The sequence below is a fragment of the Furipterus horrens genome, unplaced genomic scaffold, assembly GCF_987537825.1.
Source record: "Furipterus horrens unplaced genomic scaffold, mFurHor1.1.pri manual_scaffold_6, whole genome shotgun sequence".
NCBI classification, from domain to species: domain Eukaryota; kingdom Metazoa; phylum Chordata; class Mammalia; order Chiroptera; family Furipteridae; genus Furipterus; species Furipterus horrens.
This window is the reverse complement of record NW_028327176.1, coordinates 77,411,943-77,556,121: the sequence shown is the minus strand read 5'-3', so window position 1 is coordinate 77,556,121 and position 144,179 is coordinate 77,411,943. Positions and strand designations below refer to the sequence as shown.

At 38.4% G+C, this 144,179-nt stretch overlaps 1 protein-coding gene and 2 pseudogenes across 2 annotated transcripts; 2 read left to right on the top strand and 1 right to left on the bottom strand.

Annotated features, from left to right (window-relative positions):
• Positions 1–9,064: 9,064 nt before the first annotated feature.
• LOC150006586 (ubiquitin-conjugating enzyme E2 L3 pseudogene) lies at positions 9,065–9,562 on the top strand (annotated as a pseudogene).
• Positions 9,563–45,781: 36,219 nt separating this feature from the next.
• Positions 45,782–106,979, top strand: MRPS9 (mitochondrial ribosomal protein S9). Of its 2 annotated transcripts, XM_090281873.1 has the most exons (13): positions 45,782–45,953; positions 52,659–52,838; positions 81,909–81,971; positions 82,059–82,089; positions 86,189–86,268; positions 95,145–95,230; positions 97,007–97,082; positions 97,575–97,590; positions 99,386–99,501; positions 99,574–99,742; positions 100,673–100,781; positions 104,757–104,926; positions 106,828–106,979. In XM_090281873.1, the coding sequence occupies exons 1-13, from the start codon at positions 45,819–45,821 to the stop codon at positions 106,917–106,919; spliced, it is 1,323 nt and encodes a 440-aa protein (XP_090137999.1). In that variant the 5' UTR covers positions 45,782–45,818; the 3' UTR covers positions 106,920–106,979. The 2 variants fall into 2 exon arrangements, with proteins under 2 accessions (XP_090137999.1, XP_090137998.1); XM_090281872.1 differs by lacking the exons at positions 97,575–97,590; positions 99,386–99,501.
• Positions 47,826–48,698, bottom strand: LOC150006585 (leucine carboxyl methyltransferase 1 pseudogene; annotated as a pseudogene).
• Positions 106,980–144,179: the final 37,200 nt, after the last annotated feature.

Here is a 144,179-nt window from a genome sequence, read left to right as displayed (position 1 = left end):
ATTTTGCTTCCTTGGGGTGAAATGTTCTCTCTCTATATATATACTAAGTCCATTTGGTCTAGGGTGTTGTTTAATGCCTCAATATCTTTTGTGTTTCTTTGCTTTGAAGACCTGTCCATTGTTGACAATGGTGTGTTAAAGTCCCGTACTATGAATGTGTTGTTGTCTATATCCTTCCTGAAGTCTTTCAAAATTGTCTTTACATATTGGGGTGCCCCTATGTTGAGTGCATATATGTTTATAAGGGTTATATCTTGTTGAATGATGTTTCCTTTAAGTATTATGTAATGTCCTTCTTTGTTTCTTTTTATGGCCTTTGCTTTGAGGTCTGTTTTGTCTGATATAAGTATTGCCTCCCCAGCTTTTTTTTCATGTCCATTTGCTTGATAAACTTTTTTCCATCCCTTCATTTTCAGTCTGTGTAAATCTTTTGTTTTGAGGTGTGTCTCCTGTAAACAGCAGATATGTGGGTCCTGTTTTCATATCCACTCTGCTACCCTATGTCTTTTAATTGGAGCATTTAATCCATTACATTTAAGGTTATTATTGACAGGTATTTATTCATTTTCCTTTGTACTTGTGTTCCTATCCTTCTCTTTGTTTTCTTCTTTTTCTTACAGCATTCCCTTTAGCATCTCCTGCAGTGCTGGTTTGGTGGAGATGTATTCTTTTAGTCTACCTTTGTCTGAGAAACTCCTTATTTCACCTTCTATTTTAAATGAGAGCCTTGCTGGGTAGAGTATTCTTGGTTGTAGACCTTTGTTTTTCATTGCTTGAAATATTTATTGCCATTCCCTTCTGCCTTGTAATGTTTCTGTTGATAAGTCAGTTGCTAGCCTTATCAGAGCTCCCGTGTATTTTATTTGCTGTTTTTCTCTTGCTGCTTTTAGGATTCTCACTTTGTCTTTGAATGTTGCTATTTTAATTATGATGTGTCTTGGGGTGGACCTATTTGGGTTTATCTTCCTTGGGACCCTCTGTGCTTCCTGGATTTGCATGACTTTTCCTCTCTTCAAGTTTGAAAAATTTTCTATCATTACTTTTTCAATCAGATTTTTTATCCCTTTTTCCTCCTCTTCTCCCTCTTGTATCCCTATGATTCTAATGTTGTTTTGCCTCATGTTGTCCTTCAGTTCTCTTTAACTCTCTTCATTCTTTTTTTAATCTTTTATTGTATAGTCTGGGAATTTTTTCTACATGTCTTCTAATTCACTGATCTGATCTTCTGCTTCATTTAGCCTGCTTTTGGTTGATTCTACTGTGTTCTTCAATTCAGAGATTGTATTCTTCATTTCTTCCTGGTTCTTATTAATATTTTCTATTTCCTTTTTTATGCTGGTGTAGTTCTCCGTAAGTTCCTTGTAGCTTCCCTGCAGGTCTTTGTTGTTTCCTTGAAGTTGTTGGTAATTTTCCTAAAGTTTGTCATAGTTTTCTTTGAGGTTGTCAAGGTCCTTAAATTTCATAATAACCATTTTTTTAAATTCTGTGTCTGACAGTTGGATTATGTCTGTTCTATCTATCTCTCTTTCTGGGGATTCCTCTTTTCCTTTCATTGGAAGGTTGTTTCTTCATCCCCCCATATTGAATTCTTCTTGTTTGTTTTTGTTTATTAGATTTGTCTGCTTCGATTTTTTATTTTTGTGATACGAGATTCTTTATAGGAGATCTGGGGGATTCAGTGGTGTAGTTTCTTTGATCTTCTGAGCCTGATGCTCTTGTGTTGCTCTTTATGTTGTTTGTTTAATCTGTCTAGTTGTATTTCAGCTACTCTTTGGTGGGTCTTTTCCTCACGTTAGTTGATTGAGAGTCACTCTGCCCACCTTTTCTTGAGTTCTTTTGTGGAGGTGCTGTTAAAATGTAATCATACAACCCAGGCAAGAAAGCCACACCCTCCAAAACCTTCCCCAACCACAATCCCACTATTGGCTGCAAATGAGCCAGTAATAATATACTTGTAGAGATATTAAGACTCTTATTTCATAGGAGAAGCAGATAGAAGTTGTTTTAAATGAAGGAAGGGTGATTTTTGAGAGGGAAGGTGATAGAGTAATAAAATTAGCAATTGGGTTCAAGGCTATGCCAGACAGCAATTAACATTTACACTGTATGTTTGAAAAGGAGGAGAGGATTACAGTATGGAGTGAAAAAGTGGAAGTGTATAATATTAGGTTTATATAGTAGTTATATGCTATATCTTTAGTGTGAAAGGGAGGATAGACACAACAGGCATTCAAGCAGACAGGCAATCAAAAATTGAAGCAGAGGAATATAGGGGTTAGAAGGTAGGAAACAGATTAGAGAAAGTGTTTTTCAAAAATAAAAATACAGAATAGAAAATAGCAAGAAAGAAAGAGAGAGAGGAAAGAGAGAGAGAAAGTATAGAAGGGGAAGGTAAGAAAGAGAAAGAAAGAAGAAAGGAGGGAGAAAAGGGAGGGGAGTAAATTAAAATTAAAATAAAAGATTAAAAATGATATAAAATACAGAGATATAAAGAAAGAGAGAATAGAGAGAGAGAGGAATAAAAGATGGGAAAGGGAAGAAAAAAGAAATGAATGGAAAGGGAGAGGAGGGAAAAATAAAGAAAAACATTAATAAAATTAAAAGTACTTAGAAGGAAATAAAGAAAAAGAGGAGAAAGGGAGAAAGAAAATAAGGGGGAGGGAAGGAAATAAAAAAAAAGAAAGAGGAGAGAGTAGAGAGGGGGAAAATTTGAAATTAAAAAATTAACAAAAGATAGGATGAAGGAGAGAAATGCAAGAAAGAGAGAAAGGAGAGAAGGGGTGGGGAGGAAAGAGAAAAAGGAGAAGAAGGTGAAGGAGAAGAGGGAGGGGAATAAATTAAAATTAAATTTGAAAATTAAAAGATTAAAAAGTAAAGTAGAATAGAGAGAAAGAAAGAGAGAATAGAGAGAGGAGGAAAAGAAGGTAAAAGGAAGAAAAAAATGAATGGAGGGGGAAGGGGGACAAAATAAAGAAAGAAATTTAATAAAATTAAAAGTACTTAGCATGAAAGAAGGAAAGAAAGAGAAAAGGAGGGAGGGAGAGGATAAGGGGGAGGGAAGAAAATAAGAAGAAAGGAAGGGGAAGGAGTAGAGAGGGAAAAAGATTAAAATTTAAAAATTAACAAAGAATAGGATGAAGGAAAGACATGCTAAAGAGAGAGAAAGGAGGGAAGAAGAGCAGAGAAAAGAAGCAGAGAGAATACGAAAGAAAGGGAGGGCCAGTAAGAGAGAGAGTGAGAAATAAAAGAATGAAAGGATTTTAACTCAATTAAACTTTTAGTCCCAGTCTCTATTTTTTTTTTCTTCTTCTTCCTAGGTCTGCCCCTAGTCAAAATTCCGTGGGTTTCAACTCTTTTCTGGTTGGTCGGCTGGCTGTGGGAGATCCATCTTGATTCTGGGGTTGCTAGTCTTTTATTCATGGGCCTACCGCCGCTCTGCTGTGAGCTGCGTTTAGTTGCCCCTCCTGTGGCACCCTCAGCCCTCCTCAGGCTTGTCCAGCAACGCCTTCCCACCATTGGACCAGCAAGCGCCTGCCAGCAATCTCCGCCCTGCCTCCAGTCCTGTCTCTATTTCTGAGCTACAGCTTCCGCTCACTTCCCCATCTATATGCCTGCGCGCTACCTCTCTCCCTGCCCCAAAATCGTCCCTTTGCTCCTCAGGACTCTGGCTCGATCCTTCAAAGTGCCGGGGCCAGCGGCGCTCTCCTGCCCAAGAGCTCCCCCACCCCCACCCCCGTCTGGAGCTACAGCTTCCGCTGGCCTCCTCATCCACACGTCTGTGTACGCTACCTCCCTCCCCACCCCAACACCATCCCTTTGTTCTGTAGGACTCTAGCATGATCAGTCAAAGCTCCAGGCCAAGCGGCATTCTCCTGCTCAGGAGTTCTCCCCCAGTCCGAAGTTCTGCAGAGGCTCTCCCTCGTGGGCCTGTCTCCTTGCCCCAAAACTGTCCCTTTGTTTTGTAGGGCCCTAGCGCGAGCGCTGTGCATGCCCTGAATGCCAAGCTTTCGGTCAGGGTTGCAGCCGAGGAGGTTTCCCCCTAGATTCAGATCACATAGTTTCTCCCAGTCCTGGGAGAAGCCTCTGGCTTTTCAGCCAAATCCTCTCCCTAACTCCCTACGAGACTTCACTGGTCAGTGCGCCCCTGGCAGGGGGAGCCTCTAAGCAGCTCCTGGCTAACGAGCCCTCGGGCATGGTATGGCAGATGTGCTGGGTCCAGGAGCAACTCAGCCTGTAGTGCGAAGTAGACCCCTCCACCCCCCTCCACGCTGCTCCCACACTCCCCTCCCTGTTCACGCTATCTGAAATCCACCCTCACTCAGTCACTCCTCTCTGAGTTCGCTCCTGAAGTCCCTCTGTAACAGGAGCGAGCAAAGAACATTGCCCCTACTCTGCCGCCATCCCAGAATCTTTTTTGGAAAAGATTTCTTAATTATTTTAAACAGCATTTATCAGAAATCAAAAATAAACAATGCTGAAAACTTAAAGGAACAAGACAAGCCAGGAACAAGAGAAGCGTGCTCACTATCTGTTATTACTCAATTTTACTTTTAGACAGTCTACTTAATGAAATAAACCTAGAAAACAAAATGAGGGGGGAAATAAATAAAAGACAATATTTACATAAGATATGATTCTTTCATGGAAAAATCCGAGAGAAATAACTTAATAATAATATAATGTTATACATTGATTATATCTCAATTTTTTAAAAATAAATATTTATAAGTTAATATGATATCTTTGCTTCCAATTAGCCATAACTACTTAGAAATTAAATGAAAAATAAAATCTTATTCACAAAAATGGCAACTAAACAAAATTCAACAAGAAAGAAAAATATATAAACATATAAAGGAAACAATGCAAATTTACTGAAAAACATGAAATGAGGCCATAACTGAGTGGGAAAACATACTAGACTCCTTAATAGGAGGACTCAGCGTAAAGACGTCACTCTTCCAAAACCAGTATACAGTATAAGCATAATGCTTTTTCAACTAGAATATCAAAGTAATTTTGAAGAACTTAATAACTTGATTCTAAATTTCATCTGGAACAATAATTACATAAGAATTGTCAAGAAGGTTTGAAAACAGAATAATTAGGAAGATGTATCTTATTATTAAAATGACCTTAAAAACTATTATAATCAAAGTAGTATATTATATCAAGAATAGATAAATAGTTCATTACACCAGAATATTATATATAAATGCATTTATTATATAAATACAATATTTATATATTATTTATGCATTTAATACATGGAAAATGTGATATTTAAATCAGTAGATGAAGATGGATTGTTTAATATACGGGTATGGGACAACTGAATATCCATTTTGAATAAATTAGTTAGAGTCCTGCCTTGTGAAACATATAAATATGAAACAGTCATGGTTTATAAACTATTAGGAAAAAATCTTTAAGAAATCAAAAAATCTTTACTGATGAATGAGTTTCTACATAAAGTCCAGAAGCAAAAAAAATTGAATATAATTCCTAGGTTTTACTACAAAAATTTCATTTTGTCTCTGTTGAAAAATACCATAGACAAAGTGAAAAGATAAATGACATATTAGGAGAGAATGTTTTCAACCCCCAGAACACAGAGTGAACAGCAGGGTGCCGCAACTACTTTCAACTTGAGGGCATTCAATGAACCTGGTGAACCTACCATGAGGTTTCAAAAGCTCAGCAGAGGAGAAACAGAAAAAAGGGCCCAAAGTGGGAGCTAAGTAGGATACTGTTCCCCACACCATGAGACATCAAGGTGTTACACTTTCACTGTAGAGTTAGACCAAAACTAACACTGGCTCTACTACAGTAGTCCCTCTCTATATTGCGGTTTACTTATCATAGCCTCACTGTATCGTGGGATTTTTAAAAATATTATATTTAATTACTTATCACGGATTTTTCGCTATATCGCAGGATTTTGCGGTACTGTATATGTTGTTAAAGTTATGTAGGTTTAAAAGTGTAGAATATGTTTAAGAACATAAGTAGTATTTATAAAAGTGTGGAAAAGGTTAATAAGGGAGTGGAAAAGGTTAATAAGAGACTGGAAATGATTTATAAGTGTGTGGGAAAGGTTTATAAAGCCTTAAAATATATATTAATAGTAAAATAAATGTAAGGTTCCTACTTCATCAATTTTCACCTATCGCACGGGGTGGGGGTGGTGGTGTTCTAGAACGTAATACCTGCGATAAGTGAGGGAATACTGTACATTGAAGTATAAAGATACTACCAATTTCAAAAGTAACATTACCATAAACAGTCGGAGAGCCGGGGAGTCTCCTCCACTGACCAAAATGGTAGCAGGAAGAGGTTCTTACAATGAGTACACCAAAAGCTAAAAAAGATGAATGGATAAAGCCTAAGATGCACAAAGCCAGAAAGATGAACGGGTAGGGCCTAGGCATGCCAAAAGCTAGAAACATTAATGGACAGGTCCTGAGTGCACTAAAAGCTAGCAAAATAATTGGATTTAAAAAAGCACTACCCTTCCTTTTCTTGTAAGAACAACTAGCTTGAGAAGGAAGGGGGTTGGTCTTTGAGATGGGAGTCCACCATTCTCCCAGGTCACAGTATTTAGATAAATTTCCTTTTGCATCAGTGCCTATCTCACAAATTTGTCTATCATTGTGGCAGGCAGCCAAAACTGCATTTTAGTTACAATTTTTGGTGACTCCGCTGGAACAGTGTGGACCTCAGTAAGTCCTGGAGGGCTCAGGTTTGGGTTCCAGCTACCTGTGGCAGGCCAATCCAGGAGCAGGACTCTGGGGACTTCTCAGCAGCCGCTGAGAACTTTTCTAGGGGAATTTCCCTGTACCCCATCTAAAGGTGTCAGCCACCTGAAACACTTGGCTGTTGAAAGGAAGTGGGTTTTGGGGGAGTAGACAAACTCTAATATTGGATTAGTTGAAACAACATGCACACCAGGGTCCTCTATCCCTGGCACTTAGGCTTTGTGCCACTTGAGTCTAGTTAGAACCATTTTCAGTAAAAATTGTTAGGTTATCCTAGGCCATCCCTGCTGCTTGGGCTTCATGCCACCTGGGCTTTGTGCCACTTGGGCTTCATGTCATTTGGTTCCAGTCAGGACCATTTGTGGTATTGGTTGACAGGAGGTAAGATGCTAGGACTTGCTTGTGAATGTTTGTTTGCACTAATGGGATTATTGACCCAAGCTTTGTTCATATGTTACAACTTTGTCTAGGGTCTTTCTATGGCTATAGTTTTGAGTTTGTACTTCTGTGCTTCAACTCCTGAAAGAAGCCCACTGGGCCAAATTTTAGAAGATTGGTCCATCTATTGCTATGGTCCAATGACTAAGAAGGAATTAGTTTCCTATTGTAACACTGCTTGGCCTATGTATACTTTAAACTATGGGGAAATGACCATTAAATACTTCCCTAAATTACTACACAATCATGCAGTTGAAATTGTTTTGTCAATAGTCAGGAAAATGGAGCAAAAGCCCTTATGTCCAGACATTTATGATTTTACATAATAAGAATTTGGCAAAGAAAGAAAACATGCAAAAGATGCAGAAAAGGGAACTGTCTTCAAAACCCCTCCCTAATAGCAAAACACAAAAAGGAAAGGGAAATGAGATGAACCCTTTTAATGGCCTGAACCCAAGGAACCCAGAATTAGCAGCAGCAGAATTTCCCCTGCCACCCCTTCTGCTAGATACCCTTGAAATAGGGCCCAAAGAGGCGACACCCCCACCTTTGTATGAAGAAGGAATACTCTCCCCCTAGAAGACCCAGCTGGGCACCCAGTTTGACTAGGGCAACATCCCTATCCAGAGCAGGACAATTTCCATTGTGGCAATAACCTTTAGACATAATAAACAAGAAAGACCAGCCCACTGGCCACTATTGGACCCATATTTCACTTTCCAGTTCAGATTTACTGAATTGGTAAAATTCCAAACCCTCATATAAGGAGGATCCTCAAAAAAATGGCAGATCTACCACCTTCATTTTTGCCACTCACCATCCAAACTGGGCACAAATACATGTTCACCTTCACATCATGCTAATGGAAGATGAAAAGTGGCTAGTTATACATAAGGATATTGAAGAGACTCATCACCTCTATAAAGAGAATCCCAATGGGATCCCCAACCCTGTCAGGGAGATTTACTTGACAGAGCCCCACTGGTAGCCAAACAACAAGGACCTAGCCTGTTAGAACATTACAAAGGGCATATATTAAAAGGGTTTAAGAAAGGGGTTCCTAACAAAAGACCCTGCATGTAATACAGGTCATTCAACAGAAACAAAAAGGAGATCCTTCTGAATTCTTAGAAAGGATCTATCAGATCTGTCTGGCCTATCAAAAGCACACTGATGCTGGCTCATTGGCACCACAAAATGTCCATAAAGTGAACAAGACTTTTACATGGCAAAGTGTTCCAGATACTATAAGATACCTCCAATGTTTAGATTCATTGGGAATGAACCCCTCCCAGGTGATGGATACAGCCTTTAAAGTTTACCATGCCTGGGAAACAAGAAAATCAAAGCAAGCCACTGTATTCTTAGAAACAATGTAGGAAAACCAGAAGGAGAGGTGGGATCTGAAATAAAAAGGTAAAGACCTGCTAGGTAGCAATCAATAGGGAACTTTAACACCCCATCAACATCATGGATAAATCTTCCAGATAGAAAATCAACACAGAAACAGTGACCTTAAATGGCACACTAGATCAGATAGATTCAACTGATATCTTCACAACATGTTACCCCAAAGCCACACAATATACACTCTTTTCAAGTGCACATAGAATATTTTATAAGATAGAGCACATGTTAGGACACAAAAAAAGTCTCAATAAATTTAAGAAGATTAAAATCATATCAAGTGTCTTCTCTGACCGTAATAGTATGAAATAGAAGTCAATCACACCCACCCACCCACCCACACACACACACATAAAAACACACAAGGTCATGGAGGCTAAATAACATGTTACTAAACAATGAATGGGTTAATAATAAGGTCATGGAAGAAATCAGAGGAAGGCAGCGACACTGGATCCAAGATGGCAGCCTGCAGGAGGCTGATGAAAGAGCTTGAAGAAATCTGCAAGTGTGGAATGAAAAACTTCCATAACATCCAGGTTGATGAAGCTAATTTGTTGAATTCACAGGGGCTTATTGTTCCTGAGAACCCTCCATATGATAAGGGGGCCTTCAGAATCAAAATCAACTTTCCAGCAGAGTACCCATTCAAACCACCAAAGACCAAATTTAAAACAAAGATCTATCCCCCCAACATCAATGAAAAGGGGAAGGTCTGCCTGCCAGTAGTTAATGCTGAAAACTGGAAGCCAGCAACCAAAACCAACCAAGTAATCCAGTCCCTCGTAGCACTGGTGAACGATCCCCAGCCCAAGTACCCACTTCGGGCTGACCTAGCTGAAGAATACTCTAAGTACCATAAAAAATTCTGTAATACTGTTGAAGACATATGGGGAAAAGTGACCTGCGGACTAAAATCTGCCATGACCAATTCCAGTGAGTGTGAGCAGAGACCCTGAGCAGTGCATTCAAACACCTTGTAAAGCAGGATTCTGTGGAAAATGGGCATGTGCCACCACCTGGTGTTCACTTATGGCAGTTACTAACTTTCTACAGTTTTCTTAATCAAAAATGGTATAGGTAAAGAAAGGATTAAAAATTTAAGATGTAAAAAAAAATTAAAGGAAAGCAGTGATAAGAGGGAAATTCATAGCATTACAGACCTATTTCAGATAACAAAAACTCAAATAAACACTCTAACTTTATACTTAAAGAACATGGAAAATAAGAAGTCCAAAGTGAGTAAAAGGAAAAAATAATAAAGATCACAGGTTGAATAAACAAAAGAGAGTCTAAAAAAACTATACAAAAAAAATAAATGAAATTGAAAGCTGGTTCTTTGAAAAGATAAACAAGTTTGACAAACCTTTAATCAGACTCATCAGAAAAAAGGGAGAGGACTCAAATAAATAGTCAGAAATGAAAAAGAAGTAACACTGACACAGAAGAAATACAAAAGCCTGTAAAAACATATTATGAACCATATAGGCCAACAAATTAAACAATCTGGACTAAATTTGGGATAATAAATTCCTAGAAACATGCAACTGAATCAGGAACAATCAGAGTATCTGAACAGGCAGGTTACAACAAGTAAAATTGAAGCAGTAATGAAAACCTCCCAACAAACAAAAGTCCTGGACCAGATGGCTTCACAGGTGAATTTTACCATTCATTCCTATAAGAACAAACATCTATCCTTCTCAAAATATTCCAAAAAATTCAAGAGGAGGGAAGCCTCCCAAACTTATTTTACAAGGCCAGCATTATCCTAATTCTAAACCAGGTAAAGACACTAAAGAACTGCTGGCCAAGATGGAGGCATAGACAGACACACTGTGTCTTCCTCCACAACTAAGAAGGAATACAACTACCTCAAAACTAGAGACAACAATAAGTTCCAGAAAACCAAGCTGTGTGAAAGTCCAACAAACAAAGATATAAAGAAGAAATACCCATTCAGACAGGTAGGAGGGGCAGAGCTGGGGCAGAGAGGACACATTGTGATGGTGGCAGCAGCAGCAGCAGGGGCAGGTTGGCAGAAAGCACAGTTACATGTTTTAAAAAGTCAGGAGGGACACCTGCATTTCCAGCTCCTCACCAGACAGACCATGCAGCTCATCGTTCCAGCACCAGGGAAAATCAAGCCTCATTGCTTCTGACTATGAAAACCAGTGGAGGTTGGGGCAGAGGCAGAAATTGCCAGTCTGTCAGCAGACTCCACTTGTTTAAAGAGCCCCCACGGTCCTAGAATGTCCTCAGACTCACCCACTTTGGGAATGCCAGGGCAACAGCTAGAGAGGTGCCAGCCCCATACAGAAGTGGGAGAAGTGCCTGAAAAAGGGGCCAGTGCTGGGCAAGCAGAATTGTTCCCCCTCAGACCCCTCCCCCACATATAGAGCCACAATGTGGTGAAACAGGTCACCCAGTAATGACGAATCCCTAAGGCTTTGCCCTTTACAACATAACAGGAGCGACAGCTCTACCTAAGACATAGACGTGAACAAACACAGGAGCCTGTCAAGATGAGGAGACAACTTCTGGTCAAAATAAAGGCATAGGCTGACACACTTTATCTCCCTTCACAACTAAGAAGAATACAACTACCACAAAACCAGAAATAACCAGAAGTTCCAGAAAATAAAGCAACATGAAAGTCGAACGTATGAAGTTATAAAGAAGTGGTGCTCATCCAGACAGGTAGGAGGGGCAAAGTCGGGGTGGAGAGGTCAAGCTGTGCTGGCGGCAGCAGCTGTGGTGACAGTGGTAGGAGAGCGGTAAGTACAGACACCTGTATTTAAGGGGAGGCAAGAAACGCCTGGGGAGCACTCCCGGCTGCAGACCAAACCTGTCAGCTCGCGATTTCAATGCAAGGGAAGGCAGACCCCGATTGCCTTGGACTGTGAGGCCCAGAGGGCATGGGGGTGGAGGAGGAGGCTCCCGGTCTCTCAGTAGAAAGTGAATGGCAGGAATCCATCTTGGACCCCCGCCCCATGCAAAATGCCAGAGTATGGTGAGAAGGGTTGCCCAGTTGTGATGAGTACACAGGGCTCTGCCCCCTATAGTGTAGGAGGTGTGACAGCCCTGCCCAGGAAGCAAAGGTAAACACAAAACTGTCAGGATGGCAGGGATCATGATAGAGATCTGAATCACACAGCTGACCAGACAGCAAATATCTAATCTAATGGCTCAGCAGATAGGAAATCTTTCTGAGGCACAGTTCAGAGCTTTGGTTATATGAATGCTTACAGACCTAACAGTGGATCTTAAACAAGACGGGGAAGGGATGAAGGCTAGCCCTGCTGAAGTGAATGAAAACACATACAAAACTAGTGGTGAGTGAAAGAAAACCAATGATCAAATCAACAAATTGGAATACAGGGAAGGAACAAACAATCAACCAGTGCAGAAAGAGGAAACGAAAAGTGAGGAAAATGAGGAGAGACTCGGAAACCTATGGGACAGCTATAAGCAGGCCAGCATCTGAATCATAGGGTTGCCAGAAGGTGAAGAAGAAGAACTAGAACTGAAAAATTATGTGAAAAAACAATGAAGCAGAACTTCCCTAACTTGGGGAAGGAAATAGACTTCCAGGTCCAGGAAGCACAGAGAGTTCCAAAAAAACTGGACCCAGGGAGAACCACACCAACACACATTATAATCAAAATGTCAAAAGTTAAGGATAAAGAGAGACTCTTAATAGCAGCAATAGAGAAGAAGAGGACTACATACAAAGGGGTCCCAATAAGACAATCAGCTGATTTCTCAAAAGAAACTCTGCAGGCAAGAAGGGACTGGCAAGAAATATTCAAAGTAATGAAAAGCCAAAACCTACAACCATGATTACTCTATCCAGTGAAGCTGTCATTCAGCATAGAAGGGCAGAGAAAGTGCTTCCAGGACAAAGAAAAACTGAAGAAGTTCATCAGATCCAAACCACTGTTATATGAAATGTTAAAGGGACTTATTTAGGAGAAAGAGGATCAAAAATATGAATAGTGAAATGAAAACTGTATCACAACAACCAACAACAGAAGCTAGGGAATCAAAACAAAATCAAAGTAAGTAGGCAACTAGAGTGGGAAAAAAATTATAGGTATGGGGAACATAATGGGGGGAAGTCAGTGGGGAGAGGGAAGGTGGAAAGGGAAGGAGATGGTACAGGAATTAAGAAACATAGTAGGAGGGAGTGGAGTAGATAGTAAGATGTTGAGGAGAACTATATGCACAACCAATGGGTATGGACTAAGGTGTGGGGACAGCTGGAGGGAGGGGCGCCACTGGGTGGAGGGGAACAAAGGGAACAGAAATTGGAACAACTGTAACAGCATAATCAATAAAGCATATTTTTAAAAAAAGACACTACAGAAAAGAAAAGAAAAGGAAAGAAAATAATAGGCCAATACACCTGATGAACATAGATACTTAAATCCTCAGCAAAATATTAGTGAACTGAATACAGCAGTACATCAAAAAGATCATATACTCTGATCAAGTGGAATTTATCCTGGGAATGCAAGGCTGGTACAATAGTCACAAATCAATGAACGTGATACACCACATAAACAAACTAAAGGATAAAAACCACATGGTCATATCAATAGACACAGGAAAAGCATCAATAAAATCCAGCACCCATTTATGATAGAAACTCTCAGCAAAGTGGGAATAGAAGAAATGTACATCAAAGTAATAAAGACTACATGAGACAATCGCACTGGCAACATCATACTAAGTGGACAAGAATTACAAGCTTTCCCCTTAAGATTGGGAACAAAATAGGGATGTCCACTTTCACCACTCTTATTCAACAGAGTCCTGGAAGTCCAGTTCCAAGAAAAGAGACAGATCTCCTCCAGACAAGGAGAATAAGTAAAATGCATCCAAATTGAAAAAAAAAAAAAGGAGTAAAACAGTCATTATTTGCAGATGATATGAACTTTACATAGAGAGCCTTAAAGATTGCACAGAAAAACTACTAGAAGTGATAAGTTAGTTCAGTAAAATAGCAGAATATAAAATTAATATCTGGAAATAATTTGCACTTTATATGTCAGTAATGAACCATCAGAAAGGGAAAGTAAGAAAACAACCCCATTCACGATTGCTTCAACAAGAATAAAATAGCTAGGGATAAATTTAACCAAGAATGTAAAGGGCCCGTACTCAAAAAATTATAAAACACTAAAAAAAGAAATTGAAAAAGATACAAATAAGTGAAAGCATGTAACTTGTTCATAGAAGGGAAGAATGAACATCATTAAAAGGCCCATACTACTCAAAGAATCTGTAGACTCAATGCAATTCCTATATACCAATGACATATTTCACAGAACTAGAGCAAATATTCCAAAAATTTATATGGAACCACAAAAGACCTTGAATACCAACAGCAATCTTGAAAAAGATGAACAAAGTTAGAGGAATCATGTTATCTATTATCAAACTATGTTTAATGTCATAGTAATGAAAAAGCATGGTACTGGTATAAAAACAGACACATAGATCCATGGAACAGAATAGAGGGCACAGAAATGAACACATGCCTTTATAGTCAATTAACATTTGATAGAGGAGACGAAAACATACAATGGGCTAAATATTTATTCAATAAGTAGTGCTGGAAAAATTGCACAGATATGTGAAGAAAAATGAAACTAGACCACCTTCTGATGCCACACACAAGAACAAATTCAAAGTGGATTAATCGCTTAAATGTTAGACTCAAAACCATAAAAATCCTAGAAGGAGAAAGCTTGTACATTTCTTGTAGCAATATTTTTCTGATATATCTCTTCAGGAAAAGGAAACAAAAGAAAAAATAAGTAAATGAGACTACATCAAACTAAGTATTTTTGCACAGCAAAGGAAACCATCAACAAAGTAAAAACACAGTCCACTGAATGAGAGAACATATTCACCAATACATCTAATAAGGGGTTACTATCCAAAATTTATAAAGAACATATAAAACTAAACACCAAAATAACAATCAATTAAAAATGGGCAAAGGACCTGAATAGACTCTTCTCCAAAGAGGACATACAGATGGCCAATAGACATATGGAAAGATGCTCAACATTACTAATCATCAGAGAAATGCAAATTTAAACCACAATGAGATATTATCTTACACTATCAAAATGGCTGTCATCAATACATCATCAACAACAACAGCAACAAAAAATCAAGTGTTGGCAAGGATGCTTAGAAAAGGGAACTCTCATGCACTGTTGGTGGGAATGCAGGCTGGTGCAGCCACTGTGGAAAACAGTACAGAGTAGCCTCACAATATTAAAAACAGAACTTCCTTTTGACCCAGTGATTTCATTTCTAAGAATTTATCCGAAAAATCCCAAAATACTAATTCAAAAGAATATATGCACCTCTATGTTCATTGCAGAGTTATTTACAATAGCCAATTTTGGAAGCAGCCCAAGTGTCCATCAGTAGATGAGTGGATAAACAGCTATGGTACATTTACACAATGGAATACTCCTCAGCCTTAAGAAAGAAGAAAATTTTACCCTTTGCAGTAGCGTGAATGAACCTGGAGAATATTACGCTAAGTGAAATAAGCCAGTAAGAGAAAGACAAATACCATATAATTTCACTCATATGTGGAATCTAATGAACAAGCTGAATTAACAAGCAAAAAAGAGACAGACTGAGAGGATGCCAACAGCTCTGTGCAGGGGTGTTGGTGGGTGGAGGGATCAAGCTAAAAAAAAGAAAAAGAACGAATGGACACAGACAAGAGTGTGGTAATTGCAGGAAGGAAGGGGTGGGATGCAGGAGGAAGAGGGTGTAAGGGGAATAAGTGGTAATGGGAAAAAAATATAAGAACTAAACTGATAAAAAAAAAACTGGCATAGAAAAAGTAAATCTCATACAAATAACGAAAATATGTCAGACAATATTATTGGCAACAAGAAGACAGTGGTGAGACTTTGAAGAGAGCAAAGAGGACAGTTAAATGGGTCTGCATAAAATGTAGGAAGAAATTTCATTTTGCTTCTGAAGGGCAGGAAGAGAAGAGAGCAAAGTTGTAGAGAGAGAAGATAGTTGTGGATAGTGAGATAGTCTGAGGCTAGAGAGGGTGCAGTAAGAAGCAGCCAGAAGAAATTTTCCATTTGGTGCAGTAGCAAAAGAATATCTAAGGACAACAATTTTGTGTGTGTGTGTGTGTGTGTGTGTGTGTGTGTGTGTGTGTGTGTGTGTGTCTAGAACTAACTCTTGGAAGAGGTTGAATGTAATATATGGATTGATGTATAATCGATAAGACAGCCTAACTTAAATGAGCTTGGAATCAGAGGTGATCAAAAGGATGTAAATTCCCAGGAATTTCTAGAAATCTAAAAGGGAAAAAGGGTAGGCTTTCCAAAGAGTTTTGAGCCTGGCCTGTCTCGACAACCAGGGCCTGGGAGACTTCGTTTACTATGGAAATCTGGTTCATGTAGTACTTCCACTTCCAGAACAGAACTCTCCATGGAAGCTCCTGTACCTTGGGTTCTTTCTGTAGTAATCACTTGACAAATATTTTCTCTAGTCTGGGTTCTCAGACCTTCCTCAGTTACCCACTGTAGTCAGCCTCTCATTGTTATTAGCATGCCTTTATTCCCTTCCTTTTGTCAAAATTCAGCATTTCCCTAAAGTTCCCCAAGCATGGCTCTGCTAATTTTCCCAGCTCACTGATTCATGAGATCACCTCAAAAACCACGGCTTACATAGTTTCATTTTAAGTATTCTGTACATGAGTTACCCTGAACTTGAGGTGCCCGAACATGTGCAAATCCATCATGTGTTTGGAAAGTAGGGGTACTTACACTATTCACTTTGTTTCAAACTTTTCAAACTTTGTAAAGTTTGGTAACTCTTTTAGGTCTTATAGGCCATGTGGCCTCTGTCACAACTATTTAGTTCTGCCATTTTGTGTGAAACAGCAATGTTTAAAAAACAGTTGTGGCTGTGATTCAGTAACATGTTATTTACAAAAATAGGCAGCAAGAAAGATTTGACCCACAGGCCTGAGTTTGCTCAAGCACTTGCCAAAATGAATACCAGTATCCTAAGATATGAATTATAGTGAAGGCTTATAGAAGGCTGTATCTGGGTAACATTGGACTGATCTTCCTGTGAATAGCCAAACCCTCCCCAGTTTTCAAGATTTCTCAAAGTAAAATTTAGCTCTAGACTTCTGCATTTGCATGTGTTGCCTCTCTTTTGCACCTGGTCTGACCTGATTTATGCATATAAACTATTCAGTGATTTATGAATTTACTAAACTATTCACACTGTATTTTGGGAAATATGCCAATTCACCAGGGCTACCATAACAAAGTATCACAGACTGGGTGACTTAACAGGAATTTATTTACTCAAAATTCTGGAGTCTGGAAGTCTAACAATAGTCAAGGTGTCAGCAGGGTTGGTTTCTTCCAAAGCCTCTCTTATTGGTTTGCAGATGGCTGCCTTCTTCCTGTGTTTCTACATGGTCTTCCCTCCAAGCCTGTGTCCTAATTGTCTTTTCTTATATGGACACCGGACATATTGGACTAGACTGTACCCCAATGCCTCCATTTTAACTTAGCAGCATTAGAGAACCAAAAAACATTACATGAATAAACCAAAATAAAAGCCAAATAACTTGTAGTGATTTTATTTTTTCAATAGATGCAAAATATTTAATAAAATTCTGTAGCCATTTATTAAAAGTGCTTAATGAAATAAAATTGTCCTTAAATATTTTAAACAGTATTTATCAGAAATCAATAGTGAACAATTCTGAACATTTAAAGGCATTCTGAGTAACATCAGGAACAAGACAAGTGTTCTCACTATATTAGTCAATACTAATTGGATAGTCTACTTAATGAGGGAAAAACTGAAGATCCCTTTGTTGGCACTGCAATGTTTATATTGTACACACAGTAGTACCTATTCATCTATCCATAGTAACCTGGTTCCTGCAAAGTTCTTTTTAAATTGAAGTTTTCAGGATAAGTAAGACTAGTGATCCCAGTTGACTTTGAAGACACACTTTTAGCTTCCTTTAAGTATTCAAAGCATTTTTAATATAAAGTTACATTTTTCACATATATAAGAATTACATATTCAAATAAAATATTTACAGTATACAGGAGGAAGGGAAAAGTTTCCACAGTCACACCACACTAAGCACCCACTGTTAATGTTCTGGTGTTTACTTCAAGGATTTTAATGCACTTCCTAACACAATGGTGACTACAATACATATACATTTTGTTTCTTGCAAATAATATTTTTATGTCCATAAAGATAATTAGGTTACTGGGTTTATTTCCACTTTGTATTTGGGGATTACATCTCATCAAGTACAAGGGATTTATCAGTGCATTGTATCATTAAAAGATGGCCCACTGCTCTCACATGGCTGTTGGATGATTAAAGAACAAAAATTAAAGTAGTATTACTTACAGACAGCATACACTAATAACTTATTCAATGGTAACTATATTAATATGCTTTATTTTAAATCAGCTAATGGAGAGTTAAGCATTAGCAAGGCCTGTTTTGAAACTTAACAAAAATTATCAGCTTCCTGATAGTCAACTTTTGGGTTGAAAACGGTTTTCAAAGGAAATGTGTGCATTTGATGAATGCTAATTGCATGGTTCCAAATCTTCTTTAGCCAATCCATTTTCATCTATTATCAAAGTTATTTTATAAACATTTGAAACAGCTGTCAACATTCTGAGGGGGAAGCTCTTCAATCAATGAATTGACAGAAATGCAATACTTAAAATTTCCTGAGCAGAAGGCAAGAGAACATAATATACATCTATTTAGTGATGTAGCCAGCAATAAAAGGCAATGCTTGATATTGCCATTGTGTTTTAAAGTGTTGAAAATTTTCATGCTCATGGGCATGGAAAAGACATTATAAGAGCACACAATTGGCAGGGAAGGCCACAAAGTCAAATGGGACATTCGAGTGTCCTAAGGACACAAGCAGTGCAATCTCATTTCCCATCAATAAGGATGCTTGTAGTGGTGTATAGCAACATTGTAAATCATATTTTAATTAAAATTTTAGTACTTGATGTTATTTGTTTATTGTCTCAATAAAACATGTCTAACAGATGACATCTGGACATTTTGCTTAATTTCTACTTTTTTTCTCTGTAAAATTCTTTAGTAAATCTAATTGTTGAGAAAGACATCAAACTGACAGTTCTGGAAAATGAAGCCTCTTACTCAGTCTATAATCCATGTGTTCATAAAAGAACTGCCTTCATGCTACTGTTAGCCTCAATTCTGCACTAGAGAGACAACTTCTTAAGAAAAAGCCTTAATCTAGCATTTGCTTCTTTGCTTAGGTTGCAGTCTTAAATGTGAAAATGCATGACTCTTATAGTAGTGCTTTCCGGATCCTCATGTATCAGAAATTAGATTGAACCCACTAGGTCCTTCTGTCTCCAAGTGGCCCAAGAATGCTCATCGAACTACCATGGCCTACTTAAAAGTAACCAAGTATTTTGTTTATGAGAATGGAGGAAAATCCTGTCTTCTCTGACTTTACATGTCAACATATCCCTGAATGGGCCTATAATAAATTGTCTCATGCCAGTGTCAAGCACTGGTTGTTGGTGCCAATTCAACACCAACAGAAATCTCCAACTTGGGGTGCAGTGAGGAAGGAAACTTTATTCAGTGCAAAGGAGCTCAGTGATGATACAGCACAGATGTGGAACAACTCAATTGTGATACAATGCAGCTGTGGGGAAGCTTTGGGGCCAGGTTCCTCTTCAGCCAGGCAACTCTGCTCTGCTCTGCTCTGCTCCATTCTTTGCCAGCTTGCTTGCTCCAGCACGGGTCTGCTTCCACAAGACATCTTCAGTGTTTCAACCCTGAGAAAAGTGCACTCCAGAAATCCCCAACCCTCATCCCTGATTGGTCCATCTTCATGCAATAAGAACTCCAAAAACTTGCAATTTGATGGGTCCAAAAAGTACTGGTTGGTGAGACATGAGCTGTTCTGATTGGTCAGTGAAGATGTTAATGAGGGCTATAGCTGCACAACTCTGGTTCCATGGGGAAAGCATAAGTCTTCCAGGAATGTTTTAATAAGGCATGGCTCAGATGGCAGAAACATAGTGCAAGCAGGCAGTTCAGTGCAGAGGCAGGTAGTTCAGCATAGGCTTCTTCTTGAAGTGCAATTTGCATGAGTGTAGAAATAGCTGCTAGGCTCTCTTTATTTTTGTTTTTTGGTTTTTTAATTTGAGCCCAGTTAGCCACCAGGAGCCCTTCTTAGTAAGTATCTTCTTTCTCAGAGTCCATGCCAGTAACCAAAGAACATAATTCATGTGTGTAGTTTGGAAAAGTCTGCCTGGTTGAGTCACACTGGTGAAATGCATGTACTCATCTCTGCAAATTTGATACTGATAATCAAGTATATGAAAACATTTGGATGTTGGTGGTGTTCCTTAATAGATGAAAACATCGGTAGCCATGGCATGATATCCCCATGCAGTTTAAAAAAAAAAAACACAAATAAGCTTTTAACTTTCAAATGAAGATTAAAAATACAAAGTCCTCTTTGTTGACTTATGAATAAGTTTATTTGTTTGTTCATTTGTTTCGTAAAAGGTTGATTCTTCATTATTTTCTCTTTCCTCCCTTAACTGAGTTTTAGGGTTACTTACTCAGTGGGTCCACCATGGAGCCATGGACCAATCTGGGTCTCCCAGGAGTGGATCCTAAGACAAAGATAGGTGTTCAAATAATTTACCCGTAAGTGCTCACAGGAGAAACCAATAAGGGGCAGGAAACAAAGCAGGGAAGGGGAAAAGGCAAGCAAGGGTATGAGCTCAGGCAAAGTTCAGTGGAGAAAAAAAGCTACCTTGATCTGTCAGGGGAACTAGATTATTTAGTTTGGCCTCAGTTTATCCCAACTGGAGGCAAGAGAGCTGGGCTTTCATTGGCTGCACCAACAGCCATTGGCTAAGGGCTTCCCTGAAGAAACCTGAACTCCTAGGCATTTCCTACTTTCTGTGCTGTGCCCAAAGTGGCCTCAGCAGACCTTAGGTAGACCTCCAAAGAAAGACACAGGTGTGGTACAGAAGCAAAAGCATGAGGGGAGGGGTGCATAAGAATAAAAGTGACCCAGCTGAATCTGGCCAAACCCCAACAGTGTCCAATACATGTAGGAATGTTAGACAAAATGTCTGGAATTGTAAAGTAAGGATAAATGCTCATTCAGAAATCATGATCTCTGTCCTAGAAGAGTATGAAAATGTCTGAGCAGTCATATTTCGATAGCATGTTCATTGCCATGAGAGAAAGAAGTCACAGAGCAGAGATTCCCATGCTCATTAGAATCACCCAAGGAGTGTTTAGACTTCCCAAAGCCCTGTTCATTCAATACCCCTGATCATTCAATCAGGATTTCTGCACCTGGGACCAGATATCAGTGTTTTTTCAACATGTATCCAATGTTAAAAAAAAATTTAGCATAGAGTACAAACCCAATATTGATGACACTCCAAAAACGTTGGGGCTGCGTCTCTTAAGATGGGTTTTGTTTGTAAACAAAACATTCTTCTCCTTGATATACTAACATGTTAATGGGAAAATATCTTGCTTTGGCAAAAACAACAGCTGTTTGTCCATTAATATATTATTTAGCATTTATTAAAAATATATAACAGGTGCAGAGGCAAGCTATTAAGAGATTTGCCAAAATCTACAGGCAAATTTTTTATTGTTTTTAAATACAAAATAAAGAGGATTATTTCAAGAAATAGTAAGTTCCCTTTTATCTTATAAAAAATGGGTTCTTGAAAGATGACAGAATAGGAAGCAGTAGGAATCTATCTCCCCACCTAGACATATTGCACTGGCAGAATCTGTCTGATATAACAATTTTGTAACTCTGGAGTCAATTGAAGGCTAGCAACTTGCAGAGGAAAACTTAAATTGCACATAATTTCCAATCAATTTCATGATAGCAACTGTCCATCTTCCATCCCTGACCCTACAACAGGCAGCTGTGCACATGTTTCAGGAGCATCTTGCACACAGCTTAAGGGAGCCAGGGTGGATAATAAGGACCCTGCTTCTAAATATTAGGGATCTGTGCTCGGGTCTCTGATTGCTACTTCTGATCACAAAGATACAGACAGAAAGTGTGTCACAGAGTCATTGTTGCATTCCCTCCACTGTTACAAGCCTGTCCTCTTCAGGCTGAAATGTCTTTCAGGAGGTTTAAAGGGCCAGTGTCTTTTTAAAATTTCTTTTGTTTTTCTTCCCCTCTCAGCTTCCTTTTCTTTCTCTTTTGGAAGCCAGGCATTTAAGATCTAGGATATTCAAAAGCAAACACATATATGGAGGAATTTAGAGGGTTTTTTAAAAAGATTTTATTTATTTATTTTTATAAAGTTAAGGGAGAAGGTTTGTGTGGAGAGTATAAAAGTCAATGGAAGAAAATAGCAAGAATTTGATAAAAAGGATGTCTTAGCCAATTTTTGGAAATCCTTATTTTTAGTCACTCTTACTCAGAATTTCTTTCTTTAATACATTTTATTGATTATGCTTTTACATTTGTCCCAATTTTCCCCCTTTGAGCCCCTCCACCTGGTATCTCCATTTCCTTCATCAGTCCCCTTGCCCTTAGTTCATGTCCATTGGTCATGCAATAAATTCTTTGGATGCTCCATTTCCAATACTCTTCTTAACATACCCCTGTCTATTTTAAACCTAATAATTTGTGTTTCCTAATTCCTGCACCTTTTCCCCCATTCCATCTTTCTGCCTCCCAAATAATAACCCTCCAAATGATCTCCATATAAATGATTCTGTTCCTGTTCTAGTTGTTTACTTAGTTTGTTATTTAGATTCAATTATTGACAGTTGTGAATTTATTGCCATTTTAATATTGATTTTTATCTTTTCCTTTTTCTTATATAATTCCCTTTAGAATTTTATATAATGATGGCTTGATGATGATGAACTCCTTTAGTTTTACCTTGTGTGGGAAGCACTTTATCTGCCATTCAATTCTAAATGATAGCTTTGCTGGATAGAGTAATCTTGGTTGTAGGTTTTTGCTTTCCACTCCTTTGAATATTTCTTGCCAGTCCCTTCTAGCCTGTAGAGTTTCTTTTGAGAAATCAGCTGACAGTCTTATGGGGAGTCATTTGTAGGTAACTAATTGCTTTTCTCTTGCTGCTTTTAAGATTCTATCTTTATCTTTAATCTTTGACATTTTAATTATGATGTGTCTTAGTGTGGACGTCTTTGGGTCCAATTTGTTTGAGACTTTCTGTGCTTCCTGTACTTGTATGTCTATTTCCTTCACCAAATTAGGGAAATTTTTTTTCATTATTTTCTCAGATAAATTTTCAATTTCTTGCTCTTCCTCTTCTTCTTCTGGCACCCCTATGATTCAGACGTTGGTACATTTAAAGGTGTTCCAGAGCCTCCTTAGCTTATCCTTGTTTTTTTGAATTCCTTTTTCTTTTTGCTGTTCTTATTGAATGTTTTTTCTTTCTTTCTTGTGTTCCAAATTCTTAATTTGATTCTCAGCTTCATCCCCGCCACTGTTGATTCTCTTTAGATTTTTCTTCATTTCACTTAATGCAGCCTTCATTTCTACCTGGGTCATTTTTATGCTGTTGAAATACCCAAATGAGTTCCTGAAGCATCCTGATAACCAGTGTTTTGAACTCTTCATATGATAGGTTGCTTATCTCCATTTTGTTTAGTTCTTCTTCTGGAGTTTTGTTCTGTTCTTTCACATGGGCCTTATTTCTTTATCTAGTCATTTTGGCAGCCTCCCTGTGTTTGTTTCTGTGTATTAGTTAGAACTGCTTTGACTCCCTGTCTTAGTAGCATGGCCTATTGTAGAAAAGTGCACCTATAAGTTACACAGAGCTGAGCCTTAGGTAATTTCCAGAGCAGAGCAACCCGTGTCACCACTCTGGCTCTATGTGGGGGAAGGGATTAGATAGGGGACAATGCCACTGCCTGGCCTCTGGAGTTTTGCCCAGGAAGAAGCTGTCTCCTGGCACTCACGTCATTGCCAGTCACTTCAATTCTTCCTCATATGCCACTGGTGCCCTTCAAGCTGTTACCCTTTGGAGCATCCAGAGGCGGGTCTATGTGAGTCCTAAATCTGCTGTTGGCCCTTTTAAAGTAGCATCTTGAGATTCCCACACTTTCTTCCGCTGCTCCAATCCCCAATGTTTTTTGTTTTTGTTTTTAAATACGCTTTATTGTTTATGCTATTACAGTTGACCCAATTTCTTTTCTTTTTGTTCCCCTGCACCCAGTGACGCCCCTCCCTTCAGTTGTACCCCACTTAGTCCATGCCCATTGGTTGTGCATATAGTTCTTCTTAACATCTTCCTATCTACTTGACTCTCTCCTACTATGCTTCTTAATTCCTGTACCATCTCCCTCCCTTTCCCCCCTTCCCCCTCCCCACTGATGATCTCCCCACAAAATGTTCCCCATACCTATAATTTTTTTCCCACTCTAGTTGCCTACTTACTTTGATTTTGTTTTGATTCCCTAGCTTCTGTTGTTGGTTGTTGTGATACAGTTTTCATTTTACTGTTCATAGTTTTGATCCTCTTTCTCCTAAACAAGTCCCTTTAACATTTCATATAATAGTAGTTTGGATCTGATGAACTTCTTCAGTTTTCCTTTGTCCTGGAAGCACTTTCTCTGCCCTTCTATGCTGAATGACAACTTCACTGGATAGAGTAATTGTGGTTGTAGCTTTTTGCTTTTCACTCTTTTGAATATTTCTTGCCAGTTCCTTCTTGCCTGCATAGTTTCTTTTGAGAAATCAGCTGAGAGTCTTATTGGGACCCCTTTGTATGTAGTTCTCTTCTTCTCTATTGCTGCTTTTAAGATTCTCTCTTTATCCTTAATTTTTGACATTTTGATTATAATGTGTGTTGGTGTGGTTCTCCCTGGGTCCAGTTTTTTTGGAACTCTCTGTGCTTCCTGGACCTGGAAGTCTACTTCCTTCCCCAAGTTAGGGAAGTTCTGCTTCATTGTTTTTTCACATAATTTTTTATTTTCTAGTTCTTCTTCTTCACCTTCTGGCAACCCTATGATTTGGATGTTGGCCCACTTATAGCTGTCTGGTAAGTTTCTGAACCTCTCCTCATTTTCCTCGCTTTTCATTTCCTCTTTCTGCACTGGTTGATTGTTTGTTCCTTCCCTATGTTCCGATTTGTTGATTTGATCCCTGGTTTTCTTCCCCTCACCACTTGTTTCATATGTGTTTTTGTTCATTTCAGCAGGACTAGCCTTCATTCCTTCCCTGTCTTGTTTAAGACCTGCTGTCAGGTCTGTAAGCATTCATATAACCAAAGCTCTGAACTGTGCCTCAGAAAGATTTCCTATCTGCTGAGCTGTTAGATTAGATATTTGCTGTTTGATCAGCTGTGTCACTGGGATCTCTATCATGATCCCTGCCATCCTGACCGTTTCGTGTTTGCCTTTGCTTCCTCGGCAATGCTGTCTTACCTCCTACACTATAAGGAGCAGAGCCCCGTGCACTCGTTACAACTGGGCAACTTGTCTCACCACGCTGTGGTGTTTTCTGTGGGGGTAGGGGTCCAAGATGGACTCCCGCCGTTCTCTCTCTGTTGAGAGACCGGGAGCCTCTTCCTTCGTCCCCACTCCCTCTGGGCCTCACAGTCCAAGGCAATGGAGGTCTTCCCTCCCCGGCTTTGAAATCACAAGCTGATGGGTCTGGTCTGCAGCTGGGGGTGCTCCCCAGGCGCTTCTTGCCTCCCCTTAAATATGGGTGTCTGTGCTTACCGCTGTCCTGCCTCCATCGCTGCTGCTGCCACTGAAAGCACATCTTGAACTTTCCTCTCTGGCTTCGTCCCTCCCACATGTCCAGATGAGCACCACTTCTTTAACTTCATACATTGGACTTCCATTTATTTTCTGGAACTTCTGGTTGTTTCTGGTTTTGCAATAGTTGTATTCCTTCTTAGTTATGGTGGGAGATGGAGCCTGTCAGTCTAGGCCTCCATCTTGGCTGGAAGTTTCCTGTGTTTGTTTGCTTCCGTGTCCCAGGGTGAGCTGTCACTCCCACTACGTTGTAAGGGGCGGAGCCTTAGGTATTTGTCAGTAATGGGCGACCTGTTTCACCACGTTGTGGCACTGTATGCAGGGCAGGGGTCTTAGAAGGACAATGCCGCTTGCCCAGCACTTGCCCCTTTTCCAGGCACTTTTCCCACTTCCACAATGGACTGGTGCCCCTCTAGTTGCTGCCCTGGCTGTCATTACCAGAGTGGATGGGTCTGCAGATGTTCTAGGTCCCTGGGGGCCCTTTAAACAAGCAGACTCTGCTGAGTGACAGGCAGTTTCTGCCTCTGTCCCAAACCCCCACTGGTTTGCATAGTCAAAAGCAATGAGGCTTGATTTTCTCTGGTGCTGGGACAGTGACATGCACGGTCTGCTGCGGAGCTGAGAACACTCCCCAGGTGTCCCTCCTGACTTTTTAAAATGTGTAACTGCACTTTCCGCTGGGCTGCTGCTGTTGCTGCTGCTGCCACCAGCATGCGTGTCCTCTCTGTCCTGGCTCCGCCCTCCTACCTGTCTGGATGAGTATTTCTTCTTTATATCTTTGTTTGCTGGACTTCCATGCACTCTGGAACTTCTGGTTGTTTCTAGTTTTGAGGAGTTGTATTCCTTCTGAGTTGTGGAGGGAGATGCAGCATGTCTGTCTACCCCCCACTGGTTTTTACAGCCAGAGTTATGGAAACTTATTTTACTTGTGTGGAACACTGGGCAGGGTGGTCTGGTCTGGGGTTGGGATCCCTCACTCCAGAGGTATCTCTTCCGATTTTTATCTACCACATGTGGATGTGGGACTGCCTATTTGCATACCATGCCTCTCTGCACCACTCCATGTCTGCATGCCTTTCTATACCTCTCTACTTCTCTTCGCCTCTGCACATGTCTCTGCATCTCCACCCCTCCTACCCATCTGGATGAATGTGGTTTCTTTATATTATTGATTGCCAAACTTCTATACAGCCCAATTTTCTGACAATTCTGGATGATATTTGTTTTGTTGTCTAGTTGTAATTTTTGCTATAGTTGTGTGAGGAGGTGAAGAATGTTTACTTATGCCTCCATCTTGACTGGAAGTCTCTCTTATTTGGAATTTAGAGTATAAGTTTGAGTCCCTGGACAAAGGAAAATTTCACAAAACTAGTCTATAACTATTTAGGGCAAATTAGTGTTTGTGATGATAAAATTACTTTAAAAAGCATTGTTACATTTTTTTTCCATATTCTTCTGTATAATTTTTTTTACAGTGTTTGCTGGGTTCTGGGACCTGCAGACCCCTGATCATGGATGAAGAAATTGTCCCAGAGACAAATGACCTGGGGAGGAAGGGAAAGCACTCCTCAGAGGAGAATGCTGCTGATCCCTTTCTCAGTAGAGTTTTTATTGAGTTAGTTATTCGCAGAAATGCTTGGTTTGCAAAAGCAGCCCTCCACCCAACCATAAAGAGGATTATCAAAGAAGAACATAGATCAATGCATTGTAACAATTGGTTAGACTATCTGGCATCACACCACATTGCAAAAGATTAGATTGTACTCCCTGAATTAAGCATTCTGTTGATAGTTAAACATCCTGCTGATACAGATCTAAAGCTGGATATAGCAAGACAGGCCTCAAAAGATACATCGCGAACTTCCGGCCAAGATGGAGGTTTAGACCGATACACTCTGTCTCCCTCTACAACTAAGTAAGAATACAACTACCTCAAAACCAAAGATAACCAGAAATTCCAGAAAACAAAACTACATGGAAGCCCAACGTATAAAGCTATAAACCAGCGGTGCTTGTCAGGACGGGTAGGAAGGGCAAAATCGGAATCAGGACATAAAGGTTGGGTGTGCTGTCCGCAGTAGCAGTGGGGATAGCGGCGGGACTGCGAGAAACACCAGGGGAGCAATCCCGGCTGCAGTCGAGATCTGGCAGTTCGCAATTCCAACACTGGGGAAGGCAGAATCCCCATTGCCTTGGACGGTGAGGCCATGGGGAAGGACCCTCCCGGTCTCTTAGTGGAGAGTAATGGCAGGAATCCATCTTGGACCCCCGCTCCCAAATAAAGCGCCACAGAGCAGTGAAAAAGGTCGCTGGTCACCAGGTAGTGACGAGTGCACAGGATGCCACCCCCTATAGCCCGCCCAAGAAACAAAGGTAAACAGAAAACTGACAGGATGAAACAGACCATGATTGAAATCCTGGTGACACAGCTCACCGGGCAGCAGATGAGGGACATAACCGATGAGCAAATAAGAAATCTTTCTGAGGCTCAGTTCAGAGCTATAGTCATAAGGTGGCTTACAGAATTAACAAAAGATTTGGAACAAGACAGGGAAGGAATGAAAGCAGTCACACTGAAACTAATGAAAACACATACGAGACAAGTGGTGAGGAAATGAAAACCAGAGATCAAATCAACAAATTGGAATACAGGGAAGGTACAAACCGTCAACCAGTGCAGAAAGAGGAAACAAAAAGGGAGGAACACGAGGAGAGGCTCAGAAACCTCTGGGACAGCTATAAGCGAATGAACATTTGAATAACAGCATTGCCAGGCGGCAAAGAAGAACTCGAAATTGAAAAATTATGTGAAAAAATAATGAAGCAGAACTTCCCAAACTTGGGGGAGAAAATAGACTTACAGGTCCAGGAAGCACAGAGAGTTCCAGAAAAACTGGACCCAGGGAGAAGCACTCCAAGACACGTTACAATCAAATTGTCAAAAATTAAAGATAAAGAGAGAATCTTAAAAGCAGCAAGAGAGAAGAGAACTACATAAAAGGGGTCCCAATTGTCAGACTATCAGCTTATTTCTCAAAAGAAACTCTGCAGGCAAGAAGGGACTGGCAAGAAATATTCAAAGTAATGAAAATCAGAAACCTATAGCCACAAATACTCTATCCAGCAAAACTGTCATTCAGAATAGAAGGGCAGAGAAAGTGCTTCCAGGACAAAGGAAAACTGAAGGAGTTCATTATATCCAAACCACTATTACACGAGATGTTAAAAGGACTGGTTTAGAAGAAGGAGGATCAAAATTATGAACACTAAAATTAGAACTGTATCACAACAACCAACAACAGAAGCTAGGGGATTGAAACAAAGGCAAACTAAGTAGGCAACGAGAGTGAAAACGTATTATAGGTATGGGGAACATATTGGGGGGAGGTCAGCAGGGAGAGGAAAGGGAAAAAGGGGGGAAGAAGGTACAGGAATTAAGAGGCATAGTAGGAGGGAATGGAGTAGATAGGAAGAGGTGAGAAGAAGTATATGCATAACCAATGGACATGGACAAAAAGGGGGGGACAACTGGAGGGAGAGGGGTCACTAAGTGGAGGGGAGCAGAGGGAAAAGAAATTGGGACTACTGTAACAATATAATCAATAAAAGATATTAAAAATAAATAAATAAGTAAATTTTCAAAAAAGAAAAGAAAAGATACATCACAATCCTATTCCTTCCAACTAGCGTGTGTCCAGTGGTGTGGTATTTGGAGCATGCCACCAGCTTCTTCCTGTTTTCAGTCAAGTCTTACAGTCCTCTTTTCAGGCTTGGTTTGTGCAGTGGTTACAATTTCCTATACCACACAAAATGGTCTCCTACAGGTATGTATGTGTGTGTGCATGTGTGTGTGAAGGAATTAAGAACACCTAAGAAATTTAAAAGGTTATTCTGTTTTCAAAACCAATCTTCCTACATGTTTTATTTTTTCCTTGAAGTATTTTATTTTCATGGTATTAACAGATATTTTCTTTGTAAAGATAAAATAACATTGTTTCATTGTTAATATGTGCTTTTAGCATTTAAAATATTCAAGTCAGTGTATCCAAACTTGACATAATTTCTAATATGGTTAAAATCTGATTACATTGTTATGAGAATCAAATAAGGTAAAACATGTAAAAACCACTTTGAAAAACATAAATTATTGAATAAATATAAGGTACACATTTTGTTCTAGATATGGTTATAAGCCTAATTTGGGAGGGGGAAATGTCTTACATAGTACAAATTTATAAAATAAAACATGGAGTTGTGTATGATGTGCAATAATGTGCAATAATTAACTTTAATTCCTAAAGGTGCTGAACTTTGGGTACCTCAATTAAATAATCATTACAATAATTCATTTATAAAAACATGCAGATGTTGGCTCTGCACATATAATAAAAGTGATGTTTTACAAATTCTGTACAGAAAATGACACATTAATGTTTTATTTTAAGAAAGAAAACATCAGAGTTTAAAAAATAAGGAATAAAAAATATGTGAAAAACCCCTATTATGAATATGGAAATATGAGAAGGCACTTGCTAAGCAACTATCTGTTCTCTTTATTATCCTTCATCCCAAATCACAGAAATAAAGCCACATCAAGAACATGCTTTTTGGAAAAGGATACGATAGCCATTATTTTCTGATTAATCATTTGCATTTGCCTTGCTTTAAAAGCTAAGATGTTATTTTCTATGGTTAGAAGGAAGTCATCTTCTGCAGGGAAGAAACTCTTCAATGATACTTTCTGTGCAATAAAAATAGAAATGAACCCATTAGACAACTACACAGTGTAATGACCAACTTTACAGTGAGTTAACTAAACATTAAAACAGATTTAGCTGTCAGTATAGAGAGAACGTGCAAACAAACATACAAATTCTCATTTGTACACATTCTCAATTTAGGGAAGAAAAATCAAAGGACAAAATTGTCAAATACAATAGATATATAATATCAAAAATTGTACAATAATCAGTATATGAATCATGACCACTGGAGAAAGGTGAAGATGGGAGAAAAATACAACTTACATTTTATGTAATCATCCATTCAACCAACAAGCATTTATTGATTGCCTAGTATTGTGCCAGGAAGAGTTAAGCTGGGGATACAATATGAATAATACAGACATGGATCCTGCCTTCCCAGGACTTGAAAAGGACCTTAAATTTATCTCATCTAAGCTTCTGCTAGACGCTTAAGCCTCCTTTAAAGCAATATCTCCATTAAGTAGTTGTTGCAAAAACCAAGGATTAGGTTGCTCAACATTCCTTCTAAATTCTTTCTTTCAATAAACATTTATGGTCCAGCTTTTAGGTACTGGCCACTGTTTAGAAAACTGATAGGAATAGAGCAGCAAATGAAACAATTAAAAAATTTCTTCCCACCTGACTGCTAAAGCTGGAAAGTTAAAGACTTCCTTGCAGCTAGAGTTCCATATATGATTTAGTTTCTGCCAATCAGAGGCACCCACATGAGACTTAAATTGTAACTGGGTTGAGCAGGATAGATGGGCAGAGCATGAAGCAATCATTTGTTCCTCCAAATTTAGTACAGCTTGACCCAACTTCCCTTTCAACCATTTTGAAATTAGTTCATACCTGGTTTTAAAAAAATCCCACCCGCAACTGAGCACAAACACATACAATGTTACTAACAGTTTGGTCCCTGCTGATAGAAAGGTGTGAACCTACAATTCTGATGACTTACATAACAAAAACAAGAGACGAAAACTAAATTTCCATTATTTTCTTAGGTTCTCTCTTTCCAATATGGGCCAAATGTATTTTAAAAATCTGGAAGTTATGTTAAATCATATTATCAATTTTATCTTCCCAGTTATAAATTGCATGAATTGTTGAATTCTTTTTCTTAAGCATATTTTATTGATTATGCTATTACAGTTGTCCCAATTTCTTTTCCTTTGCTCCCCTCTTCCCAGTACCCCCTTTCCCTCCAGGAATCTCCCCCACTTAGTTCATGTCCATGAGTCGTGCATATAAGTTATCTGGCTTCACCCTTTGCTATATTATTCTTAACTTCCCCCTGTCTATTTTGTACCTACCAGTTATGCTTTTTAATCCCTGCACAATTTCTTCCCCTTCCCTCTCCCAGCTGATAACTCAAATGATCCCCATAATTATGATTCTGTTCCTATTCTGTTTGCTTAGTTTGTTTTTATTTTTTAGATTCTGTTGCTAGTTGTGAGTTTGTTGTCATTTTAATATTTATAGTTTTGATCTTCTTTTTCTTAAATAAGTCCTTTTAAGATTTTATAGAATAAGGGCTTGGTGATGATGAACTCCTTTAGCTTCACCTTGTCTGGGAAGCACTTTATCTGCCCTTCTATTCTAAACAATAGCTTTACTGGATAGAGTAACCTTGGTTGTAGGTGCTTGGTTTTCATCACTTTGAATACTTCTTGCCAGTCCCTTCTTGTCTGCAAAGTTTCTTTTGAGAAATCACCTGGCAGTCTTATGGGGATTGCTTTGTAGGTAACTCTCTTCTCTTTCTGCTTTTAAGATTCTCTCTTTATCTTTAACCTTTTGCATTTTAATTATTATGTGTCTTAGTGTGGTCCTCTTTGAGACTAGGTTGTTTGTGCTTCCTGGACTTGTATGTCTATTTCCTTCACCAAATTAGGAGAATTTTCCTTCATTATTTTTTCCCATAAATTTTCAAATTCTTGCTCTTCCTCTTCTCCTTCTGGAACCCCTATGATTCAGATGTTGGTACTTTCAAAGTTGTCTAGAGGGTCCTAATTGTCTTCCTGTATTTTTCAACTCTTGTTTCTTCTTTCTGTTCCAGGTGAATGTTTATTTCTTCTTTTTATTTCAAATCATCAATTTGAATCTCAGCTTCCTTCCCATCAGGTTCTCTGTATATTTTTCTTTATTTCATCTTGTATAACTTTCACTTCTTCCTTTGTTTTGTGGCCCTACTCAATCATTTCTTGGAGCACTCTGATCACCATTGTTTTGAACTATGCATGTGGTAGTTTGGCTATCTCTGTTTTGTTTGGTTCTTTTTCTAAAGCTTTTATCTGTTCTTTTATTTGGACCACATTTCTTTGCCTCCTCAATTTGGCAGCCTTCATGTGTTTATTTATTTATTTATTTTTGTATTAGGTAGAGCTGCTTTGACTCTAGGTCTTGGTAGTATGGCCTAATGTAGTAGGTGGCCTGTAGGTTTGAGTGGTGCAGCCTCCCTGATCACCTAAGCTGGGTACTTGGGGTGCACCCTTTGTGTAGGCTGAGTACACGCTCCTGTTGTAGTTGAGCCTCGGTTGCTGCTGGCAGATTAATGGGAGAGATTTACCCAGGCCAGACAACTGTAAGGACTGGCTGTGACCACTGGCCACCAACCTCGCCCTCTGTGGAGGATCAGCTGTGTAAGATCAGGATGGAGGATCAGCTGTGCAGGATCAGGGTGGTGGTGCTCTGACATGGTCTGTAGCTGTCCACTGGGTGCACTGGCCCTGGTGTTTCCAGGGTGGTGCAGGCCAAGGTCAGACCCCACCTGGGGAATCTTCAAGGGTGGTCAAACAGCGTTAGACATATTGATGGAGTCTCAGATATGGCACCAGCTTGTTGACTCTGTGGGGGGAGGGTTTAGAAAAGAGACAATAGCCTTTGCTGGTCTTGAGGCTAAACACTTCAGTTTCTCCCTGCAAACCCTTGGTGACTTTCATACTGCTACCCTAGTGATAGAGCTCAGAGAGAGTGAATCTGAATAGGTGACTTGGTGTGTGGATTCTATAAGATGAACTACTTGGGACTCCAGAAGTTTCTTCCACTGACTCTATTTTTTGCAGCCAGAAATTATGGGAACTTATCTTCCTGGCACTGGAACCCTGGGCTGGGGGTCCTGATGTGGGGTCGGGACTCCTCACTCCTGAGATATTCCTCCCAAATATTTATCCATGACACATGGAAGAGAGACCAGCCCATTCCACATCTGTGCCCCTCCTACCCTTCTCGATGGATATGGTTTCTTTAATTCTGTAGTTGTCAGATTTCCATTCAACTCAATTTCTGATAGTTCCCGCTGATGGTTGTTCTATATTTTAGTTGTAGTTATTTTTATGTATTGTTTTTCTATTACAGTTGTCCCACTTTTCCCCCCATTGCTCCTTCCCAACCCTGTTGTCCATGTCCATGGATGATTTATACTAGTTCCTTGACTAAACCCTTTTCCTTCTTACCCATCTTCTCTCCTTCCCCTGTCCCCGCTGGTCACCATTAGTCTGCTCCTTGTTTGTGTTCCTCTGGTTCAATTTTTCTAGTTTTTTTGTGTTGTTCATTAGTTTCCTATATTAGGTGATATCATATGGTATTTGTCTTTCATTGCCTGGCTTATTTCACTAAGCATAATTCTTTCCAGTTCCATCCATATTGTCACAAATGGTAGGAGTTCCTTCTTTTGTTCTGCTGCATAGTATTCCATTGTGTAAATGTACCACAGCTTTTTGATCCACTCATCTACTAATGGGCACTTAGGCTGTTCCCAGCACTTGGCTATTGTAAATAGTACTGCTATGAACATAGGGGTGCACAGGTTCTTTTGAATTGGTGTTTCAGGATTCTTTGGGTATAATCTTAGCAATGGAATTGCTGAATGAAAAGGCAGTTCCATTTTTAGTTTTTTGAGGAAATTCCATACTGTTTTCCATAGTGGCTGTACCAGTCTGCATTCCCACCAGCAGTGCACCAGGGTTCCCTTTCTCCACCTCCTTGCTGGCATATGTTGTTTGTTGATTTGTTGATGATGGCCATTCTGACTGGTGTAAAGTGGTATCTCATTGTGGTTTTTATTTGCATCTCTCTGATGGCTAGTGATGTGGAGCATTCTTTAATATGCCTATGGACTCTCTGTATGTCTTCTTTGGAAAAGTGTTTGTTCAGGTCATTTGCCCATTTTTAAATTGGGTTGTGTCTCTTTATTTGTAATTTTGATGTGGTTGCGCAAAGAGGTGAGCCATGTCTGCCTACACTGCCATCTTGACTGGATCTAAAAACCAACAGTTGAATTTTTAAACTGAACTCTTTATTCTGACATAAAGAAATACATTGCTCTGATTAGATTAAAAGTTATAGAGAATATGAATATTTGACAAGTGTATTCCCTGAGGTAAGCAACCTATATCTAAAGAGGACTGGAGCCCCCAACCTGTGGCTCAGTTGGTTGGAACATCGTCCCATACACCAAAATGTTGTGGGTTCCATCCTCAGGGCACATATCTAGGTTGTGGGTTCAACCCCTGTTCTCTCTCCCTTCCTCTCTCTCTTTAAAAATTAATATATTCTCAAGTGAGGATTTTTTAAAAAGAGTGCTGTATATATCAATAAAATGAGAAGAAATCATAGATTTGTCATATAAGTATAAATGCTTTTAAATTTCAAAGGTCATTAAAAATGTAACTCTTATAGCTTCATTCGAAAATCAATATTCTTATTTCAGGAATGTGTATTTCCCAGGCTAAAATGTTCCTTTGAGTCTAAAGTTAAAAGAACCTCATACAGATGTTTACAATCTAATCACAACAAACTTTATTTATAAAGAGATAAAATATTTTAATCACACACTAGACTGTAATATACTTTTTTGACATTGGACACAAGTTCAGATTTCAGATATGATACTCGATCTCAGAAAACACTTGAAAAATGGGTCATATAAGTTTCTTCAGTAAAAATAGGAAAGGTGGTATGGAAATGCTTAAGAGTCCTTTTAGGATTTTTAAGAATAATCCCTAATCTTATGAACTGATAAATTGAGACAAAAAATTTTTCTTTGTAGGTATTATAAAATGAGGTAGATTAATTGCTTTCAGAGCAAGTTTAGAAATTGTGCACAATGGTAGAGAAATGAGCTAGGTGGTTTTTAAAAAAATGCTTTATTTATTTATCTTTAGAGAGAGGGGAAGGGGGGAGAAACAGAGGAAGAGAAATGTCCACGTGTGAGAGTTGCCTCTTGCATGTCCCCAACTGGAGACCTGGCCCATAACCAAGGCATGTGCCCTGACTGGGAATGACAGTGGCAACATTTAGGTTTGCAGGCTGGCACTCAATTCACTGAGCTGCACCAGCCAAGGTAGTTCCTTTAATTTGATTGGCAGTTCTATAAAACATTAGAAAATCTCGATCCATTTGGCAGGAAGTACCTTTTTCCTTTGCAAACTCCCAAATCACTTTATAACTCTTCTATGACTATACCACAGTCTTTTTAGAATAATCATATTTGTATAACACCTTTTATCCCCCTATAAGATTATAAGCTGCTGACAGACAGGTACCATCTTTATACCTAGGTGTCCTATCACAGAGCCTTGCAAAGAATGTATCAATAACTATTAGGTGATAAAGATAAAATAGTCTTTGTGTAGATTAAATTATTTAATTCCTAATGTATCAAAATTCCACTTTCCAGCTGGGCGGCAAAGTCAGCAGAGATGTTTGGGAAGGTTTACCCATGTCTCCAAACCATGAAATATCCAGTTCCTTGGTTGGCCTTTCTGGAAGAATTGCTTGGGTTCTAGAGCCCCAGCTTTCCTAACTGTCTTTGAGTAGGCAAATCAGAATAGCTTGGGGGTTTGTGTTTGTATCAAGAAGCATTTGTCAAGTGCATATATGTTGCACTTAGAGTGGACGCCATAGAAAACTGGGATTAACACAAATGTGGGAACAGCCAGAAGTAGGACACCAAGAGTGGTGGGGACATGATAAATGAAGGGTATAATCAACCTAAAGTGTGTAAAACTCGAAAGTCAGTGTTTGTGTTGCCTATCACTACCAGATCCAATAAAAAGAGACAAGGATTGAATCTTTATGGACGCTTTATTCAGATGTCAGCAATCTGAAAAGATGGCAGGTTATGTACCCTAAAACTGTCTTAACATCTCATCCCAAGCTGACCGTTTAATAATAATAAGAAAAGGATAGGTAAGGGGTTTGGAAAAAGATTAATCAGATAAAAGTTGCAGGCCAGAAGTAATTTTTCTAGTATTTCTTTATGGGTAATAAACAATTCATTATCTGCATGACAGACACACATCCCTAGAACACATGGCTCAGATACCATCTCATGGCTTGGAGACCCCCTGGGGTATGAAGGTTAAATTGCTTGTCTACTTCCTGGAGTCATGTATTCTAGTTCATAAGATAACAGCTGTCCGCATCCATTAATCACTTAAGCCTATCAACTATAACTACAGTTAAAATCTTTAATTTCTTGCTCTTCCTCCTCTCCTCCTGGCACCCTTATGATTTGGATGTTAGCATATTTAAAGTTGTCCTAGAGGTTCCTAAGTCACTCTTTGTTTTTTGGTTTTTTTTTTTTTCAATTTTTTTTTCTTCCTGTACTGGTTGACTGTTTACTTCTTCCTTATGTTCCAAATCATTGACTTGAAACCCGGTTTTCTTCCCTTCACCATTGGTTTTGTATGGAGTTTCCTTCATTTCCCTTAGCTTAGCTTTCCCTTCTTCCCTTCTGTGTTTGCCATACTCAAGCATACATGACAAGTCTGAGCATCTTTATCATCAGTGTTTTGAACTCTGCATCTGTTAGGTTGGCTCTCTCCTCATCACTTTGTTCTCCCACTGGAACCTTGATCTGTTCCCTCTTTTGGGCCATATTTCCCTGTCTCCTCAACTTGCCAGGCTCCTGTGTTTGCCTCTGAGTCTTAGGTAAAGCTGTCGCTCCTGTTACATTGTAAGGGGCAGAGCCTTAGGTATTTATCAGTAGGGATCTGAAAGGGAACAATGCTTCTTGTTCAGCAATTGCTCAGTACATTTTCTAGGTACTTCTTTCACTTCCTGTATGAGACTGGTGCCTCTCTAGATGTTGCCCTGGCTGTGGGTTCCAGAGTGGGTGGGTTGGTGGATGTTCTAAGACCATGGGGGCCCCCTAACCAAGCAAACTCTGCTGAGAAACCAGCAGTTTCTTCCACCACCCCTACCCCCACTACTTTTCACAATTTAGAAGCAAGGTGGCTTTATTTTCCTCTGTGCTGGAACCATGAGCTGCGTGGTCTCCATGCCTTAGCTTCTAATAATAGTGTCTTCCTCAGAGAGTCTTTATGATTAAATGAGATAAAACTTAGAACAGTGCTCAATTAATGCCATATAATGTTAAATAACTTTTAAAAAATATTTTTGTTTTATTGTGTGTGCTTATGTGTATCGTCGGCACCCGTCCGTCTCGAGAGACGATGGTGTAGCTTCTTAAGAGTCTATCTGCACCGCCGAGAATGGCTGTGCAGTCCAACTCGGGAGTGACACGGTATCTGTCTCCTCCCGTGTTGAATCGACATCTTGCGATGATGCTGGAGTGTCCTCTCCAGTGAAGCTGAAGCTACAGAGCCTGGGCAGGGTGATATGGAGGGTCTGCTGTTGCCCATGCAGCAGACCCCCCCTCTCTTTGCAGCTGAAGGGTCCAAGGGAAAGACGGAGTCAATACAGCTTGGCTTCAGGTGCGCCGCAGGAGTTGCCGGTGTTGACTACAACGTCGAACCGCCTTAGGGACTCCGGCTCCAGATTTTCTGTCGGGGTTTACTCCCTTAGCCTTTCCCCTGAAGAGGTATGCCGCAAGGCAGCGGAGGTTTTTTGGAGTCAGAGTTTTCCTTCTCTGATGTGCCCTGACTGGAAGATCGAACCAGCGACACTTAGCTCGCAGGCCGACGCTCAATCCACTGAGCCAAACCAGCCAGGGGAGCTTATGTGTATAAGCATGTAGAATTTATATGATTCTTTTTTATTTCTTAGAATTATACCCCATGGTCCATCTAAATCCATATTCATTCTCTACTAGAGACACTGGAGATATGTTGCTCTTACCTTTACTTCCATCCACAAAAGAATAAGAATTAAAATAATGCTTCAAAACATTTATCATTTTTCAGGCCTGTAAAACAATTCTTTTTTTTTTTTTTTTTTTAACTTATGTACACTTTCAGGCAAAATCAACTTCTTAGAATCAAAGCACTTTTTAGGTTACTGCCTACAGTGTAAAGTGCTATTTACTATGTCTTTTTTTTAAAGTGTATTTTATTGATTGTTACTTACAGTAGTTAAAATTTTTTCCCCTTTGCTCCCCTCTGCCCAGTACCCCCCTTCCCTCCAGCAATCCCACACTCTTTAGTTCATGTCCATGGGCCATGCATATATGTTCTTTGGCTTCACCCTTTCCTGTATTATTCTTAACTTGCCCTTGTCTATTTTGTACCAATTGATTATGCTTCTTAGTCCCTGCACCATTTCCCCATTTTTCCCCTTCTCCCTCCCAGCTGATAACCCCCCAAATGATCCCCATGCCTATGATTCTGTTCCCATTCTGGTTTGCTTAGTTGGATTTTGTTCTTATTTTTTAGATTCAGTTGTTGATAGTTGTGAGTTTGTTGTCATTTTAATGTTCATAGTTTTGATCTCCATTTTTTTAAATAACTCCCTTTAACATTTCAAATAATAATGGCTTGGTGATGATGAACTCCTTTAGCTTTACCTTGTCTGGGAAGCACTTCATCTGCCCTTCCATTCTAAATGATAGCTTTGCTGGATACAGTGATCTTGGTTGTAGGTCCTTGCTTTTAATCACATTGAATACTGCTTGCCAGTCCCTTCTTTTCTGCAAGTTTCTTCTGATAAATCAGCTGATAATCTTATAGGCACCCTTTGCAGGTAACTCTCTGCTTTTCTCTTGCTGCTTTTAAGATTCTCTCTTTATCTTTCACCTTTGGCATTTTAATTATATGTGTCTTGGTGTGGTCCTTTTTGGGTCTACCTTGTTTGAGACTCTGTACTTTCTAGACTAATATGTCTATTTCCTTCGCCAAATATGGGGAGTTTTTCTTCATTGTTTTTTCACATAAGTTTTCAATTTCTTGCTCTTCCTCTTCTCCTTCTGGCACCCCTATGGTTTGAATGTTGCCTTGTTTAAAGTTGTCTCAGAGGTTCCTAAGCCTCTCCTCATGTTTTTCAATTCTTGTTTTCTCATTCTGTACTGGTTGACTGTTTATTTCTTCCTTATGTTCCAAATCATTGATTTGGACCCCAGTTTCCTTTCCTTCACCATTGGTTTTGTGTGGATTTTTCTTCATTTCTTTTAAGATAAACTTCACTTCTTCCCTTATGCGTTTGCCATACTTAAGTATACCTGTACAAGCTTGTGAGCATCTTTATCATCAGTGTTTAGAACCCTGCGCCTGTTAGGTTGGCAGTCTCCCATTTGTTAGATTGGCTATCTTCTCGTCGCTTAGTTCTCCCAATGGAACCTTGATCTGTTTCCCCTTTTGGGCCACACTTATCTGTCTTCTCATTCTGACAGGCTCCTGTGTTTTTTTTTTTTTTTCTTCTGTGTCTTAGGTAGGGCTGTTGCTTCTGTTATTTTGTAAGGGGCGGAGCCTTAGGTTTTCTCATCAGTAGAGGGTGACCTGTTTCACCACATTGTGGTGCTGTATGTGGGGGAGGTGCCGGAGAGGGAACAATGTCACTTGCTCAGCACTTGCCCCCTTTCCAAGCACTTATCCCACTTTGTATGGGACTGGTGCCTCTCTAGTTGTTGCCCTGGCCGTTGTTCCCAGAGTGGGTGGTTCTGCGGATGTTCTAGGAATATGGGAGCTCTTTAAACAAGTGGACTCTGCTGAGAGACTGTCAGTCTCTTCCTTCGCCCCAACCTCCACTGATATGCAATAAGAAGCAATGAGGCTTAATTTTCCCTGGTGCTGGAATTTTGAGCTGTGGGGCCTGGTCAGGAGCTGGGAATGCTCCCCAGGTGTCCCTCCCCACTTTTTAAAGCACGTGACTGTGCCTTCTGCCGGCTTGCTGCTGCTGCAACTGCCGGCACTCCACATCGTGTCCTTTCCGCTCTGGATATGCCCCTCCCACCTGTCTGGATGAGTATTTCTTCTTTATATTTTTGTTTGTTGGACTTCTATGCAGTTCAGTTTTCTGGAACTTCTGGTTGTCTCTAGTTTTGAGTTAGTTGTATTTCTTCTTAGTTGTGGAGGGAGACGCAGCTTCTCTGTCTAGAACTCCATCTTGGCCAGAAGTCCTACAATGTCTTAAAATAGTCTCTTTCATATCTCCAGAAGTTCACTTTGCATCTAGTTTGTGGAATTTGATGATTACATCTGTGATTATTTTAGCTATGCTCTTAGTGTTTATATTGATTTCAAGTATATATTTTTTCATTCTTAAAGTTCTAGTATATTGACTATATCCAGTCTATAATTTTGACCATTTAGTTGCCTTTTCTAGACCTTCTTTACTTCCACTCAGCATCCAACACAGGGAAGCCCTGTACTGAGCCCAAATCCATGCTTAGGGTGTGGGTGAAACAGCTATAATGTCACTGAATATTTTCTACACACTATTATTTCAAATAGGAGAACCTCTCATAATCCAACCACCCAATCGAAATAACTATTTTCACTGTCTACCTGCAATTTTTTTAATGACATAATCTATGTAAAGTAATTATAAACATGGCGAGGGAGACAGTGGCCCTAAGCACATTGCCCATGAACTTGTGCATGTTTAAACTCATTTTCGATGCACAGCAAATGGTATGATCAATCCATCTTTATGTTCCATGTAAATTTGTTTTATTTTTGATAATGAAGCCTGGAGAAATGATTCTTGAAGCATTATAATCGCACTGGCTGACAGCTCCCTAGGTGCTGTTTCTTTCCCAGCAAACATAACTGATGGCTCATAGGTAAAGAGCATATGTAGATGGATTGGGTCCATACTAGGGATAAAAGCAAAGAATATATTTATTCTATTTGTTATTTATTAAAATTCGATTAATATGGTAAAGTATATGCATCTTGGGAGAATAGACTTAGTTTGTAGACTGAGACAGATTCAGTTTCTCTGTTATGGAAGCAATTATGTACTAAATTACTTCTCATAAATATTTTCAAACTCCAGTGAAATTTACATTACTCTTTCTCATACCCCATGTATACTGTTATTTAGCTAGGAGGGGTCTAGATAATTAAAGACTTTTCTAGTTGCAGATTTAATTTCCATTCAAGTTATCTTTGTGGGCACCTGCCTGTGTACATTAAGTTAAAAATCTTGCTACCTCAGGACTTCCAGCCAAGATGGAAGCATAGACAGATACACTGCGTCTCCCTCCACAACTAAGAAGGAATACAACTACCTCAAAACTGGAGACAACCAGAAGTTCCAGAAAATCAAACTGCATGGAAGTTCAGCAAACAAAGATATAAAGAAGAAATACTCATCCAGGCAGGTAGGCGGGGCGGAGACAGGGCGGAGGGAAGGCAGTGTGGTGGTGGCAGCAGCAATGACAGCAGCAGGCTGACAGAAAGTGCAGTCACAGGTTTTAAAGAGTCATGAGGGACACCTCGGGAGCATTCCCAGCTCCTCACCGGACCTTGTAGCTCACAGTCCTAGCACCGTGGAAAATTGAGTCTCATTGCTTCTGACTGTGCAGACCAGTGGGGGTTAGGGTGGAGGCAGAAACTGCCAGTCTCGGCTCAGTCCTCTTGTTTAAAGGGCCCACACATTCCTAGAATGTCTCCCGACCCACCCAGTCTGGGAACGACAACCAGGGCAGCAGCTAGAGGGACACCAGTCTAGTGCAGAAGTGGGAGAGGTGCCTGGAAAAGGGATGAGTGCTGGGAAGGCGGCATTGTTCCCTCTCGGACCCCTCCCCCACATACAGCACTACAACATGGTAAAACAGGTCGCCCTGTACTGACGAATCACCTCTTACAACATAACTGGAGCAACAGCTCTACCTGTTACGCGAAGGCAAACAAACACAGGAGCCTGTCAGAATGAGGAGACAGAGAAGTATAGCTTAAAATAGGGAATGAATCCAGATTCCAGTGGGAGAACTAAGCAACAAGGAGATAGCCAACCTAACAAATGAGGAGATAGACAACCTAACAGATGCAGAATTCAAAACACTGGTGATAAAGTTGCTTACAGGCTTGACAGATATGCTTGAGTAGAGCTAATGCATAAGAGAAAAAGTGAAGGCTGTGCTAAGTGAAAAAAGGAAAATTCACACAAAACCAATGGTGAAGGGAAGGAAACCAGGGTTCAAATCAATGATTTGAAACATAAGGGAAAAACAAAAAACAAAAAAAAACAGCCAACCAGTGCAGAATGAGGAAGCAAGAATTGAAAAAAATGAGGAAAACTTCCCAAATTTTGCAAAGGAGATGGACATAAAGGTCTGGGAAGCATGGAGGGTCCCGGGCGAGCTGGATCCAGAGGGGACCACACCAGGATGCATCATGACTGAGATGCCAAAGGTGAAAGATAAAGAGAGAGTCCTGGGGCCACCAAGAGAGAGGCAGAGAGTTGCCTACAAAGGCTATAGGACTATCAGGTGATTTCTCAGAGGACACTTTGCAGGCAGGAAGGGACTGGCAAGCAGTATTCAATGTAATGAAAAGCAACCCACAACCAAGATTACTGTGTCAAGCAAAGCTATCATTTGGAATGGAAGGGCAGATGAAGTGCTTCCCAGACAAGGTAAAGCTAAAGGAGTTCATCATCACCAAGCCATTATTATATGAAATGTCAAAGGGACTTATTTAAGAAAAAGAAGATCAAAACTACGAACATTAAAATGACAACAAACTCACAACTATCAACAACTGAATCTAAAAAATAAAAACAAAATCCAACTAAGCAAACCAGAATGGGAACAGAATCATAGGTATGGGGATCATTTGGAGGGTAATCAGCTGCAAGAGGGGAGGGGGAGAAATGGGGAAATGGTGCAGGGACTAAGAAGCATAATTGGTTGGTACAAAATAGACAGGGGCAAGTTAAGAATAATGTAGGAAAGGGTGAAGCCAAAGAACTTATGTGCATGACCCATGGACATGAACTAAGGGGGGTGGGATTGCTAGAAAGGGGCGTACTGGGCAGAGGGGAGCAAAGGGGAAAAAATTAGGACTACTGTAACAACATAGTCAATAAAATATACTTTAAAAAATCAGTTAGAACCTTAAAAAAAAAGATAATAAATAACATAGGAGAAGATGAGATATGAGAAACACAGGAAAAAGAAATAACAATTGTACCAATTTCCACTAGTTTGCCACATCTTTCAGTGGGAGTCAGGGTGGGATGGAAGAGAAAACCAACTCTTCCTGTTATATGTATCTATAACATATGTTTAGAAATTCAATAGTATCAGTAAAACAAGCGCCTGTGTGTTCACTGGTCACCTAAAGATAAGGAGCATTGGCAGGGACATTGATGCTGCTCCTGGGTACCTTGCTCATAGGTATAAATATCCGCCCTTCTGGATATTTACTACCATGAAGTTTGGGGTTGTCATTCTCTTGTTTTTCTTTATTGTTTTACCACATATAAATAAACTCTTAACCAATATCTTGTTTAGTTTTGCTGGGTTTTGAATGTTATATAAATGGTATCATGATATGTAAGTATATGTGACTGTTTTCTCTCCTCTTGGTGAAACTCATCCATGTTCATATGAGTAGTTGTGGTTCATTCACTGTCATTTCTCTACGGTGCTCTTATCCATCCATCCTCTTATCAATAGATAGATATTTGTTGTCACAAAAAGTCTTATATATGTCTCCAGGTGCACTGTGCAAAAATTTCTACAGCATATACACCCAATAATGTAATTGATTGATTGTAGGGTGTGCTTATCTTAACTTTAGATCATTGATTTGTAGGTTGATTTCAAGAGGGCTGTACCAAGATACACTTCCACCAGCAGCATCTAACAGCTCCTGTCATCTCACATCTTTGCAATACTTGTTTTTAACCCAACATTTTGACTCTCCTTATGTTTATTTCACAATCTGACTTTAGAACCAAACCCTCAATTAGATGTGACTCCACCGTATTGAACTTTTGGGACTTGATGATCATGGTACCTTAGGATGCTTGATGCCATAATAGGTGCTCAGTATATGAGAGACAAATGAAATGAATCTAAGCCTTATGTGTTTGGTAAAATTACAGATCTTTCATATTTTAAATGTTTATCAGCACATTCTTGATTCTAATCATTGCTTCTGTCTACAAATTATATACCCAATGTCAACCTATAATGATGTATTTGTTCCCAAACTCAAGCTACACAGAAAATTTAATGCAGCAGTCCAGGTGTTGCCCCTAGAAGTGGGAAATGTATCACATTTGCTTTTCTGTAATGCAATAAAAGACTGTAAGATGAATTTTAAAGGAAAAAAAAAAGAATAAAACCTCCACAATTCCTAATCTAATTTCAGTACTTACATAGTTCTTATATGTTCCAACATGCTCATTTTAAAAATGTCATAACCTTCCCCCAGTGGCTGTCAACCCTGCTTCTAAGTTCCAGGTGGGCACAGCACCCCCAGAATCTGCACACCCATAGCCACAAGCCTTGGGGGGGGGGGCACATTCAACTCCTGTTCTTCCTCCCTGACCAAAACAAAGAGGGGGTGCAAGCACGTGCAAAGATGTTTCTATGTGCAAAAGGTATGCACTAAGCATTGGCTAATGGGATGACCCTTACATCCAGCATCTTGTGAGATTGCCTATCTAAAAGAGAAAGACCCCTGAAATTAACAGAATATTTTGCTCAAGTCCATGGCATTGGTCAGCTTACAAAGGCATTTCTACAGAAGGCAGAATGGCACTGTCATATTTAAAACCTTGGGGCTGGGATGGATACCACCTTCTGAATATTAAAGAATCAAGATCTTCTGCCAAGTAAATATTTTGAAGTTGACGTTCCAAAGATAGTCACAAGAAAGCTGCACAGAATCAAATTTAAGCCTCTCCTATCAAAACCCATTTGAGAATTACATTCAGAGGACACACTTCAAATCGATGGACACAAAGATTCAAAGAGATATGCCATAATTGGAGCAGATCTTCAAAAGATTTATCTTAATTGGAAGAGAAACTAAAGAAAAGTTTGAGCGTGGGGCAGACAAAATGGAGAGGGAGGTGCGGGCGGGCTGCGCAGGTTCCCCGATCCAGGGAGAGCCAGGTGAAGAAGGTGCAGCAGTAGTCAAGGGAAGGAAAGGTTGATTGTAGAGTCACGTGGAAGTCGGTCACAAGGGGAATTGGAGAGCAACTTAATTCAAGAGGCGCAGAAGAGGAAAGTGGCCAAGATGAATGACTGATCCACGACCTCTCCAGCAGGCTGTCAATGCGGGCCAGGGGGTGGAGTCGGACACCACCGGTAAGCTCACGCACCCTATCAGCCTTGTTGGGCTGCAGGACACGCCCCTTGTTTCAAACCCTTCCCCAGAGCTCCCGGACCTCCGGAACCCAGCCCGCCAGCGCCTGCGCAGTCCCTAGGCCCCACCCCTCTGCCCTCCTGCCCAAGCGTTCCACGGCCAAGATGGCGGCCCCCTGGGTGTCTTCCTACGCCGCACTTTCTTACCGGCTCTTTATCGGGGTTAAGGTTAACCTGGCTCGGAGACAAGTCCTTTGGAGAGTCGCGGCTGCAGAACTGCAAACAGTTTCCGGATATCAGGTAAGGCCTGGGAGAAGTGGAAGTGCTGGTCCCTGTAGCGCGAGGTTATGGAGCAAGCGCCGCTGCTTTCCCCTGCTGTGTCGCTTGCCCTCGGATAGGGACCCCTAATTAGGGTCTCAGGTGCTCAGTCGACTTTTGAGGTTGAGAGGGGAGAAGTGGGTATTGGTTTTGAGCAGCCACTCTCGAGGTCGCTTCAGGGGTTGGCAGAGTGCAGGCGGGACTAGAGCCAGGAGTTCCTGCGTACGTGTGGTGTTGGGTTGAGGTCTTCCCACCTGCGCCGCTGTCTGGGAGGGAGCAGGGCCGCGCCCCAGCGGTTGAATGAGACCTGGACTTTCGCAGCGGCCTGGAGACTTAGCGGAGGAGAAAGTCACACAGTGGAGAGGATAGATAGTGACTTTTTAAAGTGTCTTGCATTTGTGTAGTTTCCGTTTTCTTAATTTTCCCAAAACTTTGTGGAGAAATGGGGACCAGAACCTGAGCATTTCATTTACTCCTGAAGGCATTGGGAAGCTGCCTTCCCAGATGGTGGGATGGTGCCTTTCACTGACATGGCATCTCAAAAGGAGGAACAGATTTGAGAGGGAAGAAGACGAGTTCATTTTTGGATATAATTGTAATTCAGGCATCCGTGAGATGTCCAAGTGGAGATTCCCCATAGGCACATAGATAGGAAAGCCTGTGGTTTAAGAAGATAACTGATTTACGAGACCTGTGTTACCTTGTAGGTGGTAATCGAGGCCATGGAAATGAAGTAGATCAGTTAGGAAAGGTGTACTAAATGAGGAATAAGCAAAGGGACAGGGCCCTGAAGGACAAACAGTCAAGGAAGATGAGCCCCTAAGAGATTGAGAATGAGCAGAAGGGAAAAAAGACAGTGTTGGTGTAATGGACAACAGGGAAATTTTTCAAGGAGGGAATGATAAAGTTACCAAATATTGTGAAATCAAATATTATGATCTGAAATATATGTTTAAAAAAAAAGAACGCTATCATTTTTCTATTTTTAAATATTTTAACCTAAATCAACCAATCCATCTTTTCATTTATTCATCAAACTTTTGTTTTTATTATTTCTTAATGGAAAATATTCTAGAAGTTATTTTTTCTTACATCTCTTTCGAGTAGGTCTTTCCTGTATACACACAATTATCTATAAAAGGGACTGTAGCACACAGAATATTAGAATATTTTTATTTGTTGACACTTAATATGTGTGCCTGTACGGGGAGTTGCTAACTTTCCCTCCCTGGAAGTCTTGAACCTATATATTCTCTGGGTCTTTCTCTGTCTTCTTTTGGTCTTATACAAACTGAAAAGCATATGCATACTTTAAAAAAAAAATAGATCCCATTGTATTTTTGGCTTCTCTAACTTACGTATATAATAGGAACCTCTCCAAGTCACCTATTATGTATCTAGCTGCTGTCTAATTTTATGTGGTGTGAATGTAGCAAAGTTAATTTAGTAATCAATGGGCATTTGCTTTGTTTCCATTTTCTTCCCATTAATGAAGTCCTCAGTAAACATCCTTCTATAGTTCTTAGGTACTGACACATTTATTTCTGTGGAAGAGAGTTCCAGTTTTGAGGTTATGCCGCGAAGGATGTGTACATCTTACATTTAGTAGATATTCCTACATAGCTTTCCAAAAAGGCTGTAGCAGTTCACATTCCATCATTGATGTATGAGTGTGCGCCCTTTTCTACCTGCATTGGGTATTATTATTTTTTCAAAGATGATTTCTAGTAACAGGTGTCTCAAGTGTAGAATGGACTGGTAGATGAGACCTGGCCATCCCTCAGGAAACTGAGCATATTAGCTCAGAGAAGGTCAGTGGCTGCAGCTTCTGGCTCAGCAGGAGCATTGAACAGATTAGCAAGAGATCTTCAGACTTAGCTTGCTTCCTCCTTGAGTTGCCCAGCAGAGGTAGTAGCACTGATGAGCTGCTCCAGAAGCTCCATTTTGTCCAGGAATTCTAGGGGCTCAATTATGCTGTACAGTTCCATCATATTTTTGGCTGATGCTTTTTCCCACTTATTCAACGACAGCCATTGTTTCTGAGATTACCATCCCTGTCAGGTCACAATATCATCTCTGCTGGTTTTCAGTCATGATCTGCCCAAACCGGTCATCCATATTCATCTGTTTGTAGTTATGAAAGTGGCAGTCCCAAAACTGCTGGCAGCCCACTTGATTAGGTTTGCAGACTACTCTGGAATCTTGTAAACCAGCACAGTTATCAGGATTGTTGTTACAATTGTGTGTTCATGTTACTTTTCTTTAGTTTCTCTTCCAGTTAAGATAAATCTTTTGAAGATCTGCTCCAATTATGGCATATCTCTTTGAATCTTTGTGTCCATCGATTTGAAGTGTGTCCTCTGAATGTAATTCTCAAATGGTTTTGATAGGAGAGGCTTAAATTTGATTCTGTGCAGCTTTCTTGTGACTATCTTTGGAACGTCAGCTTCAAAATATTTACTTGGCAGATCTTGATTCTTTAATATTCAGAAGGTGGTATCCATCCCAGCCCCAAGGTTTTAAATATGACAGTGCCATTCTGCCTTCTGTAGAAATGCCTTTGTAAGCTGACCGATGCCATGGACTTGAGCAAAATATTCTGTTAATTTCAGGGGTCTTTCTCTTTTAGATAGGCAATCTCACAAGATGCTGGATGTAAGGGTCATCCCATTAGCCAATGCTTAGTGCAAACCTTTTGCACATAGAAACATCTTTGCAGGGTCCAGATTATGGTCTGTTTTGCTATGCTAAAGAACTTGAATTTTTTTCTCTCTCACAAATTAGATTACTATGTATATTATAAGCAGTTTACAATCATGGTGTACTATAAAGGTTACCCATGAATTCTTAAATTGTATATCAATATCTTTAATGTAAGAATGCTTATTTAGCTTTCTATCGTATTTATGACTTGTAATAAGGAAAAGCAGTAGACCAACTTCTATTTTGAAAGATATTACTACACAATCTTGATAATATGTCCTCTTAACTTTATTTTCTACTAAGCACTTTCTTAGTGCTTAAACTTTCCATGTTTACTGAGCCAATATGTCCTTGCTGAATTGGACTGTCTGCCAGAGAAAAATGATCAATGACATTTGGTGGCTTAGCCCTTGTATATTTTGGTTTTATTGTAAAAACTTTGATGTCTTTGTCTTAAGTGTCTGTTATTCTCATCTCTCATTTTACGGGCTCCTGGAGCTTTTAATGTCCTATAATAATCCACATTTTCTCTAATCTCACATTTGTCTTAACCTTTTCTTTTATTCCTCAAACTATTTTTTCCTTTTCCTTTTCCTTTTTCCTTTTCTATTCAAATTAGCAGCAGATTCTTTCTGTTCCATTTTTATCCAATTGAACAAAAGAAAACTCCTTAATACTTCTGTTAATACTTTTAAAGTAGTGTGTAGCACTGGCATTTGGCCAAATATGGGACATCATTGCTCTGTCAGGAGGTGTCTGCTTTGGCAACCTGCTTGATTGAAATTGTAGTTGTCTGATGCAGTGATTATCTTTAAAAAGAAACATATCTGTCAAGTTGTATCTACAATTCCATAAAAACAAAGTCTGAGGAAACTCTGTCATAACTTCTCAGTTGGAAGTAGAACCTGAAGAAAATTTTGTTGGAAATTGTATTTAACTTTGACAAAGCAGATCCTCTCCAGGAATTCTTACTCTTCTCAGCTAAAGGTGTGGTGGTTTCACATGCAGCCTCATCTTTCTTAGTGGTTTGTACTAATGAATAATGGACTTCTTTGAATGTAAATATCTTTGTGTGAATTTGCTTCTGGAATAATTCATAGCATTTAATAAATATACTCAGTAGTCTGATACAGATGCTGTGATGGCTTTGTAACTTTAATAAATATTATGAATTCCTAGAATGTCATATTCTTCAGCAGTATGTGCAAATGTCTTTGAAAAGATTCTAAAGATCCTAGAAATTGTCTGAAAAATAGCAAATTAAGAACATGTTTTCTTAAAGCCATTTATGAACAGTAAACATTTTACAGATATTTTTAAAGTCTCATTTATGTTAAAAGTACAAAAGCTGCCACTTCGTGTCACAAACTCCAGAGAATATAGACAGACAAAAAGTAATTTTAAATCAAGTGAAGAAGTTTTCAAGCCAATAATGAACTTTTATTTGAGATGATGCTAAAATGTTGTAGGAATAAAAAGAGAAAAGGAGCAGTGTATAAGAGAGAGATGAAGAAAACACAACAGAGCATTTACTGAACAAAATGGAAGAATTATTTTTAACTAGTTCACACTAATGAGAACATTTAAAAAAAGGTTGGATGAGGGAGCATTCAATGAAATGGGATAAGACAAAAAGATGTGATTAAAAGAAACTGTTAAGGAAAGAATTTTGAAGATAAATCAGTGATACAAGAAGCTAAAAACTAAGAGTGCATAATTGACACTGCAGAAAAAGGAATAAAACCATGTAGTAAAGGTTTAAAAATAATAGAGTGGGGGAAAAAAAGGTCAAGAAATAAGACTAAGAGAGGCTGATAAATATATATATGGAGGACAGAATAATAGATAATTACTGTGATTGAAAAAAGAATAAGTACGCAAGAATTCAGTGGATATTGCTTTATTGCTAAAGTTGGTAGGAGGAATACATGTAAACATTTTATCAGAGACATATGGATAATCACTAGTAAAATAAAAGGCTGTATATAGTCTAAATTCCCAGATCAAAAGATAAATTTTAAAAAGTACAGACCACATAGCAAAAGAAAGAAAACAGGAAGGAAACATAAAAATATATAAAGGTAAAATATGATTAAAAATAAGACTGTATATATTAAAGCCCATTTATATGGGATATTCTCATGTATTAAAAAAATCCTCATGGTCAAAAAAAAAACAAAACCTAAAATGACTCAATTTAAATAAAAAAATATGGGCAGTAATATTCCAGGGAAGTGCAAATGGGAATTTAAGTGTTGCAGTATTATTATCCAACAGAATTGAGTTCAGGATAAAAGTATTACACGTGAATGGAACACTTTATAATGCTGAAGAGTACAGTCTGCAGATTGAACTCTCCTGAACTAAATGGTGCATTCAGTATACCACTGAAACATACAAAGGAAATATATAGGACACACAGATAATTGACAAAGAAAATATTACAGATAGTATATATGTATAGATTCCAGTTTCTTTGGTATTATTCTCTTGGCTCCCGTCCAGATAAATACCCACTTAAATATTTTTTCTAATTTTTTCCCTTTATTCTGTCTACCCTCTACAGCCACCCTTTGGATATAAAGTATGCAGTCTATCAAACCTGTTACTCCTTACCCTGCAGATCATCTCATGTCCTATTTCACAAAATAATGGCCAGAAGACATGTTACCTTACTCCACCTACTCTCCTTCACAAACCATTTTGCTTCTTTGCATAAAAGAGATGTTTCTCATTCTAACACTAATGCCTGCCATTTCCCCTCCTCTTAACGGTGTGTTAATATTGTGTCCTGAGATTATTTATAGACTATCGCTCAGATCTCTCCTGTGCCTCACACTTCCTGGACCCCTTTCCTGAGATTGTCTGTAAGGCATTTCAAACTCATCATTGCAAAACTAAATACATCGCTTTCCTCCCTAATGTTACTCTTCCTCTAGAATTCCTTACTTCGGTGAATGGAGCCATGTTCACTGGAAGACTCATTTTCACCTTGTGAGAGCTGTGGTTGGTGATTGGTGGGAGGTGTAGTGGATTTACCTGTATTATGAATGGATTGTTTTAGCTATGGACAGAAATGCTTGTCATATTATTTACAACACCAGTAGTGTAATCACTGTTTGGCAATGGAACATTAGGAGAATTACCTCCACTCTCTGACCGTTGCTTTTCTTCCCCAAGTTCATACCTTCGCCATGTTTCTTGGAGCAGAAAAGCTTTTTCACTTTGATTATGGGAAATAACTTTCTTCATTGTTCAAAGATATGGAATCATAAAAAAATAAAAAGAAATACCTGGAAAGGGGGGAAACGAGACAGTAAAACTGTTGAGATGGGGAATTAATTGGTGCTGGTGGCACTTGGCTGTGGGGAGAGGTAACAGGAGTGTAAAAACGGGCTCTGTCTATAAAAGGGCAGGCTAACTATATACATAAACCAATTCTGGTCATATTTTTACTAATTGATAATTGTTGATTCATTGTATAAAGAGAAACTCCTCTGTGCTTTCCTGAGGAAAAGTGAACTGTAAAGTTTCATGGAATTTTAAATTGCCCTTTCTTACTCATCAAAGAGTAGCAAGAAACTATTTTATTGCTATTTTGATTTATGAGAGTTTGACAACATAGGTTTTACTCTTAATTGGATATTTTAATATTTGTCCTGTATTTTTTCTTTCATTTTCTATTGTAACTCTGGTGACAAATTACTAAGGCATTATTTGAATCTCTAGTTCTCAAAGAGGTAGGGATGATGGAGGAATGGTGCTGATGGTGGTATGTATGAGAGAGAGCACAGGCTTGAGAAAGCAAGCTTTTGAGCTGGGGACAATGCTGACAGCTTTCTTAACAAGCCTACCTTGTTTGCAGATTCCTTCCAACTGAGTACCATAAAAAAGACAACTGTTTGAATATCCTGTTTTCTTTAGAGACAGTGGCCTAGAAGATCATTGTTTAATGTAAATTTTTTCTTTTATATTTTCTACTAGATATTAAGGCTAAGACATACTACAGTTGTAACAACAAAGAAAAAGATTGCACCATTAAGACGTGAAACCTACACAGTGGATTTTATTAAAAAGCAGATTGAGGAATTCAACATAGGAAAGAGACATTTAGCCAACATGATGGGAGAAGATCCAGAAACTTTTACAGAAGAGGATATTGATGTGAGTACAGTTACTCTGTTTAAAGGTGATTGCTGTAGAGTTTTAGATATTAAAAGCACTGTTCTCTTGCCTGAGCCCGTTAGCTCTTTATAAACTAATGAAACTGTCAGGATAAGGAAAACGCCACTGTACTTTGCAAGTTGAAACTGTGGTTTCAAAGAGAGATGCTACTCTATTTGAAGCATAATAAAGTATGGTGAGTTTTAGATTCTTAATTGAAATGGATACTTTCATTTAAGGTCATAGGAGCCACTATGAATACTTATACACAATTTGGAAACATTTATACTGTAGTGTAGTCTTAAATTTAGCTTTCTTACAAAATGATAATACAAATGGTAATGGATATATCGTCAAGTTTATAGGAAACTTCATAAATAAACCTAAGCCCAGTGTTTTTTATCAACTTAACTATATATTTGAATTTTCAAAGTGAGGGCATATTCTAAGTGATTTGAGAATGTTACCAGACAGGAGACCTGTCCCGGAGTGGTCTGCCTAGGGCCAGCCAGTAGTTTGCGTTCTTGTGGGCATGTATGAAAGATTTCACAACATGAGTCCAGGTGACTGTGAGGATGTATTTTTTAAAGGTGAGGACGGTAAAACAAGGAAGGGCTTAGCATAGAAGAAGGAACAGGAGAGCCCTGGCTGGGCTGCCTTAGCTCAATGGGTAGTCAGAGAAAAGAGGTCTTTGGGGACAGATACAGGGGGTTAGCCTGGGACGAGCTGCCATTGCCCATTGCTCCCCTGGTTCCAAGTCTCCTGGGGACCCTTAGGATTTCAAAGCGTGCCTGTGGTGGAATAAGAGGAGGAAGGGAATGGCACAGGCTGCTCCCCAGAGGGAGGGCACAAGCTGGGTCCTTTGTCTTAAGGCTTTTATCTTTCTCTTGTAGGTGGGAATCTTAGGGGAGGTCTCAGGGGAGGGTTTTGGCAGAATATTCATCAGTTTTCCAGGTGTGCTCTTTCAGGTCATGGTCTTCACTGATTGGTCAGTTCCAGGGCAGAGAGTCATTAGTCATTGCAGTCAGACTGGTCCTGCCATCACCCACCTGGTTTTGCTGCTTTTCTGGTCCTGAATCTGAATACAACTGAGGCCTACATGTTATATCTAGGGAGGTGACTTTCTATATCTGGCTATAAATTGCTCTGCCAATTTATTCAGCTGTCTCAGTTTCCCCATTCTACTTGCCAGCGAATTTTCTTAGCTTCTTACTATCCTGCCTCAAGAACAGATTAGAATGCTATTCCTGTGCCACTTTTGAATTATTATAATTCCAGTAAAATTATTGGGTTGGCCAAAAGTCTGTTTAGTTTTTTCTGTAAAATAAAATACAGATTTTTAAATTTTCATCAATAACTTTATTGATTTTGATATTTTGAGTATGTCAGCTATCTCCTGTGTGTTATAATGTTGATTGGTCTCGATTTGATCGATATCAACTTCAACTGGTCTACCCGACTGTGGAGCATCGTCCAGCAAGAAATCTACAGCATGAGACTTCACAAACCACTATTGACACATTCGATCAGTCACAGAAAAAAAAAAAAAAAAAAAAAAAATTTGTTTTGCATTTCAGTTGCATTTTGACCTTTCTTGAAATAATAAAGCATGATATATCAAAAACGTTGTGTATTTTCTTCCATCTTCAATATTAAAATGGCTATACAGTCGTTGGCAGCCGTCAGTCTCGAGAGACGATGGTGTAGCTTCTTAAGAGTCTATCTGCACCGCCGAGAATGGTTGTGCAGTCCGACTCGGGAGTGACACGGTATCTGTCTCCTCCCGTGTTGAATCGACATCTTGCGATGACGCTGGAGTGTCCTCTCCAGTGAAGCTGAAGCTACAGAGCCTGGGCAGGGTGATATGGAGGGTCTGCTGTTGCCCATGCAGCAGACCCCCCCTCTCTTCGCAGCTGAAGGGTCCAAGGGAAAGACGGAGTCAATACAGCTTGGCTCCAGGTGCGCCGCAGGAGTTTCCGGTGTTGACTACAACGTCAAACCGCCTTAGGGACTCCGGCTCCGGATTTTCTGTCGGGGTTTACTCCCTTAGCCTTTCCCCTGAAGAGGTATGCCGCAAAGCAGCGGAGGTTTTTTTTTTTTTTTTGGAGTCAGAGTTTTCCTTCTCTGATGTGCCCTGACTGGAAGATCGAACCAGCGACACTTAGCTCGCAGGCCGACGCTCAATCCACTGAGCCAAACCAGCCAGGCTATACAGTATTCCTTCACTTATTGCAGGTATTACCCCCACAATAGGTGAAAATCTGCGAAGTAGGATCCTTACATTTATTGTAGTATTTATATATATTTTAAGGCTTTATAAACCCTTCCCACACACTTATAAACTGTTCCCAGTCCCTTAACCTTTCCTACTCCCTTATTAACCTTTTCCACACTTTTATAAATACTACTTATGTTCTTAAACATATTCTACACTCTTAAACCTACGTAACTTTAACAACATATGTATACAGCTGCAAAACCCCACGATATAGTGAAAAATCTGTGATAAATAATTAAATATATATATTTTTTAAATCCCGCGGTACAGTGAGGCCACAATAAGTGAACCGCGATATAGAGAGGGACTACTCTACAAAAATTTACCAGTTTGGATTTTTTTTTTAGTTGCACACTGATATGACAGTTGTCACAAAAAATAAAAAATGCAATCTAGCAAAATTGTATTGAATGACGTTAAAGACAACTTAGAGCTACTAGAGCCATCTTACAGAATAAAGGAACTTTCTGGCCAAACCAATAGTAATAATCAGTGCCACTTTTTTGCTAGGCATGCCAGAGTAGCTAGCAAAAGACAAATTTAACAATTTTGAAGCTTGTTCTAACTTTTAAAAAAGTAACAATGACATCCTATGGAGGTTTATAATTAACTGAAGAACCTCTTTATAGATTTAACATTTTATATGATTTTAAATAGTTATTTCAATCATTTTGTGTTTTTAGGTATTTTAGTTTATTTCCCATCTTTTTGTGTACCTTTCCTAATTATTTGTGGATAATTATTCAGTATATCTATAAGGCACCAGACCAACATTTTGGCTAAGCTAAGAGAATTGCTCTTGTAGGTCTAGGTGATTTGGAGTTAATGGACCTTGTAACTGCTGTCTTGTTTTTTAATCTTATGGTAATCTGTACACTATTAAGGGATATTAAGAAACCTGTATTTTTATAACATTAATTTTATCAAAGGTCATCTAAGTATTGCTCCATCTTTAGAAGAGGAGACTGAGGTACAAAAAGAATAAGCATCATGTTTAAATATATAAGTATACATAAAGAAAAAGAGCGCTAAAATGTTAAACTTTGAACCTAGTGTTCTTTCTTTATATCTGCCTCATTTCATAGATATAAACATCTGATAGTATCCAAAATGTATTACATAATTTTTAACTACATACTCAAAACATCATTATTTTCAAGAAGAAGAAAAGAAAATGTAACTAGTGTTTGCATACTCAAAATATTATTATTTTTTAAAGAAGAATTGAAGAAAAGGACCAAAAGCTAAATAAGATCTCTCCTTCCCCATTTAATAACATGTATCCTTTAAAAAGATTAGGGTATAGTGAGTGTCTTGGTACAGCAGTCATACTATAGATTTATGTTTTTCAAAGAGAAATACAAACTCTGTATCTCTGTGCCCCTAAATTTCTTTTGCTGTTTACTTTTTTTGTCTGTTTATTTTTGGTGGCTGCTTTATTGAGACATATCTTTGCATACCATCTAAAGAGTGTACTTCACTGGTTTTTAGTCTGTCCACAGTTTTACAGCCATCACCACAATTTGATTGTAGACCACTTTCATCACCGCGTAACCAAACTTTGTACCCTTTAGTAGCCACTCTTCAACTTCCCCATTCCTCTAGGCAGCTACTTTCTACTTTCTGTCTTTGTAGATTTACCTACTTTGAGCATTTTATATAAACAGTCCTATAAGACACGGTCTTTTGTGACTGGCTTCTTTTATTTAGTATACTGTGTTCAGGATTTATCCATGTGTTATGTGTCAGTTCATTCCTTTTTATTGCCAAATAATTTTCCATTTTATGAATATACATTTCTTTTTAATCCATTCATTAGTTGATAGACATTTGGATTGTTTCTATCTCTGGCTGTTATGAATAATGCTGCTATAAACATGTTTGTAAAAGTTTTGGTGTGGTCATGTTTTCACTTCTCTTGGATATGTACCTAAACCATTGCTAATCCAAAGTCATGAAGATTTACAGTTGTGTTTTCTTTTAAGAAGTTTATAGTTTTAGTTTTTACCTAAGCCTTTGATTCACTTTGGGGCAATTTTTATATATAATGTGAGGTAGGGTTCCAGCTTCATTTTTTTTACATAAGCATATTCAGTTGTCCCAGTGGCATTTGTTGAAAAGACTGTAGTTTCCCCATTGAATTATTTTGTCACCTGAAAATCAATTGGCTGTAAATATGAGGGTTGATTTCTAGACTCTTAATTATATTTTACTGACCTGTATGTTTATTCTTATATCAGTATTATATTGTCTTTCTTATTATAGTTTTGTAATAAATTTTGAAATTGGGAAGTATTCCTACTTTGCTTTCCGTTTCAAGGTCATTTTGGCTATTCTCTACCCCTTGAATTTCCTTATGAATTTTAGGATGAGTTTCTCAGTTTCTACAAGGAGCCAGCCAGCATTTTTATAGAGATTGTGTTGAATCTCTAGGTCATTTTTGGGAGTATTGCCATCCTAATATTGTCTTTTGACCTGTCTTTCTATTTATTTACATCTTTAATTTCTTTCAGTGATATTTAACAGTTTTCAGAGTTTAAGTTTGGCATTTTTAAAAGTTTATTCTTTAGGAATAATTTTTCTAGTGCCTATATTACAGGCTTTTTTTTTTTTTTAAGATTTTATTTAAGAAGAAAGGGAGAGAAATGATGATGTGAGAAACATCAATCCATCAGTTGTCTCTTGTACACACCCTGACCAAGGACTGAACCCGCAATCCAGGCATGCAAAAGGTTACTGGTTCCATTTCTGGTCAGTGCCCTTGACAGGTTTTGGGGTTTGGTTCCCAGTTGGGGCTCTATGAGAGTCAACTGATTGATTGTTCTCTCTCACATTGACATTTCTCTCCCTCTCTTCTTCCATTCCTCTCTTTCTAAAACGAAAATAATAAATAAAATCTTTTAAACATTGTTCAGTGAAACATTACTATTAATAGTTAAACTTTTAAGAGGACCTTGAGCTAACACAAGAGTAAGATGTCAGTTAAGATTCATAAGAATCAAATTTTATCCTGTATCAAACTTAATACTTTAAAGCAGCGATTTGCAACTGGTGTACCATGGCCTAGAATTTTTAAAGCATGTAATACCTGACTATTTAGTCAGGGTTACTGACCTCTTTTCCCTTAGATTGTGAGATTACAAAAATGACAACAGCCAACACAACAATAGCTATCAGGTATGAATGAATCAACATTGTACATACTTTTTAAATTTATTGTCAGATCAGCAAAAAATATAGTTTTTTGTTGTGCCACAGAATTTTAGTAATTAGTTTATGTGCTGTGAGATGAAAAAGGTTGAAAATTGCTGCTTTAAAGGATACAAATTATTTGTTTTTTACATTGATATGCGTGTTAAACTATGTTTCTAGAATAAAACCCACTTTGTCAGTGTTGATAATTTTTTTAATATGTTTTATTGATTATGCTGTTACAGTTCTCCCAATTTCTTTTCCCTTTGTTTCCCTTGACCCAATGACCCCTCTTCCTCGAGTTGTCCCCCCTCTTAGTCCATGCCCATTGTTTGTGCATATAGTTCTTCTCATCTTCCTATCTACTCCACTCCCTCCTACTATGCTTCTTAATTCCTGTACCATCTCCCTCCCTTTTCCCCCTTCCCCCTCCGTGTTGACCTCCCCCCAATATGTTCCCCATACCTATAATTCTTTTTCCATTCTCATTGCCTACTTAGTTTGCCTTTGTTTCTGTTCCCTAGCTTCTGTTGTTGGTTGTTGTAATACAGTTTTAATTTTACTGTTCATAGTTTTGGTCCTCTTTCTCCTAAACAAGTCCCTTTAACATTTCATATAACAGTGATTTGGATCTGATGAACTCCTTCAGTTTTAGTTTGTCCTGGAAGAACTTTCTCTGCCCTTCTATTCTGAATGACAGCTTCGCTGGATAGAGTAATTGTGGTTGTAGGTTTTTGCTTTTCATTACTTTGAATATTTCTTGCCAGTCCCTTCTTGCCTGCAGAGTTTCTTTTGAGAAATCAGCTAAGAGTCTTATAGGGACCCCTTTATATGTAGTTCTCTTCTTCTCTCTTGCTGCTTTTAAGATTTTCTCTTTATCCTTAATTTTTGACATTTTGATTATAATGTGTGTTGGTGTGGTTCTCCCTGGGTCCAGTTTTTTTGGAACTCTCTGTGCTTCCTGGACCTGGAAGTCTACTTCCTTCCCCAAGTTAGGTAAGTTCTGCTTCACTGTTTTTTCACATAATTTTTCAGTTTCTAGTTGTTCTTCACCTTCTGGCAACCCCGTGATTCGGATGTTGGCCCACTTATAGCTGTCCCATAGGTTTCTAAGCTTCTCCTCATTTTCCTCACTTTTCGTTTCCTCTTTCTGCACTGGTTGATTGTTTGTTCCTTCCCCATGTTCCGATTTGTTGATTTGATCCCTGTTTTTTTTCCCTCACCACTTGTTTCGTATGTGTTTTCGTTCATTTCAGCAGGACTAGCCTTCATTCCTTCCCTGTCTTGTTTAAGATCTGCTGTTAGGTCTGTAAGCATTCTTATAACCAAAGCTCTGAACTGTGCCTCAGAAAGATTTCCTATCTGCTGATCCATTAGATCGGATATTTGCTGGCTGGTCAGCTCTGTTACTGGGATCTCTATCATGATCTGTGCCATCCTGACCATTTTGTGTTTACCTTTGCTTCCTGGGTGGGGCTCTCACACCCCCTATGCTATAGGGGGCAGAACCCCGTGCACTCTTCACTACTGGGCAACCCTTCTCACCACGCTGTGGCTTTTTGTGTGAGGACGGAGGTCCAAGATGGATTCTTGCTGTTTACTCTCTCCTGAGAGACTGGGAGCTTCTTCCTCCCTCCCCACCCCCTCCAACCTTCACAGTCTAAGGCAATGGGAGTCTACCTTCCCTGGTGTTGGAATTGTGAGCTGACGGGTCTTGTCTGCAGCTGGGGGTGCTACCCAGGTGTTTCTTGCCTCTTTTTAAATACGGGTGTTTGTGCTTACCGCTGTCCCGCTGCCATCAGCGCAGCTGCCACTGCCAGCACAGCTTGGCCTCTCTGCCCCGGCTTCGCTCCTCCTGCCCATCCGGATGAGCACCACTTCTTTATAACTTCATACGTTGGACTTCCATGTAGCTTTATTTTCTGGAACTTGTGGTTATTTCTGGTTTGGGGGTAGATGTATTCCTTCTTAGTTGTCGAGGGAGATGGAGGATGTCAGTCTAGGCCTCCATCTTGGCCGGAAGTCTGTACATTTGATTTTTTTTTTTTTTAATGTGTTTCTGGATTAGGCTTGCTAGTATTTTGCTATGGATTTTTGCTCTAATTGATACTGATCTGTAGTTTTCTTATAATGTCTTTGTTATATCAGAGTAATACTGGCCTCAGAAAAAAGTTGGGAAATGATCTCCTCCATTTTTTAAAGAGTTTGTGAAGTATTGGTATTAATTATTCTTTAAATGTTTGGTTGAGCTCATCACTAAAGCCATTTGTGTCTGGCTTTTTTGGGGGGGGGCATACTAATTTTTATTACTGTTTGCTTTTAAAAATAGTCCTTCCCTCTCTCCTGTGACCTGTGTGTTCCTGAGTTCTCAGCAGGAAGATCCCACTACCCAACTGAGTTTACCTCTAAGACATCTTTAAGCATCTCTTTACAACCTTCTAGGATGTACATGTGGCATATTTAGCTCACTGAGAGAAACAGAATCAGTCAACAGTTTTGTAATTCTCTCCAAAGGGATAAGCATTTTCACAACCTAAGTATTAAAAATGAATTATGTTGTTTGGAACAGTTAATTCATTGCTTGGATGTTTAATTGGAATATTAGTTTGAATGTTAAAGTTATTTTCATGAGAATTTCATTTCTACAGAATAGACATGACCTATAATTTAATTCACTTACCTATATAGTTAAAAGTCTAGGCTCACTATATAATTTTTACATAAATAAATTAGGTGTCATTGTATTTAGATTAAACTTTATGTTTTAGAAAGTTTTTTACACTTCTTATTAACCAATTGCTAAAATAATAATAGCCAAAACTTTCTATGAAATGTATTTAAGTAAAAATTTTTAAGATTTAAAATATTTATTTTCATATATTAAAATATATTTAAATCTTTTAGGGTGTTTACAACAGACACACATTGGTGTCTGCATCTAGAGTATCCTTTTTATATTACAGTATTTAGAAAAATCTTAAAGGATCCTCTCATTCAATCAGAAACAATATGTTTAGTTCTGATTTTTAAAATATAGGATTTTTTCCGGAGAAGATATGTTTAAATTAACGTCACACTGTAAATGTAAGAAGTGGCAGATTTTCTGTACCTTTTTTTATTTTTTAGGATTTTATTTATTTATTTTTAGAGAGAGGGAGAAGTAGAGAGAAAGATAGGAAAACATTGATCAGTTGCCTCTTGCATGCAAGCAGGGACCAGCCTGCAACACAGGCACTTGCCCTGATGGAAATTGAACTGATAGTGACCTTTTGCTTTATATGAGGACGCCCAACCAACTGAGCCACGCCAGTCAGGGCGTTTTTCTGTACTTTTAAAAGTGTGTGTGTGTGTGTGTGTGTCAGCTGATGTTATTTTGTGTCATTGTGCTAATAGAATGTAATAAAAAAACTTCCTGAGGTTTAACAAAAAGTAATGAACTCATGAATTACTGTAATATGAAAAAGTCTCTAATTACTTGTTTAAAGTATGTAGAATCTTCTAAAATGATACTGAATTCCTTGTGTTGCAAGGAATATAAATGCAGAACATTTAGAACTTGGTTGTTAAATGGATCGTTAAAAAAAATAAATGTAGTTGAAGTGAGATAGGAAGATGCAGAACCTGGGATAAGAAATTTTGCAGTGTTACTAACATTGTAATATTGAGCAACAGAGAAGGAAAACTCTGTCTCCAAAAAACCTCCGCTGCCTTGCGGCATACCTCTTCAGGGGAAAGGCTAAGGGAGTAAACCCCGACAGAAAATCCGGAGCCGGAGTCCCTAAGGCGGTTTGACGTTGTAGTCAACACCGGCAACTCCTGCGGCGCACCTGAAGCCAAGCTGTATTGACTCCGTCTTTCCCTTGGACCCTTCAGCTGCGAAGAGAGGTGGGGTCTGCTGCATGGGCAACAGCAGACCCTCCATATCACCCTGCCCAGGCTCTGTAGCTTCAGCTTCACTGGAGAGGACACTCCAGCGTCATCGCAAGATGTCGATTCAACACGGGAGGAGACAGATACCGTGTCACTCCCGAGTCGGACTGCACAGCCATTCTCGGCGGTGCAGATAGACTCTTAAGAAGCTACACCATCGTCTCTCGAGACGGACGGCTGCCGACGACGACGAATATTGAGCAAGTCATGGCACTAACACTTGCTTTTCTCATCTCTAAAGTAATAACAGCTGCTTGCCTATCTAAGACTATAACTAAGGAACATGAATTTAATGCATTGTGTTATTCTCATTAGAATTAATTATAATAAATAAAATTACCATAGCTTGAATTGCTTAGTAGTTTTCTAATTGCCTTTGTCACACAAATCTTTCATGCCACCTGAGACTGAATATTGGGGAGAGTAATCTGAAATACTGGGGAATACATTGATTTATCACTGAGTGATTTAAACTGGAGGTTGCATTGTATAGTAGGCTGGTGCTTTGTCTCACTCTCTCCAGGTCTTTATGGGAGGGAGTGTTAGCCATTTTCCTGACGCCAGTGATGTAATTCTGCTGTGCTAGACTTTTCTGCAGGTGATTGATCTGCTTCACTGTCTCACATATCAATAAACTCTTTTGGCATTTTATTAAATTAAGTGGGCTCCCTTTGACATTTTAGTAGTTATAAAATCAAAGAGGACAATCATAACCGTTATCAAGGTGTTAAAATAATTTACCCATTATGGTTCCTTTTTCATTTATATTTTTTGAAACTATTATTTCTGTAAGCATTTCAGCTGTGTGTATAACTTGAAAGAGAACTTATAGTGGATAGGTCTTATTTAACATTTCCATATTAACAAAATGCTTAATTATTTTTAAAGACAAAAATAATTTTATATCCAAAATCAGGAAAATAGTTTAACCTTCCAGATAATCTTTGGAAGAACATTGTGATTGCTGTTACATATTTAGAAGTTATAATGCTTTTTATAATATGTTTGTTTTTTAGTATATAAATTAAAACTAGGTACAGTAATTTTATTTAATATGATCAGGAAATCAGATATTTCACAAAAGGGTATTCTCCAGATAAGGGAGACCTATTTTTGATTATTTGTAATGAAAAATACTACCACATACTAAACACCTCTTACATATGTGCAGAATGTTGTCTGGGAACCTGATACACATTACCACATTTAATATTTATAAAAACCTTATGGGGCAGTACTTATTGTTAAGAAACTAGGGCTGAACAAGGTCTTTCTGTATCCAAAGTCTATTTTTCTACACTTTCAAAGATTATGTTTTGGGGTAATGTTTTCTAAAATAAGTTGTGGTCTCCCCAGCCTTATACAGTAGAGTATAGTGAATATAACTTAACCTTACAGTGCCTCAGGATTTTTCTTTTTAGTATGGTTGTGAAACTGTGATTCCCGACTGTGGCTCCTAGTGAATGAATGTTTGTCTGTGTACTGAATGGCCTCGCTATGCTTTATTCTGATTCCTACTGTCTCCCTTCCTGTCAAGGTGTCAATGTATATGTGTCTGCCTATCCTTTCTCTCATGATTTTCAACCTTCTGGCATTACTAAACTTGTTAGGCATGTGAATTAAAACTAAGGGCCATTGGACTCAGTATGAGGACCTGTGTGCCCTTCCTGCTAAGTAAAATCATGAATTTATCAATATGTCAGCTATTTGTGCTCTTCATAGTCCTTTTTTGTTGTTGTTTTCTAGGTTACAACTTTATTCCAGAAGGCTGAACTTGAATAGATATTCGGCCTCTGACCTCACTGAGTGTAGCATATATAACTTATGTGTGAAAATTATACTTAGCTAATATTATATGTTAGTGTTTCCTTAATTTCATAATTTAAAAAGAGATCAGATATGTGCTAGTAAAAAATTTTTTTAAATCAAATACAATTTTATGAATAAAAATAATTCTGCATGTAAGTATTGATACTTTAATGTTAAGTTATATAGATTTTTAATTATTAAAACTACAGACTGTGTAACTGCTAGAATTTTTTTTTTCTTTTTTGCAAAATTACTTTGCTGTATTTAATGCTCAATCTTGGTATTAAATTTATATGAAAAATTGTTTTTAGTTGATAAAATAACGAATTAAAAAGAAACGTCATTGACAGGTATCAATTTTCTCTATTTCATAAAGTTTAATTTTTGCCTGATTTTTTTAAGTATATTGAAAAGCTAGAAATCACCTACTACTCTTTCCTACTGAACTACTATGGTGTTACTGATGACCTTCAGAATATCTAATAGGAGGAAAAACAGGTCCCTCTAAACAATCAGTAGAATATATGGTGTCTTGCTGAGAGTACTTAAAATGCATGCAAAATATTTTGAAAGTAGGTCTTAATGCTGTGGTTCTCAACTCCTATTCCATAAACCTTTCACTGGTGACTGCCAAATGCTGATCAGTATATATATAAGAAGTACTTTTGGCTGTAACAATATATGTTACGAGGAGGAGGAACCTGTCAACTGAATATTGAGCTGAATGGGTTTTGTAATTCAATGTAAAGTCATTACACTTTGGTCAAAAGAAGATCTTATGTGTGGAAACTATAAAGAAATAGGTCCCATAGTCTGTAACAAAGGCAGGGCAGAAAACAATTGTCCTCAAATAGTGACCCAGGACTAACGGCTGGCAGGTGAATAGTGCAGTCAGTGGCCATAGAATTTAATAGACATTATATCTCATTGTTATGCTAGAATGGACACTGGGTTACAGTTTTATTGCTAATATGTTTAGTATCATTGAGTCTTTTAATCCTTTCACATGTACCATCAAAAATTATTTTTCTCAAACTCATGCTGTAAACACAAAAAGTTGAGGACCACTGGTAATTTGCATTTTCCTTTTTGAATTAAGCAGTGTCAGTTATAAATTTTTTTGGAGACATATTAAATAATGTGAATACAGAATTGCACTTGCATTTACTAATGTCTCTGGGAGTTAAAAGTTAAGTTCTACATTACTATAGAATTTCAGGAAAAAAGCCAACAAATTGATATATAACACTGCTGAAGTCTACCAATTACTTTTTAATTGGTATTATAGACCTCATTCTGAAACCAGAATGTTTTATTCTCCTAAGTGTGAATATGCTGTATGAAATTTCTCTAATTGATTTGCTGTGCCCATTCCATTTGATGTATCATTTTTCACAATATTTCATAATTTGTGCTCACTTCTAATGAACAGAGTCGTTAGGACAGGCATGTCTAAGTACAACTGACAGCTAACATTAGGTGCCAGATGCAGTTTATAAAGCTATGTAGAAATGTAGAGAACAGTTTAAATAAATTAGCACCTGTACATTAGTCTCACTTGCTGGTAATTTATAAGCGAATCAGTAGAGATGACATTTAGGTAAGTCATTGATCAAGTTAACAGCTGCAAACCCACTGCCCAGCTGGGATACCTAATTAATTGAGATTGCATTCCTGACCCCATGCTTCTCCTGGGTTGAGTCTGCAGTCTTTTTATACTTTGACATAAACCTAAGAATATAGTTAAAGTACTTTGCCTTCATTTCAGGGAACTCTTCAATACCAATATTCTAGTTAAAATATGAAAGAGTAAGAAACATGTTTATAATTGAACATTACCTTACTCCATGACTCATTTGGATTAATTTTTTTTAATTTACATTCTTCATCAGTCATTTTTTTTTCTTTTGGATTCAAGTAAGTATTGCTATAGTCTAATATATTTCTAAAGGATTCTATCTGTACTTATCCTTAACTGTATACAGATTCTTCTTGACTTATGATAATGTTACATCTTAAACCTATTATTAAGTTGAAAATATCATATGTCAGAAATAGTATTTTTTAAACATATTTATTGATTATGCTGTTACAGTTGTCCCAAATATTTTTCCCTTTGCTACCCTCTGCCCAGTACCCCCCTTACCTCTAGCCGTCCTACCCCCCTTAGTTCGTGTCCATGGGTAATACATGTAAGTTCTTTGACTTCACCCTTTCCTATATTATTCTTAACATTCCTCTGTCTATTTTGTACCTACCAATTATGCTTCTTAATCCTTACACCATTTCCCCATTTCTCCCCTTTCCCCCTTCCAGCTGGTAACCCTCCAAATGATCCCCATACCTATAATTCTGTTCCTATTGTAGTTGTTTGCTTACTTTGTTTTTATTTTTATATTTTAGATTCTGTTGTTGATAGTTGTGAATTTGTTGTCATTTTACTGTTCATACTTTTGATCTTCTTTTTCTTAAATAAGTCTTTCTAACATTTCATATAATAATGGCTTGGTGATGATGAACTCCTTTGGCTTTACCTTGTCTGGGAAGGACTTTATCTGCCCTTCCATTCTAAATGATAGCTTTGCTGGATAAAGTAATCTTGGTTGTAGGTCCTTGCTTTTCTTTACTTTGAATACTGCTTACCAGTCCCTTCGTGCCTGCAAAGTTTCTTTTGCGATATCAGCTGATAGTCTTATAGACACCCCTTTGTAGGTAACTCTCTGCTTTTCTCTTGCTGCTTTTAAGATTTTATTTTTCACCTTTGACATTCTAATTCTGATGTGTCTTGGTGTGGTCCTCTTTGGATCTAAGTTGTTTGGGACTCTGTGTGCTTTCTGGACTTGTATGTCCATTTTCTTCACCAAATTTGGAAGGTTTCCTTCATTATTTTTTCACATAAGTTTTCAATTTATTGCTCTTTCTCTTCTTCTGGAAGCCCTGTGATTCAGATGTTGGTACATTTAAAGTTGTCCCAGAGGTTCCTAAGCCTCTCCTTATCTTTTTCAATTCTTGTTTCCTCATTCTGTACTGGTTGACTATTTATTTCTTCCTTATGTTCCAAATCATTGCTTGAACCCCATCTTCTTTCCCTTCATCATTGGTTTCACGTAGGTTTTTCTTTGTTTCGCTTAGTATAGATTTCACTTCCTACCTTATGTGTTTGCTGTACTCAGGCATGTTTGTCAACTCTGTGAGCATCGTTATCACCAATGCTTTGAACTCTTCATGTGTTAGGTTGGCTATCTCCTTGTCACTTAGTTCTCCCACTGGAACCTTGATCTGTTCCCACTTTTGTGCCATGCTTCTCTGTCTCCTCAACTTGACAGGTTCCTATGTTTGCCTCTGTATCTTAGGTAGAGCCGTCGCACCAGTTAGTTGTAAGGGGCGGAGCCTTAGGTATTCGTCAGTGCTGCTGACCCATTTCACCACATTGTGGTGCTGTATGTGGGGGAGGAGTCTCAGAGGGAACAATGCTCCTTTCTCAGCACTCTCCCCTTTTCTAGGCACTTTTCCTGCTTCCCGTATGGGACTGTCACCCCTCTAGCTGTTGCCCTGGTTGTGGTTCCCCAGATGGGTGGATTTGTGGATGTTCTAGGACCTTGGGGGCCCTCTAAACAAATGGACTCTACGGAGAGACTGGTAGTTTCTTCTGCAGCCTCAATCCCCACTGGTTTTCAGTCAGAAGCAATGAGGCTTTATGTTCCCCGGCACTGGAACCATGAGCTGTGCAGTCTGGTCTGGGGTGGATCTCTCCCCAGGTGTTCTCCTGACTTTTAAAATGTGTGACTGCACTTTCAGCAAGCTGACCATATCCACTGCCTTGCTGCTGCCATACAGTGTCCTTTCTGCCTTTTCTCTGCCCCTCCTACCTGTCTGGATGAGTATTCTTTATATCTTTATTTGTTGGGACTTCCATGCAGTTTGATTTTCTGGTATTTCTGGTTGTTTTTAGTTTTGAGTTAGTTGTATTCCTTCTTATGGTTTTGGAGGTGGTGAAGCGTGTCTACCTACGCCTCCATCTTGGCTGGAAATCCAGAAATAGTATGTTTTTAAAAAAGTCATTTGTCATCCCTAATGTACTGAACATCAGAGCTTAGCCTAGCCATCCTTAAATATGCTCAGTACACTTACCTTAGCCTACGGTTGAGCAAAATCATCTCACACAGTGAACACACTGTATACTGTGTTGATTGTTTACCATCATGATTGTGTGGCTGACTGAGAGCTATGGGTACTGCCCAGCATCAGGAAGGAGTACAGTACCACATATTGCTAGCCTGGGATAAGATCAAAATTCAGAGTATGGTTTCTACTGAATGTGTATTGCTTTTGCATCATTGTGAAGTCAAAAATTGTAAGTTGAACCACTGTAAGTTGGGGACATAAGAGGAGGTAGACACTTGTCATTTTTGTCATTGTATGTTTGGTTGGGTTTTTTCCCCCAATGCTTTGTTTCTAGGAGGAAAGAGTTGCTAAAACATGCAGAGGAGTTTTTTGGTTTTTTTTTCTCCCAAAAGAGGCAGGGATATTTTTGTTTGTTTGTGACAAGCACCCATTGAACCAAAACCATATATATATTTTTTTCAAATGTGATATTAGTTTAAAACACCTAAGAACTGTGGTTGAATTTCATACAAATTCAAGTATTTAATATAGGCATTATTAAGGTAGATGTTATTATAGGAAAATGTACTTTGTTTTCTATTCCTGTGGCTCAGATTTTCTTCTGAGTGAATTTAAAATGGAAAGATTAAGGCATCAACTACCTTAAATCAGAGTAAGGCAATGATTTTGTATACATGTCAGGTATATGTTCATGGATGTTGATGTTTGAATACCAGTGTGTTAACTACAAACCATATCCAAAGTCTGGTATCTAGACTGAGAGAAGATCTCTTGAAACACAAATGCTAATCCTAAAACATAAAAATATTAGGCTGATGATACTGGTTAAGCTTCTTAAAAATTGAATTCCAATTGATAGGCTTATTTTTGTTTTTGTAGAAGGATTGAGTTTCTTAGTTTAAATAATATTTTTTCAGGTTGGTTGCCAGGAAGTGAAAAAGTACTTATTTTATATAATTATGAAATTTCTGTTAATTCTCTCATGGTTGATAAACTTGGTCCAAGTGGGCTGTACCCCAATTCAGATGTGAAATGCACTTGAGGGCCTATACCATTTCCTGCTGGTGCTTTTTTCCCCTAGTTCCTGGTAGGTGCCACACAGGAACCAGGGAATGGCAGCACATGCCAGTTGACAGATAGGCTAACATTAGGAGAGAGTCAAGTATTACCTCCAGTGGTTTTCTGGTTGACTTAATTTCACATATCATAATATTAAAGTTATGCATTTTGTATCATGCCAACATAGGTATTTCTGAATAACATCAGAAAACTGCTAAAAAAAAAAAAGACTTAAATATTTTAACACTTCCTTTGCCTTTGTGTTTCTCATTTTCTTTTCTAGCTGTACTTCTGAACCTTTCCTAACCAAATTTTTAATTTAAACTTTTATGTGAAATAGCCCATTTATCCCCAACTGTGTTATTTGTTGTAATTCTTACTTGAAATACCCTCTTTAGCTTTACGTTGAATTGGAAAATTGTATTTTTAGTTATAGCATATTTTGAGAGGCACCAAGGACTAAAGAAATCAGCCTGTGGAAAACTTGATCTTCCATGAAATGTTTCCTAGTGTGGGGCAGAGACTGTCAGGTGTAAGGAGTGAAGACGGAGTTGTCTACCATCTGCAAGGAGAGCTTGGGGAAATCTCTTGAGTCTCTGGCTTTTGAGAGAAACTACATGAGGAAGCCAAATGGTCCAGTTAGTGGGGGTAAGTCTAGAGATGGAGAGTTAAAGTTATATTTGGAAGGACGTGAACAAATGCCTTTCTGTTAAAATAAATGGCAAGTCATAAAGCCCTAATAGACCAAGTTAAGGGCATAGGGTGTACCTGCTACTACGCTAATTTCTCCTAGCCAAGCCTTGAATTAGGGCCAGGTAATCCTGGTCAAGTAAGGTGAAATCTTACCATGGGGACTTTCGGGGTGGCAAGATGATCTGAAAGGAAGAAAGCAGAAAAACTGTTGCACTCCCTGAGTGGGTCTTGCACCCATTACAAGGTAATGTGGGGTCAGTGCCCTCATAAGTCATACAGAACTTCCAGTAACAAGACACAGCAGTAGTAACTCCAGCAGGATCATGCTGGTGACATTGGTGCTGAAACAGCCGACTGCAGCACACATGTTTTCATGCTGTGCAGACATGTAGAATTTCCAGTAGATTCATCACTATCAGCAGCAGGCTTTGGAGAGAAAGATGATGTACTCCTTCCTGGTGCTGGGTAACGGTTACTCTGGACCTAGACCGGAAATCACACTGGACAAAGGGGAGGGTGCTCCCTGGAGGGCAGTTGCAAACAAAGCCTTGCCCTTGTGGGTGCTAGAGGACCGTACTGTTCCTTCAGGACATAAAAAGAGGTAGACACTTGTCATTTTTGTCATTGGTATGTTTCCAAATATCAACGTTTCCCACTCCTGCCCCAGCTTTAGAACTCAGGCTGAAATGAGGTACCTAATCCCAGTTCTCTTGCCTTAAAGCGGTAAATTCAGGCCTTTCTGGTCAGTAGCAGAGGGCCTCAGTAGTGCCAGGTGTCAGGAAAGTCAGCTTTCCAGATGGTTTCCATGGTAAGAGTTACCCATGCAAGCCCCCAAAGAATCAAGTCATAGATCTGAAGTATTAAAATGCTACCCGTCTAACCCTCTTACCCTTCAGAAGAGGAAATCAGTAATGGTCATTGTGATCAGCTTCATTTTAGAAATCTTCTATTCAAAGACTATTAGATTGTTAATACTCTCTTGTGACAGTATATTTTGTTAATTTAGACCAGTAAAATTAAATTACAGACTTTGTTATAGCTTAATGAAATTTAAAAACCTTGCCAAAATACACATCAGTAACAGTGCAGCACTAGTTATACTGCATGAAGTCTTGGTTAAAATTGTCTAGAGCTATTTGGTTGACACTAGCTATGTGTTATTTAAATATATACAGTTAACTAATATTAAATAAAATTTAGTTCCTCAGTTGCATTAGCTGTATGTCAAGTGCACAATAGTCATGGGGTACTTACTGGCTGTCATACTGGACAGTGCATATTATAGACAATTTCCATCCCTGTAGGAAGTTCTGTTGGGCATTGTTGCCTGGATGATTGTTCTGTCGTTTCTTCCCTAAATAAGAATTTGAATTTTTTTGTTTTGTGTTATTTTTAAAAGAGAACATTTTGGAAGTATAACTAATACTCTGCAATTTTGTTTTTATATTGTCTTTCACTGAAACAGTCCAAAATTCCTGCAGAATTGGTTTTGAAATAGTTCAGAGATACAAGAAAAGAATAAATAGAAATTTAGAAATGTAGAAAATGACTGCTTATATCTAAATAAGTCAATAGAGGTTTACTAAGACGTTTTAGATTATACAACAAAAGATCTATATGATACATACACACACACACGCATGCAGTATGTATAGTATATGGGGGTAGGGACCAGAACTGAGAGAGGAAAATATTATAGGCCAGTAGCAATAGCACTAGACATCAGTTTGTATACTTTTTCTTATGAAAGTTTCAATGATAGAGAGAAAAGAGAAATAATTGTACAAGGCATGGTATATGAGCATCACCTAGTTTAAATAACTTTTAACATTTTGCAATATTTGCTTCAACTGTGTCTTTAATTTACAAACATCATGATGCTTCACCCCCAAGTACTTGAGTATATGTGTACCAGAAGTTAGGATATTTTCCTTTAAAACTAGAATATTACTACCATATCTAACAAAACTAATTTGAACATAGTCTATATAGAAGGGAGTGGGACATGAGAGTAAGAATTGGTAGAAAGCAACGAAAATTATTTGAGGAATAGTTTTGGATGTGTTGTTAGGATACTTAAATGGGGAAATCCTAAAGACATTCATAGTTGGAAATTGAAGCTAGAGAAAGAGATTTAGGCTCTCTGTATATAATTTGCTCGAAAATAAGAGGATCAAAGACAGCACTTTGGTCCTCTTCCTTTTAAGGGAGAGCAGAGATGTGTTTAGAAGAAACCAAGAAGGAACTTGCAGAGAGCTAGGAAGGGAACATGGCTACAAGAGAAGGGAAGCCTGACCTCACACGAAGAGATCAGAATAGTCATAAGATTTGAAAAAACAGCCTTGGTGACTCCTGACAAAGCAATTTCAGGATTGGGATTATGGTGAGGCCAGATTGAAATCTGTTGGGGAAAGAATGAGGTATTTTAGTAGGTGAATGTATGCTTCAAAGGATAAGAATGTGAGTGGGAAACAAAGGTGTTTATTGACCTGAATGACATCAGGAGTCTTGTTTAGATGGCTTGTTCACATGAGCACTGGGGTTGCTCACAAATATGGCAGCAATTAGTACATAAAAGGGAAAAAGTGAGCGGCAGCCCTTTGTGAATGCAATAGGGAACGTGAGAGTTGAAAGCGTGAACAAGGACAGGGAGAGAATGGACGAGCCAGATGGTATGGGTCCTGATGGTGATCTCTCCTGTTTGACTGAGGTGGCAGAGCAGTAGAAGAGCTTGGAGAGTGCTTAATAGGGGTGTAAAAAAAGAGGAAAATGACAGAGCCCTGGGAAATCAGTGTAGGCATTGCAGACAAGGTTGTGGTTGATCTAGGTCTCAGAAGACAAATAGGAACATGTTAAATGTAGGAATAGAACCAGAGATAGAACAATCTTCCAGAGAGAAAAAAAAACTATGTAAAGGAGAAAGTGACTTTTTAGGGAAACCCAGATGAAAAGTATCACTGAAAATAACTGACCACCCTCATTAATACCCACCATGTAACCTATAAATAGTTCTCACACATCATGTATATATTATTTTATTATGCCACATTATTTCACATACATGTGCGTGTCTCCACTGCTATGAGTCAGGACTCATTTCTTACCCATCTTTCTAAACTAAAAGAGTGCCTAGAACTTAAGTGGCATAAGTACTTGTTGAATAAAATTTATTAAGATGAATGATCAGTTACTTTTAAGCACATTGGGTTTTTCTTGTAGTTTTACCACTAAATAGCTGAATGTTTTTGATGTCAGTGAAGAAGTAAATCTGTTTTCTGAGAGAACTGGGTTGGTTCCCTGTGATAGGAAAGGAAGAGCACATTCCAGAATTAAATTTCAGAAAATTCAAATTCTAGCTTTGCCATTCAGTGTGATCTTGGGCTAGTTGCTTAACTGCTGCTCCTTCTCTGTCTGTAAAATAGAGTTAATGAATGCATGACTATTTTATATGTCTTAAAGGAATGTGGGAAAGTTCTTCACATTGAACATTTTGTATAGCTAACATTTATCAAATGCCTGCTGTGTGCTATGCTTTTATAAATACCTTGTTTAATCCTCAGGGCAAATAGATAAAGTTGTCGTCCTTACAAATCAGAACCACTGGAAATGGTGGTTTTTGAAAAATATTTTGATGGTTATAAGACATAAAGATTATGTTGTTTACACATTCATCCTGTTTTCATGTTCACCACTCCCTTTCTTCAGAATTCTAAAATGCAGTGAAAGTAAAGGTTTAAAGCATGGAATGCTCTGCCCAAAATATGTCTATAGGCTGTTCAACTTAATACCAACACTCAAAATTTTCTTGTTCTTAGAAATATTTTCTAGTTAGTTCAAAAGGGTAGTCACTGACTAGAGTTTTAACAGCTATGTGTGTTAACTGGGACTTAAGAAATCACAGAAAGCAACAAAACTATTTTTTTTTCCATAAAATCCAGGTAGTCCTTTGCTTCAGAATATGTAAAAAAAAATTTTTTTAATCTTTTTAGGATGCCAGTAGAAGATAAATGGAAGTAATAGGTTAGGTCATGTTAGTGCTATTCAGTGCATACTAAATATGATGGACACCATGGTGGGAATGTGTCTTTTTGATTTTGTATATTTTATTTGGAGAAAAAGAACTGGTGTGTATATTTTTTTATTTGTTTTTATAAGTATATTTTATTGATTATGTTCTTACAGTAGTTCCAATTTCTTTCCCTCTTTGCTCCCCTCTGCCCAGTACCCCCCTTCCCTCCAGCAATCCCAGCCTCCTTAGTTCATGTCCATGGGTCGTGCATATAACTTCTTCGGCTTTACCCTTTCCTATATTACTCTTAACTTCCCCCTGTCTATTTTATATCAACCAATTATGCTTCTTAATCCCTGTACCATTTCCCCCTTTCTTTCCCTTCCCCTTCCCAGCTGATAACCCTCCAAATGATCCCCATACCTATGATTCTGTTCCCATTCTGGTTTGCTTAGTTGGATTTTGTTTTTACTTTTTAGATTCAGTTGTTGAGAATTGCCAGTTTGTCGTCATTTTAGTGTTCATAGTTTTGATCTTTTTTTTTTTTCTTAAATAAGTCCCTATAATGTTTCATATAATAATGGCTTGGTGATGATGAATTTCTATAGCTTTACCTTGTCTGTGAAGCACTTCTTCTGCCCTTCCATTCCAAATGATAGCTTTTCTGGATAGAGTAATCTTGGTTGTAGGTCCTTGCTTTTCATCACATTGAATACTGCTTGCCAGTCCCTTCTTGCCTGCAAAGTTTCTTTTGAGAAATCAGCTCATAGTCTTATAGGCACCCCTTTGTAGGTAACTCTGCTTTTCTCTTGCTGCTTTTAAGATTCTCTCTTTATCTTGAACCTTTGGCATTTTATTTATGATGTGTCTTGGTGTGGTCCTCCTTGGGTCTAGCTTGTTTGGGACTCCCTGTGCTTCATGGACTTGTATATCTATTTCCTTCGCCAAATTTCAGAAGTTTTTCTCCATTATACTTTCACATAAGTTTTTGATTTCTTGCTCTTCCTCTTATCCTTCTGGCAGCCCTATGATTTGAATGTTGCATGTTTAAAGTTGTCCCAGAGGTTCCTAAGCTTCTCCTCATTTTTTTCAATTCTTGTTTCCTCATTCTGTACTGGTTGACTGTTTATTTTTCTTTATGTTCCACATCATTGATTTGAACCCTAGTTTCCTTCCCTTCACCATTGGTTTTGTGTGGATTTTCCTTTGTTTCACGTAGCATAGCCTTCACTTCTTCCCTTTTGCGTTTGCCATACTCAAGCATATCTGTCAAGCCTGTGAGCATCTTTATCACCAGTGTTTTGAATTCTGCATCTGTTAGCTTGGCTATCTCCTCATCGCTTAGTTCTCCCACTGGAACCTTGATCCATTCCCTCTTTTGGGCCATACTTCTTTGTCTCCTCATCTTGACAGGCTCCTGTGTTTGTTTGCCTCTCTGTGTTAGGTAGAGCTGTTGCTCTTGTTACATTGTAAGTGGCGGAGCTTTAGGGATTCGTCAGTACAGGGTGACCCGTTTCACCACGTTGTGGCACTGTATGTGGGGGAGGGGTCTGAGAGGGAACAATGCTGCTTGCTCAGCACTCGCCCCTTTTCCAGGCACTTCTCCCATTTCCGTATGGGACTGGCGTCCCTCTAGCTGTTGCCCTGGCCGTTGTCCCCAAAGTGGATGGGTCTGAGGATGTTCTAGGATTGTGGGGGTCCTTTAAACAAGCAGTCTCTGCTGAGAGATGAGCAGTGTCTTCCTCTGCCCCCAACCCCCACTGGTCTGCACAGTCAGAAGCAATGAGGCTTGATTTTCCCGGGGGCTGGGACTATGAGCTGTGCAGTCTGGTCAGGAGCTGGGAATGCTCCCCAGGTGTCCCTCCTGACTTTTTAAAACATGTAACTGCGCTTTCTCCCAGCCTGCCCCTACCACAGCGTGTCCTCTCCGCCCCGGCTCCGCCCCCCCTACCTGTCTGGGTATTTCTTCTTTATATCTTTGTTTGTTGGACTTCCATGCAACTTGATTTTCTGGAACTTCTGGTTGTTTCTAGTTTTGAGGTAGTCGTATTCCTTCTTAGCTGTGGAGGGAGGCGCAGTGTGTCTGTCTAGGCCTCCATCTTGGCTGGAAGTGGTGTATGTTTTTTAGTGTTCCTTCTCTTGTTTCTTTTTCTTCCATCTTTCTTATTTATTTATTCATTCTTTTTCTATTACACTTGTCCCACTTTTCCCCCATTGCTCCCCGCTCCACCCTTCTCCCACAGTCAGTCCCCACCCCGTTGTCCATGTCCTTCTTTTGTTTTTAATTGTTTTTTACTAGCTTACGATTTTGTTTTTTATCTGACATGGTATCTTTTTCTCTGGACCTTCAACATAGTACTTGGTACAGAACCTAATATAGTTAGGTACATTATAATGTAATATAGTTGGTAACAATATACCATAGTAGATTATACATACTCCATTATTAATTATTGATATAGTATGGTATACTATAATATAGTAGAGTTGCTGTATTATTATTACAACCTAATATAGTGAGGAAATATAAATTAGTAAATATTGTTAATTTACTTTTAGCTGAGGGTTTTTTAGAAAGGCAAAGCCACATTTCTTAATCCTTTCAGTGGAATTTCAGAATACTTCCAGCACATTTTTTCTTAGATTCTTTTCTTTTCTTTTCTGAAATATATATTGCCTGTAAGACCTAGACATCTTTTGCAATTTATGGTTTATTTTCAGGTTCTACCAGTTAACTTCTTTGTGACTTTTCTAAGTCTTCATTTTCATTAGAAATCCAACTGTGAGATAGAATTCTTCACATTTTTATTTCCTTCTAGGACACTATCCGGTGATGACTAAGGTAGTAGTCATTTTCATATTTGAAAGTGATGCCGGTGATGGTTCGAAACTGATCTTAGAAGTCATTTAGATTTTCCTTCCGGTAATTATGGTGATCTCACTCTAAGGTGAAGAGTTGAGCTTAGTTTTCCACGCTGTCTAATATTCTCACCCAGGCTTTGGATTCAGTAGCTGCTTTGCTAAAACATCTGATAAGCTTTGGGGCTGCTGTGTCTGACTGTGAGAACCAGGCCTGAAGTCTAGCTGGCCCACATGTGCTGTAGGCTCTTGGTGGCCCTGTTGAGACAGGTTGGGTTTAGAAAGACCTTATTTACTTAATTTTTAACATTTCCCCCCCAACTTTTTATTTTTAAAAATTTCAAATTTCCAGAAAATTTGAGTAGTCAGTGAATACAGACATACACACATCTGTTCACCCTTCACATAGATTTACCAGTTGTTAACATTTTGCCATATTTCCTTTATCTCCCTCGTATATATAAAATTTTTTGAGTGAGCCATTCAAAGTGCAGATATCATAACACTTAACCCCTAAATACATGAGCATTTATTTAAACCCCAAATACATAAAAATCCTTTATACCATTGTCTCCTACAGTACTGTTATTACATCTGTTGCAGTTATAATTCTATAATGTCATATGTAATCTATATGTAGTTTCCCCAGTTTTTCCCAAAATGTCTTTATAGCCATTTAAGGGTTTTGTAGAATTCAGACCACTTTTCTTGTACAATTGTCTGGCATTCTGTCTTTCTAATTGCTTCCTCATGATCAGATTTAGGATGTATAAATGATAATACTTACATGATATTGTAGCTTTCTCATTGCCTCCCACCAGTAAGTACAGTTAGTTTGTCCCACTATAGATTGTACTATATGCCTGATCCCTTGGTGAAGGTGGTGACCACTAGACCTCTTTATTATAAAGGAGCTTTTCCTTCTATAATTAGTAATCTGTAGGATATTCGGAGTCCACTGTTCTGTGCTCCAGTAACCTTTCATCAGATGACTTTAGCATCTATTGATGATCCTTGCCAGAAATTAAGGATTACCTTGGAAGTTGTAAAGCAATGATTTTCTACTTCTGTCATTCCTTCTACTTTTATTAACTGGTATTGTTTTCTAAAGAAGCTTATCTTTTCTCCTCCTGCCCCCCTCCCACCCTTCAACGGATGTATGCACACGATGTTGAACATACATATACTCACATATTGAGTGTTATGAGGCATTGTCATTGTTTTTTTATGTCCAGATTGGCCCAGGTTTGGCCAGTAGGGGGCCCTTGAGGTTGGCCTCTGTGACCTTTTGAGTTCTTGCTTGTTTTCTGGATCAGGAAGATGTCTCACGCTCATTTTTTACTTGTTCTGCCTTAGTTCCTTATAATAGGAAACTATTGGAAACCAGGGTTTAGATGCTAGTGTTACCGAGCAAAGTGGCGTTCAATCACGTGGCACCTTGGTATAAGACTCAACAATTAGTGTTGAGAAAAACAGGTCTTTATTTACAATATTCCAACCTGTGGGTGGGGGTGCTGGGAGAAGTTCAAGCCAGAGCCCTGCTCTCCCACAAGATCCACCACTTCCCTTGCTCCCCAAAAGACTAAAAGCTAAAAAATGCCCAGAAGTTTTCCATTTCTTACCTATCAACTCTCTTTCAGGATCTGGGGTACAATGTCATCAGCCTCTGCATAATAGTCCAGGATATTACTAGCCTCTGTATAAAAGTCCAGGAAAGCATGTGCCATGTTGCACTGGATCATGGTGAAGTCCCGGAAAGGCACAAGTTTTAAAAGAGTCCTTGGTGGCTTCTGAGTCAGCTGGAGCAGGCATGATCAAAGCAGCTGTGTGCCGCTTTCTTACTAGCCTAGGCTGCATGGGCCTGTCCTTGTTTCAGACCACATGGCTTCCTCTATCTCCTTTTAAACTGTGTTGCTCTTCCCTACCTCCTTTCAGACCGTGTGGCTCTCCCCTGCTTAATGGCTACCACCTTATTTTTAAATCCCTGACTATGGCCTGTTATGCAGTAGACAGGGTGACTGGTCTCGGCCACACACACAATCTCATGCCGTCCCATAAGCTCTTAGGTCACCATTCTATGATCAAAAACCCCTCCCATCTCCTTGGAACCAAGGCTTGGCCATAGCTATTTGCATAACCAAGAAATATCTACCCACCATAGATGTGCAAAATACCTTAAAAGCTGTTCCCTTTCCCCATCCCCCAAACCATGGGCTGTGGGGAATTTTGGGGACTCATGTTACACTAGGGGTCACCCATTGCTCCGGGAGTTCCATTGTTTCTATGCTCATTCAAGGGACAGAACAAAAAAAATATTTTTTAAATATTACAGAAATAATATAGGATAATGTTTTTTGAGGATCATAAGTTTATATTGCTTTGTCTAATTCAAACTTAACATTATTTAACATTATATTTGTATCTCTTCTGCAATAAAATTTTGATAATTATAAAATTAATATATTTTCTTATTTCCTTTATGCTGCAATATAAATAAAATATTTCAGAATTATAATATTAATATTACTACTAACAATAAACGCAGCAAGGAAAACTGAAGATTTATTTACAGTTATTTCTGTTCTTAGAATCAGATTTATTTGCTTCTCTTTGAATTAAGTTTTAGCGTTTCTTTTGAAAATTTGTCTTTAATATATAAAACATTTTCATTCTTCAAAGTTCAAGTATACAAAAAAGTATACTCAGAGAAGTCTTACTCTCACCCCTGTGCCTCTCACCCTGCTCCCACCCATTCCTTAAGAGGTAATGATTTTTATTATTTTCTACTTTATTCTTCCTGTGTTTATGTTTGCAAAAAGAAGCCTATGTATATTTTTCTCCTATTCCAATATGTATTTTCTTATTTCTGTCTCTCTCACACCAGTCATCTCATTCTGAATACATTTCTTTTGCATCTTTTGCATCTTTTTTTTTTTTCTGGGTATAAAGTACTGATCACATAGATGTATGGGGATTTAGTTGTTTCTCATATTTTGCTCTTGTAAATCTATAAATAATAAATAACCTATGTTTGTAAGGGGATGTATCTTCAGCGTAAATTTATAGAAGTAGGATTGCTGGGGGTGACATGTAGTTTTGTTAGGTAGTGTCAAACTTCCAGTCTTAGTGTGGTGCCGTTTGACACTTCCACCAGTGTGTGGTCAAGCTTTTGAAGTTTTGCTAGTTCTGTTGGATTAAAAGTGTTATTTGAGTGGTTTTAATTGTACTTTTCTTATTAGAAATACATTTGAGCCATATTTTTTCATTTTTAATGTAGTTTAATTGGGCAGTTTTTGGTTTGCTTCTGAATTTTGAGTCACAGTTAAGAAAGACTTTGCCTATCTACATTATAAAGGAATTCACCATGTTGTCTTCTAGTATTTGTTTTGTTTCTATTTTCTGTGTTTACCTCTGACTCATGTGGAGTTTATTCTAGTGTATGGTGTGAGGTTTAGATCCAGTTTTATCTTTTTTCCACGGTAGTTATTCACATCACTTACTTAAAAATATGCTTTTTCTCCTTCAGAGAAGGAAGGGAGAGGTGTCCCTGGTTTTAGAAAGTTCATAAAAATAACCCTGATATTTAAGTTTTTTTAATGCCAATTTTATTGGCAAAAGCTTGAATGAGAATGAAGCTTGACCCAAAGACGCAACTGGGCTCCTAATATAATTGAATTTATACCCCCCAAATTATAGACCCTCCTTTCAGGAGCAGAACTGGGTCCAGCACATTTACTGTGTGAAGGAGACAGCAGGCCAGTGCTGAGAACAGGCTCTCCAGAGAGCAGCACAGCGCTCACCCCAGGTGCCAGTCCGTTTAGGGTTCAGATGGAGTGCTACGATCCGAGGCCACCGACTTCATCTTACGTCTGTCAACAAAAAGGAGCATTTAGTTAGTTAGAGTGGTTGGTTGTGTGGGTGGGTGGTTTGTTGTTGTTGTTTTTGTTTGTTGCTTTTAATTGTGAGAAGGGCTATTGGAAAAGACCAATGGCTGAAGCAGTTCTCAGGTTTGCAGCAGTGCTGCTTTTAAGTGGTAAGGGAAGGGCATCTGGAAATGTGTGCGCATGAGGTTTGTCACAAGCTCTGGGGATATCACTGGCACAGATTTTATTGTAGAAAAGAGCCAGGGATGTTTAATGACCTGCAGTATCGGGAAAAGTTTCCTGCAACGGAGCTGTCACACTTAGAATGCCAGTAGCATCCCCACTGAGGAAACTGACACCTGTGAGAACTGTTTGGGAAAGTGTAGTTTAGAAACCTCTCACAACTTGAGGAAAATTTCAGAGAGCAGCCAAAAAATCAGTGGGTGTGTCACTGTGGATGAAACTTGGAGCTGCTCTTTTCACTATTCTGTCTTTGATGTTTGCAGTACCAGCTGGGAGTTAGAACAATTGCTCTTGAGTACATACCACAGTTGTATAGGAGCAGCTCTAGTATTTTAAAAAAAGAGATTATTTGTGTGTGATATCACTTTTATGTTTGAAATGACACTTGAAAATTGCTTAAAACTTAATAGTTTAATATAGTAGTCCCCCCTTATCTGCATTTTCACTTTTCACAGTTTCAAATACTTGCAGACTATCTCAATCCAAAAATATTAAATGGAAAATTCCAGAAATCGCTGTCCTGCTCCATCTCATCCAGGAAATGCATCATGCCTTTGTCCATGCTGTATTTGCTGTGACTCATTAGCCACTTAGTATCAGGTCCATTGTTGAGGTGTCACAGTCCGTTTAGTCAAGTAACCCTTATTTAATACTGGCCCCAATGCACAAGAGTAGTAATGCTGGCAGTTCAGATATGCCAAAATAGAAGCTGTATAAACTTCACCAAAGGTATGTGTGTCTAGGAAAAAGCATAACATATTTGGGGTTGGGTACTATCAGTGGTTTCAGTCATCTACTGGGGGTCGTAGAACTAGAGACTACTTTTGTTACAATTTTTTTTCTTTTGAGGGATGGCTATGTGGTAACTTACTTAGAAAACTTTGAAATGAGATAATGTGTATGAAACTCTTAGTGTAATGTCTGGCACATAGTAAGTACTCAGTAACTATTAATGTAACATTAACTGGTTTTTGTAACTATTGTTAATTAATCTTTATGTATATTTTCAGAGAGCTATTGCTTATCTTTTCCCCAGTGGTTTATTTGAGAAGCGAGCCAGGCCAATTATGAAGGTAATTATCTTAATTAATATTTTAAAAAATTTCACTTGGGTTTATATGTTACATAATTATCTAATGTACTGTAAAATTGTTTTACAGCATCCTGAACAGATTTTTCCAAAACAAAAAGGTGAGTTTGCTCAAGAATGAATTAAAACAGTTTGGGGGGGATTTTTTTTTTTTTCTGTAGTGTTATGTTATATATTACAGAGATGAACTTTCATGTCATGGAGGTCATGTAGTAGGTACAAAAGTTTTTATAACGAATAATGGAGTTTGCAACTGATTTCTTTTTAATTAAAAATATTAAAATTAGATCACGTTAGAGTTTATGCTTAGACTAATGTCACACTAATTTATTTGGATTCTAATATGCCTTTATGAGGAAGAGTTTGGTACAGATCTGCTGGAGAGAATTAAAATTTCTGTTCTGCAAAAGACACTGTCAAGAAAATAAAAAATAAGCCACAGAGTGGTGGGAGATATTTGGGAAAGAATTATCTGATAAAAGATCATTATGCAAAATATACAAGGGACTCTTAAAACTCAGCAATAGAAAACAACCCGATTTAAAAATAGACCAAAGACCTTAACAGACACCTCATTAGAGAGGGTATATACATATGAAAAGATGCTCCACATCATGGAAATCCAAATTAAAGCAACGTGAGATACCACTACACACCTGTTAGAATGGTCAAAACCAGAACACTGACAACACCAATTCTGGCAAGGTTATATAACAACAGGAATATATTACTGGTGGAAATATAAAATGGTTCAGCCGCTTTGAAAGATAGTTTGGCAGTTTTACAAAACTAAACATATTCTTACCATATAATCCAGCAGTTGTGTTCCTTGGCATTTACCCAGAGGAGCTGAAAACTTATGTCTGCATAGAAATTTGCACAAAGATGTATATAGCAGCTTTATTCCTAACTGTAAAAACTTGGAATATGTCCTTTAGTTGGTGAGTGGACAATTAAACTGGTATATCCAGATAATGTAACATTGTTCACTAATGAACTATCAAGCCACAAAAAGACATGGAGGAAACTTGAATGCATATTACTAAGTGAAAAATCCAGTCAGGAAAGGTTACATATATGATTCCAACTATGTGACTTTCTGGAAAAGGCAATACTATGCAGATAGTAAGAAGTCACTGGCCATCAGGAGTTAGGTGGGGAAGGAGGGATGAATAGGTGGAGCACAGAGGATTTTTAGAGCAGTAACACTACTGTTTATAATTCTATAATGGTAGATACATGTCTATATAAATTTGTCCAAACCTGAGCTGTACAACACCAAGAGTGAACCCTAATGTAAAACATGGACTTTGGGTGATTATGATATGTCCCTGTAGGCTCATCAGTTGTAACAAATGTACCACTCTGGTGGGGGTGTTGGTAATGGGGGAGGCTATGCATGTGAGGGAATAAGTGGTATACGGTAAATCTGTGTATCTTCCTCTCAATTTGACTGTGAACCTAAAATTGCTCTAAAAAATAAATTCCATTTAAACAATAATAAAAGTGTATTACTAATATAATTAATGTTATAGAAAACATAGATAACCGAGGAAGCAGCATCAAGAGCAACAAAAGCTAAAATACAAATAAATCAACAAAAATATGTAAGAGATTTATATAGAAAATTATAAAACTTAAAAGTCAATCATAAGTAAAAATCTAAGTAGCTGGAAAATGGTTTCATGTTTGTATGAGGAAAGGTTGAAAGCTACTTTAATATAATTTCGAAGTCTTTGTAGGACTTCTGTCGAAAAACTTAAAAAGTTTATTTGAAAGAGTAAATGTGCAAGAAGCAGCAAGAAGTTTTTTAAAATAAATAAGAATAACAAAGGAAGCTTAGCCTACTAGATATCAAAATGCAGCAAAAAGCTGATTTTAATTAAATGGAGGTAGTGGTGCAGAATAGATCAAATTAGAGTACAGTATTCCCTCACTTATCGCGGGTATTACGTTCTAGACACCCCCCGCCCCGCGCGATAGGTGAAAATCCGCAAAGTAGGAACCTTACATATATTTTAGTATTTATATATATTTTAAGGCTTTATAAACCTTTCCCACACTCTTATAAACCATTCCCAGTCCCTTATTAACCTTTCCTACTCCTTATTAACCTTTTCCACACTTTATAAACACTACTTATGGTCATAAACCTATTCTACACTCTTAAACCTACGTAACTTTAACAACATACGTATACAGTACCGCAAAATTCTGCGCTGCAGCGAAAAATCTGCGATAAATAATTAAATATAATATTTTTAAAAATCCCGTGATACAGTGAGGCTGCGATAAGTGAACCACAATATAGAGAGGGACTACGGTATTCAGTGTCAACATTGTTTATGCCATATTTTGTAAGTTTTAAGATGTGGTTTTTAAAATTTTAACATCTGACAAAAGGATTCATTATACAATTGATGTCAACTATGAAGAGTGCTGTCAGCTTTTTTACTTTCTTTGTCAAAGATGCATGAAGGGGTATTTTAAAGTCTGTGATGTCTTTGAATGGAATCGTGTGTGTGTGTGTGTATGTACATATATATGTATATGCATAAACGTGCATACTTCAGAAATCAAGTATATACAAACACACATTCACATGAAAGGAAACCAAACTCAAAAATTCCTCTAAGCTTTACAGTAAAATCTCATCTGCAACCATGGTGTTTGTCTTTGTTGGTCACTTTCTAACTGACTGCTTGAACAATACGGTGAAAATTGATTGCATAGTAAAGTTATAAATATTGGAAAATGTGGAGGATTTCATAAAGTCTAGGAAAATGATGTTGGAGAAGTATTTAATTCATCCATAAGCCATTGGAAAATAAGAATCTTGTTTTATTGTTTCAAGCTAAACTCCCTATCAGAGTTGTTGTGTTTTTTTTCATCATTTACTATGAAATTTTGGTCTTTTTAAAAAAAAAGTATATTCACTTAAAGTAGTCCATGTGTAATGCCAGTTATCCTCAGAAGGGAAAGATTACCTACATATTGTGCAGGTAGTATTTCAACAGAAAGAGTGTAGTATTTAAAAAAATAATGGGTAACAGCTTACTTTGCTGGAGAAAATACTTGGATTTCTGCCTTACAAAAATATAAATTCAATATAGATTAAATTTTTTAACATGAAAATTTCAGAAGAAAATATAGGAAAATAATTTTTAGAAAGCACAAGGTCTTATGGCATTCTTTCTCAATGGAGCGATGTTTCCTAGGGGGCATAAATTGGTTCAGAAGAAATGATAAAAATCTCAACTATTGCAGGGTTTCGGCCTTCAACCAATATGCAGTATGTCTGTGGTATTAAAATTTCATGGGGAGGGAGTCAATTAGGAAAAAAAAGTCTCCTTAGTAGGGTAGATAATGAAAAACAGTTGAGAAACACTGCAATAGAGGAAAAGTGACAGATTCTACAAAAACATGTATGTTAAACTCTTGATTATGAAAGACACCATAAACAATTTAAAAAGCAAGTGACAGATTGGGAGAAAAGAGTACAATTTATGTACTGTACTAGACAAAGGAATGTAACCTTTAACATATTAGAGTTCCTACAAATTGTTAACAGAGAATTCAATAGAAATACAGGCAAAGGGCATGAAGTCAGTGTTTGGTTTGCTTACTACAGAGACTCCATTTCTCAGTTTGTTTGTTGTTTATTAGATCTGTATTTCAAAAGGTATTACACATAACACCTTTTGGGGGCTCCTTCTGTTTTAGACATTTTAAACTCTCAGGTATGTGATCACAGAGTTGAAATGAAGAATGTGTCCTGGGAAAATCCTTTTTTTTTTTTTTCTTTGTTATGTTATGTGTGTTTCTAATTTTCTGAATGAATTACATTATTGACTATCAGTTTTTGTTTTTAAGAATATGGGAGTGCATTGTATTTACAGCCAAACCAATTTTTTTTGTACTAACAGGATGATTTTGGCTATTTTATGAGTGTTTATTTAAAACAAGTTATAGAAATTCTCACGGTGATGTATTTAGGAATATTTTCTCAAATACAAACATTGTTTTATGTAAATATTGACATGCTAAATTAAATATTAAAATTCTAAATATTAATGCTTGTTTTTTAAAAAAATTAGAATTATAAACATGTCTCATAACTGCAATTAAATACATCTTTGGCTTCTCTCTGTGTATATTTTTATTTTCATTTATTTGTTTTTATCTGGCTTTTTTTATTAGCAACCCAGTGGGGAGAAGATGGTCGTCCATTTCATTTTCTCTTTTATACTGGCAAACAGTCATATTATTCATTAATGCATGTAAGTATATTACCTTTATGATAAATAATATGAACTGTAAGCTAAGTAACTGATTTTACCAGAGATTTTGTTAAACTTCAGTTTACCTAGTATGTTTCATAATGGACAAAAATCCAACTTCTGGAGGTGAGACAATATGTTGAAAGGCTTTATATTTTATTAATCCATTTTCCTAAAGGTAAACATAGAATTTATAACAGAATGGTTTTTACTTAAAATGCTTTTCCTTACAAATTGAGATCATGATAAGAGATAAGATACTCAATTGTATTGCATGTATGTGCAATCCAGGTAAAACATGAAACAGGGAAGGGGCCCAGTATATATCCTGTCAGAGGCTATAGGCACGTTGAGAGAGAGTCAAATAGATAACTGTACTTTCTGTTGCTTTTCATGGGCTAATGCAGTGTATGAATCTAGAAAGTCTGGGAAAAAGACCTAAGAAATGATTTTATTACATGTAGATTTCCAACTGCATTTGAGTGTACTGGGAAGTTTTTGTTTCAGAGCTCTAAGTGTTTGGTGGTATGTAGCTATGGGAGTTCCCTCTTGTAACCATGGGAGAAAAACGTGTATGCTAACTAATATCCAGTTTTAAGCAACAGAACCCATTTTCTTCTTAAAACGTGTCAAGTTTTATTTTATTCATTGTATGATTTTTAAAATACCACTGGGTTTCCCCATCCACAGTCAGATTTCAGGTTGTTTGAATCCCATACACATTTCCTCTGCTTTTTAGAACTGATGTTTGTTGGTGCTCCACAAGCCCAAAAGGACAAAATCCCCATTTGCCAGGTACATTTATTTCTTGGGAAAATAAAAAGAAAACCTTCTTCTCGTTTTTTGTTGACCTTGGGCAAATGAGCTTCTTGCCCTGGCAGAAATGAAATGAATGATGAATGTAGAGTGTGTCTTTGCTGAGTAATGGAGCTGCAGCTCAAGCTTTCCACAGAGGTTGTCTCTGCACAGCCCGAGGCTGCCCAAGGACCCCTGCTGTTCATTTAAATAGGTATGTCAAATCTGCAGCAAATGCCGCTGGTTTGATCTGTGGTAATATTTGTGAAGGTTCCATATGGACCTAAGCCCCCTGCAGTGCTAAGAAATAATGTACAACGCTTCATGGTGCAGACGCAAATTTTCTCTGAAAAGGGATGCAGTGCTGCGTTTTAGCTGTCGGAGGGGATGATAGAGCTGATGCGCTAGGCCTGTCAACTTGTTACACGGATGGGTTGCACGCAGCGAAGCCATGGAAAATCTGTGCCTGTTAACTTTTCTACTTAATCACGGTTGTAGCATTGCCTTTAGACTGTATGCTACATTAATTCCCTTCCTGCCTTCTGCCTTTCATCCCAAGTTTCACGGAAAAAGGAAAGCATACAGGTTTTGTGGAGGAGCCTTATCAAACAGCTGTCATCTGACAAGCCATTTGCATTTGTTTTGGCTGAAACTGAGCAACCCAAGGGCAAGATATTTTGTTGCGTTCCATCACAATGAAGAAATCACACATTGTAGGAGAGGCGGGAATTTATAGTTTGTTTATGTCTTTTAAAAGGTATTACTCAAGAAAATGGTTGTTTTCTTGGTGTGTAAAATATTAGCATACTCTGACTGAAAAACCAAATTATATCTGATTAATAAGTAATCTTTCTGCGTAATATAGTTTGTTACATATAGAAGCATTCTTTGGGCTTTAATCTTTTAGCTAAAATTTAGGAATTTAGGTCAGTTTGTTTTGCTAGGTGTTTTGACTCCCCAGTCTATATGGGGCTTAGCGTTTGTTTTATTGCTTATCAAAATGGTTTAGAATTACAGATATTTGGGGTTCATTTGAACATTTTAATTCAGATAATTAATAAAACCTTGTATTTTCAAAAATGTGCATTATGGGATTTTAAAGTTATATGTATAGGGAAAAAGATAAATGTTTTCTTAAATATATTTGCAGTTGTTATTAATTATAGCTATAGTCATACCAGTCTCATTTCCTAGATCATGCAAATCAGTATCATCCTAGATTCTTTCAATTTGTTACTTTAAAATAGCATGTGACTCAGTACTCATTGCTGGGCTTACAAAAGTGGTTTTGTAGTGAAGTCAAGCATTGACTATAAAGTAAAATGGTAAAAATTGGAACTGCTTCAGGTTTGCTCTCTCCTTTGTTCTGCCTTCCCTTGGTGGTGGGGGGCTGCTGTTTCATTATCTGTGTGACTGTGAGTTCACTACTGTCCTTCTACTACAGCAAGGTAATTGGCCTCCAAAGACTCTGGTGGGCATTAAATGCTTGTAAATGAATGATTATTGTTACATTTCTTACTGTTGATAAAATTTCTTCCCATATGACAGGGTAAAAGACACTAAGCCAAATCAGTTTTCCCCATGTCGTTGACCAACTATAATTGAGACATGGCAGTCATCAACCAAGCGTTTTGACAAAAACACAGATCTAGAGCATGTGTGCATTTCTGCCAGGAGATGTTTCTGATGTCAGTTACCCTTTGTCATCTTCTGTGTCAAATCTTCTTTTTAGCATTTGGTCACTATTTGCGTATTAAGCTTATGTATCACATTATAGCAGCTAATAAAAGGTAGTCCCAATGCAGCTTACAGTTATGGATAATATATAATGCTTTAGTGAACACTTTCCAATTAGCCTCTAATTGGCATATCTAATTTTTGTGGAGAAGCAGGGAGATTTTTGAAGGAAGATGAAGATGAGAAGGAAGAAGCAATTTATTGCTCCTGCCCAGAAATGAAATGTAGTAGGAAAGAATAAAGTGAAGAAAAATTTGCTGATCCATGGGGTCTCGGACTCGGTAAATGTGTTACATTCTGAAGGTTCATTAGCAGGGGAGGTAGGACACTTTCCTATGGACAATGTTCCTTCTTCAAGTTCTTGGGAAGGTCAGTAACAAACCACTTACAGCGAATACGTGTACATATGTAATGAAAAGAAGTATAAAACTGTACTAATAACTAATTCCTTAAGTAGTGAAAAGTGGTTTAAGTGAGAAGAAATGAGAGAATTAAGGAGTTTCTCAAAGAATAGTTGAGTACTGAAAAGGGAGCTGCATGCTAGGTGGCACCCATCTGTCTTTTTTCACCTGAAATGGATGGTTTTCAATTTCTTTAACAGCTACTTAATCAGTAGAACTTGTATACTTTTCAGACACAATTTACAGTTTCACTTTAGGGTTTCAGGAGCAAAATGAAGAAAAAGAATAAAAGACGTTTCGTAAAACAGCTGAGCAGAAGTATAAAGGAAAGGGAAGACTTTAAAAGAGGAATTTCTGTGGAATTAAGAACATACCTAGGCATACATGAGGGACAAGAGAGGGATAGGCCAGAAAGGTGTGTCCTTTGGTCCACCAGCCTGCCAGGGTCACCCCTTGTCCACAGCAGTTGCAGCCTGTCCAGGCCAACAAAGTTGGTGGTGAAAGGGAGAGTGGGCTGCATTCATGAGCAAAATGTTGGCAACCTGGGTAGTCATGGTTGAGTTTGTGCAGGTCCTTTAAGTTTTAGAAAAATATTAATTCAGATTGACCCATTTTATTAATATACACGTTCCTGAAAGTGTTTAAATTCCCTTATGAAAAATGAGTTAAAAATTATTTAAAACTTATTATGGGAGGTGGTTATTTCACTCTGAAGTGGGAACCCTTTTGTAAAAATATTACTCATTAAGTCAGGGCATGTCTATTATGCAGTCTTTCCCAGAGTGCTTTCTCAGGAGCACAGGTTACAAAATATTCTTCAAGAAAGGGTCTCTGAAATTAAGTTAGTTTGGGAATGCTGATTATCGTGGACTGGGAAACTATTAGAAAGATACTTACTAGCATGAAAAAGCTCTGCAAAGTCCTTCAGTAAGGAAACCTGTTTCGTTAACCCACTGCTGCTAAAACGTACTGGCTCATAGAGCCCTTTCTACCCAGAACTCCTTTTTAAAAATCCCATGAAACTAGTGCTTGGAAAAGACTGTGTAGCATATTGAAAACATTAAGTTGTCAAATACATTAAGCATTTATTGAAATTTTACATAAGCTCCCCCTCCCCAGTCTTTAAGATAAGGTTAGTCAGCTTTAAAAACTGCAATGGGAATAATTTAGCATCTTACAGAAATCTCCTATTTTAGGATGTTTTATAGTAAACAATGGAGTATTTTCAAAGTATTTTTATGAATTGAAAGAAATACATGGCCACCAATGAAATTTTACCAAAAAATATGTATAAAATTAGGGAATGAAGATCATTATTTACTTAAACTACTCTGCTGAATTAAAATATGAAACAAAACCAAATAATTCTAATAACATATGCATAAACAGATTTGTTTGCACCTTGAAAGAAACTCCTGGCTTATTTAGAAATTCTGCAGCTTGTTTTCCATGACTTAGGGAGGAAAGACACCCCAGGAAAAGCGTGAGGCTCATTAAGTGATGAACCCAGACTCGGTAAAGCACAAGTCAGGGACTTCAAGTCAGAGTTCTTCCTTCACATTTTCTCCAACCTGTGGTGAATATTTAAAACTCCTGATGTAGTGTTTTTATCTGTCAAAATGGAATTTAAATAGTGACCCTTCTCACAGTGAGGTACAGTATTCCCTCACTTACCTCGGGTATTACATTCTAAACCCCCTCGTGATAGATGAAAATCCGTGAAGTAGGAACCTTACATTTATTTTAGTATTTATATATACTATATTTTAAGGCTTTATAAACCCTTCCCACACACTTATAAACTGATCCTTGTCCCTTATTAACCTTTTCCATACTTTTATAAACACTGCTTATGTTCTTAAACATATTCTACACTTTTAAACCTATGTAACTTAAACAACATACGTATACAGTATCGCAAAATCCCGCGCTATAGCGAAAAATCCGCGATAATTAAATATTTTTTAAAATCGCGCGATACAGTGAGGCTGCGATAAGTGAACCGTGATAGAGGGAGGGACTACTGTATTGTGAAATAACTACAGCCATGTAAAGTACTTAGTTTAGAAAGCTACAGTATAATGCTGACATATCTTTTTGCTGTTTTAAAACTTTTCCTGACAGCAGGAGTTAATTCAGGACTTAATTCAGCAATAGAAACTGCTATTACAGAAATATCTTTAATATACATTTTCCTCACATAGGAATAATTACCATTGTATATCTTGCATGTACTAAATGTAACAATTTAAAGAATTAATTTTTAAAAGCTGATTCAACTCATGGCCTCTTGTTTTAATCAGGTTATTTTTATAATGGAATAGTTGTTATTATAATATAATATACGGTGTGACATTACTGTGAGTAGTAAAAGTAGGTGGTATCTGAGTTACCAGCATTTTTATGTAATTACTTTTACGTGTGTACTTTCCCAGAGTACTTTCCTGCATTACTACATATGAGACTTTTTCCCTTTTTATGTTCATGTGTAAACTATATAGCATATAGTTTTTACAAAGTGATAGCAAGGGTCTGTAACAGAAATATGTCCCTTGGAACTTTAGATAAATAGCAGAAACCATGCTAAATGGATCGTTTTTATTTCATTTGATTTTGGATATGCCAGTAGCTAAAAAATTAGGAAGATTGTTATTAGGAAATTGACTTTTGTGATATTTTTTTTTAAATACATATTTAAGTGTGTTACTTTTCTATTTTTGATCTAGTATCTATGATGATTATTATTATGATATTGTATATTGTATATCAGAATACAGTTGACTTCCTATACCGCTCTCCCAAGAAATGTCATTTGTTTACCCTTCCTAAAATGGAATTTCTACATGATTAATATAACCAAAACAGATTTCAGAAGACTAAAATCAGATTTTTAGACCAGAAATACTGTTGCTTACACTCTTGGAAGGGTTTAGTTTAAGCGCTTCTTTTCTGTAACCTGAGCATCTGGGATTTTCAAATTAGGCACCTTCTAAATTTGACTCATACATTATGGAAATCTGATGACACAAGGGTGGATAGGATCGCTTTGATTTTATGAAATATTAATCATAGCTGTGATTAATGATTCAGCATTTCACATCTGGGTTATTCCTGTCATATTTGAAAATTATACTATTAAATACAGTATATAAACTTAGTGTAGGTGGGTCATATCAATTCTCTAGTGTCCCTTAAAAATTAAGTGGAAATTTAACAATATACCGGAAGCTACTAGTGATAATCTGTGATGTTGACAGTTTCTGGCATATTTTATACCCTCAAGGATTTTTTGATGTAAATTAGTACACATCTCTTTGGGGAACTGAAGCTATAGAATCTACTTTCCAGAGAACTGTTATTTCTAACCAAGATAGAATCCAAAGAGTGGTTTTATTATGTAGAAAAGAAAGAAAAATAGAAATGGTGCACGAATAAAATTGTTTCTTAATTATTAGATTCTTGAATGCCATACCTCACCCCTGCAGTCATTTCTTAACCATTAGCGTAAGTCAGGCACTGTGCTAAGCAGTTTGCCTATATTTTCCTATTTAAAGTATAAGGGGTAGCTTAGTGAGTGCTCTTTAATTTGATAGATTATAACCATCAAAGTGTTAACATTTGTCATAAATGAATAGAATTTACCATGTTTGAAATTTGATGTGTACTTTTCATGGGTTGTTTTATTCTGCATTTTTTTCTGGTTATTTTACTTATATTATTTATAAATTATTTTGGAGCTAAATATAACACTGGATGGTAATAGCATAGTGAAAGAAAGTTTTAAGAAAAATATGGACTTAAAGCAAAATCGCTCAGATGTCACTGGAAAATGATGATGAATTTAGCATCCCAAACTTTGACTTGAAACTTGTCTGTGAAACAGGTCAGTTATTTTTAAGTTGCCTTGGTTATTCCAGAAAATTAAATAGACCCTAGCAAGCAGGAGAGGGTATCTTATTACTGTTGTTGATGTTCTCTAGAATTTATATTTTCTTAGCTAATTTGAAAGGCACAACATCTCTGAATTATGCACTTAGAATCTTACTGGCACCATCCTTTTACCAGACTCCTCAGATGTAGCAGTCTCGCTGGGGTCTGGTGTACAGAGGATGCTGTTTGCACGGTGTCTGTGCATTTCATACAAATATGGGAGGAATCATTTTGTTGGTTTTCCCCTTTATTTTGCCTATTCAGAGCACTTGAAAACTGCTTCCTCAAAACAGAGGTTCATAGAAATTTTTCTGATACACTATTCACTTGGGGGTCACAAACCACTGTCTGTGCCTTTAGAAATGAGTCAGAAGTACCCTAAACCACAAATGATCAAATGAGGCTTACCAATTCTTGGGAGACAAGTTGTAAAGTTTTAAGTTGAATAGCAGGTACATGTTTTATATGTGGATTGTTCACAGTAGTTCTTCCTCTGAGGTGGTCAGTTGTTTTAAATTGTCACATACCTTCTGCTGCTGCTACAGCTGATGGATTTGTACCTTGAATATAGTTGTAGAAATAGGTATCCTTAATAAGGACACTAGAATCAAATCGACTTAATTTGTCCTTTGCTGTTGCATTGAACTCAGCAATTCATAGTTCTAATGCACAGATCCAAACTTTAGTGCACATCTCTTGGAGGCATCATTGAAATGGATCACCGGGCCCCACCACAGAGGGTCCTTTTCAGAAAGTCTGATGAGTGCTTGCGAATTTAGGCTTGGATGCTTCTGCTACTACTGCCCCAGGAACTTACCTTTACCATTCCTGAACTAGTGATTGTTTTATAGTTTCTGACTGCTGCTTCTCTTCTTCTTTCTGCTGCTTTTCTGTCTTACTTACCAATCAATTCTACTAGCCCTGTTGAAAAACAAAACAAAAATGCCCTCCTGAGTCTCCTCAGCCACAAGAAATGAATTTTTACAGCCTTATTGTAAGAATTCTTAGCCCACTGAGTATAGCCTCAGCTTTTCTCACCTATATTTATGAAACTCAAAGGCTCAGTGTTCACTTTTTTTTTTTTTTAACATTTTTTCTCCATGAGAGAAATGAATTCCTGAAAAGAGGTTATGGAATAAAGATAATAAAATGCAAGCACTGGTAATAAAAGAGTGGCAAAGGGACACTTCTATTAGAATGAACTCTTTATTAGCAACACTGGTGTGATACGGCAGTCTAATCAGAGCCCGTAAGAAACTGCCCCTCAAATTTGAAATGATTAATTAAGACTATTTGAGTTATGAATGAACATCTCTATTAGTAACAAGTTGTGTCTTCTGACATTAGCTAATGACACTGGAAAGTGTCATATTAACGAGAAAAAATGTCATTTATATCATGTCTTAACTCATTCTTTGAAAATACCTATTTGTTCATTAGGCATTATTATGGTAAGTTATGTGTAAATTATAAATGAATACACATATATTGGAGGTGAGTCTTCAAATACTTAAGTTTGTTCAAACAAAAAATATTGGGAGACAATTGCATTATTCTGTTTGTTGGAAACTCATTTTCTAGAAAATGTATTTCATTGGTAATCTTTATTGCCAAGTCCTAACAAAATGGCAGATTTTCCCCTACTTGCATTACAGTTTAACACGCGTCATACATTCACAGACTTTATTAAAAAGTATATTAACAAAAGAAATCAGATAATAAAAAATACAATAGAAAACTTTTTAAGATACAAACTACATAGTGAGAACTTAAATATTATGTAAATATGTATTAGATAAGTAATTCAGCTGTAAATACCATGACTTTTACTGGTTAAGTGTGTAAGTTTAAAGGGCATATGACTATATAAATTAAGATTGTTTTCTAGGGAAAATTTTTATTCCTGTTTGTGGAACTCTAAGGAAAATAGTTTGTAGCTTTGTCTTGTTTTTACCAACCCCGCTGTAATAATGTACAGTCTTTTATTTAGCATGTGTATTTTCTTTGCCATAGGATGCATACGGGAAGCTACTCAATTTAGAAAAACATAAAAATCAGTTGCAAGCCAAAGGTCTATTTTCAGAAGAAGCTAAAACCAAGTAAGTTCTTTTCTTGCATTAAAAAATATGAAAAATTTGAACTAAAAACATTCCACTTATCATTGATGTTTTTCAAGCATACTTAAAGGCTAAAAATTGGTTGGTATGGCTCGGTGGTTTGAGTGCCAGCCTGCAAACCAAATGGTCTCTCGTTCGATTCCCAGTCAGGGCACACACCGGGGTTGAGGGCCAGGTCCCCAATTGGGGGTGTGCAAGAGACAACTGATCAATGTATCTCTCGCACATTGATGTTTCCCTACCTCTCTTTCTCCCTCCCTCCTCTCTCTATAAAAAGTAAATAAATAAAATTTTTTAAAAATTGGTTCTTTATTTTAGCATTAATATTAAAGGTAGAGGTCAAAATAATAGGTGATTTTTTTGTTTGAGAGGAAGTAAAAATTAAGGTTATTATTTTTGTTACTTCACTCCATATTGATATACTAAATGGTATATAATAACTATATTTAAGTATGATATCCTCAGAATTTTTGTGTATAGGAGGTGTGTCTGGAAAAAATCCAGTCATTGTTAATATAACAAGAACAGTTTGTGCCACATTGATGTAACCTGGCAGCTAAGGAGAGTGGACTGAAATACACATGTATGAACAATGACAACTTCACTGTACTAGTCAGTGGGGGCTGTAGACGCTGTTGAGTGAGCATGTGTACTGTGTGGCCTTTGCATTCAAAATGACTGAGTAGAGCAATGAATCTCTATCAGATTTTGTGTTGAGCTTGAACATTCCTCCGCAGAAACCATTTGGGTGATTCAGAGGGCCGTGGCTATTGGCAGCTTTATCACAACAATGCACCCACTCAGGCATCACGTCTCATGGAGAGTATTTTGACAAAACATCACATCACCCAGGTGACTCGGGTACCTGCACAGAACCCAGATTTGGCTGGCACCCTGCGCCTTCTGACTTTTCCAAAACTAAAATCACCTTTGAAAAGGAAGAGAATTCAGACCATTTAGGAGATTTAGGAAACTATGACGGGGCAGCTGATGACAATTGGGAGAATTGTGTGAGGTCCCAAGGTGCCTACTTTGAAGGGGTCTGGGGTGTCATTGTCCTAAGTACAATGTTTCTTGTATCTTCTTCAAGAAATGCCTCTTTATTTTTCATAGCACATGGCTGGATACTTTCCAAACCGACCTCTAGCGACACATTTACTTAACTTTTACATGTTTTTTTTTTTGTTTTTGTTTTTTGTTGTTTTCTTTTTAAGTATTTTAAGGGTTGTGCTTTCATTTAGCAAACAGTGATAGATTAGATCCATCATCTTGAGCAACTAGTTTTAAATTTTGACCTGGTTATTCATATATTTCTTCTTATGCAAAAACACAAGTCTTTGAGCATATCTTGTTCAATTCGTAAACATCACCCCAAGCCCTTTATTTGGATTTTACTACTATTTTAGCCCATTGACAGATTACCTTTGCATCTGTAACATCTTTTTTGAAATAAATTATGAAAAACAAGTGAAATTTTAATTTTTAAGAAATCTGATGGCTTTTAATATCAATTGATTTCCAAAGTGGCATATTAACTCTTCAAACAAAACATTTGCTAGATTGGGTATCTTTTCTAGAATAGATTGAGGACGTGAAATATTATTATATCTGAAAAACAGTTTGCTTTGATGAAATTTTATAGCTATATAGTACAAAAATTTCTTTCTCAATCAAGAATTGCTACTACTTGTGAGATATTTTGTGATATAACTAATTGCATGGGTAATTAAAAAGAGAATCTATGTGATATTTTAACAGAGAACTGATTGGCAGCAGATGGCTGATTAAGGAGGAACTAGAAGAAATGTTAGTGGAAAAACTGTCAGATCAAGATGTGAGTAATTAATCTTTTTAAATTTAAGGGGACCTGTGCCGTAACAATGCAGGCAGTTGTTGTATTTAGGATCCTAATAGTAATGTTTCTCAGAGACAGTCGATCCTAAGATAATTTTCCTTTTTAAAACATATTTATAGTTGATTTCTGCCATGGAAGGACCTTACCTGTGGTCAGGAAGGTGACATGCCTGGTCTCTAGACCCTCCTTATGTAAGTGCTCTAGTGTCCTCTGCTAGATGTCATTTTTCATCTCCTTCAGTAAAGCAGATAGCTAATTTTAAAAGCTAATGATAAGTGTAAGGAGCCATTACAGGTTAAGCAGAAAAGGAATAAAGCACATGGTTACCTTCATACAATGTACTGCTTTTTGGCTTACCTATGTGCAGTATCTCTGAGACCACTATTTTTCATCCTGGAATCTGCAGAACTACCTGTGTCAGAATTTACTGGGAATGCTTGTTACAAAATGCATTTTAAGATTCATATGTAGCTCAGAATTTCTAGGGGTGTTACTCAGTAATCAGTATTTTTAACAAGCTCACCAAGTGAATGTTGTATCCTGTTTAGGTTTCCATTAGATTCTTGTAATATATGCCAGTATTATCAGAGGAAATTTGATGTTTTAAATATGTTGATGTTCTAAATTTAGATTGTTTTGGGGAGATTCCAGTGTAAATTAATTTCAAGATTGTCCCAAGAGTTTTTTTTCTTCCCTGGCAGTGGCTCATATTGTTAGTACCTTGCCACCTTGTAGATTTTGTCATGTACTGAAATTGCCCATTTTCTCATTTAACATATTGGGTAAATTAATGATTTGGAAAAGTTGCAATTTGCTTAACCAAAATGTCAGGCATTTGGTGAGTGAGTGGTAGGTGTAGAGTTAATTTCTAACATCCTAACTGCCAAATCAGGATTGCTGCACTTGGATCTAACTGAAAAATCTCCCGTTGCTTTTTCATTGAACATGTACAGCATTTCATTGTTTCCTCTTTTTTCTGGCTGCTTTGATTTTATAATGCAGGTTTGTTTATTTTTTCATTTTGAAAACATCCCAAAGACGTTATCACAAGTGTGCATATTTATGTACTTATGTATGTGTTCTGTACATTCGGGGTACTGGCCATCAGAAGAAACCCTGAAGCCGAAGTGTGGTATTGAGATGCAGGAGGCAGAGCAGGCGATGGCGTCTTAAACTTCTTAGTTCATAAGCAAGGCTGTATCAGTAGTAACATGGTGTATGATGGGTTTGAGATAATAGCTGAGAACAAAGGATATAGGCCTGAAAGGGAGGGGAAGAATGGAGGTTTCTCAGGCTGACATCAATTGCTTTCTCTCTTTTTTTCCCTTAAGATTTATTTATTTATTTTTAGAGAGAGGGGAAAGGAGGGAAAAAGAGAGGGAGAGAAACATCAATGTGCAAGAAAAACATTGACCGGTTGCCTCACTCTCGCCCCCAACTGGGGACCTGGCCTACAACCCAGGCATGTGCCCTGACTAGGAATCAAACCAGCAACCTTTCAGTTTGCAGGACAACACCTAACCCCACTGAGGCACACCAGTCAGGGCAATTTCCTTCTCTTTTATTTAATATCACAGGAAACAGTAATTGAAGTAGTCCTTTTAATCTTACTGGTGAGATTTTTATATATTTCATGGCATATTTTTACACCAGAGGCAAGGGTAACAAAGGTGAATGTGACTTTCAGGGTTGGCAAAAACATAAATAAGGTTATCAAAATTGGGTTTCACTCTTCATATTAACTAAGGATCTCAAGTGTTAGTTGTTTCCTTATGCATAAACACTTTAGAATGATTATTCTGGCTTCTAATTTTAAGGGGTTAATACTAAGTTGTTTACTTTCTAATCACATGTTCAAGAACTATTTAAAAAAATGCACAGAGTAGCAAGGATAATTTATTTCAAGAGGTTGCCCTTTAAGTCAAGTATCTCTTGAATTTTTAAATAGCTTGATTGTTCGGTTTTAAAGGAAATCATAAACATTAAAGTAACACAGCTTGAAAAGCTAAAGATACATTTGCCAAATGTATTATGCGATATAATTTAAGAGGTACATTTTCTCAAAATCAAACTCTTCCCATTTTACTATACATAACTTACTGGAAATTATTTATGAAGCTTTTCTAGATATGGTTCTAATAAAAGAGTAGAAATTAGACTTGAAGATCATCTAAATATTTTTTTTAAATGAATTAAATCTTAATTTTATGTCATCAAAATATGGAGAAGTTGACTTTTCTTTAACTGATGAATCCCTTTGTTTCTTGAAAGAAAAGATTGAGCACTAAAGATCCACAGGGCAAGCCCTGCATCTACATGCTTTTCTAAAAGCAGCATGAAGGTGCCGAAGTGTCATCCTGTCAAAATTCATCAAGGAAAGCAACATTGGAAAGATCAGGTCTATAAAAATAGAAGAAATTTAGCAAATGCAATTACACTTGCATCTTCTAATGACTTTTATTGTCTGTAGTATGCGCAGTTCATTCGGCTGCTGGAAAGGTTATTGACACTGCAGTGTGGTGCTGCTGAAGAAGAATTTTTGCAGAGCTTTCGCAGGAGTGTAACTATTCAATCAAAGAAACATCTGATCGAGCCTGTGCAGTATGATGAACAGGGAATGGCCTTCAGCACAAGCGAAGGTAATGACATTCCATGGAAGAAAAATAAATTTCACCACTACTGAGAAACTACAGTTATTGTATCCATTCGATTGGTTTGTTTATTTTTGCTACTGATACACTGGATTTTTCATTTTAAAGATTATTCAAAGATTCTACTGAAGTTTTTAAAATCAGGACCTTAAAATGTCCCAAGAAAAAATCAGGACACATTTCTACACAATCATCGGAACCCTTTTTTATTTTCACATATTTATGTTAAATATTTTTATTTTCACATTTCAACTGGTGGAAACAAAATATTTATAATAAAGATTTCTTATAAAATGAAAATGCTCAGTGAATCTGCATATCAGATGCTAAAACCATGAAACATGTGAAAACTTGAGATACTCACATTTTCCTTGTAGGTGTGCAAAGACATTTGACATGGTGTAACTTTTAAAAACTAGTGTATTAAATGCTATATCAGCAACTTAAAAATTTAACGTCATTGCTTTATCATTTTTAACTAATGTTTTCAGAGAATGTGACCTTTTTTGAGGATTACTTTCATTTATATCAGTTATATTTTACCATACTTTTTGAAATTTTAAAAATTATATGATTACATATATTCTTATTGAATATAAAAGAACACTGTTAATTGTTTGATTTTTAAGTTATATAAATAAATGTGAGTTACTTTGTTGCTTGTGAAAACTAATTAAAATCATTGTAGTGTTATTCAAATGGAATTGCAGAACAAAACTACCTCATAATAAGCTTTATTACATTGATTATGGTGTAGTTTACCTGCTTTATTTTTGTTTAACTTGTAGAAGTCCTAGAAATTCTCTATATACACTGCTATATACTGTTACTCAGAAGAAAAAACACTTAGTGTAGTTTTATTATCTCAAAGCCCTGGTTTTTCAGATTTTTACTAATAGAAGTTTTATATTTTCAAAGGTAAAAGAAAGAGTGCAAAAGCAGAGGCAGTTGTTTATGAACATGGCAGTGGAAGAATAAAAGTTAATGGAATCAATTACCTGCTTTACTTCCCCGTGACACAGGACAGGTCAGCATCTGGTTTTGCTCTTGCTTTTTTGTTTTTAAAGAAAATATACCTTATTATATATCATGATCAGTTCATTAAGGCTTGTGACTTTTTTATTGTATTTGTCTTTACCAATATTATTTATCAAACTAGCTGAAGGGAAACTTACTATTTTTTATGTGGTTTTCCAGATTTTAAAAAACGTTTCTAAAAATTTCTCCTTAATTGAATCTTCTTCTTCTTTTCATCAGCTCCTACTGGAATTTGGGTGTTTCAGATATATCTTACATTCAGGAGTGCAGACTATGCCAAAATGTAAGAAAAGTAGATTTCTAGGGGTGGTCATGTACTAAACAAAACAGCAACAAAAAACAGCCTTGACCATGAGAAATATTAGAAAAAATCTGCTCTCTCCCTTCAGATTTTTTCCTATTCAGAGGAAATATATATATATAAACCAACCAAACCTGCCATTTATGCCTTAAAATAAGAGCTCATTGGGCTTTGCTTAGATCCCAGTGCTAAATATAGACAGTTTTATTGTTTTGAACTTTGTATTCCATGGGGAAACAGACACGAATCACATGAATCGTAAATGGGTGTTAAAATTCAAATCCTCTACATACACTCATCTTAGGTCTCTATGAGTCCTATGCAAAGTGCTATTCTTGAGACAGTTATTATTCATTCAGTATTTACTATCACCATTCTTATGTTCCCACTGCTTGTATAAGGGAAAGGGGACCCTGCTAATGTAATGTAAGCTCCTGGACAGAATCATTACTTCAGAAAAAGATTGTTTATTTTATTTGTGTGTGTGTTCGTGTCAAGAAGTAGTCCACTCTAACTCCATTCAGTATGAATTAGACTAGTTGTGCAATCCTCCTCACAGAGAAACAGATGGAAAATTTTCTTATTTCCCTCATGAAAAGCCAAGAGACCCAAAATTTCAGCATTGGGGATTGCTAGGAGGAATGGCATTTGATCGATGCTTGTTAACTTGTTTTCAGATATAACTCTGATGATTGAACACAAAGTCTCAATTTTGGCTTGATTTCACAATTAAAATATATTCTTAGAACTTATTCTTCATTTTGAATTCAACAGACATTGATTAGGGATTGTATATGATCCAGTCTCGTTCTGAGTATTGTGAGGATATCACAGCTATTTATGATCTGATTTCTATCATTAAGAAACTTTCTATCAGATTGGGAACACTAAGTCTAGTCTTGAGGGGAATGGATGGCCAAACCCTCTCATCATCTTTTAAGAAGCTGTAGGGAGTCAGGGCAGCCATTAGCCGTGGACTCTCTTTCCTCCTGCAGGAGCAGCTCAGAAGCTTACAGATTCACCAGCAAGGTGATATTGACCAGTAGGAAGACTGCTGAACCAAAAGTCATGTGGTCTTGATTCTAGCTCTGTTTTTTAGCTGTGTGACTATAGTCAAAATGCTCAAAGGTCAGTTCTAATTGGTAGGAGGGAGTTGAACATGATCTCTAAGATGGTTGCCTGAAAGTCAATTGAACTGCTTACTAATCTTTTCAGGGACCTTTCTTTAGGCTGCTTTCACACAAAGAGCAACAGATATTGGGAATGTTAACTGTGCCTTTCCAAAATCATCAGAAATTTTTTATTCATTTATTCACTTAACAACCATTTATTACTATGTGCCTGGTACTATGGAATACAAAGATTAATAACCTTCCTGATTTGGAATGGCCTTTGCTCTATCAGTCAACCAATAAAGCAATTCTAATTGATCATCTGTATTAAAGAAATATATTCCTTACACAGCACTAACCATGTAGCAGAAGAGATATGGTTAGCATTTTAAGCAATTATAGAAAAATAAAAGAGACTATGCAATTATATGTATTTTAAGTTACATGCTAATAGTAATAGAATTGGTACCCTAGGAATAGCATTCAGAGAAGATAGAAATGAAAAAATTAATTTTTTTTCAAAATAACTTTTATTATGTTATAACAAGGAACAAATTAATTTGATTCTTTTAACTCAGGATTTCATTTGATATCCCTAAAAGGAGAGAAAATGAATTGTGAAATATTTTTAAGCCATGTAACTATTTTGCATATAACAGTTGTCGGATTAATTTTATGATAGCTATATAACTTTTTTATTATTACCCTTGGGTATTTTTTCATTTATTTATAAACTTAATATTGTACCTCAGAATACACCAACTTCTCAACTATCTGGATTCTTCTAGATGGTTCTTTCTTTACTTTTTAAATGGTTCTTTCTTACCTTGACTACTCTAGTAATATAGTGTGAATAAATTACAAAGTATTTTTTTCTGAATTTTAGTCTAAGTTTCTTTAATAAGCATGTGTTAGAGAATCTTAAAATTTTAGGAATTAAAACAGGTAAATATTTAAACTCTTAAACAAGTGGGTCACCAGAGCTTCTTTGTAATGTCACTGTGTGAGGAAGTCACTTAATTGTGTTAGACATTGCAGAGACCTCCTGTAACATGTGCACATCGCAGTCCCACAGATTTTATCTTGGCCTCTGTTTCCTTGCTGAAATAAATGAAATGATGTAATTAGATAGATTATCACAGCAGTTCTCAACCTGTGGATCACGACCCCTTTAGGGGTCGAACGACCCTTTCACAGGGGTCACCTAAGACCATCGGAAAACACATATATAATTACATATTGTTTTTGTGATTAATCACTATGCTTTAATTATGTTCACTTTGTAACAATGAAAATACATCGTGCATATCACATATTTACATTAAGATTCATAATAGTAGCAAAATTACAGTTATGAAGTGGCAACGAAAATAATTTTATGGTTGGGGGGTCACCACAACATGAGGAACCGTACTAAAGGGTCGCGGCATTAGGAAGGTTGAGAACCACTAGATTATCAGTTTCTGAATTCTCTTTAGTTATTATAATAATATGGCTATTACTTATAACTGCACTATTTTTATAACATTCCTATTTTTGGTTGCTTTGAAACATCTGTTCAAAAAAATATTTAGATTTGTGTTGTTTCCCTATTAAACCAACATCCCTATTAAAACAATATTATTACAAATTTCAATGAACTGTGCCCCTGAAGGTCCTGTTTAATACATCTTTCTGCACGTGGTTATTTTCATAATGTAGTCCAAGAAGTGACACTTGAATGTCTGTCTGTATTCATTTTTTAGCTTCACTGTGCCATAGTAAGCTCTGTTTGGAGTCTAGAAAGCTACAGTGTCAGACAAAGCAAGCAAAATTCAATACTAGTCAACTTTTCTAAATAAAAACTCAGCAGAGATATGAAGGCAAAATAGCAAAATCAAAGTGCTTGACTAAGGTGGTGGCGAACATTGCACCTGGCACATAAGTGGTATTCAACAAATACTTGTTCACTTGAGCAGGAGAAGGTCCAGGGCCATGTTCTGTCTGTGTTCCATTCTCTGATCCCGTGGTGCCTGCCTGGGGCCACATGGGCACTCACTATTGAGGGAAGCAGGCGTGACTGGGGTTGTGCAGTGTGTCACCTGGAATCTGGCAGGCAGCAGGACCCTGCAGCTTAGAGAAATATTAATAGCAATATGTGTTTCAGTGAGAAGTAAAAAGTTAAATGTCATTTTAGTAACTCTAAAAACCTAATCAGGATGAACATTATATATACATTATACAAATGCATTATAGTATATTTAGTTAGTCCAGGTGACAATTGATAACTGCATGGGAAAGCCTATTGATATTATATCTGATCATTGACTCTGGAGAGTTAGATTCAGTTGATTAATGGAGTTTCCCAACTTTAAGACTTTTTTATGAGGTTTTTTCCAAGTCTCACAAAGTTCTTATGAAGATAAAAGGAATCAACAGTGAGATAGTATATTGCTATATCCAAGAGAAATAAACCTTGCTCTCAGCAAAACATTTTAAATAGAATGTGAACCATTTATATAATCATGTATTTTATAATAAACTTAACTGCATTTCTGGTGATGTGCTTTAGAGAACAGTTGATGTTCCCTTTCCACTTCCTTGACCGACTTGGAAAACATGACGTGACCTGCACCGTCTCTGGGGGTGGGAGGTCAGCGCAAGCTGGAGCGATACGCTTGGCAGTGGCCAGAGCTTTGTGCAGCTTTGCCACTGAGGAAGAGGTCGAGTGGATGAGACAAGGTATGGGTTGTGGGAGGGGCTCAGTTGTCCTATACTGTCTATAAGTGTTTCTTTTATTCTTGTGCTACTTACTTGAAATTAGTGAGAAAAAACTCAGTTAAATAGCAATATTACAACTTACTGGCTTCTCTTTTCATGCTCCAGAACCATTACGTTATTTTTCAGTTTCGACTTCTACAACGTGAACTTGAATTAGAAAAAGAAAAGGGAGACACTGCCAACATCAGGGGAAATTTATTTTAATCTTAAGGCAGACCCAGTTTAAGAAGTGCTGCTCAATTATGTTTAATAGATTGATTGCTTTTGTTTCATCATGAAAAGTTATAATTATTTGATTTAATGGTGAAGCCCTTAAGGTATTTCTTTTCAAAATTATTGGCAATTTCCATTTTTCCATTGTGATGTTAGTTCAAATTCTATGTTGTCTCACTTTGTGTGACCCCATGACCTAGTCATGGATACACATGTGAGAATGAATTTGCAGTCAACTTGTTCATTAGGGCATTGCTTCAGCATTTATAATAAATCAGGGATGTTCTAGCTGAAGATTTTCTTTACAGTATTTATGAAGAAAAGACAGTGCTGTGGGTGCTGTGTTGCCTGGGCCTGTCCCTTGCACATTGGCCACAGTTCCTCCCTGCTCCCCTGCCCTTCCCCCTAGCCACTGCGTCCTGCTGCTGTGCTGCAGATAGGTGCTGCCTATGGTTAGGATGGTTAATTTTTAAGCCTCTTAATCCATTTGTTTATAAACAGTTCACCATTTTGTAGGGTTCATATCTCATCAAAATAATTTGATAGGATCTTAACAGTTCTGCTAGTTTGAGTTACTGTGCATATTGAAAAGTAATAAAACATTATTATAATTTAAAGTAGAATTTAGACAGATCTTGTCTGCATTTTCTTCAAAATATTGTTTGTTTTATTCCATGCCATTTAAGTACAAATAAATTGCAAAAGCTATGGGTATATAATAAGCACTTGAAGTTTCCTTTGCTGTATGGCCACTCTATAGCCTTCAACACAATGGAAAAATGTGCTAGTGTTGGAAGAGTTTAAAAAAAAAAAAAAGGAAAACCTGTGGTCTATTTACATATTTATAAAAGCAATTTAAGAGCTTTCTCATCACTGGTATTTTTGGAATCTGTGGTCTTTATAAATGTACTGTGACTCCATCCACAACTGGGATGCTTCATTTGGGCCGTATACTGAGAATAATGTCTTAATTGTCCAGAAATCATAATTGCTTCTGGTGATTGATTAGGAGAATGGAAGCTTCTATTTTAAACTTACTTTATTCTTCCAGAATAAACAGCTTATGCTGAGAATACAGCCCTAAAACTTATTTTTTAGATTCTGAAACAAAACATCAGGGATATATTATTAACACACAAATTAGAATAATTTTTTCTCAAATATGCTCAGTAAGTCATATTTTAAGTATAGTTATATTCATGTATACTGTTAATATATGTTGTCTGTATACTTTCTCATACTTCACCATACAAGTGTTTCTTCTCTACCTCTTCATTAAAACTTTCATGTATGTAGTGATGAGTATGCAGGATAAGCCTTGCAGTGAATAGTGACTGCCCACACAAGAGCAGCTTTCTCTGAAGTTGAACAAGTGTAAAAACCAAAAAGGAATCGGTCCTCACAGGATAAGGAAAGCAGGCCATGATATAGCTGCATTTGTCCCAGAAATTGGAAAAATATCCTAAAAGAGTGAAAGTGAAAGCAAAATGTTGTCATGAGATTTATAGCAGGCTGGTAAATCATTATAGGTCTGTTTGCTTTCTTCTAGTTTTTCTCTTGCTAACTATAAATTCATGGGGTTCACTCCTTTTCTGCCTGGCACCATGCATTTTCCATGTTTTGTAATGGCTTCTTTTTTTATGATGCAGCCGGGCTACTTACTGCTGATCCACGCGTCAGAGAACGAAAGAAGCCAGGCCAAGAGGGAGCCCGCCGGAAGTTTACCTGGAAGAAGCGCTGAGTGTGTGCTCAGGAGAGGAGAGGACATGCTGAATGTGTGCTTGCATGTGGCAGACACACAACCTGAGGGCAACACTATCAGACACTTGAATTGTGAGATTATTTATTTTTAAATGCTACTTTGTAGAGGTTACTTTTTTAAAAATAGTTTTTAAAAATGTTTAGCTTCAATCTAAACTTTTTCAGGAAATAGTTTTAGAACAATAATTCATAGAATCTTGGTGTACTAGACCTGAAGGGAACATTGAGCAAAACCCATTCAAATACCTTCATTTTGTAGACAAGCCCCAAAGTTTAAGTTTAAGCCACATTGCTAATTAAATGATTGCGCTAACTTGAACTTGTTTCTCCTGATTCTGTTTGCCCACATGGCAGTTGTTACAGCACAGTTTTCACCACTGAGAGATGAGAGTGCTTGCTCAGAAGAATGAAGTAAGTTGAGTATCTGTCAGAAGCTCAGTGGAGCTAGAGAGGGCTGAGCTGCCAAGGACTGATTAAGACAACAAGCCAGCTTCCCCCACCCTCAGCCCCTGGCAGCTGCCATTCTCCTCTCCATTTCTGACTTTTTTTTTTTTTTTTACATTCTACATATAATTGCTACTGTGCAGTATTTGTCTTCCTCTGTCTTATTTCACTTAGCATAATGCCCTCTAAGTTGGGTATACACTTTCAGTTACAAGGTAATTAATTCTGAGGATCCAATATCAGAGTGATGCCTGGTTGATACTCCCGTATTGTATCACTAAAATTTGTTAAGAGGATATATCTTTAAGCGTTCTCGCTGAAGAAATAAATAACTATATGAAATGATGGATGTGTTAATTAACTTGATGGTGGGACTCCTTTCACAATTTATACATATGTCAAAATATCACATTGTACAGTAGTCCCTCTCTATATCGCAGTTCACTTATCATGGCCTCACTGTATCATGAGGTTTTTAAAAAATATTATATTTAATTATTTATCACAGATATTTTGCTATAGCATGGGATTTTGCGGTACTATATATGTATGTTGTTAAAGTTACGTAGGTTTAAGAGTGTAGAATATGTTTAAGAATATAAGTAGTGTTTATAAAAGTCTGAAAAAGGTTAAGAAGGGAGTGGGAAAGGTTAATAAGGGAATGGGAATGGTTTATAAGTGTGTGGGAAGGGTTTATAAAGCCTTAAAATATATATAAATACTAAACTAAATGTAAAGTTCCTGCTTCGTGGATTTTCACCTATTGCGGGGGGGTCTAGAACATAACACCGGTGATAAGTGAGGGAAAACTGTACACTTTAAATATATTACAATTTTATTTGTCGATTACTCTTTAGTGAGGCTGAGGGAAAAAAAACAGCAGGCCATGCCACCAAGATGGGATTCTGTGAGGACAAGATGTGGGCCATATGACTAGACAAGAAGGTTCTGGGTGAGGTATGAACAGCTGTGAGAGTCCAGTGATGAAGCCAGAGAAAGGAGATTACACCACCAGTTTGCCCACATGGCCACAGCTTCCACCTGTTGTTAATCTCAATGTAGCAGCTGAAGAGTTCCCCCTTATACTCACTGATTGTTCTGGTTTGAGTGTAAGTTATATGGTCACTTGTAGATTTAGGAGATCTGTGAAATATTGAAATACTTTCCAGAGTCTTAAGCCTGTGTTAATGTCTTTCTGGGGTCTGTTGATTGATTGCTCTCACAGATGCCCAGAAGGGTCCATCCCAATGATACTAAGAACCACTGGCATAAGGAAGGGTGTATTTGCTTTTTTTAATGGAAATAAGCCTGGCCTTTGTGTGCAATACTGAATCCAGCAGGTGAAGCACAGCAGGTGTTGGTGGGATGCTCTAGTGAGAGGACCTATACCAGGTGGGAGCACGTGGTCAAGGGCTTTATCTTAAGTTGTCAGGTGGGTACATGAGTGTCTACTTTATTATACCTTCCAAATGTAGTACATATGATTTTTATTATATTGCATGATAAATGTAAATAAAAGGCCATCCTAAGACCATATGGATGTTTTAGAACACAATCTCTGGAGTTTATGTGTGACCTTGGATAAGCTGATCTCCTTACACCTCAACTGCTCATGTGAAGTGAGGAAAATGGCAGTGCCTCTCCAAGGATGACGGGGGTTCAGTCAAGTCCATGTGAGTGATATAGCCCATAGGAAGTGCTCTGTAAATGTTGGTTTTGATTCTCATCAAAAATCTCTCCTTGACCTCTGTCATTTGGTTAAACAAAAGTGGACCGTGATCCGAGAATTTGAAAGAGGAAGGAATAGAGATGATGACATAAAAGGTGCTTTCCTTGAAAATAAATGACAGTCCATGCTTTTCCTCCTTTTGTAGCACTAGCTTCATTGACCTGACTACAGAAAAAAAGAAACGATATAAATATTGGAGGAATTTAATGTTGTAGACTAAGTGTTTCTGTATTTAGTACATTTGTAGGCGAGACTTGATTCAGGAATGTTCAGCCTCTCACAAAGCCATCAGAACCATAGTGGGTAGAAACCAGTAAGGAACTTACAGATATAAGGAAGGATTAGTATGTTATATCTTACAGATATTGGAGTGAAGTGCCATTAACAGAAAGGCTATAATGCATTTCATGAAATTAACAGGCAAGGAATCATGAAAATAAAAATTAACATCATTAAATTACCTCACAAATATTGCCACCTTTTTTGGTGAACAACTTAGAGGCTACAGAACTTTTTCTTACTCTAAGCCTCTGGTTAAAACACAATAAACTCATTACTAAAGATTGAAAGTAATCTCTGAAAAAACTGTAAAAACTACTGAACTTGAACACTGTGAGTAAAATCTTATCAAAGAATTTTTCTAGCATTTCTCAGAAAATATAAATTACTATTGAGGTGCAAAATATAAAATTTTTAAAAGAATTTATATCATATCGCTATTATTTTCCTTCACAGGCCATTAGCTTTTAAAACTAAATAATAAAATTAATGTTATATCAAAAAGAAAGGGACCATAGGAAGCATTAAGTATTTCATTAGAATTAGAAAACAAAGGGAAAGAGTTATGGCATGAAGGCCAGTATTAACCGCACGTTTCTGATGCGTTGACATCTCGGGCCTTGCCGACTCTTGAGGGAGTGCGCCTCCTGGGTCACTTCCTAGAGATGGCTGCAGTGTACAAACGAGTGCAGTGTCCACACCCCAAATTACTTCCTTTCTCAGGCGTTCACCTCCAGGCCACCATCTGTCCACTCTAATTGCCTCAAGGCCTGGTTCCAGACAACTCGGGACAGGCCCTTCACCCCAGAGCCCACTGAGATTATTCACACTAGCCATTCCAAGCCCACTTGTCCTGCTGTCTGTGTCCCATTCCTCAGAACCCACAGTAAGGGCTCTTGCCCGAGTTTTCCACATGCTCCCTCTGCCTCTAGACCAGCCCTGGCACTTCCTCCTATGACCCTGCATGTGTGATGTGCCCCTCTGCTGTGAGGAACATCTTTTTAGTGGCACTTGATTTCTGAACAAGGCTTCACCTTTCAGACAGGCACTGTTACTACAATAGAATAGAAAGGTCATAATGTAACTTTGCTATGTTAGTGCCTTTTGTCATTTGATTTTTAGTCATGAAACATTTACCAAGGTTGTAAACATAGACCAGACAAGTTCCTTCTGGGAAATTTTTTTAAGGAAAGGAGACCCTTTTGTTAAATTGGTAAATTTATATATTACTCTTTATTAATTCACTGTTACTTAAGCTTTAACGAAATTTTGGACCACTTTTGGGTCTTCTGTGAAAACTGTTCATGAGAACCCCAAACTTATTCCTTTTTCATTTTCCTAGGACTTAACTGTACTTCTAAGCAAGATTGGAACCTCCCCAGGGGTCCAGCTTCACCTTGTGAGGTCTTTCTCTCCTTAACAGGAATAAAAGGTTACTCCAGCCAAAGTGGAGGCCTAGACAGACATGTTGCATCTCCCTGCACAACTAAGAAAGAATACAGCTACCTCAAAACTAGAGACAACCAGAAGTTTCAGAATATTAAGCTGCATGGAAGTCCAGCAAACAAAGATATAAAGAAGAAATACTCATCCAGACAGGGAGGAGGGGCAGAGCCCAGGTGGAGAAGATACAGTGTGGTGGCAGCAGCGGCAGTGGCAGCAGCAGCGGTGGCAGGGTGGCGGAAAGCACGGTCACATGTTTTAAAAAGTAGGGTGGGACACCTGGGGAGCATTCCCAGCTCCTGACCAGACCCCGCAGCTCATGGTCCCAGTGCCAGGGAAAATCAAGCCTCATTGCTTCTGACTGTGCAAACCAGTGGGGGTTGGGGCAGAGGAAGAAACCGCTGGTCTCTTAGCAGAGTCCGCTTGTTTAAAGGGCACCCACGGTCCTAGAACATCCACAGACTCACCCACTCTGGGGACGATAGCCAGGGCAATAGAGAGGTGCCAATCCCATACGAAAGTGGGAGAAGTGCCTAGAAAGGGGGCAAGTGCTGAGCAAGCGGCATTGTTCCCTCTCAGACCCCACATACAGCACCACAATGTGGTGAAACGGGTCGCCCTGTACTGATGAATCCTTAAGGCTCAGCCCCTTACAACGTAACAGGAGCGACAGCTCTACCTAAGACACAGAGGCAGGCAAACACAGGAGCCTGTCAACATGAGGAGACAGAGAAGTGTGGCCCAAAAGAGGGAATGGATCAAGGTTCCAGTGGGAAAACTAAATGACAAGGAGAGAGCCAACCTAACAGATGCAGAATTCAAAACACTGGTGATAAAGACGCTCACAGGCTTGACAGATATGCTTGAGTACGGCAAACGTGTAAGGGAAGAAGTGAAGGCTATGCTAAGTGAAACAACGGAAAATTCACACAAAACCAATGGTGAAGGGAAGGAAACCAGGTTTCAAATCAATGATTTGGAACATAAGGAAGAAAAAAAACAGTCAACCAGTACAGAATAAAGAAACAAGAATTGAAAAAGATAAGGAGAGGCTTAGGAACCTCTGGGACAACTTTAAACGTGCCAATATCCGAACCATAGGGGTGCCAGAAGGAGAAGAGGAAAAGCAAGAAATTGAAAGCTTATGTGAAAAAATAATGAAGGAAACCTTTCCAAATTTGGCGAAGGAAATAGACATACAAGTCCGGGAAGCACAGAGAGTCCCAAACAAGCTAGACCCAAAGAGGATCACACCAAGACACATCATAGTTAAAATTCCAAAGGTTCAAGATAAAGAGAGAATCTTAAAAGCAGCAAGAGAAAAGCAGAGTTACCTACAAAGGGGTGCCTATAAGACTCAGCTGATTTCTCAAAAGAAACTTTGCAGGCAAGAAGGGACTGGCAAGCAGTATTCAATGTGATGAAAAGCAAGGACCTACCACCAAGATTACTCTGTCCAGCAAAGCTATCATTTAGAATGGAAGGGCAGATAAAGTGCTTCACAGACAAGGTAAAGCTGAAAGAGTTCATTATAACCAAGCCATTATTATATGAAATGTTAAAGGGACTTATTTAAGAAAAAGATCAAAACTAAAATGACAACAAACTCACAACTGTCAACAACCGAATCTAAAAAATAAAAAAAAATCCAACTAAGCAAACCAGAATGGGAACAGAATCATAGGAATAGGGATCATTTGGGGGGTTATCAGCTGAGAGGACAAAAGGGGAGAAATGGGGAAATGGTGCCAAGATTAAGAAGCATAATTGGTTGGTACAAAATAGGTGGTAGTTAAGAATAATATAGGAAAGGGTGAAGCCAAAGAACTTATATGCACCATCCATGGACATGAACGAAGGGAGTGGGGTTGCTAGGGGAAGGAGGGTACTAGGCAGAGGAGAGTAAAGGGGAAAAAAATTAGGACAACTGTAATAACATAATAAAATATACTTTAAAAAGATGAAATGTTAATACCAAACTCTTTGTAACCAACAGCACTGCATACCCACTCCACTGAGAACACCATCATTTCTTTTGTGGAGCATACTGTTTCCTCGCAGTGTCCCCACTGTTACACTGAATTTCTCTTTCATAATTTCAGAATATTGCTTCTTTAAAGTGAGGGTAGTAAATGGTGGAGGGGAGGTATTTTTTTCATAGTGGTGTTTAATAGGTAAAGTAAAGGAAACTTGAGTATTGCATGTCAGTTGGTGGTTGTATTAAATTTTAAGAGGACTTTCTTGGTTGCAGGTTGCAAAAGCCAAACACTTGCACTATTTTTAAACCGAAAAAGGGAATTTCTTGGGTGGGTATTTAATCTACAGAGGAAAAAGTTGAACAGCCATTCTGAAGAAAGGCAACAGTGCCTTGGGTTTCAAGGATGAGATGTTCCCAGAACTCTCAGCGCCCTCTGCTCCTTCCCTTTTATGCAGGCCTGCTGCCTCTGCCTGGTGGGAAATACTCCACATCAGCCCCACTTCACAACTCACTCCATTTCTCAGGGTTCTTCCAAAGCATGCCAAAAACTCACTCAATTTATCTTGAACTTGCTCGAGACTGCTGGGATCACACTGGATTACAGCAGCTTCCATTGAAAGCAGAGGGCTAACCTCAAACATGCCAGCCACTGTTATAGCTCGGCACCTCCTCCTGCCACCCACCTTCACTGTCCCTAGTCCAGGAACCTGTCAGACCTACTGTGAGACCTGGCCCCTCTGTGCATACCACCTACCGCCTCCGCCTCTCTCTGCATCCACAGTACAAGCTCTGCATCTGCTGCAGCATTCATGAGGTGGAGTTCTCAGTGTGTTTTCTCCCATCAGGCTATGAGTTCAGCAGAGGCAGGGAGATTGTCCTGCTCATCTTTCTGCTCCAGGGCTTGGCACACAGCACAGGAATAAATATTTGTTCAGGTAATTTAGAAGGTGGTGGTTTGCCTGTCCATCTGCCTGGTGCAGTCTGGGTTCTTCTATCAGTCTGTACATATTTACTGATAACTCGTGTCCAACATAAGGTGTTAACAAAGAACAGTTTTTGACTGTAAAGCTTAGAGTCTAAACAGAGAAATACCACAAACACAGAAAACAATTAGAAGGCAATTAAGTCCTGCTGGGAAGTGACTGTGAGTGTGATGATGACTCAGAGCTGAGGGCATGGCCTGGGCAGATGCAGGGGTCTCATGTGTGAGGTTGGGCTTGGAGCTGAAACTTGGCCAGGGGAGCTTCCCACTCACACCTCACAGGGCTGAGGTTGGAAAGACCTGGCATGTGATAGGTGCTCAGGAAAGCATGACTGCGTTCACCAAGCCTGCTTTTTGGTCTGAAAAATGGAGATGGTATCCCTACTTTGCAGAGTTCTATGGATCACTTAGAGAACTTAGGTGAAATACCTAGCAGAATTGACAGGTCCTTGGTAAATAGATGTCAGCGGTGTTGACTTACAAGGTCAAAAGTTCTTGGAGGAGAGAGTGAGCCCTGACCCCACAGGTGGTGTGTAGATAGGCACGTTCATTTTGCCTCCCTCCTTCGGTTTTATCAGGCCCTTTCTTCCTGAGAAAAGCATCAGTAGGCAAACAATAGTAACTTGATATTTGTAACGAAGGAGGTCCAAACTAGGGAGTTGCACGTGTGTTCGTGATTTTAAAAAAACCACCTCGAGGACCAGCAGATGTGGATATGCTGTTTATTACTCATGTTACAGGGGGAGCACCAACAGCAGATGATCTGGCAGGAGACCACACCCTGCCTCTGGCCTTGGTGCTACTTACAGGGCTAGGGAGGAGGTAGCAGTGGTTTGTGAAAATTATACACTTTTGTGATAAACATGGGGGCCTTGAGAGGGCTGGCACATCCAGATACAGACTGTTTCCTTCCTTATGGCTACTGGCCAGTCAGCCATCTGTTCTCTGAGATCTTGGATGGGCCCTGTTCTGCATTACCCCACACTCCACACTGACATTGCTCCTCCACCTTACAATCTTTGCGTTAGTTCTTCTGTACAGGGAGTCCCTGCATGGTGAGAGCGTTGACGCATTGCATCCATATGCCACAAATACAGTATAGGCTACACCCCAAAAGGGGGACAATAAGGCAGAGCCCAAGAAAGCCAAGGTGACATGACTTGTCTTACCTGGCCAGACAACTCACAAGAATTTGACAAACCAGGTTTCTACCTGTTTGGGGTATGAAAAACAGAAGCCTCTCCCTGTCTGATCTAAAGGAGACACAGGAAGGGGATCTGAGACTGGAGTAGAGAGGCTGTTAGCTGATTCTTCTAAAGTAAAGTTAGACTGGAATCCTGAAGCATAATCATCTTGATATGGAATTGTATCCAATTCGACCAACTAGTCCTGACAAGTCCATTCGGCCAAACTATTGAGTCTCATTTCAGGAGGTAGCAGTACAGATGGGCTTCTAAAATGAGGTCTATACTGTGTAAACAAGCAACCAGGTATGAAAACAGAAAACATAAAGGTTAACACAGCAAGTCATAAACCAGCTTCTGAGTCTTCAAGAGTGTCAGATAAGACTTCCAAATGCAAGGATTTGCTGGAATGAAATCAAGTAGTGACAATCTGATAGGTCTTTGTTCTTTAAATGTCTCTGGTGATATCAGGTGCTAGGTAAATTCTGTATGGTTGACACTACATCAGTAGTTCTCATAATTCTAAATCGAAGGATGAAAGAATAATAAAACACTCCTTTGAAAGAAAACTAGAAAAATTCAGGATCCAGTCTAGTTCATAGATAAATGAAATTTTACAGATAAATCACTGAGTTAGTCTAATTTTCATAATTGTATATAATAGCTTTTATTGAAACAGAATTTTTCTCTGAAAATTACCCTCATTGTTATCAGAGCCAAATCAATACCATTCATTCACTGCATGAAGTCCAGTTTCAGTTTGGCTTTATTTACATAAACACAACAGGAATAGCAACTCATCATATAGGCTTTCTTAAATCCACTTTGCTGGAACATTACAAGAAATTTCTAGATTGGGCTTTAATTAACCCCTCAAGTTCTCAAGGTCCCTAAAATGTCTTGAGGTTCATTTCTTGACATCTCCCAGGAAAGCAACCTTCACTCCTTACCTGGGAGGACTGCCATGAACCTTCTGAATAAGCAAGGTACTAGGCCATTTCTCACTGGCTTCAAAAGTCAATCTCAATTCCTTTAGGTTTTCTGGTGACATCCAGAGTCCAAGCATGTCTCTTTTGATCATGGCATTCCAGACTAAAACTTGGTTAATGAAACCACAATTGGAAATTTGCTTTATGTGTCATGAAGAAATCAGAGTCCTCTTGGATTCATCCAAAGAAACATATTGCCATGGAAAGAGGTAGGGAGAAAAATACAAATGCTTCTGTATTTCTTATGAAAGTATAGTTTACCAAATTGCTTGAAGAGATTTTTTAAAAAAGGTTTCCTTATGTCTGGAAAACAAAAAAGAATTAGCAATATTTTTCAGCAAAAAGTTATAAAAAGCCACAATTATCTTCAGTTTATTATGTTCCATAATCAATTTCTGTTACCCTGATCATCTGCAAGCACCTCTATAAATCCACTTATTTTATGGATCTCCAGCAATCTTTACTTAGTTCAAATATGTAATTGGAAAATCCATTCTCAGAAATATGCAATCCAAAACAAGTCAGAGTTCTCTTCATGAGCCCCTCCAAAGACATAATATATTGTTGCAAATGTATTAGAGTAAACAATGGTTATTCATAAGTGACAAAACCTAAAATGACATGGTTATAGACCTGATTATAATGCAATTGACAAAGTGATTTGCATCTTTTTTAACATTTTAAGATAACTAAAATTACAAGTGAAAGTATATCAGAACTTTGTGGTATCTTGGAAATTTTTATATAATCTCTAGAACATCCACCTTAATAAAAACGTGTATAAAAATAGAACATTTATTTAACAAAGCTTGCCACGTACTTTAAGAATATTAAATAGACCTATTAGTTCAAACTTTCTTCTTAATAAGGAGAAAGAACAAATCCTTAGGTATTCCAGGGGCCCATTGAAATATCTCAAAGCCATTTCTAGTTAAAGAAAAAGTCTCTTAAAATTTAAACCCTGGGGAGGTTGTCAAATAACTGAAAGATTATAACAAACTTAAAAAAAAAAAAAACAATACATTTTAATGGTAATAACATTAAACTTAAAACTGGTTTTGATATTAATTTGTCCAGACCACAGGATCCTGCTTAATTTATGTGTTTACTTTTTTTAGTCCAAAAAAAATTATACCCTAGTTATGCCACCCGGAGGCAGAAAACATGTAATACACAGTCAAACACGTATCACATAAAGACTATATACATGAACTGAACACATAAATGCTATACATATAATTTGAATTACTGACTTGTAGAGAAAGCACAGGACTTCTCATTTGATTCTATTTACACACTCCTTCAACTTGCACAGACTCTCTGCAATTTTCCTAGTTCCTTTTGGTTTTCCCTCTTTTTTTAAAGTATATTTTATTGATTATGTTGTTTCAGTACCAATTTTATTTCCCTTTGCTCCCCTGTGCCAAGTACCCTCACCCCTCAGCAATTGCACCCCCCTTAGTTCATGTCCATGGGTCGTGCATTTGGCTTCACTCTTTCCTATTTTATTCTTACCCTTGTCTATTTTGTTCCTACCAATTATGCTTCTTAATTCTTGCACCATTTTCCCATTCTCCCCCTTCCCCATCCCAGCTGTTAACCCTCCAAATGATCCCCATACCTATGATTCTATTCCTATTCTGGTTGTCTGCTTAGTTTGTTTTTGTTTTTGTTTTTGTTTTTTAGATTCAGTTGTTGATAGTTGTGAGTTTGATGTCATTTTAATGTTATGCCATATTTAAGCATATCTGTCAAGCCTGAGAGCATCTTTATCGCCAATGTTTTGAACTCTACATCTATTAAGTTATTTCTCCCACTAGAATCTTGATCTTTTCCCCCTTTGGGGCCATACTTCTCTGTCTCCTCATCTTGACAGGCTCCTGTGTTTGTTTGCCTCTGTGTCTTAGGCAGAGCTGTTGCTCCTTTTACGTTGTAAGGGGCGGAGCCTTAGGTATTTATCAGTATGGATGACCTGTTTCACCACGTTGTGGTGCTGTATGTGGGGGAGGGGTCTGAGGGGGAACAATGCTGCATGCTCAGCATTTGCCCCTTTCCCAGGCACCTTTCCCACTTCCGTATGGGACCGGTGCCCTTCTAGCTGTTGCTCTGTCTGTCGTTCCCGAGTGGGTGGGTCTATGGATGTTCTAGTACCATGGGTGCCCTTTAAACAAGCAGACTCTGCTGAGAGACTGGCAGTTTCTTCCTCCACTCCAACCCCACTGATTTGCACAGTCAGAAGCAATAAGGCTTAATTTTCCATGGCATTGGGACTGTGAGCTACGCAGTCTGGTCTGGGGCTGGGAGCGCTTCCCAGATGTTCCTCCTGACTTTTTAAAATGTGTGACCACTTTATGCCGGCCTGCCGCTGCTGCCACCACCACACCGCGTTCTCTCTGCCCTGGCTCCACCCCTCCTGTCTGTCTGCATGAGTATTTTTTTTATAGCTTTGTTTTTTGGACTTCCATGCAGCTCGATTTTCTGGAACTTCTGGTTGTCTCTAGTTTTAAGGTAGTTGTATTCCTTCTTAGTTGTGCAGGGAGATGCAGCATGTCTGTCTAGGCCTCCATCTTGGCCAGAAATCTAGTTTTCCCTCTTACTCCTCCAGAAATTAGAATAATTTACTTTTAATTCTATTTCCTTCTAAATATATTGTGATAATTTACACCTTTTATTAACAAAACCATATGTTTTACTCCAACTTAATTAAAATCTTCAATTTTTACTGACAAAAGTAATTAGTATCCATTAGACTGACAAATTTATGAATGCATTTCATAACTTTCAGAAAGTTTTTTTCCCATTGGCAAATGCTTCCTCCATTGGCGGCATTCCTCTGCTGCCTTTCAAAGTTCTACAAGGCCCACAGGAGTGTTGGGAGAATCTCCCCAATCCTGAGGAGGGCCCAGGAATCTACTAAGCTTGCCACCTCATCCCACATTGAAGCAGTGGACCATCCCAGGATCCTCCTCTGCTAATCTCCCTGGGAGTGACCCCATTCACCACCCCAGGATTCCCCCTGGGCCTCTGCCACCCTGCATGCTGTCACTCATGGTTTGGTTGACTCAACAGGGATACTTTCTGGAATATCTTGTTCATGATGCCAGTTGTAACACAGGAACTTCAAGCTAGGAAGCTGCACTTGTATGCATGATATTCAAAAAAAACCACCCAGAGGACCAGCAGATGTGGATATACTGTTTATTACTTAAGTTACAGGGGAGAGCACTGTGGTGGATCAGGCAGGGGACCACAACCTACCTCCAGCTTTGGTGCTACTTGTAGTGCTGGGGGCGGTGGGGGTGGCGGTAGTGGCAGTAAAGGGAACAGCAGTGGCTTCTGAAAATCCTACACTTTCGTGATAGACACAGGAGTCTTGAGAGGGCTGGGACATCCAGATACAGACTGTTTTCCTCATTCCTTATGTTGCTGGCCAGTCAGCCATCTGTTCCCTGAGGCCGTGCAGGGACCATGTACTCAGTTATCCCACAATATTTCACTAGGTCTCAGAATACTATGCTGTGATATTTCTTCACCTGTTACTTGGTCTGCCTTCGTTGGAATTTCTTGGTGTCGTCCTAGGGCTTCTTGATCTTGTTTCTCTTCACCTTGATTGATTTCACAGACTGTAACAAGGGGTTAGTTAGCTGCGGGCTGACACTCAGGTGTTGGAGGCTCTCTAGAGCCATCTTTGCAGACAAATGTTGTCCAAGCTAGAGGCCATCATGCAGTCATCAGCACTTGTTTTCTTTCAAAAAGTTATTAATTTAAAATACAGAATTCTACTAATCCATGGTGGAGTAATAGAATTAAATGAAAGCAAGGGACTCTTGCCCTGGACAGACATATACAAACAATAATGTTGAGTGGTTCACAGTGCTCCTGAAGTCCACCCATAGACAGTTCTATGCACCAATGAGTTAAGAATTCCAATTCAGTTCTTTACTATGATAGGACAAATTCAAAGTGTTGTTGTCAATTTATTTAATTTCATACTTCCTTGCTTCTACTTTTAAAATATTTGTTTAAAAGCATAGTGGATTAATTTTGGTCTTTATACATAAGCTCCCTAATTACAGTAAATTCTCACTAAACATCATCAGTAGGTTCTACAACTTGAAGCAAAATGGCATAATGAAACTAACCTTACCATATTTGATATAAACAAGAGTTAAGTTCCTACGGCACCTCATCAACATTATAATGAAATGACTTTGAACTTAACATTATTTGACGACCTGTTGTATAAGCCCTAGGTATCATTGCATGGTATTTCTAACTGTCTGTGAGACAGCACCATCTGAGGTCTTCACTGTCTTCGAATACCAGAATTCTCTCCCTCCACTTTTCTCCCCACCAGCCCACTTCCTGCATTTGGGATCCAAGCAGAAGAATGGGTGGTATGTTGGGCAAAGGGGCAACTCACCACAAATGTCTTACCCTCGTCTCCACACGCTGCTTCTCTGAGACTGTCTGGCTTATTGGTAGAAATCTTGGATCCCACAGAATCTGAAGGGAGATGTCAGAGGCCAGCAAGCCCTCCAAGACTGTAAAGCAGATCTTTATGTTACATGCTTAGCTTTTCCATAGAATGGAACCCACTCATGGGAGCTGAGATGTCATACTGTGCAGGGAGTGGGATGCAATGCTAGTAGGGTTTGAAGGGTAACAAGACAAAACTGGCTGGGGAATAGATTGATGGATATTTTTTATTTCTAACATACCTTGTATATGGCTATTACTACTCATTCCATAAAGTCTTAGGATATGTGTGAAGCATCTGCCTAAGTTCTGAGCTCAATTAGCAGAATGACAGTAACTTGCTATGACTAAGTAAATTTATTTTCCTAAAACTAGAAAAAGTAAATTAAAAGATTTTAAACGTATAATATATATCATCCTATATTTTTAATCTAACCAGCAAAATAAATCCCTAGCCTTACTATTAAGAAGGAGTGACACCCCCCGACCCCCACCCCCAAGAAGGGAGCACAGCCTGTCCACACCCATTTTTATCCCAGTGAGGCTAAACCTTCCAGGTTGGACTTCTGACCCACAGCACTCTTAAGGTCATAAATTTATACTGCTTTCAGCCATGAGGCTTGTGATTTGTCACAGCAACCACAGAAAACTAATAGAGGTGTGTAGAGAGTATATGTTATTGCTACTTTTATACCAGAGTCAGAATGTAATGAGATCAGGCTGATGCAAGCAAGAACAAGGTGCCGGCAGAGGTTCCAGGTTACTGTTTCAAATGCATCAGGAGTCAGGAGGCAAGGACTTCTGGAAAAGATCTGTATACTGTACATTGACTTGCCAGATGAAACTCAGGCGGACAGCCTTCTCTAGGTTAATTCTGTGGCTTGAGGAAGAACTTGTATGGGTAATTTTACACCTCCCAATGGTTCAACCATAAAGACTTCTCTTCCTTTTTTTTTTTACATTCTCTTTGTAGATCACATAAATTTACAGAACAGAAAGACATTTGAAATATAATATTTATTTATAAAAATACAGTCAAAACAGAAGATACAAGTTTACATGTACCAAAACAAAAGTATATGCAGTTTTTGTAACATGGAGTATCATGGCATTATTTGGCAACTGATCCATTATACCTTAACCCTGTTAAATTTTAATTTTTTTAATCCTCACCTGAGGACATTTTCATTTGCTTTTTTTAGGGAGAGAGAGAACCATTGATGTGAGAGAAGTATCAGTGGGTTGCTTTCAATTATGGGATGGCACTCCAACCACTGAGCCACACCACGCAGGGCAGCCCTGTTAAATTTTAATTAGAATGATTATACTGTGCTTGCATAAGAGAATGTCCTTGCTTGTTGACCCAAAATATTATGGGATGATGGAGCATCGTGTCGACAACTTACTCTCAAGTGGTTCTGGGGGAAGTTTTTTTCTTGAACTATTTTTTGAACATTCTCTAAGTTTGAGGGGTTTTTTTTTTAAAGTAATTTAAAAAGCTTACCCATGAAACTCATTCAAATTACATGTATAACATTATAGCTGACTGACAAAATTTACAGACTGCACCTCTAAATAATTTTATTTATATCAGATTGAAGTATATTATTTAACTTCACACCTTATCAGTATATTTTTACTTTCAAAGAATGAATAAACTCAGTGTTTTATAGGGTCACATACTGTTTTACCAGATGTAAATATAACCATATATTCATTTTGAATAGTTTTATCCTGTAAGACTTTTTCAGGAAGAGATTCTGTGATGTGTAAGTTTTAAATTAAAAAAAAAAATTAAAGTCCCACCCCCCCTGCCATATTACTTTATTAGTCCTTCTCAGCCAAATCTTAGGCATGGCTCATGGATGAAAGGACTGGGTGTGGCTGCCTGGAGCTCTGTACTGGAAGAATTTCAATCCAAGTAGGGCTAGAAAGGAAGGAACCTGTTGGATTTGAGATAATTGCCCCAACTGGGGCCACGATAGCCATGATAACCTTTCCATGATAGCCTTTCTTGGCCCCAGGCTAGTGCAGTCTTACCTTCTTGCCTTCCACAGGCTGACAACCCACCCTGAGTTAGGCCAGATTGTACTCAGCCAGAGTTTCCCCTATGCTCTCTCTGTCATTCATCCACCCAACAGTTACTTCTTTTTTGTTGGTTTATTAATTTGAGAGAAAGAGAGACATAGAGAGAGATGTGTTGTTCCACTTACTGATGCATTCCCTGGTTGATTTGTGTATATGCCCTGACCAGGGATTGAACCCCCAACCTTGACGTATCAGGACAATGCTCTAACCAGCTGAGCTACTTGATCACTACTGCCAGCAGCCCGGTCAAGTGCTTGAGGATGTTCCAGTAAGCAGAAACAAAATTCCAGCTCTCTGGGTTCACATTCTGGAGGAGAAACAAGTACTTGGTGTTGAATATGGAAAGTGTCATGAACCAGGGAAGGGAGAATGAGGAAGGGGACAGTGGGGTGAGAGGTTTCAACTCAAACAGGCAGGTCAGGGAGGGCCAGTTAAGCAGAGACACAAAGGCAGGGAGGGAACAGGCATTATGTACCCTTGGCCAGAGGGTCCTGGGTAAAGGGCCAAACTAATGCAAAGGCCCCGAGGTGGGACCGGGAAGAGGAGGAGGGAGGCGTAGCTGCAGCAGAGAGAAAGGTGCAGGAGAGTAGAAGGTGAGGCCAGAGAGATGGTAGCAGCACCTGTTTAAATTATCTAAGGCAGTGGGATTTTCTGGAGGGAGAAGGGAGTGTCTAAGCATTTGGAGCAGTTTGGTATGCCTGTGTAAGGAGGGGATGGCAGTGCAGGACCACAGAGAGGCCAGATACAGGGCTTCTACAGTAGGTGACAGGTAACAGTGGCTTGGACTGAAGTGCTAACAGTGGATGCAGAGAAAGGGGTCTGACCCTGGATTTTGAAAGCCAAGTTCAAAATCAAGTCATTTATCTATAGTTCATGTTACTCTATCCTGTTACTTTAACAGGATTGCCTGTAACTGCCCAATCAACAGATAGTAAAACCCATGTTTGTGGTCAGTTGAACTGTAGCTGTCCTGTCCTGTATGGAGGGAAAATTTTGAAAATTAATCATGTGAAGGTGAAAGATAAGTAGATAAGAAAGAATAGGATGTTTTCACTGGTGTTCTAGATCAGTGGTTCTCAAACTTAATCACCTGGAGGGCTTGTTAAGACACAGCTGTGATCCCAACCCCGGAGTTTCTGGTGCCTGGCGTCTGAGAGGAGGCCTGAGGATTCTCATGGCCAAAGCAGTCCACAGTCGATGCAGATGTGGCTGGTCCAGGGCCACACCTAGAGAAGCACCGCCAGGTTTATGAAGAGTTCTCAGGATAGGAACAGAATCATTACTGTCTCAAGTTGGGGGGGGGGGGTGGACTTAGGGAACATTTAGTCAAACATTGCAAACCAAATGTTTCCGCAGGGAAGCCACATAAAGGTGTGGAACAATGTAAGACCACGGACACGGGCAGGTCTGGTAGCGGGGTTCAGGGCCCCGCTGGTTTGCATCCACCTCTGATATCCACCCCCGATATCCACCCCCTGAACAACAGATCAGGAAGCCGAGGCCCAAATATTTTCTATGAAAATATTTTGAGTTTTTATTCTAACTGTTACAGAAACAGGGGAGTCCAAAAATCCCCAGAGTTTGCTGCTGGGGGATGGGGAGAAGTAAGCAGCTTTTCAAATGCTTCCACATGCCTGAGGCTGGTGGCTAGTGTCTTTCTTATGCAAATGGATTTAATGCATCCAAAGCCTCAGGCAGATGGGAGGAGTCTTGAACCAGGGGACGGTATGGAAAGCACACAGAGCCTACGTAAGGGTCTGTGAATGGTTAGAACTGTTTGCAACGCCCACTGCGTCAGATGACGCAGTCAGGGATATATAAGGAGCTGCAGACATTTTAGACTCAGACTCTCTCTGGCGCTCGGACTCTCTCTGGCTCTGGCTCGTGCTCTCACTCTGGGACTCTCGCTCTCTGGCTCGTGCTCTCGCTCTGGCGCTCTGACTCGAACTCTCTCAGATGCTCCCTCTGAGACTCTCTCAGACTCTCTCTGGCTCTCACTCGTGCTCTCACTCTGAGACACTCTCACTCTCTGACTCGGGCTCTCACTCGCGCTCTGGCGCTCTGACTCTCGCTCGTGCTCTCGCTCTGAGACTCTCTCTGGCTCTCGCTCGTGCTCTCACTCTGAGACTCTCTCGCTCTCTGACTCAGGTTCTCACTCGCGCTCTGGCTCTGGCGCTCTGACTCTCGCTCATGCTCTCGCTCTGAGACTCTCTCTGGCTCTCGCTCGTGCTCTCACTCTGAGACTCTCGCTCTCTGACTCAGGTTCTCACTCGTGCTCTGGCTCTGGCGCTCTGACTCTCTGGCGCGCTCACGCACTCGCTCTCGCTCTCTCGCTCTCTCATGTGCTCCCTCCACGTGGCTTGGTGAAGGGGCCTTCTCCATGTGGCTTGGAGAAGGGGTCTCCAGGCTGCTTTAAGAGGCTCTTGCCATGCAGTTTTGAGAAGGAGAGAAGATCCACACGGTTTGCAGGAAGAAGGCAGTTTGCAAGGAGGCTGAGAATCCAGGTGGTTCTGCATTGAGAGCTGGAGGGCACCACAGCACAGAAAGGACCTCCCCAATCAGATTGAATGATTGGCAGCTGCTGGTAAAGCTGAACTGTGTTTGGAAAGTAGGGAAACGGTTTCTCTGACTTTCCTAAAACTAGCCTGGTTTGGAAGGGGGGAGGCAAGGATATGTGTTTGTGGGTGTTTTAAAGAGCATAAGACTTAATAACAGAAATCCGCAAATAACTAAATCTATATAACTGTTAAATAAACAATTCTTTTTCTTTTCACCAAACTCTGGTATTGAGAGTTATAATTTTGGCAGCGGGCAATCGGGCCCCTAACTAAAGAGCCCGTGGGTTTGTTTTCAACTGGAGCAGCCCAGGGGTTCTGTAACATAACCTGCTTACATAATGTAAAACTGAGTGGCTCTCATTCCTGAATTGTGTTGAGACAGTGATTCATTTGAAGTGAAGAAAGGCAAATGATGACTATTTCTTTTATATAAAAGAAATGCACGTAAAATGTGCCTGTATTTGACTTTTAAAATTTATGTGTACATAGATAGCTCTAGACAATGAAATTATTGATAACTTTTTTACTTTCTTCTTTTATGTATGTCTTGAATTGCTTAAAGCTCGTTCATAACTTTTATAAGAGATGAGAGAATATAATGATTTTCACTGTGAAAATACAAACATCCAGATTTTTAGTTATTAGTGTTCTTGTTTAACCACAAGATGGAGCAGTTTACAATCGAATAAGCAACTAAATGCAGAGAAGGGCAGAGCGGGGTGGAATTCCCTGGGATTCCCTCCCTTTTCCTGAGTTCAATGTAGGTGACTCATACACATTATAATGCATCTTGAAAACATCTGGCATATTGATTATATCTTTAAATCCATCTATCGATATGAATCTCTGAATTCCAACTTATTTTTTTACATATACATTTCAACTTATCATTAATTAAATTGGTTCCCTACACATTAAACTAGTTCCTTTTAATCAAAGGTAAATTGTTTGAGAAGACTGGAAACCAAAGTCATAATACACACTTAGCAACAGCTTCTTCTAATGAAGGAAAAATTTTGCAAACAAAAGTACAGTATCCACTGCTTACACCTCATGCTGCCCTGCCCCCAATATAGAATGGCTACCATTTGACTCCTCACTGCCATTTCAAAATGTGCATTTATATCAATGTTGTGAACCAAAATAAGGAAAAAGTTCTGAGATGCCTTAAATAAAATTACGTCAGGCCAGAAGGTGAAAGGTAGACACAAGAGGGATTAATCAGTCAACAATTGCAGGGTGAAACCAACAAGACCGCTCACATTTCTGAGTGTATTGCTAGAATTTTGAATGAGCTTTAAGGAGACTATTTTTGCAATTAACTAAAGAGAATACCCAGGTGCCACCAACCACCAGGTGCCACTTCCTGGTTACACATGAACTTTCTGGACTGTTGCTCACAACCACTCCAAAGGCGCAAATGCTTCTCCCTTACAGATCCTGCAGCTATTGCTGAGCTAGCAGCCCTTCCCCTTCTCCGACCCCTGTGTCTAAGCCAATGTAACTTCTTTCAAAACGGCTTATACATCTTTTGCCCCCAAACTGTTTCCTTAAAAGAGCCAGTCAGCCCCAGAATGGGAGACACATCTTCTCCATTTGTCCTGCTGCTAGGGACTTAAATGCACACCCTAGAACCTGCTCCTTCTCTGGCTAGCATATGGCTCAAAAAATCCTTTTTTTTTTTTTTTCAGAAAAGCTCTTAGCCATGAAAGTATTTTGTTTAACAACCATTAATAAACTCTGTAAATGTTATTACCCCCCAAAAAAAGCATTTAACTCAAAATAGAGGAAGAAAATGTTAAGAGATAGACTCACAAATAGCATTTCAGGACTGTTCCATGCTGAGACTTCGCTGAAAAGGCTGTGGGATCAGATGAGGGCATGTTGGTGGGTTCTGCCGGGGATGTGCCAGTGGCAGGAAAGCCACACTGGCCATGTGCTGCATCCCGACAGGAAGAGTAGTTCTCAGGAGGAGGCACCCATCACTGTCAACTCTCAGTCTCCACATTCGATGGGAGGGGCTTCTCATGGAATCACTATATCACATAAAATCCATCTTATTGGACCTTAGTACTGAGGGAAAAAATTCATTATGTTCTTTTTACAGTAGGGCAATAATGAATAATGTACAAGTCTATGTGCTTGTTGTTCTAACCAGAATGACAGTGTTAGGAATCAAAAAGAATTTAACAAATAGAGAAAGAAAAAAAAAAATACACATAATCTTACCATAAAATTATCCTCAACCAATAGCTAGTATCATTTTGAGGAATTCTATTGTAGTATAATTTTATAGAATCACATGTTTCACATTATTGTAATTAGAGTATATACAATTTTAAAATTGATTCTCCGTTTACTATCATAACCATTTTTCTGTGTAGCTATAAGATTCATAATTATAATTTTAATGACCTCATAATATTCCATCCAGTGAGCATATGTTCCATAATTTACTTAACTAGTTTCCATACCATTAGCCACATGTGCTTTTAAAAATAATATTGTAAATAATGTGCCATAAACACATGGTATGTATGCATGCTTTTTCATTCATATATCCTGAGGGTAAATCCCTAGAACTAACTTCATTGAGTCAACGAGCATGAACTGTGACTATACCTATTGCCAAATGACTTCCAAAAGCAATTTGCCATTTGCAAGGTGTGAGTGTACCAGCTTCACTGCATCGAGATTAGCACTGAGCAATTTTACTTCAAAAAGCTCCAACTTCCCCGCCGTTTTCACCCAGTGGATGTACGGCCATGCTTCTCAGCTCTTCTGTCTTAGGGTGTCCTTCCACCGAAGGCTTGTGCTTGTACCCTGCATCTCATTGCTGCATTCCCTGACCTCCCAGGCCTGGTCCAGCTGGCTAACCTAGTTTCCCTTGGCACCAGTTCCTTGCCCTCGGTCGTGAATGTGCTCTTCATTCCCCATTAGCCCTCTAGAGGCCCTGGGCCCCACCGGCTGCCTCCTGTTCCCTCTCCTCCCAATGTACTTCTCTATGCTCTGTAACCATATACACTCTGCACTTCCCTGTCATGCCTCAGTGCAAGGCAATCTGACTCCTGCTTCTACCTCTTCTAAGGAATGGCTCTTCACAACATGCAAAAGTCAGTGGACATCTTTCAGGCCCTTTTTGTTTGATCTCCATGAGGCATTCAACATTATCCTTCCAGAAACTTTCCCCTGACTTGCTTCCATGACCCCCTACCCTTCTGACACTCCTCTCCAAATATCTGCCATCTCCTATTTGTTGACCTAGCCCCTAATCATTGCTATTGCCCCAAACAGGAGCACAGCGGTAAATGGTATATGGGGCAATGCAATGAGGCTTCATCCCCTCTCTCCATGCTGTCATGTCAAAGGGATGCCCTCTTCCCTGGCTTTGTGCTCCCCAGTCCCTTCATTTCAGTTTCCACCTTCTTTTCATTTTACACACATGATCCATGGATAAGCTAATGACTTCTCAATTTGTGACTCAAACTGAACAGAATTCGACTGCCTGTTGGACACCTCAATATGAATGTCCTACAGGCAACTCAGGTTCAGCAGGTACCAAGTAAAAGCATTACTTTCCCTTTAACCTTCTGGTTTACCCATGTTCTCCTAGTGAATGGCACCGTTCTTCACTACCAAGTTCAAAAGCTATCCATCACTTCACACTCCTTTCTTATCTTCACATGTATGGTCACTCACTCCCTAGAGCTTGTTCTGCCCAGCCCCTTTAATTGCTCCCCTCATGTTCATCTTTCACTGCTTTCTGAGTTCATCTCACAGCTCTCATCAGCTCCTGCCTGGATTTTTCCAGCTGCCCCACAAGTGGCCTTCATCACATAACTCATTTCTCCCAGTCCATAGAGATGAAAGGGTATAGTATGAATGGGTAGGCACTGCAGGCAGACTTTCTGAGCTCAGTTACACTCTGTCTTCAGCTATCTGTGCAACTTTGGGTGGGTTCTTTAACTACTCTCCATTAGTTCATATGTAAAATAGAGACCATGACAGCATCTACCTCAGAGGAGTAAGTGTGAGGATGGGATGAGGATTACAAGAGTCAATCAGGTCAGGTACTTGGGACAGTACCTGGCACTTATTAAATGTTACTTGCTATATCATCATCATCATCATATCATCATCATCATCATATCATCATCTTCTGCACTACTAGGGGATCTTTCTCAAGGAAAAATCTAGCCTAACTAGGATTCTACTCAAAACCATTCAGTTCAAACAGATATTTTTTATGCCTATGTTCATAGCAGCATTATTCTTGATAGTAAAAATGTAAAAAAACAACCCAAGTGTCCATTGACAAATGAGTGGATAAACAAAATGTATATACACACACATACATACATATTTATATATTCAATGCCTTAAAAAGGAAGGAAGTTCTGACACATGCTACAACATGGATGAGCCTTGAGGACATTATACTAAATAAAGTAAGCCAGTCACAAAAGACAAATACTGTATGACTACACAATTATGAGGTACCTAGAATAGTCAAATTCATAGAATCAGAAAGTAGAATGGAAGTTGCTATCGACTAGGGGAGGAGAATGGGGAGTTAGTGTTTAATGGAGACAGAGTTTCAGTTGGGGAAGATCAATAAGTTCCAGAGATGGATGGTGGTGTTGGTTGGTAATGTGAATGTACTCAATGCTGTTAAAGTTTACAAATAAAACTTATAAAATTTATATAATTTTTACTATAATAATAAACACTTTTAGTGTATCCCCATTGCCTACAAAGTTGCAATACCAAAGAATGTGACCCAAGCCCTGAGAATCTGTCTCAGTTCATCTGTTTCCTGAGCTGCAGCCACATAATACTACTGTGTTCTCTTAGGCTATGAAGTTGGACAACACTCAGCCACTGCAAGGGGCTCAAATTCCTTGCCTCTCATGTCTATGAGACTTGATTCATGCCCAGTTCCTCTACTTTTGGACTTTCATTTGGACAAATAAAAACACAGAATTCTGGAATATTATAAATTAGTTTATGGGTTTTTCAACATGGCAGCAAATAGCTGGAAGCTATACTTACCTCCTCCCAGGACCAAACTTGATTTACCACTAAATTAAGGAACAATCATCCCAAATAACCAACTGAAGTCTAACTGAAGAGGAGTCTTATAACCAAAGATTTTCAGAAGAAGTCACATCAAGACTGATAGAAAGGATGAAGACATGAAACGGGCTGGCACCACTCCCACAGTGGCAGCTAATGTTGGGGAGGGATATTTCAACAGCCTGGGTTACTCTTGAGAAGTGTGGAGCCCAGAACACCAGAGCCAGGAAGAGGTGCCCAAATAACATCTAGCTGTGAAAATCAGGGTGGGGATTCTGTCCCCCAGGAAGAGATGAAGTTTGCTACAGACACAGGCACCCTTTTAAAGGGCCAATGTACAAAACTTTGTTTGCAGTCACTCTCCCTGGACTCCGGTGGAGAAGATTAGATTTGTGTGATGTGAGTCTGGGGTTTGTGGCTCTAGGAAAGGAGCTGAAGGGACAGCTGCCAGGATCTCTGTGCCGAGGCCCTTTTTCATACTGTAGATGCCATCTTTCTTGAGTGGAGCATGCCCTTCCAAGAAGCATCAGCCTAGGGGAAATAAATTATCCCACCTCCAGACCCCTGTCCATCCTATCCTGCAAAGCCTAAGCCCTGATAAGGAGTCAGCTGTCTTGGCTTGGATGTAGAGGTCTGGGCAGACTTGGGGGGTGTCACTGACTCAGTTGCCTGGCCTTGGGATGGGGGCCATTTCTTACATTTTTTTTCTTTTTGATCTTGACTGGTGTTTCCCCCTCATGGGAGATCCAATAGAATCATCCTCCCAGCTCCAGCTGCCCCACCTGCCTGACCTCTAGTGGCTCTGCTCTGCCAAAGTCATGACAAAGTTTGGGACAGAGTTCTCTGGCTCTCCAGTGAGGACTACACCCACCACCTTCCCTGAAACCTGACCAGCACCTTCCCATCATGTGAGATCCATTAGCCCCATACACCCAACTACAGAGGCTCTTTTAATGACAGCCTAACAGGCAGCCAGCAGGTGGAGGCAGATCTCAGAGTGACTTGGGATATTTGCAGACATGGCCCTGGGCCTGGAGCTAGAAAAAGCCAGCCTTGGTGTACAGCATGTCTTCCCATGAGCACCCAAACCCAGCAGAGGCAGCCGCAAACTATGGGTCACTTGTAGCTCCAAACAGATTGCCAAGGGCTAGGCACAGACAATATGTGACATAGGCCTACTCCAGAGTCCCTCACAAGAGGCCCAGAACTAACATACCACAAGGCCAGCTTCAGAAAACATCAGAGCAGGATCCAATAAGCTTCACAAGCAGCATATCCAAAAGAAGATCACAGGAGGCACCAAACCCTGCTGAGCTGAATTCTATTTTGTGTAGTCAATATCTACAGAGCAGCTCATACAGTGTATTCAAGGTGGAGCCTCACAGTCAGCCAACTTGAGGGTCAGTCCCATGTATGAATAGGCAAATAGTGATCAAGACTGAATCACAACAAAAGGGCCCACATCACCCACACAAGGGACATTCCTAGAGCACCCTGCTCAAATGATCAAAAAGAATGTGCCACTAGGTTCCTCAGGACACCACTTATATAAGGCCACCCCACAAACACTGGGAGTCAGAGCAGATCTACCTAATACATAGAAACAAACACAAAGAGGCAGCCAAAATAGGGAAACAAACAGGCCCCAAATGAAAGAACAGGAGGCATCTCCAGAAAAACAGCTAAATGGAGAAAAGCAATTTATCAGATATAGAGTTCGAAGTAATGGTTAAAAGGATGCTCAAAAACTTAGTGAGACTACTACTACAATAGCATGAAAAAAGACATAGAGGCCCTGGCTGCTGTGGCTCAGTGGATTGAGCGTCAGCCTGCAAGCCAAGTGTCGCTGGTTCGATTCCCAGTCAGGGCGCATGACTAAGTTGCATGTTAGGTCCCCAGTTGGGGGCACAAGTGAGAGGCAACCACACGGTGATGTTTCTCTCTATTTCTCCTTTCCCCTCTCTCTAAAAATAAACAAGTGAATTATTTTTTTTTAAAAAGACATAGAACCTGGCTGCTGTGGCTCAGTGGATTGAGCGTCAGCCTGCCAGCCAAGTGTCGCTGGTTCGATTCCCAGTCAAGGCACATGACTATGTTGCATGTCAGGTCCCCAGTTGGGGGTGCGAGTGAGAGGCAACCACACAGTGATGTTTCTCTCCCTCTCTTTCTCCTTTCTCCTCTCTCTAAAAATAAACAAACAAATTATTTTTAAAATTATTAAAAAAAAGACATAGAAACCATGAAAAAGAATTAGTCATAAGTGAAGAATACAATATCTGACATCAGTAATACACTTGAATGAATAAACAGTAGGTTGGATGTGGCAGAGAATTAAATTATCAATTTGAAAGACAAGGTAGAAAAAATAACACCCAGTCAGAGCAGCAAAAAGAAAAACAAATGTAAAAGAATGACGACAGTTTAAAGGACCTTTGGGACAACATGAAGTGTATTAGCATCCACATCACAGGGGTAGCAGAAGAAGAGAGAGCAAGAGATCAAGAACCTATTTGAAGAAATAATGATTAAAAACTTTCCTAACCTAGTGTAGATAAAATACACAGAAGTACAGGAAGCACAGAGAGTCCCAAACAAGATAAACCAAATGAGGCCACAACAAGACACATCATAATTAAAATGCAAAGGTTGAAGGCAAAGAGAGAATCTTAAAAGCCACAAGAAAAAGATAGTTACCTACAAGGGAGCTCCCATCAGACTGTCAGCTGATTTCTCAACAGAAACATTTCAGACCAGAAGGGACTGGCATGAAATAGTCAAAGTGATAAAAAGCAAGAACCTACAACCAAGACTGCTTTACCCAGTAAGGCTATCATTTAAAACGGAGAGAGAAATAAAGAGCTTCCCAGACAAGAAAAAGTGAAAAGAGTTTCTTACCACAAAACCAGTATTAAGAGAAATGTTACAAGGCCTGCATTAAGAATGAGAAAAAGAAGAGAAAAAAACAACAGCACAGGAACACAAAGAGTAAAATGGCAATGAGTGCATACCTATCAATAATCAATGTACCTGGCTGCTGTGGCTCAGTGGATTGAGTGTCGGCCTGTGAACCAAGTGTTGCTGGTTCGATTCCCAGTCAGGTCACATGACTAGGTTACACATCAGGTCCCCAGGTGGGGGTGTGTGAGAGGCACACCCTTTCTCCTCTCTAAAAATAAATAAATAAACAAGCAAATAAATAAATAAAATTGTTTAAAAAAATTTTCTTTAAATCAATGTAAATGGCTTAAATGTTCCAATCAAAAGACACAGGGTAGCTGAATAATAAGAAAGCAAGACCCATATATATGCTGTCTACAAGTGAACCATCTCAGAATAAAAGATATACACAGACTAACAAGTAAAGGGATGGCCCTGACTGATGTGGCTCAGGTGGGCATTGTTCCACAAAGCTAAAGGTTGCTGGTTCGATTCCTAGTCAGGGTACATACCTAGGTTGCGGGTTTGGTCCCCGGTTGAGGCATATACAAAAAGCAACTAATGGATGGTTCTCTCTCACATTGATGCTTCTTTCTCTCTTTCTCCCTCCCTCTCTCTCTAAAAAATAAATCAATAACATTTTAAAAAGTTAAATAAAATAAAAAGAATGAAAAAATTATTTTGTGCAAATAGAAAGAAAAAAAGCTGGGGTAGTAATAGTTATATCTCACAAAGTAGACTTTAAAACCAAAGGCTCTAGTGACAGGCTAAGAAAGACACTACATAATGATAAAGGGAACAATCCAAAAAGAGAATATAACCCTTGTAAACTTTTATGCACTTGACATAGGAGCACCTGAATATGTAAAGCAAACCTTGATGGACATAAAAAAAGATGAACAGTAATATAGTCATAGTAGGGGATTTTAACACTCCATTAACATCAATGGGTAGATTTTTTTAGACAGAAAATCAACAAAGAAATGGTGGCCTTAAATGACACACTAGATCAGAAGGATTTAATTGATATATTTAGAAAATTTCATCCCAAAACAGCACAACATACATTCTTTTCCAGTGCATGGAACATTTTCTTGGATAGACCACATGTTAGAACACAAAACAAGTCTCAATAAATTTAAGAAGATTTAAATCATTTCAACCATATTCTCTGACTATAATAGTATTAAACTAGAAATGAATCACAAGAAAAATAATTGAAAACACACAAGAGACACGGAGGCTAAATAACCTGTTACTAAACGATGAATGGATTAGCAATCAGACCAAGGAAGAAATAAAAAGATACCTTGAAACAAATACAAATGAGAACACAAAAACACAAAATCTATGGGACACAGTGAAAGCAGTCCTAAGAGGGAAATTCGTAACATTAGAAGCCTACCTCAAGAAACAAACAAACAAACAAAAATCTCAAATAAAAATTTAAATTTATACATAAAGAAACTAGAAAAAGAACAAACAAGCCCAAAAGTGAGTATAAGGAAAAATATAATAAAGATCAGAGTGGAAATAAGTGAAATAAAAATTTTTAAAAGAAGAATACAAAAGATCAATGCATCTAAAAGCTGTTTCTTTGAAAACCTAAGATTGACAAGTCTTTAACCAGACTCATCAATAAAAAAAGAGAAAGGCCATGACTGGTGTGGCTCAGAAGATTGAGTGCCCGCCTGAGAACCAAAAGGTCACTAGTTTGATTCCCAGTTAGAACACATGCCTGGGTTGTAGGCCAGGTCCCCAGTTGGAGGCATGTGAGAGGCAACCAATCCATGTTTCTCTCACACACTGATGTTTCTATCCCTCTATTTTCCTGTCCCTTTCCCTCTAAGAAATAAAATTAATCTTTTTTTTTAAAGAAAAGAGAAAAAGAGAGAGGACCCAAATAAATAAAATCAGAAATGAAAGAGTAGAACTAACTACTGACACCAAAGAAATACAAAGGATTGTAAGAAAATATGGACAATATATGCCAACAAAATTGGACAATGAAATGCATAAATTCCTAGAAGCATATGATTTTCCAAAATTAAATCAGGAAGAATCGGAGAATCTACATAGACAGATTACAACTAGGGAAATTGAAACAATAATTTTAAAACTTCCAACAAACAAAAATCTTGGACTGAATAGCTTCACAGGTGAATTTTACCAAACACTTAGAGAAGAACTAACACCTATCCCTCTCAAACTATTCTAAAAAAATTCAGAGGAGGAATGTCTCCCAAGCTTATTATACAAGGCCAGTATTATCCTAATTCCAAAACAAGATAAAGACACTATGAAAAAAGAAAATTATAGGCCAATATCCCTGATAAATATAGATGCTAAAATCCTGAACAAAATATTAGCAAATCTGATCTAGCAATGTATTAAACAGATCATACACCATGATCAAGTGAGATTTATTCCAAGGATGCAAAGTTGGTACAATATCTGCAAACCAATAAACCTGATACACCAAATAAACAAAATGAAGGATAAAAACCACATGATCATATCAACAGATGCAGAAAAAGCATTTGATATTATCTAGCACCCATTTATGATAAAAAAAAAAAACCTCTGAGCAAAGTAGAAATAGAGGGAACATACCTCTATATAATAAAGACCACATATGGGCAAAAACTAAGAGAATTTTTTAAAAGATTTGGAACAAGACAGGGATGTCCACTTTCTCCACTTTAGTTAACAGAGTACTTGAAGTCCTAGGCACAGCAATCAGACAAGAAGAAGAAATAAAAGGCATCCAAATTGGAAAGGAAGAAGTAAAACTGGTATTATTATGCAGATGACATAATACTATGTATAGAGAACCTTAAAGATTTCACCAAAAATTTACTAGAACTGATCAATGAATTCAATAAAGTAGAAGGATACAAAATAAATATCCAGAAATCAGCTGCATTTTTATACAACAATAATGAGCTAACCGAAAAACAAAGAAAACAATATCATTTACAATTGCTTCAGGGGAAAAAAAAACCCTAGGCATAAATTTAACCAAAGATGTAAAAGACCAGGACTTGGAAGATTATAAGACAGAGGAAAAAGAAATCGAAGAAAATACAAGTAAGTGAAAGCACATACCATGTTCATGAACAGGAAGAATTTACATCATTAAAATGTCCATACTACCCAAAGCAATCTATATATTCAATGCAATTCTTATCCAGATACTGATGGCATATTTCACAAAACTAGGACAAATATTTCAAAAATTTATATGGAACCACAAAAGCCTCCAAATAGCCACAGCAATCTTGAGAAAGAACAAAGTTGGAAGAATCACACTACCTGCTACCAAACTGTATTTACTACAAGGCCATAATAATCAAAACAGCATGGTACTTACATAAAAACAGACATATAGAGCAATGAAACAGAACAGAGAGCCCAGAAATAAACCCTCATTTTTATGGTCAGTTAATATTTTTGACAAAGGAGGCAAGCACATACAATGGGGTAAAGACAGTCTATTCAATAAGTGGTGTTGGGAAAATTGGACAGATATAGCAGAAAAATTAAACTAGACCACCTTCTTACTCTACACACAGTAATAAGTTCAAAATGGATAAAAGACTTAAATGATAGACTCAAAACCATAAAAGTCCTAGAAGAAAATATAGGCAGTGAAATCTCAGACATTTCCCTTACCAATATTTTTTCTAATATATCTCCTCTGGCATGGGAAACAAAGGAAAAAATAAAGAAATAGGACTATATCAAACTAAAAAGTCCTTGCACAGCAAAGGAAACCACCAATGAAATGAAAAGATAACCTACTGAATAGCAGAATACATTCACCAATACATCTGATAGGGGCTTAATATCCAAAATTAATAAATAACTTATAAAATTCAACACCCCAAACCCCCCCAAACAATCCAATTAATAAATGGGCAAAGGACTTGAATAGACACTTCTCCAAAGAGGACATACAGATGGCAAATAGACATATGAAAAGATGTTCAATGTCACTAATCATCAGAGAAATGCAAATTAAAACCACAAATGATATATCACTTCACACATGTCAGAATGGCTATCATCAATAAATCCACAAATGAAGTGTTGGTGAGGGTGTGGAGAAAGGAGAACCCTCATGTACTCTTGGTGAGAATGCAGACCTGTGCAACCACTGTGGAGAGTAGTATAAAGATACCTCAAAAAATTAAAAATGGAACTGCCTTATGACTTAGCAATTGCATTTCTGGTAATATATCTAAGGAAACCTGAAACCCAATTCAAAAGAATATATGGATCCTTATGTTCATTGCATCATTATTTATAATAGCCATGATTTGGAAGCAGCCCAAGGGCTCATCAATAGATGAGTGGATATAAAATCAGTGGTACATTTATAAAATGGAATAATACACAGCCATTAAAAAAATAAGAAAATCTTACCTTTTGCGACAGCATGGATATACCTGAAGAGTATTGTGCTAAGTGAAATAAGCCAGTCAGAGATTTTACTTATGTGTGGAATCTAATGAACAAAATAAACTAACAAAGTGGAGACAGACTCATGGATACAGACTGATAGCTGTCAAGGGGAGATTGTTGGGGGCTGGGTGAGAAGGGTGATGGGATTAAGCAAAGAACCAAAAGAAAGACTGATGGACACACAATGGTATGGTGATTGCCAGAGGGGTAGAGGTGGAGATGGAAGAGGCAAAAAAGGGTAAAGGGGGGATAAAAGAAGAAGAGAAAAGAAAGAAAAACCAAAACTCATAAACACAGACAACACTTTGGTCATTACCAGAGGGAAAGGTGAGGTGGGGGGAGGCAAAAAGTGTAAAGGGGGAATAAATGGAGATGGAAGGAGACTTGACTGTAGGTGGTGAATATGCAGATGATATGCTGTAGAACTGTACACCTGAAACCTATATAATTTTATTAACAATGTCACCCCAATAAATTCAATAAAAATCAAATAAATAAAGACAATTAAAAAGAAAATAAATTATTCTAGTTGAGCTTTCATTTACAGATGGGAAAATAGTTCATCTGTTTACCTGAGAACATGTAACAAATTGGTGGCACAGCCAAAATCAGAACCCAGGCTTCCTGCCTCCCAATGCTGAAGTCCTTCAACAACCCTGGCATTCACAAAAAAACAAGTCGGGGCTAGGAACGAGGCCAAATACTGACATATGGAGGCCAGACAGGCCGTGGGAACCATAGCTCCCAGGCCAGTGGAGATCCTATTTGTAACATATGGCCACATTAGACAAACTTTTTCATTTAATCATTTGTATATCCATCCATTCATCCACTCTTTCATTCGGAGAGAGGCAGCATAGCTAAGAGTCTGGATCTGAACTGCTTGGCTTGAATCCTGCCTCTGCCATCTACTTGCGTGATCATGAGCAGGTTATTTGCCACCCTGTGCCTCACTTTCCTTATCTGTAAAGTAGGATACAATATTACATCATAAGGTGATTATAAGAAATAAATTAACATATGTAAAATGCTTAGAACAGTGCCTGGTACCTAATAAGTCATTCAAGTCTTTGATTCAGCAATAAATTGAGGGAGAAATACCTCCAAGTAATGTGTATGCTGGTTGGTTTGAGCTCGTCTCCCATCATTGTTGGCATTGTGAATAGTAACGATAATGAATGTGTCTCTATGTCAGGCAGAGAGGCCCAGGTTTCAGCAGGGAGGGCTTTGGAGTCATGGAGGGTTTCAGTTCATTTTAGTACCCATGTGTCTCTGAGCTTGAAATTGAGATAAATGCTTGTAAGTTTTCAAACAATATTTTGATATTATGCAAATATGATAGTAAAGTTTGTTTAACAACATGAACATAAGTAAAATTTGAAGTTTATGAATTTTCCTAATAAGGAAGTCAATAAATAAAGCCACATGGTAATTTCTGATGATTCATCTAAATGATAAGAGGATGTTGTCAGGGAGAAAGTGTGCTCCTTTTGGCTGAGGTCGACAGAGCCTCTGCATTTAAACCAGAGGAATTTCTCTCTACTTCTATCTCTCAAAGTTCATCCTAGGTGTTAGGAAAATCTTCTTTGAATATTAATAAATTAAATAGAAAGCTTATTTTCTTATGAGACAAAAGTTTTTTCTGACCATCCACTAATTTGCATCTGTTAGGTTTGTGCCCAGAAAAGGGAGGAATCCAGTGGACCAGTTCAAAGCCTTTATTGAGGGTATTCAAGCAGGTGGCTGAGTCCCAGTGGACTGCAGCACCAAGGGAAGGGACAGAGGGATTTTTAAGGGCATGGAGCAAACCCTCAGGGGGATGGGTCACCCTGCTGGTCAGGTCCAAAGCCCAGGGTCGGCTCCAGAGACCAGGTCTGTTTGTGAAAGAATGATGTCCCCTGATTAGGGACGGGTGTCAGGAGACTTATGGTCTTTGTTTCTGGGAAATGATTAAGGGAGACAGGAAGGGGCAATGGGGGTATAATTAGCTCTCAGCAGGATGGGATGGCTATGCCTTAGTTGCCTCTGTTAATGGGGAACCTTGTGATCAGGTGCATGGCCAGTGATGCAGACCCTCTTTGTTTCAGCACAAGTGGTGGCTCAGGTCTTGCGTGACTGCAGGCCACAGTTCCCAAGAACACAGTGACCACTGGCCATAGCCTGTTTTGCAAAGCCTCACTCATGTGCAGGTTATGGGGCAGGCAACATGGGGTCTCTGGCCCTAACAGCATCATCTACAAAGCACGAATTTCATAAAAGGCATTTTTAGCTACTGATTTTAATTTGTAAAATATGTGGGAGGTGGGTTGCAAGCCCTGATGAATATGGCTAATTAAAAATATTTTTCTCCAGTTTAAAATATTTTTTACTCCAATTTGAGGTCAAGTAAAGCTGCTGTGAGTACCATGTACATGTTTTGTGTGACCCTGTCTTCATTTGTCTGGGACAGATGCCCAAGAATTCAGTTGTTGGGTTGTGTAGTAGTTGTATGTTTGATTTTATAAGAAACTATCAAACTGTTTGCCAGGGAGGCTGAATCAGTTCACATTCCTTCTGGCAATGTGTGAGGGATACAGTTTTTCCACATTCTCACCAGCATTTCGTATTGTCACCATTTTTTACTTTAGTCATTCTGATAGGTATATAGCAATAGCTTATTGTGGCTTTAGTTTGCATTCCCCTGATGGCAAATGTTACTTAACATCTTTTCATGCACTAATCTGACATCTGTGTACCCTCTTCTGTTCTTGTCTTTTGCCAATTTTTAAACTTGGTTGTGTGCTTTTTAATGTCGTGTTGAAAGTTCTTTATACATTCCAGTTTCAAGCCCATTATCAGATATGTGGTTTGCTAATATTTTCTCCCACTCTGTAGCCTGTCTTTTTACCCTCTTAAAATGATATTTCACTGAAAGAAAGCTTTTCATTCCAATTAGGTCAAGTTTTCCTTTTATGAATCCTGCTTTCGGTGTCAAGTTTAAGAACTCTTCTTCTAGCTTGTTGAAAAAACTTTCTTCCTCCCTTAAATCACTTTGTACATTCATGAAAAATAGTTTAATCTTTTGATCATAGACATCCACAGCAGTGTTTGTTTCTGAGGATGAATATAAGGTTAACTGAATCAAATATTATGTTCTTCTTCTGTTTCCTCTTCTTTATCAATATAGAAGTTGTATATGAGGTGCTGGGATGGCAGCAGGGGTGGTTTATGTACTAGGAGAACCTATTGTGGAAGGAATGCCACAGGACAGGTTGGTATTACAATTTTAACCACCCTGATGCGAACATTTCAAATCATGCTGAATCCTTCCAAGCTATCACTTAGGACCATTTCTCAAACCCTGAACCCCATTTGTGGACTTTCTTTCAGAGCCAGGACCACTGAGGAAAATCAGTCTCACTATTCATAGTGTGGTCTTGCTTTTGTTTTTAATTATAGATAGTATGTATTTCCTATCCTGATTACCCCTCATTTTTCACCTAATTCACAGGTTGGCATTTGCATGTCACTAGGGTCATGTGCAGTAATTAGGATGGGGTTTCACAGTGAAGGACTTGTCCAGCTGTGCTTCTTACTGGCCAGGTGATTAAGGATAAGCTACTTACCTTACTGAGTCTCATTGGCTTAGCTGTAAAATGAACTCAGAAAGTGAGGACAAAGGAAACTAAATTCAGCAGTCATCATACAGTGCCTAATACACAATAAATATTTAATAATTAATAACCAGTATTTTTAATGCTTTAGAATGTTTCGAAAAATAAATCTTCATGAGAACACTCAAAAAATATAACTGAGGATCCTAAGGTAATTCTTTAAAAGGCAATCAAAATGTTTTGAGTAGTATGAGATGATTACTTTGAAATGATGAACATTCATTGTTTATGTAATGTATGGCATGTTTATTGACAGAGTATTTTAATAATAAATACAACACTCAAGATAGTGATTACCTCTAGGGAAGGGCAGGAGGATGGGATGGGACAGGAGCAGACATGAAACTTGATGGTATTGGAAATGTGCTGGTGAAGTTAGGTGCTGAGTCCACAGGTGTTTTTAAATGAATATTACACAAATTCTTTTCAATAAATCAAATGCTACACAATAAATTTTCTTTGAAAATTAGTCTCATTGACTCATAGTCATACCTGGTGTATATACTCATGTATATATAAAATATAAAAGTTAATTTAATTCAGCAAATTTCTATCAAACTCTTACTATTACATGAGAATGAATATGTAAGTGATGTACAAACATTCTGAGAGGGCTTAATAGATAGTGGAGAACAAGGCAGTTTCAAATTGGTTCATATTGACCAAGCAAGGTTTTTTGGAAGAGGTAAGTTTTTGAATTGAGAAAAATTTAATTTAATGATAGAATGAGCCATGTGAAAAGTTGGAGTTTCTGTGGAATTTTTATAGGTCCCTCAACCTTCAAGAATGCCCAGTATCTGTTTGAGACTTACTGAGTATTATTGGTGTGCAGGAAGACTTCATATTCACCCTCCCTGGAGATAAGGACATGAAAGCTCAAAGTCACACTGTATATTAAATGCAAGATTTTCAAATCCTTCCGCTGTACCACAGTACCCATTGCCATCAACAAAGGGAAAATACCCAATTAATTGATGCTATTGAAAGTCATGGGTGTCAAGTTGTTTTTCTATCCCATTGTCTAAACAATAAAAAGCTTTGATATAGGAGACAAGGGGCACTTGACAAAATTCATGTTTGCTGACTACAAATAAGATTAATTTTTAAAGGGTTATCAGTAGGTGTGGACTAAATTATGTATGCTACAATAATAGGCATAAATCTCAGTGGTTATAGCAATTCACATCACGTGTCATTAATGGGTCAGCCACGGCTCTGCTCCAAGACATCTTTACTTCAGATCCCAGCTGACAGAGCATCTCCCATCTGGGACATTGTTGATTTTGTGGCAGAGGGAAAGAAAATGGCAGAACCACACAATGGCTTTGTGCTTCTGCTCAGAAGTATGACACATGACTGTTCAATTTCATGGGCCAAAGCAAGTCCCTGGTCAAGCCTGACCTCATTGGGTAGGAAAGTATAACTCTCCCACGGGAAAGAGTGGTGAGCATTTTGAAATATAATACAATCTAACATAAAGAGGAAAACAACAAAGCCAGAAACAGTTTCTCAGAGAAATCTGGGTAACAACTTCAGTTTTGCCTTGATATCTCACATCTTGAACCAAAGTATGAAAAAGAGTAAGAGAATTCCAAATAATGCAAATTCTGTTTTTACACGATTTCAATAGTAGCATTTACTCATAAGACAGAACTAAAAACAGGTGGTAGCAATGAGGCCATTGGAGGGAGGACTGGTAAAACTGTGAATGGGTGAATATTTAAAATTTAGTGCACAGAACTTATAGCCATGTAGAAAAGAAAGAGTATAGGTTTTAAAATAAAAGTTCAAGTCCCTGCAGCCATTATGACTTAGGTAAGTACTTTAATCTCTGACAGTCAGTTTCTTCAACTTTAGCATTTACTCAGTGTCGAGCTCAGGAACTGCAGTCAGATATTGTGGAGAACAAGGGAGTGTCATCTGTTGTTCAGAGAGCTTACAGTTATCATTAGAGTGGTAAGTGCTGTGGAATATATCACCTGGAAGAAATGGAAAAAGTTAAAACCAGAAAAGTGAGTCGTATTGACTTGGGTGTAATTGGTGGAGTGGGGGCAGGAGAGGAAACATACTTAGTGTGATAGAGGGCACATAAGTTCCCTACTCTGTCCCTCAAATATTTAGGTAAATGTAGCCTAGATCTAGTGTCCAGTGCCTGGTCACTGAAAACCCTTCACTCAGTTTCCACACTTAACTTCCTCAATCTTATCTATATTCTTCTGTATCATATGGGAAGAAACTTTTGGTTTTTCCTCTTTTTCCTAAGAAACTCATCACACATTATTCTGTGTTTCCTCCTCCTTTTGTCCCTTTTTTCCTCCCTCCCTTCCTTGCCAGGCAGTGTTCTTGGTTCTAAGGCTATGTCAATAAACCACGAAAGGTCTCTCTCCCATGTAGCTTATATTTTAATAATGGAGATAAATAATGAACACTTATTAAAAGAGCTTGTGAATAAATACAGTAATTGCAAATAATAATAAGTACTATAATTAGTAGCTTTTATAAAGATTTAGCATATTCTCAAGTATTATCTGACACCACCAAACATTTTTCCTGTTCTCAATGGACAGAGTGGGTACCCCACAGATTTAACTCAATTCTAATGGAATCTCCCTGGAAATCACATCAGGTCCCAAAGATAAAGGGCTCAGTTCCACAGTCTGCCTCTGCTTCAGACACCGGTCAAAAGTCTAAGTTGTCACCTGTATTTCCAAATGACTGGTTAAAATCAGAATTCCCATAACTTTTTTCCTGGGTTCCATAATTCGCTAAGATGGATAACAAAGCCTAGGAAAACATTTACTTACATTTACCAGTTTATTATAAAGAATACAGATGAATGGCCAGATGGAGAACTACATAGGGTGAGATCTGGAAGGGTCCCAAGCACAGGAGTTTCTGTCTCTGTGGAATTGGTATACACCACCTTCCACGTATCTTGACACATCAAATCTCAC

What these genes read in the sequence shown, in the direction of transcription:
- MRPS9 (XM_090281873.1), top strand. Translation starts at nt 45,819, where the DNA reads ATGGCGGCCCCCTGGGTGTCTTCCTACGCCGCACTTTCTTACCGGCTC. An exon ending in TTCCCCGTGACACAGGACAG is followed by an intron (nt 100,782 to 104,756) that starts GTCAGCATCTGG and finishes GATGTGCTTTAG; the next exon opens with AGAACAGTTGATGTTCCCTT. An exon ending in GGTCGAGTGGATGAGACAAG is followed by an intron (nt 104,927 to 106,827) that starts GTATGGGTTGTG and finishes TTTATGATGCAG; the next exon opens with CCGGGCTACTTACTGCTGAT.